Source organism: Nelumbo lutea, chromosome 1 (genome assembly GCF_056320005.1).
Source record: "Nelumbo lutea isolate HS-2025 chromosome 1, American lotus-T2T, whole genome shotgun sequence".
NCBI classification, from domain to species: domain Eukaryota; kingdom Viridiplantae; phylum Streptophyta; class Magnoliopsida; order Proteales; family Nelumbonaceae; genus Nelumbo; species Nelumbo lutea.
In genome coordinates, this window is record NC_142684.1 from 124,890,636 (window position 1) to 125,013,336 (window position 122,701).

Consider the following 122,701-nt stretch of genomic DNA (forward strand, 5'->3'; position numbering starts at 1 on the left):
AACGACGACCAAAGTAATGCAAAGTAGCTTTTATTGACCAAATTTATATAAGGATGCCCATGTTTTTAGTAAAAATTGTCTAAAATGTCAAGGTATCGGGAATATGTCCCGTAGAGGCATTATGCCACTTAACCCTATTCTAGCTATAGAAACCTTTGATGTTTGGGGTATTGATTTCATGGGACCATTCCCGCCATCATTTGGTTACAAATACATTTTGGTGACCATTGATTATGTATCAAAATGGATTGAAGCGGTGGCAACTTGAACCAATGATCACAAAGTCATCACGAAATTTGTTCAAAAGAATATTTTCTCTAGGTTTGGGTGTCCGCGAGCAATCATTAGTGATGGGGATCGCACTTTACTAATGCACAATTCCGTGCTTTGCTCCGCAAATACGGAATCACCCATAAGATAGCAACCCCCTACCATTCCCAAATAAATGATCAAGTGGAAGTGTCCAATAGGGAAATTAAAAGTATTCTGCAAAAGTCCATTAGGCCCGATTGAAAAGATTGGTCTGATAGACTAGACGATGCACTTTAGGCTTATCGGACTGCCTACAAAAATCCCATTGGAATGTCTCCTTATAGTCTGGTTTTTGGTAAAGCATGTTACATTCTTGTCGAATTAGAACATCGGGCTTATTGGGCCATCAGAAAGTTCAATCTAGATTTAGGCCAAGCTAGATCCTACTGAGCCCTGCAATTAAGTGAACTAGAGGAAATGTGCAATGAGGCCTACGAAAGATCGTGCATTTATAAAGCCAAAACAAAAGCCTTCCATGATAAAAATATTTCAAGAAAAACTTTTGAACCGAATCAAAAGGTCTGGCTTTTTAATTCTAGGCTTTGTTTGTTCCCTGGCAAATTAAAGTCTAGGTGGGACGGGTTGTTTATTGTGAAAAAAAAGTGTTTTCTTGTGGTGTAGTTAAAATTATTGATCCAAAGAAAGGAAGTACATTCAAAGTTGATGGTCAAAGACTTAAACCATATGTGGAAGGAGTCTCTGAGTGGAAAGATTGAGAAGATAAGCTTAAGTGATCTAGAGATAATGGCGTCTGGTTGAAGACATTAAACTTAGCGCTGGTTGAGAGGCAATCCAACGTAGTTTTCAGTTGTTTTTATTTTTAGGACTAGAGTTTTTGTTTCTTTTCTTGATTTGAGACCAATTAGCAGACCTTGAACCCCTTGGAAAAACCCTCTTGATTGTTCCCTTTGACCCAAGTCCCTTTGCAACATTCTAGTTATGCCATTAGGGACAATGGCACTTAAGTTGGGGGGTGAGGAAAGAGAGAAAATTTGAAAATAATAATAATAATAATAATAATAATAATAATAATAATAATAATAATAAGAGCTAAGCCTTTCGAAATGCAAAACTAAAAATTTTATAGAGAATTTTTTAAGTTTTTCCATTAAAATAAATTACCAAACAAAAAAAGTTAAGGAAACTAATAAAAGAATATTGAATTTTGTAGAAATTTGTAGCAAGTGATAAGAGTCAAATTTTGTTAGGAGGGGTTCGTACACCATTCACACCAAATGGTGTAATGTAGCAATAAAAATAATTGTGCGTCTCAAAGTTCAAGGGTAGAAATCCATTGTCAGAAATGATAAGAAGAATACCTGTTTGATTTTGAAATCTATCTCAAATTTTCTTGACAAACTGCAAATGGAAGAGTATATAAGATTTTTAAGCTAAGTTTCTGTAATATTCAAAGCAAGACAGTTTTACCCCTTAAGCCTAATATTGATCTATGGAAAGTTTGAGAATTTTGGAATCAACATACTTAGCTAATTTTGTTAGGGATGACTTTGCAATGGGAATGATCTCTTTACTTGGTGTAATTTTAAGGCTACATTGCTAAGGGACTAGCAATGATTAAGTTGGGGGTGCGATAACTCTGTATTTTGATGCCTTAAGGGCATTATTTTAGGGGTATTTTAGGCCTTAGAATAATCAAAATGTGTCATTTTCCTAGTTAAATTTAACATTGTGACCTCTGAGGATCCCTATGCAAATCATTGAGAAAATTGGGGAAGTTTCAAGGTTAAAATGCATCTTTTTGGGAAGCTGGTATGAATTCCATCTGAGAGAGGGGGTCTTTCTGTGAAAAACTGAGCATAGGAGGACACCTCCTATTTGCGAAACCTAAATAGACACCCCTTATATTGTATTAGCATACTCCCCTTTCTTTATCAAACCCTAGGGCGCCTCCCCACTCATTCTTTTTACCTCTAACAAACCCTAGCCACCTTAGGATATCAAATCTCCACTCCCCATTCTCTCATAACCTCTAATCTCAACCATCCAAGCCTTAGTAGCCCCTCATACCTTTAGATCTCTCCCTATACAACATCTTAGCCATACACCTAACTCCTTAAACCTTAACCAATCACCTTAGGGCGTCACATCACACCAACCAATCACATATCTCCATTCTAGGCGCCCAAATCTCAACCATACATAGGATCACCTTAGAACAGTCCTAACCCTCAATTCTCAACCCTAGGGTGCCCATATCTCTGCAAAAGCCCAGCTGTCGCCACTCTCTTTCTCTCTAACCCCAATTTTGTCCACCATTCTCTATAAAAAGGACCCCAAGGGCCCTCGAGAAGGGGTTGGTCAATTCACCTAGTTCACAAGGCTATGGTTTCTTGAGGAGTTTAAGGGTTGTAGAAGGGAAGAATGCCCAAATCTTGTCAGGAGGGGTTCATACAAGCAATTCAGCCAATCTGTAACTACCGCCACTAGATTTGATCAACCATTCTTTTCATTTTCTTTATTTTCTTTTATGTTATTTTTATTTCAGCAATATTTTAGATTCAATTTCTGTTCGTTTGTGTGTTTTGCAGATTTGAATTCGTCTGGTTCAATGCTAAGGTGTCTTGAGGGGTTCGAGGGATGAACAGAGGGAGAAAGCTTGCATTTCATCTTCCCGGATAGCTACTACCACTAGATCCGAGTTTTGGATCACTTTTATTTGTTTCTTTTATTGATTTCAGCGTTCCTTAATTTCTGAACATTAATTATTGTCTTGTCTAATTCCGAACATTTAATTTCAGCATTAATAAATTTTATCTCTTATTTGTCTAGAACAAAAAATAATAATTTTCATTCTTACTCCCCTGTGGGTTTGACCCGATCCTCACCATGTACTATGTTGTTTAAGGTTACGTGAGGATTAGAAAAATTTACAAATTATTAATCTGGTTTTTCGTAGTGGTTAATGACACACTTCTAGACACCCACCCCCCCCCAAAGAAGGCCTTATTAGCTTATCCCAAGTGCATCAAAGAAAATGAACTAGCTTAGCTAAATCTTTAGCTCAGCCCTCCCAAAACTGATGCTAAAACAAATAGGAATCAAACTAGAAAAATTAAACAAAAAGTGTTTTTAAATTTAAAACAATTATTGGTTTGCCCATATGACTCCATATTTTATTAGATTAGTTAAAAAAAGTGATGTAGTATTGTGGTCCCAATACAAAATGATCTTTTTATCGTAAATTGAGAAAATGCTACACAAGATGGGGATGGGGGCCAAAAATTGCAAAAAACAAAGGATAAATTTCTTAAACTACCCCTAAGGTTTAGGAAATTGACTAATTATACCCCTACTATTTCAATACTATCTTAAAGTACCCCTACTGTTTATGACAATTGGCTAAATCTTCCTTACCGTTAGTGGCCGTTAACAAAATGGTTAACAAGACTATTTTGCCCATCACTCTTCTTTAAATTTTCAAATGAAAATTTTTTCTCATAGAGGTTTATCTTCCTTACCATCGGTGTCTTAAAGTACTCCTCTAATTCTTCTTCATCTTCCTTAGTCCATCTTTGCCACCCAGGTCCAGAAATTGGATTCCTTGATCTGAGTGCCTCATTTGGTTCTGCTATTGGCAGTCACCGAAAACAACATAAGGATGAAGACAAACCTTTAATGGTGATCTTTAATTCATGGATTCTTGGTGTGTTCGGAAGCATGTCGTTAGCTACTTCGGATCACCAGTTTTAATATTTATAAATTTCTTCGATTCTCAAACAACTATATACGTAGTTAATGGGTGAGAACAGGTCGTATCCATAGGGAAACAAGGGAAAAATTAATATACACTAAAATATGGACAAGAGAACACAAGAGGGAAATGCAAAAATATAAAAATTAATTAAATTAAACTGAGAAAAATATAGAATGCGAACAGTACTGAAAGTTAAAAGTGCAGAAACATAAATAAATAAAGGAAATGAAATAAAAATCTGTAATCTAATCAGAGGTACCAGTCTCCAGATATTTCCTTTGAAAGAACAAAAATTAAAATTAAAATAAAGTAAAAGTGGTTGGGATTCGATTCCAGAGGTGGCAATGGTGGTGTTGGCGAACTACAAGTAGAAACCCCTCATCTTGCCTGGGCGTCCTCCTCTTCCTCTACCCTTGAACTTCTCAAGATCAGCTTTCCGTCTTACCTAGGGGCAGAATACTATCATTTCTCAAGAGTCATTGGGTCCTTTTTATAGAGAATAGTGGATACAACTGAGATTAGAGAGAAAGAGGGGCTGACAGTTGGGTTTTAGCAAAGATATGGGCGCCCTAGGGTTTTTAATGGAGGGTTAGGATGGTTCTAAGGTGATCCTAAGGATGAGAAGAAAAGGAGAAGGCACCCAATATTATGTAAGGTTGAGATTTAATGGCTAAAGGCTGAATGGTGAAGATTAGAAGGAATGGAAGGCGAGGATTTAGTAGTTAGGATCGGCTAGGGTTTGTTAAGAGTGAAAAGAATGGGTTAAAAGGCACCCTAGGGTTTTCTAAGGCATGAGGAGCATGCTAATAAAGTAGAAGGGGCGCCAAATTGGGTTTAGCAGATAGGACCTCCTACTTTTAGTTTTTCACAAAAACACCCCCTCTCTCAGTTAGACTTCACATGAACTTCCCAAAATCTGCATTTTAGCCATAAAAACTTCCCAGTTTTTCCCAGAATTTGCACAGACGTCCTCAGATGCCACAACATTGCATTTTTTGAAAAAAGGGCACATCTTGACTATTCTAAGGCTGAAAATACCCTTGAATTGATGCCCTTAAGGCATCAAATTGTAAAGTTATCAATTCTACAATCAAAGGAGTCATTAATGGAATCTAACATGTTTCTTCCTATTCTAAAAACCCGACGATCATGCTAACAACCTCATCAACTTTGGTGTCTTCTAGCGATGATTCCACGAAGAAGATGAGTAGAGCTCTATTAGAGACTAATCTCTGGGAGCTTACTAGGTTGTCTTTGATTTTAGTGGGAATCAAATGGTGGAAAGGGGTGTTGTTGTTGTTGGTCAGCTATTGGACGGAGATAAGACTCGCGAGAGTCCCAGAACTTTATGTTACAGAAGAGTCCCGGATCTGTATGTTACCTGTATAGTTAGGAAGTTTTTTTGTATTGTTTTTCTTTTTGGATTAGGAATTTGTTTTTAGAAAGTTTTGGGGAGCAAGGAACACCATCGCTTGTATATAAATATCATAAGGTATCAATGGGAAAGACACAACTTTGGCTTTCGAAATTTGCCATGGTATCAAAGCCAGGTTGGGAGAAATTTCAAGAGAAACAAACCATATGCTCTAAGGAGATTCTATATCTTTCAGAGGCGAAACAAACTCTGGCGCCAATTTGGGTTTAATCGGAGGAGGACACCCGGTGGGAGAAGTTGCAGGATAAATGAACCCAAGATCGTCGGGAGAGCTTATTCCTGTAGGGAAACTGATAGCAAGAATCCCGTCCAATCCATGCACAACAATATTAGGCCTGAGATAAATGTTCGGAGACGAGATCCGAACTCCATCAATAGTAACATCAGAGGAAAAAATTCGCTGCCGTGTTACACGACTGTTGGCAATGGAAAGAATGTAGTCAGGGAGAAGCATTTCAAGAGAAACACCAATAGACAAATTGCAAAGATCAAAGATTGTCATACGATAGGGAGCTATATGGTATTGAAGTGTCTGGACGTAATTGATGGCCTTTGATGACAAATCGAGCGAAAAGAGACGTTTTTCGGTGGGGGTGAAGAGGGTGATGGAGTCGCCTGTGAGGAGCTAGTACCTCCCAGTCTAACAGATTTGATGCGCATAAATAGCACCAGCACCAGCACCTTTATTCACAGCGGGTATTGATGATCAGTCAGCCTGGCAACCAACAACGATTGGAACAGTGAGAGCTCGAATAAGTTTGTTGGACCCTCTGGCGGATGTGACCGAGGTACGGCAAAGGCTCATATTGCTCAGTCATCAGCAGGCATGAGGTGGCTGCTAATGCAGTTGTGACTGATGAAGACATGACCAGACTGAACGGGCTTAATGACAAGTAATGGCAGACTCTTGTAAGCATGCTTAATGCTTACAAAACCAGGACTAATGAAAAACTCTCTGCTAAGAATTACTCCACTGAATGGATTGTTGACTCTGGGGAATCACATCACATGACAAGGAATTTAAATGTGCTCGCTGACACCTATGATGTTGCACCTTGTCTTGTTAGCTTACCCAATAGTGCGCAAACTGAGGCCATGAAAGAAGGCACTGTTGAAATTGGAAATAATTTTAAATTGCTGCACGTATTATATGTCCCAAAGCTCAATTCTAATTTATTGTCAATAGGTCGGTTATTTCGTGACACAGATTGTATTGTGACGTTTACTAATAAGTTGTGTGTGATACAGGACCGCATCTCGAGGACTTTGATCGGTGCGGGTGAACAGTTTGATGGGGTCTATGTCTTCAAGGGTGTGGCACCAGTTCGTGCTTACAAGACAGATGGAATTGGATCATGCGATCTGTGGCATCAGAGATTTGGACACCCTTCTTATCAAACAGTTAGTTTGCTTCTTAATATCAGTAAGAATAAGAACAAAACCTGTGATATTTGTTTGAAGGCAAAGCAAACTAGAGATGTTTTTATTCAAAGCGGCAATAAAGCGACCGATTGTTTTGCATTGATTCATCGTGACTTATGGGGTGCTTATAGAGTATCTGCATCTTGTGGTGCTGTATATTTTTTGACAATTGTTGATGATTATTCTCGAGATGTTTGGATTTATTTGCTGACTGAAAAAAGTGAAGTTGGTCGAACACTCAAAAATTTATGTGCAATGATTGAACGACAACTTAATAAGAATGTTATGGTAGTGAGAAGTGATAATGGAAAAATCCTTGAAATCATATTTTGACGAACAAGGGATTTTATTTCAGACTTCCTGTGTTGGAACACCACAACAAAATGGTCATGTGGAGAGAAAACATCGTCATATCTTGAATGTGGCCAGAGCACTCAGGTTTTAAGCACATCTTCTGATCAATTTCTGGGGTGAGTTTGTTTTGACTGCAAGGTACTTGATTAATCGGACACCTTCGACCCTTCTTGGTGGTAAAACACCTTACGAAATGCTGTTTGGACAAAGTCCTTCTTATAAACATCTTAGAGTTTTTGGTTGCTTATGTTTTTCGCATACTCAGGACCGTGGAAAATTTGCCGCTAGGAGTAGGAAATGCGTCTTTGTTGGGTATTCTTTTGGGAAAAAGGGATGGAAATTATAAGATCGAGTCTGGTGATACTTCGTCTCATGAGATGTGGTGTTTAGTGAGTCCGAGTTTCCCTTTGCCACTTCGGAACATCAACCATCAATAACCAGTCCTCCCATAGCCAAAAAAAATGTTGGGTTCCCTTAGGCCACTCCTCCTGACATGGTATCTAAGTCACTTCATATATACAAGTCAGGGGGAGTGACACGATCAATGAAGAAGGACATCAAAACACGGATAATGATGAGGAGGCAAGTCCTCTTGATGAGACGAGCCACACAGATTGCAGAAATAATGAAACTCCAGTTGCTCCTTAGACCACCATGGAGTTATTAGGTCATGAACATCGAGAAAAGTGGCCCCCCAGCTAATTACAGGACTTTGTCACACACTCTGCTCGTCGTTTAGACCCCTCCGCTATTTCTCCCGCATCATCTCAGTCCTCAGGTACTCCTTATCCCATAACTCATTATGTGACGTATGATAATTTTTTTGTGAAACATAGACATTTCTTGGCAGCTATTACTACAGGCCGAGAACCTACTTGTTTCTCAGAGGCAATGACTGATGCTTAGTGGCACGAGACTATGCGCCAAGAGATACAGGCTTTGGAAGACAATGGGACATAGACCTTGGAAGACCTCCCACCTAGAAAAAAGGCAATCAGGTGTAAATGGGTCTACAAAATCAAGTACAACTCTGATGGATTCATTGAAAGATTTAAAGCATGGTTGGTAGTCCTGGGCAACACTCAAGTTGAAGGTCTTGATTACAACGAGACATTTGCCCCAATGGCTAAAATGGTCACAATTTGAACCTTCTTAGTAGTTGTTGCGGCCCAACATTGGGAATTGCATCAGATGGATGTCCACAATGCTTTTCTGCACAGTGATATCCATGAGGAAGTGTATATGAAACCTCCTCTAGGTTTTTCGGCCTCTGGGACTAAAAAGGTATGCAAACTCCAGAAATCTTTGTATGGTCTATGGAAAGCCCCCCGAAACTGGTTCTCTAAGTTAGGTGCTGCCTTGAAAACTTTTGGGTTTGAATAGTCATATTCCGATTATTCCTTATTTACATATCGCAAGAATGAGCTTGTCTTGCACATCCTAGTTTATGTTGATGACTTAATCGTTGGTGGGAATAACCCAGAGTTCATACACACATTTAAACAGTATATGAACCGGTGCTTTCACATGAAGGACTTGGGTGTTCTTAAATATTTTTTGGGCATCGAAGTGACTTGCAGATCATCGGGGATATTTCTTTGCCAAAGAAAATGTGCACTTGATATTATTATAGAAACTGGCTTATTGGGGTCCAAACCTTCTCCCTTTCCTATTACTCAAAATCATAAACTTGCCCTTGCTGACGAAGCACTCCTGGATGACCTTGAATGATATCGACATCTTGTGGGCTGGTTGATTTATTTAACCATTACACAACCGGAGCTCAGTTATTGCATCCATGTCCTAGCTCAATTTATGCAGTGTCCTCGTGTTGATCATTGGAATGTGGCATTACTTGTGGTTCGTTATTTGAAAGGATGTCCTGGTCAATGAATATTTTTGCACTCTAATAGTGATCTGCAATTGTATGTCTATTGTGATTCCGACTGAGCGAGTTGTCCTCTAACTCGTCGCTCTCTTACTGGGTACTTTGTCATGTTAGGACATTCCTCCATCTCCTGGAAGACTAAGAAACAACATATTGTCTCCCGTTCCTTTACTGAGGTTGAATACCGGTCAATGGCTACTACCAGTTGTGAGTTGAAGTGGCTAAAAGGTCTGCTATCATCTTTGGGTATATCTCATCCCCAGCCTATATGCTTGTTTTGTTACAATCAAGCTGCTCTACACATTGCTGCGAACCCTGCTTTCCATGAGTGAACCAAACATATTGAAGTTGATTGTCATTTCATTCGCAACGAGCTCTAAGCCGACATTATTGCACCTGCCTATGTACATACTGATGAACAACTTGCCAACATTTTCATCAAGGCTCTCGGACAAAAATAGTTTGATTCTTTCCTTCCCAAGTTGGGCATTCGCAATCATCATGCACCATCTTGAGGGGGAGTATTGGACGGAGATAAGACTCACGAGTGTCCCAGATCTATATGTTACAGGAGAGTCTCGGATCTATATGTTACCTATATAGTTAGGAAATTTTTTTGTTTTGTTTTTTTTTATTAGGAATTTGTTTTTAGAAAGTTTTGGGGAACTCCATCATTTGTATATAAATATCATAAGGTATCAATGAGAAAGATACACCTTTGGCTTCTGAAATTTGTCATCAGCCCTACCTAATCTAAAAGGAAAATCAAAGCCATCCAAATTCATATGGTAGGGTTGGATGACACATCGAGATCGAGTCATCATTGCGTGTTAACACCTTTCTGATGGGAACCTTCACTTTTTGATTTCCCAGTAATCTCCATGAGTAATTAATGAATGGAAACATCTCCCGATCTCCTCCAGTTGCTCTTGACAAAATTTGATCACATGTTAGCGCTCGTACCTAGCTTGGTAGTTTATTGACAAACCATATCACTTGCTTGGATGGGCTCAATGTTCTCCTTGATTGGCAATGGAATACAAGGTCCAAGAAGAACTTCCTTTGCAATGTTGGTGGAAATTTTGCCTTCCGAGGTCGATGAGATACGGTCTTTGGACGAAGGGCTTCTGTTGTAGGTTACTAGCAAGGACCAAAAGCTTCTAGAGGGCTTGGCAAAGGACATAAAGCTAACATTGTGGTGGAAAAAATGGCAATGGAAGCTACAAGAGGGTGCAGGAGGTGGTGGCAAGTGCAAAGGGATATTTTCTCGGGGAGAAATAGCGGGTATGGGTTGCAGTGGTGGGTGGTGGAGTAGAGGAGGGTAGACCAAGGAAGAAGAAGAAGGAGAAGAAGAGAAAGAAGAAGGGGAAGGATAGAGAGAGGGAAGAGCGACCTGATGGAGGAAAAACTGATGTTATTGTGAGTTGTAGTGGCAGGTGGTGTAGAGGAGGGCAGATCAAGGAAAAAGGAGAAGAAGAGAAAGAAGAAGGGGAAGAATAGGGAGAGATAGAGAGAGAGCAATTCAGTGAGGGGAGATTACAATGGCAGTGAAGAAATTCCGGTAGGGCTTGCTTGACGGAAGACCTTGCTCCAGCATGTGGTTCAATTGAGTCGATCTGTTTGTCTTGCTGCAACAATGGTTCAATTGACTTAGTCTCAATCTGTTTGTTTGAAGAAAGCAACATCCACTGGGAAATGATGAATAAATCGAGAGAGACTGATCTTTAAAGGGGGAAACAATGTGCAAACACACTAGAGCAGCAACGAATCTCCCTTGTTCTCTTTTTCCTATGTGTTTTAGTTGGACCAAGTGACGGATCTCCCCTGTCTAGGTTAAAGGAGAGAAAGAGGGAAAAAGGAGCTAGAGAGAGAAAGAGGGGAGGTCGATGGGTAAAAGAGAGAGAAAGAGGGGGAGGGGAGGTGGAAGGTAAAATGAAAGAGGGGAGAGGAGGTGGAGGGTAAAATTGGGTTTTTTAAAAAATTATGTCATGTGCCTATAAGTTTTGACGGAATATTAACAAAATCTAATGGTAAGGGTAAGTTAGTCAATTTTCACAAACAGTAGGGATAGTGTTAGTAAATTTTCAAATAGTAAGGATATACTTAGTCAATTAACTAAACCATAAGGGTATTTTAAGAAATTTACAAATACAAGCAAGAGACTAGGTAAACCAAGAGACATTGACCCCTGAGCAGCTACGTGCAACGTTTTAAGACTTGGGTTGAGCATAAAACCGGAATGCTTTGTTAGACAGTCTTGTATGCCCTTAGCTTCAATCGGATTTGATGTACTTTTGTTATTTAGTGAAAATAAATTAAAGTGCATGTTTGATTCATATTGTTTGGTATAATTCTGTGTAAGACCCTAAAACTTGACACTTATAGAAACTTGTGTTAGTTTTAAATGTTCACAGCCATTGGATAAGTCTGGGGAGATTTATCCAGCCAAGGCTGATACTGATGTGCCACCAAGTGTTGGGATAACTTGTTTTGGCCATCAGGGTAAGACCCAAGGCACATGCAGTATGGGATTGCTTGAACCCTTGAACCGGACCAGATTTCTAGTAATGCCCTAGACATTGGAGACAAATGGGCAAAACTGAAAAGTTACACCTGACCCCTAGACTCGATTATGACACATCACTAGGTGTCGGATCGGGCTGTCTTTGATGTGTCAATCAGTGAGATCCTTAGTGGGGGTCAAAACCTGGACATGTTGGGGCAGTCTGAGAATTCATTTGAATGAGTGGTCATACTGACAGGATCAGCCCCTTTGTTGGACAATGATAATGATCGGGAATGCACTCTCTCTGATGGAAACCAAACTGCCGACAGTTGATTTCAATCGTTGAAATTTTGTTTTGCAAAAATAAGAATATATATATATATATATATATGTACGGTTTCAAAAGATCTGCAAAAGGTTTTAATTCCTGGGATCCATGTGAGTAGAGAGTGCGGCACTGTTCCTTGCAGCCGAGAGAGAGGTATTCTCTTGTCGGGCAGTGCTTGATCATTAAGGACTGAGAGGTTAAGTGTAAGACCATTTAGGATAATACCTTATGGGCTAATCTTGCACCTGCCCACAGTCCCTGGGTTTTTATAAGATGGTTTGGCCCAGGGACCACTTAATGTAAGTGTTGGGCCCATAGGGTCCATGTGATGGGCTCAAGGGGGTCACTGAGTCTTTTAGTGAATTCGGCTGGGCCTTGTAATAAAAGCTAGGCCAAACTCATGTGCCTGGTGTGTAGATCAATGCTTGGGTCCCACGCCATACAAAGAAGCCCAACTGGGCAGCAGATTGGAAACTAGTTAAACACTGAACACTTAATGGACCAAAAGCTCGTTTCGAACTGGGCTGATATGATCACCAGTTCATGGGGCGAATATGAGATTAGTGTTAGTAAAAGGATTGTGCATTTAACCTTATCCACTCTAAGAGACCAAATTCAAATTAGATTTGAATCTGGTAACCTCCTGATAAGATCAGGAGTTAACTAACTTAATCTGCAGATAGAATTAAGATTAACCTCTATCCAAATACTGATTTGGATTGGGATAACTCCCAAAATATTGGGAGGTTTCTTAATCAAGAAGAAAGAGGAGAAAAACCCTAGCAGAAATATCAGATTTCGAACTAAGGGGTTTGAGCAAGCAAGAAACACATCCTGCAATCTGAGATCAGATCTCTCACAGACTCCAGAGAGAAGAGACAGTTTTACCCTCTTCGTCCCTGAACTTCTCCTCCTCCAGCCGCCGCCACTCCCTGTTGGAAGATTGGATCTTTGCAGCAACAGGAAGTCAAGAAATCAGTTCTTGACAATAGTCTTGCAAGAAAGACAAGGATTCGGTATTCAAGGTTTCCAGAGGGTTCTTGTGAAAAATCCAGTGTGTAGGACGCACCCTGCTAGTTGCGTTCCATCCACAACTGTGTCATCTTCAGCAGGAGCGGATCTTTGTTACTTCTTTGAGCGTAAACACCAACTTTGGGAGATATTATTTCTCCGAATCAGATATAATCCTTCCCGTTTCCTTTTGGTTCAGATCTGATTTGTTTATGGTTCAAGTAGGATCCTTGAATAATGTATTCTAAATTTAGGGAATATGATTTCCAGTTGGAAGAATGTAAGAAACTTTTTTGAAATTCGCCCCCCATTCCACACCTTTCTTGACGTCCATTAGATGAATCCTATCATTCTTTCATGCTTCTCCAGCCATTGGTCAAATAAATTAATCGCGATTCACATATTTAATATATTTGTAGCATGTCTTATGCATGACAAGATGCTAATTTGTTGTTTTTAGCCTCAATTCTCAAGGTATATATAGGAGCTACTGATAGGTTAATAACTTCACTTCTAACCCTATCATTTCTAATATTTTTTCCATTCATCCCTCTTAAGGTATGCCTTTTTTGCTACACTCATTTTGTGGACGTGTTTTTTTTGACTGTCCAATACTCTACCCCATACAACATTGTTAGACTTAGATTTTTTTTTATAGAATTTTCCTTTTAATCTACGTGGTATTCACCTATCACATAAAACTATAGCACCCCTCCATTTTTCCCATCCTATACTAATTCTATAGATAACATCCTCCTTGATCTCTCCCATTGTTATGAAACCAAGGTACCTTAAAAGGTCACATTGAGTTATCCCTAAGTCTTTAATTCTTTGTTTTTTTTTGGAAGGCCTAGATAAGTGTACCCTGAAATTGCACTCCTGTTATTATTTACCTTGATTATTATAGTCTATTCATCATTTTAAAACCTCTTGTTTCTAAAGTATTCGTCCCATGATGTTTGTTGTTCATCCAAGCAAACAAGCAAATTCATATACACACAATACATATAAGGGCCATTGCTTGGTATAATGGTAAGATCTCAGGCAAACAAATGTGCAAAGGCGAGTTTGAGTCTAAGAGCGGTCATTTACCAGACCAACGAATTGACCACCCTAGATGACAATAAGAAAAGGCACGTGATGAGATATCATTAATTTTTATTCAGCATCATAGGCACCAAAATGAGTCTTGACCCTTGAGGTAAGATAATAGAACATACAAGACATATATACACATACAAAAAATACACATAGATATCAGTTCTTATTGAAACGAAGAACATTTGGGATAATCAGGAAGAATAAAAGTATAACCAGCATAAAAGCCTCCAATCTTCAAAGCAAGCTCCTCAGTCAGGAGAACCCAGGAGAAGTCTCCTAGCGTTGTTGAGAGGAAGCAGTATTAGACTATCTGTTATTGTTTGTTATTCTCCTGAAAATTTCACAGTAATCCATACAACAGAAAATGTTATTTAGATGAGTTGAATCTTTTAAAATTATCAAACAAATATCCAAGAGAAATATGTAGATCAAAAAGCTAAAATTCTTTTTTCTGTTCAACTTTACAGCACAAAGTCATAGCAAGTCATAAAACGTACAAAACCATATAAAATGGAGCAGACAATTGATAAAAGCACTTTTGAAATGTTAAATAAAAAATAAATAGACTTTTAATCAATATTCCTCCACTAAAATAGTGCAAAATGGCTAAATAAATAGAACCATTTAAATCAAAATGTTTACAGCTATACTCCTAACTAGTATATAGTCTACATTTAAATCAGCAAATTGATTGTTTGAGCTATATAGAAACTTCATTTCCTTGTTCTCAACTTGAAGTCTGAAAACATTAAAACATAAAACTCACTCTACAATCAGATTTCAAAAGATACTTTTGTGAAATTCAACTGAAAAGCCCTGAACTTGGAAAGCTTAGAAGCCAGTAATTATGACTGTTTACATAGACAAAACACTATTTCATCTATATGTCTGAGTACATTGCATCCTTTTGCTACCCTTAAAACCATGTTTTAAGGGAGCATGTGCAAGTTTTGCCAAAAATATATATGCCTGATACCACTGAAGATGTTATATGCTGGTCTTAATGGGTGTTGCATGTCTGGTGAGTAACCCAAACCAAAGCATGAGAAAATGTTGAGGTAAAAAAATCAGAAAGTTTTATGTATTTCCTTCACCAAATTCAAGATTGGAAAGCCTAACGAAAATTCTCAGTAGTGTTTACCTAAACAAACAAAACATAAAAAGTATAAACCAGTAGCTAACATTTTTTTTTGGTTTAGTAACAGTAAACTAACAAATGTAAAATGCATCTAAACGACATAAAATACATGCATAATCAAGTTCATTCCACTATTTAGAAATTAGTTTTTCAGCATCTTCTAGCTTTTCATAGAAAATAAAACCTATGTAATCAAGTTCGTTCCACTATTTAGAAACTTGACTTTTCATGAATATCATCGTTGATGGATTGTTTATCTTGATATTTTTATCAGTATTATTTATCTTATATTTTCTTGGCAGAGATTCAACTGACCAAACACAAGATGCAGCACAGTTGCTTGAAAAGCACCAGAGAAAAGGCGGAGCATATCATGTCTTGTAATAAAAACATGTAGTCTTTCTTCAGCTACCATTAGAATATTGCCAAGTTAATATACAACAGAAAGAACCTTTCATTTTCAGCATCAACTCGGTAATCACCATTTCTATGCCAAATTAACTCAAACTTTTAGTAAATGATAGAAATCTCTGGTGTCTGGACAATATTTCAAAATTCTGCGTATGTTCCTTTATGGACATTCTAGAATAGCCTACTAGACAAGACAAAATACAGTTGTCTTATATAAGAAGATGAACTATGCCCTGTCTATTTTTAACTGACCATGACTGAATAGAAAACCATACCGAGTGTCTCAAAGAGGGAATGCCAAGAAGTTAAAGCAACTGGGACAAAGCCAGAGACCTCTTAGAGAATCAAAGTTCTGAAGATATATCTATATCTGAAAGAGAAAGCTATCCAACCTGATGATGATGACAAGTGATAGCTGACGCTCATATGTTCAGTCATCTGATGAGATTAGATTGGGTTGTTATTCTGATGATAGCATGATAACATTATGTTAGAAGAGGGAGTAGGATTGAATAATTTGAGACCAATATTCTCCAAATATCAGAATAACATAATAAATATGGACGCTTGATCAGGGCAAAAAAATAAAAAATAAATCTCACATCCTGCTTCCAGAAAACAAGTGAATCCACATGGGAAACACTGAGGTCCTGAAGCAGCAGTCAGCAACATGTTTATCATATCATATGCTCGGTCACAATTAATTTAAGATGTCATATATTAAAAATTTCTACAAAATAAAACAAAGGGATGAACAAAATCACTCACCTAATGTGCTGGATGCACAATGTCTAGTTGAGAGTCAGTAAAGGACCTTATTTTGTGAAAACCTCATTACACACGGTAACACAAGTAGAAGGTTCTCATGCGGAGTTTCTAATTTTGAAATTAAGGCTGAGTTCGGAAAGAGTACAAATGAAAATATGTACATGCAAATACATACAAAATATGCAAAATATAAGGTTTTGCATTCTACATATTTTCATTTGTACTCCTTCCAAACTGAGCCTAAGTTCAACAGAATGTCAACCATATTAACCGAGTCCTACTGAATACTGATCATATCTAAGGAATACTTAAGCTGTGAGAAATGATAACCTACCTTTAACAATTTTTTTTAAAGGTAAATGAGAAACTGAATGTAATGTCTACTCTTTATACAACGAGAGGTAGTGGAGTACAACAAGACAATAAGGCAACCCGGAGGATAATGAAGCCCCTGCCCCTGGACCAAGACTACAAAGAGGTCCTCCAAGATCATTCATGAAAATGGTAAAGCTTAATCAACCACGTATTCTTAGCTTCATGATCTAATGATAATCACATCATCAACTTCCATGGATTATCATTAGGGTTTCACAGAGGTGCAACTCAAAAACAGAAACCAGATCGATGGGCAGTCAAGTGCATGAGGCTCCCACCAACGTGGGATCTGGGCAATTATTAAAATATTAGACAGATGTAATAAGCACAGGGGAAATTAATGGCCGCAGGGTTCTATATTGGATGATTATTCTTCACATGATTATGTTACAACCTTAATATATCTGCCCTCACTTTTGTATTAAGGATAGAATTGTAGAAGATGATTGCCATTTGTATCTGCATTTGACACAGGTGTATAATAATGAGCTAACCTTTTCAGATCTCAAAACATATTTATTGTGGTTCAAAGATGTGAAGGAAATGTCTGCTGGTTTCTATCCTTTTATCTTTTAAATTTATCCTATTAGCAATAAGAAGAAGAGATATGCATCTTAATTAAACTAAATCAATATTCAAGAGAAAGAAGCAAAGATAAGTCAATATGCAGGGAAACTGAACAGAAAGTACCAAGTACATGCATTTATGTTGGTTTTGTTTTGCTTCAAATTATTAGGGAAAAGTCGTATAAGTAGAAAAGTAAACCTGTGAGCAAGGAATTTAATAGATGACCAATATAATTACAAATATAATAGCAAAAATAATTTTAGATTCAAGTACAAATGGGTCTTCCGCCTTAAACAACAAATTCTCAGATTTTCACACAAGATACCCATTCCAGAATGCCCCCTTTCCCAGATGGAACATAAAACAGATCTTTACACAAAGAATGGCCATATTTCTCTGAAAGAGCCCCAATCTTTCAGCTTGTCTTATTCCCACAAAATCATGGAATAAGAAATATTGCAACTACAACAGAAGTTACTGAAGACCTGTACCCTCTTTCTTGCATTGCCAAGTGAAATGATATCACTTTACGCCCCAAAAAAAACGTCTTACAGAAGGAAGGTAACAATAACACAAAATGAATTGACAAACATACCCTGTCCACAAAGTTTCTGTCTGCAGTCTCATCCCCTTCTTTGCTACAAGACTGGGGTTCCTCTGGTTTCCTGCAAGAGAAAATGAAGAAATAACAACGAGGATATACAAGAGTAATTTCTATATCAGTGTTTGGCCACTGTAAATTCATCAAGTTGCTTGAGAATTAAAATTTTACAAACTCCCTTTCACCTTCAGAACCCAATTTAAGTGGAAATGCTCCCACACCAGGAGTTCCCCCTTCCAGGTATTCTCAAAGCATGAGCTGCCATGTTCTCCCAGGAAGAAATAACTCAAAAAAGGGCATTATATATAAGAAGCAAAACACTTACTCCAGGACTTTCTCCCTTCCACCCAGGAACTGTATCTGAAAGAAGAGTGATATACTGGTCCATTGCCTCCTCTGGACTCATGTTCCCCAGCTGTTGCCAAGCATTCCTTGCACAACGCAACCAGTTCCCTCCATCACTCATATATAGGAGCTTTCAACCCTGTTATTATAGCTAGCGATCAAACTACACCTTGAGTTTTGATTGAAGGTTGTTCCTCGGGTGTTCAATGCATTGCCATTCTATTGAGTTTTACAGCCCTCACAGAAAGCATACTTGATGACAAAATTCTATCCCCAAATACAACCATTACTGGCTAAGTTGAGGACCATGACTCCCCCCCCCCCCCTACAAAGTCTCTCTGGGTTTTGGATGGCCAAATCAATTAAACTAGGCATTGCCATTGACCGGAGATTGGTGAACGGAAAGAATATGAGCACAGTAATTGACATATCACTGAAAAATCTTCTTATCCCAAATTCCCAATTTCACGTAAAAGATGCATAATGAACTAATTGAAGGAAGAAGGGACGAAAATGTTCGAATTTGGAAATGTCGTGAAGGATATTTACTTTTCTGATTTACATTGAAGATCAAGATTTCCTCTCATGCCCATTCTCTGGTTTACTTTTATTGATTCCCTCGACGACTGCTTCCTGCCTTATTTGTTCACTGTCTTTCTTTTTTACTTTGTTTTTCTTCAAAAAGTCTACGAGAAGGCTCTAGTGGATTGAAGCTTCAGGGTAAATTACAAGTACTTCTCCATATGAGATAGGGCATCTACATCTTTAGGTTTTGGTTGGCATTGTACCAAATAACTATGATTTTTTTAGCCATTTCAGTTCAGGACATGATTTTTTTAAACCAATTCAACAGCAGAGTAATAATTTAATTGCCCCTAAAAACTTAAAGGGGTTCAAGTTCCTTTCAATTGCATCAAATCTTTTAAGGGGTTTAGTTAATTTAACAAGTGTATATAGATCAACGTAATAAGTATTCAAAACAGAAAGAAAAATGCAGAGGAGACGTTCAGTACCACTTTGCGCGGGCAGAGACCTTTAGTGCCATGGGCTGCGGCTCATGGCAAGGCCCTTCGGTAGCAACCTTGTGAAGCCCATACAACAGCATCTGCACATCACTATCAACGTTCGACAAGCGATCATTGTTACACGGAGAGCCAACAAATGCCGCTGCGGCACTAAAAAGCTTTTCCACCTCTGTTCTTTCGATCCCTTCCCAATCATCTTCATCACTAAACAAAACCTCCTTGTTATCATTTTGCCTACTTCTCTCTGCTACTTCAGCAGCATTTTCCTGATATGATTCATGCCCAGAAAGCCCAAGCTGTTGGTCCTTGAAAAGAATGTCGTCGTCCTTCGCCAATTCTATGTTATTTTTATGATCCTCTAACTTCCCATGGCTTTCTTCAACCAAGTTGGCTTCCAACTGGTCATCCTCAGTTGGAGCCATTTCCTCCTTAAGTTGTCCCGAATAAAAAGCATGGTTTGTCATCTCCTCCTTATCAGACCTTTCCTCGATAAGCTTGTCTTGTGGTAATCCGCGGACTTCAACTTCTTGTTTTAAAGTTTCCTCCTCTACTCTAAGATGATTATCTTCATAAACCTCAACCACCCTGGAACTTCCCATCTCGAATTCTTTGCTTCCATGCTCCATTTCCATCTTTTCCCGGACCAATTCTCTTTCATGTTGAAAAATCTTTACAGTTTCTCCAATAAATTCAACTTTATCTTCGGTTTGCAACCCCGGATTGTTCAGTCGTCCTTCAAAAGTTCGCTCCTCCGTAACTACGCCACCATCAAACTCCTTCCCTAGTCTTAAGACAGACTCACTCTCGTCGGCATCCCCAGCCGAAGCCATTGAAACGAGCTTAGCTAAGAGAAAGGCGAAGATAAGCGAAAGAAAACCGGTTAGGAAGAGTTCCTGAAGAAACTCCATGATTCCTGCACCTCTCGTCTTCCTTTCCGAATTTAGTATTTCTGTATTAGGAATAGAAGGAGAGAATGGAAAAGCAAGTGTTTGTGACGATGAGGACGATGAATTGTGATGATGTGAGAGGGAGAGAAAGAGAGAGGATTCCGAAGAGCAGAGCAAAGCATATTCCAACTTTGCATCTCTTCTTTTCTTTGTGCTTGTACTGATGTGGGCGCGGATCGGCCCCACCACGTTGCTGGCAACGTTGGTAGAGCAGGTATTCGAAACTCGAATGGAATGGACTCCTCCAAAACTCCAAGGCGAACTACGCGACAGTTGAGTTTACACTTTACACGGGTTACCTAATTCGTTACAGTTACGCTACCTCCTTTTGGGCAGGGATTACCGACTCACATTTGCTACAACACTGTCGTAGCGCTGCGCTGAAACAATAAAATCAAAACCTTTGATTTATTGATGTGACCCCACTTAGGTTAAATGAACTGAAATCTTAATATTATTCTCATCAAAAAAAATCTTGATGGGCCACAGATAGAAATCAAAGGCCTTCATTTTGTGTTGTAACCCTGCGCTAAAACTGTCATAGCAAAATTGAACTCAAATAAAACATTTTAGAACACGATTTTGGCCTGGTCTTTAAGTCTTAAGTCTTAATCTCTACCCGTGTTTATACATTTATAATACAATTTTGTCTCTTGCGAGGCAAAAGAATGCTATGCAAATGAATTGTTTCAATTTCTTATGTCACTTGTCAATTGTCATCGATGCAAATGCACAAAATAATGATGTACTAGCGTTATTTTGTCGCGGATACGTAAGAGGAGTTCGGATTTCCTACCTACAAGTCACACCCAGCTCACAGCATTAGCAGCAGGCGGCGTGTATGGGGACAAACAATCACCCCATGAATGAAAACATACAAACAAACAGGGGAAATGACTCCAGGTGGGTGTGACTGTGTGAGGGCCATCCTAATATCCTATGAGCAAATCCGGACTCAATAATGGATGGGTTGCGAAGAACTTTGGACGTGTTAGCACAGAGAGTCGCCTTAAGAGCGGCAGTCTCGACTTCGGACCCGATATCAATCGTTCAGCAGTCAAAGGTTCGAATGCGTTTAAGATTGATAGGATTTCTCAGTAATGGGCAGGGACCACGTGTACTTACACCATTCCGATTTTCTTTTTTTGGGTAAATTACACGGACCTCTTTGTATTAAATGACGGAAGGCACTAAATTATCAAAATATTTTACTAAACTTTCTCTATTTTCTTCTGTCAACCATTCTCTTAAAACTTACCGGATCCAAAAATATCTTTAATCGTCGCGAAAAGGAAAAAGGTCGAACTTTGTTTGATGAGAAATGTCCGGCAATGTGAAATCTGACTTTCTCACTGTGATCATCCCCCTAGAAAGAAAAAACCGCTGGCAAGCAAAAAATAGCTCGTGTATTGAGTATGTTGAGAGGAGTGTTGCTTCATTCATTTGTACTTTCAAGCGACTGTTTCTTTTTTCATCTTCCTTTTCTATCGAACTCGTAATTATGCATTACGTGGCAAGGCAACAGCTTGGTGCAACAATACGTCCAAGGCACGAGTACCATAGGGAGGAACCAGTAGTCCGAATTCCCTACTAGGAGCCCGAACTCCCTACAAGGAGCTCGGATTCTTCCTTAGGCCCCGAGCCAAACACAAAGGGCAGTAACCCGAATTGGCCTATCCTGTGGCAGTTCGGGACATACCTCTCCGAATTGGCCTTCCCCATGGCAGTTCGGGACACAGCTCCGAGCTCAAGACTTCACCTCGCTCACCACTCCAGCACTTCGCCTCTAGGACGCCAAACTGAACAACCGTACCATGCCTAACACCAAGGAAGTTCGTATCTAGGGGCAGTGCACCTGATTGACTTAGGATCTGACGCTTGACAGCCGCACTTCAAACGACCACCTGCCACCGCCATCTCCAATTACAGAGACGGCTCCGACAAAGAGTAGTGGCGGTTGTCCCAGTAGAAGGGATGACACCCGAACTGGTAGAAGCACAGAAGTAATCATACCCGACCTAACAAAAACCTCGGAGTGAGTGCACGAAGTGGTTATAAAAGGCCCCCTACCCCCAACAACAAGGTATGTGAACTTTGCGCCATCCGGTTTTATCTTACCTTTGAGAGAATACTAACTTGAGCTTCGGTGCAATCTCACCGGGTTCTCCCCGGAGTTCCCTCATCTTCTCTGTTTCAGGCTCCCCGTTGCTCCAATTAGAGGTAAGGTCGTTGACAGCTAGGACTGGCCGGATTGCGCACCATCAATTGGCGCCGTCTGTGGGAATGCTTCTAAAAGCCCCCCTCTAAAACTCTCATGGCCTCCTCTTCTTCCAAAAAACTCTAACACCCATGGCTTCTTCCAGCAATGCCGGACGTGACATAGAAACGAACACCACTAGGGAACAACTTCAAGTTCCCGTGGTGTGCATCGGACAGTTCACCATCCCCCTTCCAGTGGATGGGATCCCCAGCTTGAATGCGCCACAAGCAGTGGCGCCCCTGAACCTTCCTACCTTGAACGTCCCTCTTCCACTCCCTATCGAAGCAACCCTTGCTGAACCAACTGTTGTCCCACTAGCGACCCGCCAGAACCAACTGGATGACCTAATGCAATGCATGCGAGCAATGCAAGCCCAAATGCAACAATTCCAGCAGCATCAACTCCAACAGCACCAGGTACTACACCACCTCTCTCAACACCATTATCAGTAGCAGTTCCCTCAGCTACCCCTGAACCAGCCACTGCTTCCACCTCGGCACCCTGTTCCGAAGCCGGTTAAGGCCTCCCCTCAGGGTGGACAACCTCACCAAGGAGAAGCCTCCCAACTCTAGAACCCCCTAATAGCCAGGCCTCATCCCCAGGTCGAAAGGAAAGAAAAATTACCCCCGCCTCACAGCTCGCAGGTGGGCCGGGAACCTCACCCACAAAGTCAGCACCTCGGTGCTCCAAGCCTGAGTTCCTGCTCACGGAGAACCGGTTCAGCACCCTAGCAGCAGACCAACATTCCGGGCCCATCGAGCTCGGCAACACAGAGGCCAGTAGCGCCAGTACCAGGCTCGCTCAACAACGGAGGCACTGACAAAGTCACTGAACTGCCACCCGTGTCTTGCCCGACCTCAGAGGTAAGGAAGAGACAAGCTCAGACGAGGTAAAAGCTGCCCCAATTCTCTTAGTTCCTTCCCCACTCGCATCAGAACTCCTGAAAATCCCCATGTCCAGAGACTTCAAGCTCCCACCTTTGGACAAGTATGATGGGTCCTTTGACCCCAACGACCACGCCGATGCTTTCCAGTCCCAAATGCACCTCGCTAGGGCCAGTGAGTCATGCATGTGCGTGGCCTTCACCACCACCTTCAGGGGGGTGGCCCGCACCTGGTATCGGAACCTAGCCCCCGAGTCAATAAGAAGTTGGACCCAGTTCGTGCAGGTCTTCACCGCACACTTCGTTACCAGCAAGCGGTGCCCCAAAACCGAGGAAAGCATCTTCAGGGTAGTCCAGTGGGAAGGAAAATCCATCCGGGGCTACATCAAGCGGTTCAATGAAGCATTCTTGCAGATACCGCGATTAGACCCCACAGTACAGCTCGCAGCGGCCAAGATAGGGGTAACGCACAAGGAGTTCAAATGGCACATGGTGGCCAGCCAACTCACGATCGTGGCCGATTTCCTCAAGCTTGCGGACAAGTTCATGAGAACAGAGGAAGAAATCAACCAAAGAACCGAAGGCGGGGTCGAGAAAAGAAAAAGAGAAGGTGAGCCCTCTAACTCAGGCGACAGAAGAAACCAGGCCCGAGAGGCGAAGCCAAGCCAGCCATCCCGAGCCCCCTTAGCAGTTCAAACGGATTACACGCCGTTAAACACAAGGCGGACTGAGATCTTGATGATGATCAAGGATGCCCCATACGTAAAGTGGCCACCTCGCCTAAAGAGTAATCCAAACGAGAGAAATAAAAATCTATACTATAGTTTTCATAGAGATCATGGTCATAGTACCAAACAGTGCAATAATCTCCGGGACGAGATAGATAGACTTATCTGTCGCGGATACCTGAGAAATTTTGTACAACATAATGATAATAATAATAATAAGGTAGGTCGGCAAGGGGAGCACGGAAAGGATGCCCCCAAATCCAGCAGCAGATCGGCCGAAGCTTTGTAGCGACAACCTCCAGAAGAGAGGCCAATTCGGGGAACCATCCATGTGATAGTGGGAGGTTCAGTGATAGTAGGGTGCACTTCGGCAGCAACATGGACATCAGTTCGTGAGGCAGCCCGAGAAGAATAGAACCCTCCAAAGAGGCCGAAGACAGAAGAACCGATCTTTTTCATGGAAGACGACGCGCGAGGTGTCCACTACCCCCACGATGACGCGCTCATCATAAAACTAAGGATCAACGACTTCAAAGTCCGGCGCGTACTTGTGGACTCAGGTAGTTCGGCGGACATCCTCTTCAAGTCGGCATTTGACTAGCTATAGTTGCAGAGAAGCGAGCTGAAGCCCCAAATACTCCTCTGGTGGGCTTCAGCGGAGAGGAAATCAGGCACCTTGGGAAGATAACAGTACCTATGGAAGTCGGCACATGACCTTGCGTGGTCAGACTCAACCACGATTTCCTAGTGGTCACAACCCCCTCCCCATACAATGCCATAATAGGGTGGCCAATTACGCATATTCTGCGGGCAGTGGTCTCCACCGACTATCTGGTAATGAAGTTCCCCACAAACTTCGGTGTGGGGGTAGCGCAGGGCAACCAGCTTGAGTCCCGCAAGTGTTATGTTGCCGCCCTAAAGGGAAAAACCAAGGCAGCTGACGACCTTGAACTGGAGCGGCCTACGGAGCAGGGCAAGGAACGAGCTTCGCCCACAGAGGAAACGGTCGCGATCCTGACCTCGGCTATAGATCCGACTCGAATGCTACAGATCGGTGCTTTCGTCAAAGAGCCTCTACTAACCGAACAGTTAGACCCATTAGACAGAAGAAACATAACTTAGCCCCGGAGCGCTGGAGGGCGGTCGACGAGGAGGTCGAAAAGCTCCTCACAACGGACTTCATAAGGGAAGTTCATTACTCGAACTGGGTAGCCAACCCAATACTGGTGAAAAAGGCAAACAACAAGTGGCGCATGTGCGTCGACTACATCGACCTATACCAAGCTTGCCCAAAAGACTGCTTCCCCCTCCTCATAATTGACCGCCTAGAGGGCGCGACCTCGGGACATGAGTTGCTAAGCTTCTTGGATAACTACTCAGGCTACAACCAAATCAGGATGAACCAGTTCGATGAGGAAAAAACCAGCTTCATAACCGAGTTCGGCCTGTACCAAGGTCATGCCCTTCGGACTGAAGAATGTTGGGGCGACCTTCCAAAGACTTGTAAATAAAATGTTTTGGCCCTTAATTGGCACGAAAATAGAATGTTATGTAGATGACATGGTCATCAAGACGCAGTTCTCATAGGAATTAATACAAGACTTAGATTCTGTCTTCCAAATTCTGCGTCAATTTAGCATGAAACTGAACCTCAACAAATGTGTCTTCGGTGTCACCTCGGGTAAGTTCCTAGGATACATTGTCAACCGGCGCAGTATTGAGGCCAACCCGGACAAGATAAAGGCCATCCTAGATATGAGATCACCCCGAAAGGTAAAAGAGGTTCAAAGGCTAAACGGCCGCATAGCCGTTCTGAGCCGCTTCATGTCCAAATCGGTAGACCGCTATTGGCCTTTCTTTAAGGCAATCAAAGGCAAAGGGTTCAAATGGACCCGAGTCTGCCAGCTCGCATTCGATGAGGTAAAGAACTACCTCACCACTATGCCAACCTTAGCCAGGCCCGAGGAGGGCGAGGTCTTAGAACTGTACCTCTCGGCGAGCGATGAGGTGGTCAGTTATAAAAGAAGTGGATCGGGTCCAGCGGCCCGTCTATTATGTTAGTAAAATTCTACAGGGAACGGAGACGAGATACCCGCAAATAGAAAAACTAGCATACGCACTGGTAATTGCAGCTCGGAAACTCCGCCCATACTTCCAGGCTCACACCGTCATCGTCTTGACTAACAAACCTCTGAGACAAGTCTTACTCAAGCCTGAGGTTTTCGGTCGGCTGACGAAGTGGGCCATCGAGCTCAGTGAGTACGACCTCCAGTACAAGCCACGAACTGCCATTAAGGCTCAAGCCTTAACAGATTTTATTGCCAAGTGCACATTCAGCCCCGAAGCCCCTGGGCCGGTTGAGCCCGAGATCTCCAATTTGGGTGAACCCGGAGCTCCTAAGCCAATAGAGTCTGAACCCCGTGAAGTAGTAGCCAATGTGGCATCTCTCTTGGTTAGGCCAAGCGCGAACTGGGATGAGGAGCCCTGGATCCTTCATGTAGATGGCTCCTCGAACCAGCAGGGCAACGGGCTGGAATAGTCCTATGTGGCCCAGGTGGCACGAAATTGGAATATGCACTACACTTTGAGTTCGCAGCATCCAACAACGAGGTAGAGTATGAGGCACTGATAGCCGGGTTGAACCTAGCGCAAAAGGTAAGGGCAAAGCACATCGTTATCTGCAGTGATTCCCAGCTCGTGGTCAACTAGGTTATGGGCAAATACGAAGCACGCGAGCTCTCTATGATCGCATACTTGGCAAAAGTAAAGAAGGCTCTGATCAACTTCCAGTCACACTTCATCAAGCAAATCCTGAGGTCAGAGAACACTGAGGCCGATGCCCTGTCCCGGTTAGCTAGCATGAGTCACAACACCATGAGAACCATATACATAGAGGACTTACCTCAGCCTAGCATTCTCGATGGGGTAGAGGAGGTCGCTCCTATCCTTGAAGCAAAGCCGAGCTGGATCGACCCACTCGCGAGCTTCTTGCTAGATGGAACCCTCCTTGCGGACTGCAATGCAGCCAAGAGGGTGCAATGCCAGGCAGCCAAATACGTCATAATAGATTAACGGTTGTACTGACGATCCTACACGCTTCCCTACCTGTGTTGCTTGTGACCCGCCGAAGCTGAGCTCGTACTCCGCGACACTCATGAAGGACTGTGTGACGAACACCTGGGGGGCAGAGCCCTCACCCAAAAGGCACTTCCACAAAGATACTACTGGCCAACGATGAAGACAGAAATTGTCGAGCTCGTAAGAAAATGCGACAAGTGTTAGAAGCACGTCATTATCCACCATCAGCCTACTTCTAACCTCAAATACCTCACCAGCCCATGGCCCTTTGCGCAATGGGGCATCGACCTCCTAAGGCCATTCCCACCAGCAACAGGTTGGAGAAAGTTCCTAGTGGTGGTAGTAGATTACTTCTCAAAATGGATAGAAGTTGAACCTCTAACAACAGTTATACCCCGAAACATACAGAACTTCTTTTGGAAGAGCATAGTATGTCGCTTCGGGCTACCTCGGGTACTGATCTCCGACAACGGCAAACAGTTCAAGGATATCAAGTTTCAAGAATGGTGCCAAAATATGGGAATTCATCAGAACTTCACATCGGTCGCACACCCGCAGGCAAACGGTCAGACTGAAGTAATGAACAGAGCCATCCTCCGTGGACTGAAAGCACGACTAGACCGAGCTAAAGGGTTGTAGGCGGACAAGCAACCAAGTGTTCTATGGGCTCACCGAACTACAGAAAAAACCGCCATGGGAGAGACCCCCTTTAACCTCACCTACGGGACCAAAGCGGTAATCCCGGTGGAAATTGAAATACCTACACTACGACTAGAAGCATATGACAATCAGACAAACGGAGATGAGTTATGCACTACCCTCGACCTACTGGATGAGGTAAGGGACCTCGCGCACATTCGGACAATGGCCTACCAGCAAAAAGTAGCTCAGTACTACAATGCCAGAGTAAAGAAGCGGAGCTTCCACGTCGGCGACCTAGTTCTTCGTAAGATCATGGTGCCCGATCCTGGCGTGGGAAAACTTGGACCAAATTGGGAAGGGCCCTACAGAGTAAAAAGAGTGCTCGGGGGGGCATACGAGCTCGAAACCTTAGAGGGCAAACAAGTACCCTGAGCGTGGAACATCGTTAACTTAAGGCGATACTACCTATAGACCACCAAGCGAAGTAAACAAAATCGCTACCAGAGCCCAAGGACTTGCATATCGAGCTAACGAAGGCTCAAGCGAAGTAGGCAAGCAAAGAAATGTGTCAGCCAAAGGCTCAGGCGAAGCGGAAACAATGAACTAATAAAGACATCGACATCTCAGAGAGTATTAAACACCAATCGGGCGAATGGTCAGTTCGACAAATATGGTTAGTTCGGGAGAAAGAACAACCAACACTTAACCAAAAGAAAAGTCATTCCATTACGAAATAAGGGAGTGTACATTTCGAAAAAAAATTGCATTTCATAGGCCCGAAGCTACTTCTTCATTATCAGAAGGCACTTCAACGATACTCGAAGGTCCTGCCTCGCCCTCGAAATTTGGCTCACAATCAGCAGCATTGGTCATCTCCTGAGTTATGCACGAAGTGGATATGGCACTGATATCGAGCTTGGGGTACGTATTCCGGATCATCCACCACTCAGTTTAAAACCCCTTCTGTATGAGTCCACCACCAGGTCATCAAAGCGCGGCGAGGCGATGTACTCATCAACGGCCTTCTTCTTGGCATCAAGGAAAACCGTATGAGCTATCCAAACTAGACATCAAGGAGAAAAGGTGGATTCCAGGAAAGTACTCACCCGAAAAGAGGTTTGAACAGACTTCGAAAACTGAACAAGCAAAAAATCTTGAAGGCGAACTAAAAGCTTGGACGCGAACTGAAACTTGGACGCGAGCTCAAGAAGCAAAACGCAGAAGTGACAAAGCGACTGGGGTCCCCCACTATTTATACCCACAGTAACCGAGAACCAACAGTGCAGATCAGAGCCAATCCAATGGCCCGCATTCGCGCTGCTGCACGTCCCCTAAGGCCGAGATGTGATTGGTGCACGTCTTTCTGAAACTGACAAAACGTTGGCGCACGTCTTTTTGAAATTGACAGAGTGCCAGCGCATGTCTCCTCGCCTTTCAAACGGCAGTGGCGCATTTTTTCAAATTCAAAAAGACCCGTTGTCACGTCTCCCAGTGGCACACTTTTTTGAAATTTGAAATAAGTGCGCGCTGCCACGTTTGTCAACATTTGTAAGTAGGTAGGCGCATCTCCCACCTTTTGGGCACTCGAGAAACCCAAAGAACATTGACAACGCACCTCGCGCTATCAAAATTTGAAGTACGGGACAAATCCACCTGCCACCTCGCGAACTCCCCGCGCTAGGGCAAGACCCTTAACACGAAGAGTGGGGGGCAATTGATGAAGGAATATTTGGCCCGACCTCGTAATTACGCAACACATGGCAAGGCAACAGCTCGATGCAACAGTACACCCAAGGCATGAGCACCATAGGGAGGAACCAACGGTCCGAACTCCCTACTAGCAGTCCGAACTCCCTAATAGGAGCCTGAACTCCCTACAAGGAGCCCAAACTCTCCCTTAGGCCCCAAGCCAAACACAAAGGGCAGTAACCCGAATTGGCCTGCCCTATGGCAGTTCGGGACACACCTCTCCAAATTGGCCTACCCCATGGTAGTTCGGGACACACTTCCGTGCTCAAGACTTCACCTCGCTCACCACTCTAGCACTTCGCCTCCAGGATGCCAAACTAAACAACCGTACCATGCCTGACACCAAGGAAGTTCATATCCAGAGGCAGCGCACCTGACTAACTTGGGATCTAATGCTTGACAGCCGCACTTCAAATGACCACCTGCCACCGCCACCTGCCACCGCCATCTCTAGTTACAGAGACGACTCCGACAAGGTGTAGTGGTGGTTGTCCCAGTAGAAGGGATGACACCCGAACTGGCAGAAGCATGGAGCGTGGGGGAAGAGATGAGTACCAAGTCAGGGCTGGGCCTTTAAGGGTGGCCATGAGAGCTTTGCACATCAAGCCCTCGGATGAACTATGTAGCATCATCTAGGCCTTGAGTGCTTCAATGTGGTCGTCGAGATCGGTACTTGCCAAACTGCGGTGCCCGCCATCCTACAAGGGGATTCTATCCACAATCTCTTGGATGAAGGGTGGCTTCTTGATGGGATAGCCAGTTGGTTGCACGGGCTGATCTACGGGTGGTGTCGTGCTCCTCTGGGCCTGGCTGCACTCCAACTCGGTCAAGCATTGTTGGAGCTCTCAGATCTCTGCGTCCCTGTCATCTGGAACTGTGGTGTGCGTGGATCTTTTTTTCTTGGGCCGCATTGGGTGGTCTTTAACTGAACTGAACTCAACGATAGAGACCACTTGGGGCGGAATCCATTTGCCGAGCCTTTCCTTGAATGGGATCCGAGTAGTTTGGTGAGTCTTACTATGGTTGTCGGGTTCACAAGAGAGGGCGCAAGAGATGGACCTTCTTGCTGTGTCTTTCTTTTCTTGGTCAGATTGCGCTCCCTTCTTGTTTGACCGGTGCATTTTGGGTTCCTCGGGGCGATGATCGACCTTTGTACATGTCAGGGTAACAGGGGGGTGGTCTGAGTGGGTGGTGCCACAGACCCCAACGACTACATCATCACCAAGATTTGGTCGACCTTCTCTTGCATTGCTTGGAATTGGACAGGATTGACAGTGGCTAGTTGTGGCTGCTGGGTTTCCTAGCACGAGGGGTTACGATGATGGAATTCTTGAGATGGGGATCGGGCTGTTGAATGCTCAAAGTGGTTTCTTGGCATCTTGATCGCTTCTTGACTGCGCGGTGAGAGAGATTTAGGAAAGGCTTTTTGTGCAATTCCCACAAACGGTACCAATATGATGCTGCTCAATCCTAGGTAGTGCAAGAACCGGTGCCACAGTCAGATAATCCTTGCCAACTAGGCAGAGCCAAGGTGGAAGGACGAAACTGCGCAATGAGATCTGCGAACAAGAAACTGTCAAAGGCCCGAGGAGTTATCCCCGGGTAGGTACTCCAATGCTCAAGTCAATAGAAGACAGTAGGTGGTCGGGCCAAGTAGTTGGAGAACAGTGCTGGTCTGAGCAAAGTAGCAATATGAGAATTAGAAGTTGGATCCCTTACCTTGAGTGGGAGGTTCCTTTTTATAGCCGAGAATCCGCGTCCTGATCAGATTAGGCTTCCGGGGTTGTCAGGATGAGGCTAACCACCAAGGTCATTGGGATAAGACCTAATCCCCAACAGAGTTGTACTCTCTTGTCTTAGCCATGCCTATCTACATGATGTGGAGTCGTCGTGGCTGGAGAGGCAGAGTGGGGCTGCGAAGGTGACACGATGCTGACATGGCCGAGGAGAGAGGTAGGCTATGGGTATGATGTGGTGTCAACGTGGCCAAGAAGATAGGGCGGTCACATAGGCTCCACGTGGCATCCGAACAGTTACGTTTCACCCCAAAATTGTTTTTTGGCCAAGAACCACTGATTTGGTCAACAAACCACTGACCTGGGGATCGAGTTGCCGAACCATTAACCTGGACAACGGTTTTTCGCTATTTTTTAATTTTTTCATAACAAGTTGTTTATTCAGTCCAAACAGTTGGACCTTCAACCCAAGAACTAGACCCAAAATGGTTTTTTGTCCGATCTATTTCTAAAAACCTTGAAATTTTGTTGGCAGGAGAAATGCTATACATAGCCACGTCATGTTCGAACTCTATTTTATGGATATGTTTAATATTATTATAATGGGGGCTATAAAGGTGCAAACCGGATGGACGATCTATAGTCATCACCGGCATGGCACAATCTTGTATACATCAAAATTTATATGGAATAAAATTTTACTTTTTTATTTATTATTTATCTTGTTAAATTATTTAAAAATTTTTCAATTTTCTTAGAATATCGTCTAGACATGCATTTCACTGGGCTTGGGCCTTAGGACATACTGAGCTTTTCTCTTGGGGAATTCACCAACTAGCATGACCCACTACAGTACAAGCTAATGTTTTAAAAATGACCTAGAAGCTGAACCGTTTTTACCTCCAGGTCACAAGTCATCGGCTCAACTGGCTAGGTCGAAAAGTTCAGATTGTTATGTAAGGGTATCTTGCTGACCTACAAATCTTGACACGTGGCTTTGGCTAGACGCACCCTGACCATCCATCACCAACCACTACCAACAGCTGCCACGTACTCCCAACTACTCTTAGGCAACTCCGACTATAAAAAAGGGCTCTCACAATAAGGTAAACACACACTGGAACTCAAGCTCTAAGTATCCTCTCTTTCTTGGTATGACCCCTCAGAGCCCTTACTAACTTGAATGTCAAAGCTTTCACCACTAGTATAAGTCCCGGGGCCTCTAACATCTTCTTTCTCTTAGCAGGTTGGACTTGCTGGCCTTGAATGCTAGAAATTACTTTGTTGCCCTTGGTTCCATATTTGGCAGCAACAATTGGTGTCGTCTATGCGGACGTTTTCAAAACTCTACCTTAAGAAAAAACAAACCTAATTTAATCAATTAGTGTCCCTAAAATGGTTGACAAGCAAGACCTCATCCTTGGCGTCCGAAACTTAGTCACAATTGCCCAGTTCGAGCTAGTCTTGAACAGGCTGGACAACCTGGCCCAGTGGTTGGACAACATAGGGCATTCTGTAGGAAGCCACCCATAGGGTGGCTGCCCGCCTGCCCCATCAGAAGCCATGGACAACACAATGGGTGATCCGCCCATACCTCGCTAAGCTAGTGCTTTGGTGGTCTAGAGAAACCTGATCCCTCAGAGTTAGATAGTAGTAACTGATGGGTTAGTAAACCCTATTCCAAAACCCCTCGGCTCCCCAAATGAGGGGCCGACCTCGTGGGGTCCCACGTCGAGCACAAGAACCTCGACTGTCATTACTATTGCATGGCGACCAGTTGGGACGACAACGAGCGCTCAAGCCACTACAGTCCCCCTCCAAGGGAGAGAGGCCGACACCACACCTCTCCCCCACTAGTTTCTAACCTTCACAACCTCCTCAATGATCATCGTGCATGCAAGACTTAAGATGTGCTGGCATCCGAGCACTCCAAGAATGGGGCCAACCCATGTCCCGTGAGAGAGAACCAGGACCAACTTGAAGCGACAATGCCATATGTCGACCAACGCCTCGGAGATATTCAAGCTCAGATTGGCACCCTTCAAGATCAGCTTCGGTAAGTAAAGGAGGGCCGAGGTGACGCATCCACCAGTTGCCTGGCCACATCCAACTGAATGGAGAAATTCGTAGATACCATCCTCTTCAAACCCCTCTTGCCAAATTTCAAGGCCCCGATGTTGGAGACCTACGATGAAAGTACAAACCCTGAGGACCACTTGGAAAGCTTTCGGACCCTCATGCTCCTATACAGATACTCTAACACCCTCACGTGCTGGGCCTTCCAAGACACATTCAAGGGAGCAACGTATCGATGGTTCACCACACTGTATCCACACTCCATCGTCTCTTGGGAACAGTCCATGGACCTCTTCTTAGGTCACTTTATGAGTAGGCAATGATGTTAAAAGACCGTCATCTCCCTGATGTTTATCAAGTAGAAGCTTAGGGAGAGCCTTTGGGCATATATGAATAGGTTCAACCAGGAAGAACTCGAGGTCAAGGAACTCGACCCCTTGGTCTACATACACACGAATATTAGTGGTCTCTGGCTTGGACTCCTCAGCTGGTCCATTTCCAAGACTCCTTCCAAGACTAAAGTTGAATTCTTGAAGAAGGTTTAGAAGTACATCACCGTCGAGGAGGCCGAAGCCAACAAACACCTCCAAGAACCGGAAGTCGATGCCAACCGAGGGTCTAGTGACAAGAAGAGGAAGGACAAGGATGGCCGCAATGGTGGTTGCACCAACAAAGGAGGAGAGAAGAAGCCACCGACCCCTTCCTTTAATAAGTACGCACTGCTAAACTCCTCCTGAACACACATATTGATGCAAGTAGGGAAGGTGGAATTCATGATGTGGCCAGCTAAGTTGAAGAGGAAACTGAGAAGGGGAACCCCAAGAAGTACTACAAGTACCACCATGGCACCGGCCATGACACCGAAAACTACTACGAGCTCAAGAACGAGATCGAGTCCCTCATCTACCATGGACACTTAAAGGATTTTGTCAAAGGTGATGCCCCAGCGTCATCCTCACAACAGCCTCAAGCCAAGCCCCATAATCATTGCCCCCTGGTTGGAGTCATTGAAATCATAGCTAGAGGCTCAACCTCGGGGGGAGCATTTGCCTTATCTTAGAAAGCATATGTCTGGCAATACAACATCTAGAGCCAAAGACCAAAGATGTCAAGGTTGGAAGACTTCATTTCCTTCTCAAATGACAACCTACATGGGGTATCTATGCCCCACGACAACGCGTTGGTGGTGTCAATGACCATCGCCAACTACACATTGAAAATGATCCTCATAGACAATGGCTCTTCAACTAACATCCTATTCTATGAGACGTTTAAGAAGATGCAGTTGACGCTGGACCGATTGTAGCCCATTGACATGCCACTAGTTGGCTTCTTTGGGGCAGTTGTCAGACCCGAAGGAAAAATAACCCTATCGGTCACCATAGGGACTAAACCTCGGCACGTCATTCGGATGACTAAGTTCTTGGGCGTAAAGATAGACTCACCTTACAATGCTATCATAGGGAGGCCGACCCTTCATGCACTCAAAGTGGCCGTCTTGTCTTACCACATTGCCATGAAATTCCCCACAGAGCATGTCGTAGGGGAGGTTAGAGAAAACCGACAAGTTGCCAAACAATGCTACGATGTGGTGCTAAAAGGCAAGAACAAGGAAGCCCTACCACTGGAGGGGCTTGACCTTAGAGATGAACCATGAGGTCGAGGCCATTCAGCCGAGGACCTCATCGACAAGGCCGAGCCCAAGAAAATGGTACGAGTTGGGTTTCGCCTCTCTCAAGACACATTTTCTGAACTTCTAAGCTTCCTCAAAGCCAATACTGATGTGTTTGCTTAGTCTACCATTGATATGTCAGGAATTGATCCCTTGATTATTACTCACAGGCTAAGCATGGACCCAAGTTGTAGGTCAATTCATCAAAAGAAGAGGAACTTTGCATTATAGCACTAGAAAGTCATCGGAGAGGAGGTGGTCAAGCTGATTGGCGCTAGGTTCATACGAGAGGTATATTACCCTAAATGGCTATCTAATGTGGTAATGGTTAAGTAAGCTAATAGAAAATGGCACATCTGCATTGACTTCACAAATTTCAACAAGGCATGGCCCAAAGACAACTTTCCTTTGCTGATGATTGATCACCTCGTCGATGCCACCACAAGGTACAAGTTATTAAGCTTCATGGATGCTTTCTCTGGTTACAACCAGATAAAGATGCATCCAACCGACGAGGAAAAGACCTCGTTCATCATCAAGCATGACACCTATTGCTATAAGGTGATGCCTTTTAGACTGAAGAATGTTAGAGCCACTTACTAAAGGCTGGTGAAAAAGATCTTCAAAGAGCAGATGGGGAGAAACATCAAAGCCTATGTCAACGACATGGTTGTGAAGAGTCTTAGGGCTAGCCAATACACCTTGGACCTCGGCGAGACATTCGAGTTACTAAGAAAACACAACATGAAGCTGAACCCCACCAAATGCGCCTTTGGAGTTACCTCGAGAAAATTCTTGGGTTTTGTTGTCACCCAATGAGGCATAGAGGCCAACCCCGAGAAGATACAAGCCATACCACTAACCAGTGCATACTCTTCTTCCGAACCATCAAGAAGTTGAAGGATTTTCAATAGACAAAAGATTGCCAAAATGCCTTCGAGGAATTAAAGTTCTACTTTTCATCACCACCATTGATTTGAGGCCCCTTCCAGGAGAAACTTTGTTCTTGTACCTCTCGGCAAGGGATGAGGCAGTCAGCTCGGTGTTAGTTTAGGAAGACAAAGGAGTTCAGAGGTCAGCATATTACGTCAGCAAGGTGCTCCACGAGGCTGAGACTAGATATCCAGAAGTAGAGAAAGCAACATTTGTGCTAGTGAACTTGGCTAGGAAGCTGAAGCCTTACTTTCAAGCCCACAACATCTCGGTGTTAACCAACTAGTCCCTCAAGTCGGTGCTCTCGAAGCCGAAGACCTCGGGTCGACTAACCAAATAGGCTATCAAGTTGTTGGAATTCAAGTTACATTATCAATTGAGACCTGCAATAAAGGCGCAAGCATTGACAAACTTCTTGGTTGAATGCACCTTGGCTATTTAATGTATCCCCTAGGCATATGAAAGGATCATTGAATGAAATATCACCTTCACTATTTTCGGTAACCCCTTTTGGCTACCTCTCCCTTTGTGAGCGGTGCATTTAGCACTATAGCTCGAGGAAACCCCAAACTCTCGACCTGACAATGGGAAGAGATCTACACCATTCTCTTTCTATATATCCACAAAATTGAATACCCATTTAGTAAAACTTTGCTAAAAATAGAACGAAGAAGCAACAGTAGTAGAAACAATTAACTATATATCTATTAAGATAAAGATTCAAGAAAGGGTTGAGTAATTACATGTTGAGAGATTAATCGATCAATTTTCAATTGCTGCTGTTGGATTTGCAGCGGCATGTCTTCACCAAGATAGGACAAAGGAATGGTGCGAACATCTTTCTGAGACTTGGGCACGACAATGAATGAGTTGGTGGTGGAATCCCTCGAATGCTTTCCTGAGACAGGGAGGTTATAGGTAAGACAGCTATTGGCTTCATGGTCATCGTCACTAGAACCGAATTAGAGATAACAGAATTGTAGAAGGGGAGGAGCGTGTCAGCGGTGGTTCCTAATAATGGGATGCTATAGCCCATGCCCATCTAGTTATTGTAGATATTCCATTGTTCCAATGGCATTCATGATTTCTTTGAAAATTCAATTCTGAATTAGAAGAAACACATACAAAGATGAAGAGCCCAACAAGACCCAGATTGCGAAAACACAGTAAGCTGGGAGAGATTCATGATTCAAAATCAATACCTATTTCCAATCACTTGAGAGGGAAAGAGGTTAAAATGACGAGCCTCAACAACCATGAAACTAGGCTTTTCCTTGTTTCTCTATCTTTGTTCACAAGCACAACCAATACATGATTGTGCTTGTGAAGGGGCAATGGGTTCCAATCGAATCTCATCTCCTTCAACATTTGTTTTGAAAAAATAGAAGAAAAAATTGAAACAACATTAAATGAGATGTGAGACCCAAAAGCTTTGCCAAACGTGAGCACACACCTAGAGAGAGAGAGAGAGTTAAAAAAATAAAACAACCAACTAGTCTATTTTCTCATCCATGGTTGCGGAAAAGGATTTGATTTTAGAGGGAAAAATTAAAAGGGATGGAAATTTTGAAAGTTGGTTTTGATACTTTCCTTTTAAGAGATTTGAATGGATAGTTGATAAAGAAAATTAGATACCCAAAGGGCATTTCTATTTTTTCTCATGCCACTTAATGGTTGGTACCAAAGCCAAACAATTTGGTTTCACTATTAGAGCTTCTTTCTTAAACATGTTCATGACTTCCAAGCTATTGAGAATTGCCATTGCTTCAACTTGGATGGGAGAAGAAATTGAGGATTTTCCAAAAGCATACACTACAACACTTCCTGAAGAATTTCTTAACATAGCTCCAAAATCTGAGCCGATACATTAAGCTTTAAATGGCCTGGGTCTAGGGCTTTCCAAAAAACTGTAGACATTTGCCTAGGACTTCGATGCTGAAGAGAAGAACTTCCCAATAACCTTTAGGTATTGAATTAACGCATTTTGAATTTTGGAGACCAAAACCCAAAGTACAACTGCTAATATGTAATTTTCTCTTAAAAAATCTTTTAAATTTAACGGAAATAAAGATAACGTAAAGATATTTATCGTAGATAAAAATTCAAGGGGTGTTTATCGAAAATGAAGATACGGGCGAGGTCTTTATCACAAATAAAGATGCAATGGTGTATTTGTTCAGTTGTCACTGACCCCATATTACGGTGGGGTTTGTAATTAACCTAAAAAATAGCCAAGCCGAAGCTCATTCAATGAAGAGGGTCCACCTTCCACCGGTCCACTCCCCACGCTCCCGCTATAAACCATAGACCGGTGCTTGCCTTTGCATTCCCAGATTCCCAGATTCTCTTGCCCTCCTCGTGTGGTTTTAGATTGTTTCTTTCGTCTCTTTCTTTCTCTTATTCGTTCCACTGTTTATTCCCCAACTCTTTCATACCCCTGTAACTCTCTGTTTCGAAGTGTTTTTTTATTTTTTTTCGAAAATAAGCTTCTATGGGGGGAGGCAACGGCCAGAAGTCCAGGATGGCCCGAGAGAAGCACTCGGAGAAAATGAAGGCCCCTAAAGGTATCTTTCTCTGGCCTTTTTTCCCCTTTATTTATGGAGGGGTTCTCTTTATGTTTGCAACAATTTCTTTTATTCCTCTTAGATCTTTGATACTTCCGTTGATTTTTTCTTTTATCCTTTTGCTTTCTCTTTAATCTGTTCGAACTATGCAGGAAGCCAGCTAGAGTCCAACAAAAAAGCGATGACGATCCAGGTAACCTTTCTCTCTTCCTTCAATTTGTTGATGAGTTTTCATCTCTGTTTTGTAATGGTGTCCTTTATTTAGGGTTTTTAGTTACGATGTCGATTGGTATTATTTCTTTTGTCTCAAGGTTCTTTATTTTCTATAATTCGTATTTGGTAGTATTTTTGTTATAGTTTATTTGTGGGGTGTTTAGAAGCGACATGGAATAAAATCACGTAGTTTTTCTAATGTAACCGAATTATTCTATGGATGTTAATGAATTATAAATTAAGTTATATTACTAATCAAACCAGAAAAAAAAAATCAGTTTTTGGTGGCTTTGGCAATGCCATACGCTAGTTATTTGTCTTTAATCATCACTTTCTCACTTGAACTACAAATAAGAAACTCAACTGAACTTAGCCTTAATCTCCTCCCTCCATTTTTTGTCTCAGATTCTGTGATAAATATATAGCTGAATTCTGGGATCAAATGCTTTTTTGTCCTGTTCACTTTAAACTATTACACCTCTAGATGCAAAATTTAGGATTTCAAACAAAAAATTGGTGTAAAGTTATCTTGCTATTTAAACTTTTGCTCTCAAATTCTTTGTTAAGAAAAGGAATACACATTTGATTTTCTTTGGAGGAATTCCGTAAATTAGTTCTACAAGTTATCATTTGAAATTACCACTGAAAAAACCACTAGGCATTTGAAATATCCTTGAGAAGGTGAGAAATGGCAGCAAAAAAAAAAAAAAAACAGAAGCCCAGGAAAAAATGAAGGTGCCAGCTAGCTTAGTTGGTAAAATGTAAGGGATTCAAATTCAAAATCTGGACCTCAGATCAAATCTCTTAGTGCTAATTCCTAAATACTAACAACCGATCACTGACTCATTGTCCATCCCAAAAGGAATAGGAGCCTGATATTCGGTGCAAATTCCTAGTGATGCTGAGTCTTAACTGTGGTAAGTGAGTTTTTGCATTTCTTGTAATTGAATTGTCCCATCATTTTGCTGCTATTGTTACATTGGCCAAATAGTTGCAGTAGCTTTAACTTTTGATGATGTTTCTATTAGATAAGTGAAACTCTCTTCTTATCCTCTATCACTTCTGTTAATGAGTTAATCTGTTCTGCCTGGTTACTTTTTTCTCATTAGATTTTTTTACTTTAAGGCTCAGTTTGGAAAGAGTGCAAATACAAATATGTACAGTACAAATACGTAGAAAATAATACAAAATACAAGGTTTTGCACTCTACATATTTGTATTTGTACTCCTTCCAAACCGAGCCTAAATAATAACTTTTTGAACACTTCCATTTGATGCAGTTATGATGATAGGCTTAGGCAAGAATTCCAAATATTTACAAGGAAACTTTGTTCCTTTTTTCTTTTACTTCTTTCTCCTTTGTGGCATTCCTTTTTAGTTATTATTGTATTTCAAGAGTCACTAATTCTTTTACTCATTTTCTCTTTCATTATATTGTTTATTATGCCTTTACATATTAAGGCTCCGTTTGGTAAGAGTACAAATACAAATATGTACAGTGCCAAACCTTATATTTTGTATTCCTAAACCTTGTATTTGCATTTTACATATTTGTATTTGTACTCTTCCCAAACTGAGCCTAAAGAATAAACACTCCAATAATGCAAAGGAAAAAAGAGAAGAAAGAAATAAAAAAGAAGATTTTTGTTGAAAAGGGCACTTGCACAAATAAAAGTCATTTGCGCAAGAGCTCTTTACCATCAATCAGGGGTGGGGGTGGGGGTGGGGGGGGTCATCCATAAGGAAACAATACTGTATAATGACTGCATTGGCTTTAAACAATATAAGGTGTCCATGATTAAATCTAGAGCATTTAATTACTTTTAAATCTAGTAATACTCAGATATCCATGATGTATTGTCAGTGAAGACCACCTAACAATGTCTCCCAAATTCACACAGATCGGATTGTTGAGAGCTCACTTGCTTGCTTAAGTGCTCTTAGCAAGATTGCTTAAAAGGACAATAAAAGGAGGAAACGTAAATGGGTTGATATGTAAGATTAACTTGAATTGAAGCTCTTAAGGATTTTAGTAGTTGGGTCTCATGTTTTGCATTATGTACAGATGTAGCTCTAAACTTATCAAAGTTTGCACAATGAAGTTTACTTTTACTATCAACTAGAAAATACAATTGCCCTATGAGGAAGATGTATTGGTTATCTAGATCCTTTTTCCTTATTCTCAACCTGCTCCCTTTCATAACAAATATATTTATCCCTTTTAGTGACTGTTACCTACTTAATTTTGTAAATGTAGTATCTGAGTCTCATCATCATCTAAGTCTTGTCCCAACTATGTGGGGTCATCTATATGAATCTTGTTTCGCCATTACATTCCGTTTAGTGCCATATGCATTATTAAATTATGAGTGCTCAATAGTTTCTTACTTCTTCAACCCATTCCCTTTTTGGTCTGCCCCTAGCCCTTCTAGCCCCTTCAGCTTGCAACAGGTTGCTTCTTATTATGGGTGCTGTTGATGTTCTTTTTACATCACCAAACCACCTTAGTTTACTTTCTCTAATTTACCACCTATTGGAGGTACTCCTAGGTTTCTTCGTATGACTTCATTTCTGACCCTATCCTCTTTAGTTTTTCCACTCATCCATCATCTTATGCATTTCTGCCACTCTCAGCATGAGCATTTTTCAGAATAACTGGTCTCCTTTTTGTACACTGAGTATTTTATTGTTGTAAGCTTAACACTTAGTAACCAAAATCATTCTAGTTATTTGGGGTATCTCCATGGATTAGACTTTCCCCTCTTGAGTATATGGTTGAAGCCAAGTTTGGGAGTGTTTATTTGAAAAATAAGAGAATAAGCAGTTATGAGCATTTGGTGAAAATGCACTTATTTTAAATGGAGGTAGTATAGGTATTTTTAAAATGATGTGGCTGGCCAAGATAGGCTAGAAAGGCAATAAGCACTTAAAAATAAACCCAAAATTTGGGCTTCTCAAATAAGTGTTTATTCTTATTTCAGGCATATTTCCAAAATGCAAATAAGTGCTTAGGTGTGGTCCCGGTCCAAAATAAGTGTTTATTTGAGTAAGCACTTATTTTTAAGCACTCCCAAACTTAGCCTTAGAGAGGGAAATATAATAAAAGAGGGGGAACAAGTTCCACACCCACTTTGGTTATGCAGGGTTAGTGCTGTACCTTGGCAAAGACTCTGGATTAACGTGTTCATGGGTTTTGAGACATGTGACGTGTCTTTTGGGTACTATTGGAATATTGGGTTTAAATCACCTGTTCATGTGTCTTCATAAATATGCTTGCATCTGTATGCATGAACAAGCTTGATCTCTGGCAAAGTTCACAGGTTTCCAGATAACTTTATGCAGTGTCAAAAAGGGCTTATTACATGTTTATTTTCTTGAGGCAGGTGGGTGTTAAGTTAATTTCTTAAGGGTTAGTTTCTCCTTAATGACATGACTGAATGCATAAAAGTGGAACCTGGTATACTGTGATGGATTTGCCAACTGTATATATCTTTGATCTTGTGTATAGCTCCTCCTAACCTTTTTCTAGCTTCATGCATATATAGGAGGGTTCTACAGATGTTTTGACTAAATTAGTTTCTAAAATTTCCTTACAAGAAATACAGATTATCTATAATTCTCATTTCATATGTCGCCATCTTTCTGTATGTATGAGCTGGTATCTAGGACCACGATGACCCCGGTCATTCACCATGTGATCCAGATTTTGAGAGGGGAATGTAGAGAAAATCTGGATCATGTGGTGGTGAACTGAGATAACATGGTTTCCAGAACTGGTTTACCATAATTCTTTAAATTATTTGAAACAACTTGTGTAGCAATTGTATCTGCTAAAGAACTTCACTGAATTTGTTAGTTGTATTTTCTTGGTAACAAAGCTTTTATTTTGCAATTAATGCTTCACTTTTCTTTCTTATACTTTTATATAAAGTAATAAATTTTGTTGGTACCTATAAAAAAAATTATGCATCACTCTCTTATACTTTGAGGCACAATTCAACGTGCATTTGAGTTGAGAGCCCTTTTCTGGCTTCATCTGTACTAAAAATGTAAGAATCAAAAGGGTATGCAAGTCAAAACTTTTCATATGCATATATTCTTCAGCAATGAGTGGTTTACCACTTTCTTTCCTGATTATTGTTCTCTTCTATTTTAAATATCAAAGCATAATACGAGGAAAGATCAGTGATGAAGCTGGTTTCCCTTTGCTATTTCCACCTTTCATGTTTTATGGCTGCTGATGCTGTTATTTTCACTTTATTTGTGTGTTGTTTGTACCATTCTAGCATGTTCATGTAGTTTCAGTTCAACATATTTGATTGATAGGTTCATTGTACACAATCATCTCTTTGTTGTTATTTCTTAATGGTACTTGATGGATGGTGAATGCAGTGCAAGGTATGCATGCAAACTTTCATCTGCACCACGTCAGAGGTCAAGTGCAGGGAACATGCAGAGGCGAAACATCCTAAGTCTGATATTTATACGTGTTTTCCCCATCTCAAGAAATGAAAATAGTTTGTAAGAACTGGAAAGAACTTATAGAAATGGCTGGAAAAACCTCGTTAAATTGTCTGATTTGAAGTTTTAATCAGATTCCCAAGGGATCCATCTAGATTAGCAAGTTACTCACTTGAGACTTTGTGGAATGGGACTATACACGTAAATGATCTCCTATCCTTATATCCTTATAATTCCCCTTTTATGACTCTAATTTTAATTGTTATATGATACCCTGTGAAGTGACCTTATCTAGAAATGTGATTAGATGTTGCTCTCTTTAATCTGATTGTCTGATATCTGATATTCTTATTTTTTGAGGAAGCCCGTAGGCAGATTCATTCAACAAATTACAATGGATGGAAGTAAAAAATCATAACACAAGAAACCAGGTCTGAGTTCTAGTGATAGTTAACGCAAGTTTTGCTAGCAGGGAAGGCAATCAATTAGGTCTGATATTCCAGTTTGTGATGGAAATTGTATTTGCCAGCTGATCATGGGAATATGCAGCATGCGTTAAACTTATTTATTTGGCTTGGGCTTTATATTAGTTATTTTTACTGCTTTTGCCTTTTGTAAGATTAGATTTGAGTTCTTTCATCAGCGAGCTTTGACAGTGGCACTTAATCTGAGACCTTGAACAATGTCTTGTTGACCAGGCTGGACATGAAACAATTAGTTGTGGCACATGATCTGGGTTGTTTTCTGTAATGGGTTTGGGTTGGAGTCCAGTTTGGCTGTTAGGGTTCAAAACTGTACCTACCCACAGAATGCTGCTCAACTCTACCGACAGGATACTTCTGGCGCACATTGGGAACATCTTTGGTACTCGTGTTTTGTAATTCATGTTTAGTGTCTTGTGGGTAGTGTGGGTAGGAAACCTTAAAGTTGCCATGGTTGGTCGTGGACTCGTGGTTGCTCATCTTAGATGGTGGGGTCAGGATTCAGGACTAGGGAAAAATGGTAAAATGGTACCTGTAAGCTGTAATGTTGGGTTATTATGGGTAATGGAGAGGTTGTTGGGGCCACCATCCATTAGAAAGGAATGCTTATAAGTACGGGAGATATTCCCAGAGACGGGCCTCATGTACATCCACCGTGCACTGGGAATAATAATTAATAAGTGCGGAAAATGTTCCCAATGCATAGGAGGATATGCGTGTGAGGCGCCTGTGAGGTGTTAGGTGTGAGTAGCAGATCCGGTCTTATATTCTCAATGCATGGTAGGATGTACGTGTGAGGTGTCATATGTGAGGAGCAGATCTGGAGTCCAGATTTGTTCTTCACCGCCTGGTGCCTCGCAATGTCTTCACAAAATCCAAGGATGCCATGCGTCCCAAGAAATCATGTGAATTAGCATACACGAGTGGGGAGCTTAACAACTGTTAGTCTCAATTTTGTTAGTTGCTTCCCACCATCTCATCAATGTTTAAAGTATCAGAAACGGTATGTGCATCGGAAAGGCAAATTTAAGAAACATATCGGGATATGCCTTGGATACACATAGATATGGACGAAAAAGTAAGATACGCATGAAAATGTTATAAATACTTCAATAAATCATAAATAAACATCAATACCATTAATTATAAGACATAAATGGGTTATTTATGCATAAAAATAACATTTTTTAGTGGTTTTTATGAAAAAAACACATTATAATCAATATATGAGAACAAAACATACTATCTAATAAAGTACTTAATTCGGTTTCAATATTTTAAGTTCCAATTTCAAATTTTTAATCTATTATAATTTACAAATTGAACATGTGAATCCTAATATGATGAAGTTAGAAGTTAGAACATACCTTGATCACTTTCATTATATTCATGCCTTCGTTAAATTGGTGAATGGTAACATGGTGATGAATTTATTCTCAACCTAAATAAAATATTATTAAAATTAGATAATAAATAAACAAAAATTGTAAAAAATTATAAAATTATCATGAACATGGTGATGAATTTATTCTCAACCTAAATAAAATATTATTAAAATTAGATAATAAATAAACAAAAATTGTAAAAAATTATAAAATTATCATGACTTGGTAATTTATTATCGTATCTAGAATCAGAAGTGACGATCATTAGTACCATAAGGAGTTACGTGCAGGTTGAAAGTTACTTATATCAATGTTAAACTAATCTCTGATGTAATAACAATATTCATTCCAAATCATCCTGGTGGAATAAGAATTCACATATGCTTGTCAAGATATTCATATTGCTCACAAATGCATTGGTGATAATGAGTTTGAGATTGATAATTTGATCAATAATCATGTGAATCACATTGTTGTGTACTCTGTGTGCTATATAAAGACGAATCATCAATTTGCTTATCATCATATTCTCCACCAAAAAGCCACGAGCTCATAGCAGATAAACTAGATTTAGGAACATATTGAGAAGTAGTCATGTGGCCTATACAATATCCATAATCTAGAGATGATCTCAAATTCATGCTACCCATGCCTTGAATCATTTCATTCCTAGGGTTACCATACGCTTGACTCCACTCATTTTGTCTTTCATGATCATAATTGCCCATTAACTGTGAATCCCTACGCCTATGACAGTTTTGTTCTTCACTAAAAGGTATTAAGTCATATATTGGTGGAATATATTTAAGATATTCACCACTTTGATCACATTGATGTTGACCACCTCTAGAATAAGCACATTGATTGTTTCCAATGTTACCATCTCCATTATCAGTACCATCATCATCACCACCACCATCACCACCATCATCATCATCATCTAACACCCTTGATGTATCTTCTTTCTCTGCCAACCATGACAATACTAGATCATCTTCATCATATATGTCATCAAGGTTAATTGGGTCAAAATAACCTTCAGCATGCATCATATCTCTAGTAAGATGTCTAACCCTTAGTCTTATATTGTAATGCACATATACCAACTTTTCAAGAGTCTCATAAGATAGACGGTTCCTCTGTTTTGTATGGATGAGGCCAAAGGTACTCCAATTGTGTTCATAGCCACTAGATGAAACAATTACATGTATTACAATCTTTCGAAGATGTGGGGCATCTTGACCATACATCAACCACCATTCAGCTAAAAAATATAAAATAAAAATATTTTAGTATCATATATCATTAAAATAAAAAAATTACTTAATAAAATATTAATAATTCTAAAATATATTAGAAATTTAAAACTTCATCATACCTAGGTCAATTTTATCTCTTGCTCTCTGTGTCAAACTATCTCCAAATCCTCCCAGTGTCTCACGGAATAATTTGACTTTATTGTTATTTGAAATAACAAGTATTAATATTATATGGTCTAATCATCATCAAAATATATTATATAATTTATAAATTTATAAAAACTAATGAACAATAAATAAACAAATAATAACTAATAATTATATAAAAAACTATAGTTACCTCTTGCATTGCAATGGCAGCATTATCTTCATCAGCCTCCAACTTTGCAATCACATTTTTCAAAGAACTTAACAAATTTTCATCAACAATGAGATCCATAGAATATTGAAATGCTAGATTCAAATAATATGCTGAAATTAAAAAATATAATAATGCTAATAATTATTTTAAATATTCAGTCAACATAAATGACTGAATGTAAATAATATAAATTTAAAAAAGTACATGCTTTGTGAATATGATGGATGAGTTGTGAATTTCATCTCTTCTCTATGATGTTTATGATCTTTTTATGGGAACTTGGGCCAACTTCTTTGATTGTTAAAATAGTTCTTCACATTGCTTCATATATAATTTTCATTGTTGCCCAATTTTCACCATCAACTATGTGAAGCACTTTAACGATAAGCTCAATCATATTATAATATAGAAAAGTCATTTTTCAAAAATTGTGATTACTGATTATTTTCTCAACTTTTTGCCCAATTGATGTTTTACTTTGTTGCAACGATCTCCAATCATCTGAATCAATCACAACTCCCAATGTTGTTTTTTGAGAAATAAGGCTTTGCAGTGCACAATTAATGAGTGGCAAATATGGTAGGCCCTAGACGTATTAGTTCTCTGCCTTTTGTAAATTTTCTCATCAAGTTAAGAACTATGGCATGATTATAGATGAAAGTTATGATTTTTCGCCCTTTTGCAATAAGACTAGACACCTTAGATAATTTTGAGATTATCTTCTAACATCAAGTCAATACAATGGGCTACACATAGTATCAAATATACGTGTTTTTTATTTCTTTATAACATTTTTCCAGCTACTTTGTAAGCACTTCCATTGTCAGTTATAATTTGGACAACATTTCATGACCAATTTCGTCAATCATTGAATTCATCAGTTTATACAAATATTGTGCATTATGACACTCACTTGATGCATCAATAGATTTGTGAAATATTGTTTGTCCATTGCAATATATCATAAAATTTATGATGGACAAGTTGGTTGGCCCTATCCAACCATCACACGTGATGGTAAGCCCATAAATGCCAGTCTTCTGATAGAATGCCTTGAAATGGTCTCGTAACTCAACAACTTCTTCATCTAAAAGCTTTCCCATCACCTCATAAGTTGTAGGCCCCTACAAATATTTTCTTGCATTTGTTATTTCATCTGTCATAACTTGGTAATATGGGGAGATTGTTACATTTGCAGGAATGTGATTGTATAACAAAAACTTTGCAATTGATTTTTTCATATTATGCCCAAAGCTTTTCTCGTAACACTCCTTAAGTTTTTTCTGTGTAGTATCATTGTCTCTGTATAAATATCTATCAATCTCTTCAATATTAGGAGTGTCCCTACTTGATGAAAATTTTTTAAAAGGATTTAGCTTTGAAAATGCTTTTTTCATACTCAATGTACGAAATAATTTACTTTTACTCATTGATAAGGATGCTTGTGATGAGCCACCACCCCCCTGATACTCTAAATCTATAAATACAAACCTACTACCCTGAAATCGTTGTACTTGCTCCTCTTCCCACTGTCCAGCTCGTGATACATGTATTCCAATGTTATATGTTCTTTGCTCTGCATCATCATCATCATCATCTATGTTAAAATATTGATGTCTTAATTCTCTGTCTTCCTCCTCTCCTTCATCATCATCTCTAGGCTCCAATGTTCTTCTAATCATTCTTTTTATCATTTTCTTATTACTTTCTCAACATTTATTGTCCTTTGAGATGTTTCTACATCGCCTTAAAAATTTCTTGTAGGAATTTATGGTAACTAACAACATTAGGATATCCTCTTGCTAAGTGATGTTTCAAACATGTAACACACCACCTTTTATAACTTGCCCACAAAAGTTGCTTTTTGTATGGAATCGATTCCCATTAACCCTAGTGTTATATTCCCAATCAATATCTTCTTCTTCCTTCTTTTTGGGTGCCATGCCAAAGGATTAAAATGTCAAATTCTAAATCCCAACTTCCAAGTATCAGTGTCACAGTCTCATAGATTCACAGTGTTACACTATCATAATGCATATGCACAAAAATTAATTAGAATTTAGAAACAACAATTAATCATAAATCTAAGTATCTAATAAGTAATTAAATAAATTATATAATTTAAAAATAACGATCATTAATTACCAAATAACCAATTATCCATCATATATATGTATTTAATCACAAATATCCACCATGAATCACATAAAAATTCAATTACTATATAAATTATCCTGTTTTAAGTATTAATGTATTAGTAAACAAATGTTATCTAATCTAATTAAACAATTAACAATTATTGAATCAGATAATTATGTAAAATTTGTAATTATTCAATAAAACACTTTTCTATATCTTATTATCTTTTAAATAATTATTTATTTTTATTTAAATAACTATTTTGCATGTTTTATTCTAATTTCCAAAAATTAAACAAATATTTTTTTTCTAAATGGCTTCATGGACATCTATTATTTTTATTCTAACATTAATAATTATTTTGCATTTTCATTCAAAAAACTAAATAATTAATTATTATTTTTTTCAAATAATTACATTGCATTTTAATTCTAAAAATTAAATTAAAATATGAAAAATTGTATATGTAAAAGAAAAATTGAATGGATTTATGCACATAATACATCAAATAATTATTTTGCATGTTTCATTATAAAAACTAAATAATTATTTATTTTATTCAAATAATTATTTTGCACATTTTATTCTAAAAATTAAATTAAATATATATTATATAACAGAAAAATTGAATGGATTTATGGACATAATCACGATAGGTCAATATTATGGAATTATATATCATGTTAGATCAATCTTAGATCTACAACATACTCAAGTCTCAACATATAGGGTTAGATACTTAGATCACATAAAATTGAAGAAATATATATATATATATATATATATATATATATATATATATATATATATTATTCCAAAAATTGGAATAAAATTTAAAAAAAATCAATTATTTAGAAAAAATTCAATTTATCTATGGACATGGTAGATCATCCATTGATCTACAACATAGTCAATTTCTAGAGGTAGATCACAAGAAAAACTAAAATTTTTATTTTTTTTTCAGATTTTTCACTATTCTGGAATTTCTTCAAATATTGACAAAGATCTACATATAGCATCAAAATACATGGGATTTTTTGTACAAAAATAGTATATGAACACAAATAAAAATATTTTCTAGCATCCCAGTAAAAAAAAAAACACAAAAAGATTGGCTGAAACAACAAAAAAAATAAGAAAGCATACCTATTTTCGTTGTTTTTTTTAACAACCTTGAAAAAGTTGTTGGATCAGGCAAACTTGTAGGTTTTTTGGCGAATTTTCAGTAGATCTGAGTCTCTAGTAATGGAATGAATGTTTTTGGAGAGTTTGGGGAAGAAGGAGTGCTTCTGAAGTGGGTTTCAAAGTCCTCTTTCGAAAGGGTTTTTATTCGCATTTCATCTACAGTAAATTATTTCTAATTTTTTGTTCTTTCCCGCTAAGCCCCTACTAAACCCTAGCGCCCTCCACCAGTCGTAGTTCTTTCTTCGGCAGATAGCGATTTCACGGTGACCATATGAAGTCTCCCTGTGATCATTGACAAAATGAGATTGACAATTCTTCTTATTTCTCTTTTCCTGCCTAAACTCTCATCCCTGTTCCTTTTCACGAAGAACTCAAACTAATTACAATCTGCTAGCACCGTGACTTCTATCAGTTCAGTTGCATTTGGATGGTAATCTTTTTGTATGAATAAATTAAGAACTAGTGGGATATAGAAAATTAACAACTAGTTATTCAGCAAAAAGAAGGGAAAAACTAGACAACAAATTCTAAAGTTGTTGGTCTCTGTATAAAAATAAAGAGAAGTTGTTGGTCTTAATGAACAAACTTTCTAGAAATAGAAAACATTGTTCACTAAAACCGGTCTTTGTATGCTCCAGTTCGAACCAAAAAACACCATATTCAATCGAACCGGTTTGGAAGAAAAAAAAGAAAAATAAAAAAACCCCAACATGAGATTTTTCAACAAAGATTTACCTATGTTTGAATCGCCAGAATCGAGTTGCCTTGTCTATTCTCATGGATGAGATTATCCCCACTAGAGAGATGAAAAGGTTTGGATCCTAGCTAGAAGAGAAAAGAGGGTTTGGGTCCTTCGTGAAGAGAAAAGAAAGAGGGATGAGAGTTTGGACATGAAAAGAGAAAGCAACAAAATTGTTAGAATCTCGTATTGTTGGTGATCGTAGGGAGCCTTCATATTGTTGCCAGCTACTAGGGAAAACACTACAACCGGTGGAGGGCACTTGGGATTCATATTTTTATTGCCAGAGAGAAAACATGAGAGGTAGTGGGAAATACTTGGGCTGGGGGTGAGGGCGTGGGCTAATGGAATGGAGACTAATGGTTGTTAGACTCCCCACTCGTGTATACTAATTCACATGATTTTGGGATGTGTGGCGTCCTCACATTTTGTTAGAACTTTGTGAGGCGCCAGGTAGTGAGGAGCAAATTCGGACTCGTACGTAAATGTGTAGTTGATGGCTTTGACTGAGATCAACTTCTATCAGGGCAAATGTGTGCCCACACCGTTCTAACAACTTTTTGCAACCTTGCATTGGGAATATCTCCCCATGAAATAAAGCACACAAGCACGGAGATATTCTCAATGCAAGGCAATAAAAGCTGCTCGAATGGACTTTGCCCTGACTGAAGCAGAACTCGCTTGGCTTGCCATTCGAGACTGGATTTCCTTATGCATGTTTGTGTATTGGAAATAGGAATCAAATTTTCTAATTTGGGTATTTAGATGTATATTTGTTAATGATAAAGAGGATATGGCATTAAATAGAAGGGAATGGGAAGCATGTACCGATCTTGTATAATTTGGGATTAGGCTTGGGTGATGATGATGATAATGATTTGTTAATGATAAATCGTGCAAGAAATTAACCTGCCTGGACTTTTGGTGATCATATCTAGACTTTTAGGCAGTGTTCATCACCGTGTTCATCTCATGGTCCCGTCCACAGGATGAACACCTGTTCTACTAGCTGTGAACGGGACCAGTCCACGCTATATCATGGATTGGTCCTGTCCACACCCCAATTTCTCATCCACATCAAAATCTCGTGGTTAGGGCCCATCCACACTTGATTTTTGATCCCTTGCTTCACACTTTCCCTAAAAGGCTGAAACCCTATTGTTTGTTTCACATTTTTATATTTTTTCAATAGAATATTAATTATTTTACTTTATTTTTTATTTTTTTAATTTTATTTTTTATCAATAAAATAATATCTTATATACTTAAAATATTTTTTTTTAATTTTAATTATCTTACTATTGTTTTTATAAAAATTAATATTTATTAGTTAATATTAATTCTTTATGCATTTTTAATATATTTATCATAATAAAATGCAAAAATTAGATATTTATGATTAACCGAGTAGATCAAGGTTTTTGAACTGCTGTTGACCCGGATGGTCGGACTGTTCGATTTAGGAACCACCTAGGCAAGTGGTTCTATTTTACCCCAAACCCGATTTTTGGCCAAAAATCATTGAAAAAGTCAACAACCCGTTGACCCGAGCGGTTGAACCACCGACCTGTCGACCCATTCAGTGGTTTTTTACCGTTTTTATTTTTATTTTATTTTTATTTTTTTAATTTGTTTGTCAAAATGGGTCGCCTGTTCGAACCGGATGGTCGGATTGTCGACTCAGAAACCAATGGCCATAACGATTTCGTTTCTGGGTCATTTTTTAAGATGGTGTAGATCATTCATAAATGTATATGAGATATATGGAATCAAAAAATGTGGTGTGGACTGGTCCACATCACGCCTACAGAACGCCACTGTGGGTGTGGACTAGTATAGTCCACACAGTTTGTCCACAACTCAAAACGGTTGTGGACTGTGGTGTGGTGTGGATTAGTTACTGCCAGAGGGTGTGGTATGAATTAGTCCATAGTTCAGAAAAGGGTGTGATGTGGACCAATCCACACCCACCAATTTCTTATCCATACTACTAAATACCCCCTTAGTTAGAAAACCCGTCTAATAACTAATTAATGGATAAGTGGAAAATTATTATTGTACCAATCGTACATTGTCTACTCATATTACACGTTTATCTTAACATGTCTACTCATATTACACGTTTATCTTAACATGCACAGAATATGAAAATACTACTACTAGTATTAGATGATAATTTAAACGCCACCGATCTGTGGTTAACCTCAATTACTAAAATGTTAGGTCTTAATCATCAAATGGGTAGCATTAATTAACCTTTAGATAGACAACTCAAATCGATATTTATGTTTTGGCATATAAATGGGCAACCGGATCTGTGCTACCATTTTTGTTTTCTTTGATGGATATGTGCTACAAGGTTGGTAATGTATGACTTTAAATAATCTGATCAACAAATAAATAAAAGAAATTAAATAATGCCAAATACATTATACATGTTGCAGTTGTTTTATTTATCCAAAAAAAATGTTGCGGTATTTCATCTTTCATGAAAAACCAAATCATTTATTAAAAAGAGGAAAGAGGAGAGGTGAGCCACAGAGCTCATGCACTCCTATTCCTTTAATTTAATTTGTCACATATATGGTTATTTATTTTTAATTGAATTGTAAAGAATGTAAGAACCTATAGTAAAAACCCTCTTTTAAGTATTAATTTTTTCTAATAAAATCATTCTTAACCCCCTCCTTTCAATGCTTAATGTTTGTAACATCTCTCCTTTCCCACTAAATCCCTAATTTCTTCTTAAGTTTTGATCCTTTAAAGATATAAATTAGATGGGTTTGAATCAAATTTAGAATCAACCCAACTTTAAATATAAAATCTAGCCTGAACCTAAACTGATTAAAATCCAAATTTATCAACCCAAACCTAACCAAGATTTTATTCAAATCCATGCGTTTCATGGATTTAGTTGCTAGTTTCGTATACCCCACAAAAAATTAGATGAGATGAGATGATGCCAAATGGGTACATGTGTAATGAGGTTGAGGTTTAGGTGTTTTGGAATTGAAGCAATGTGATATGATTGTACTCCATTAGCTCATGTCATTAACCAATGTATATATGGTCCATGTTTTCTCTGAAGGTGTGACCTTTTTGAGGGTAGACGAGATATATACCTAACCATTTTGGCATCTCCTTTTGCTTTGCACAAAATAATTGCTCTAAAACTGGAGTCAATCTTCTCATGCAATGTTCCAAGTGTATGCATCCACTTCCAAATTCCAAATATTCATTTTACAAGGGCAAGTAACTAAACAATTCCATGAAGAGTGAGATTAACATTCTTTGTCATGAAGAGTAGGGTTAGTGGATCAGTTCAAGCAAAGCAGCAAATATACCAACACCATACGAATTTCGGTCCCCCCACGGCACGGCATTACAGAATTCAGAGTTTCAGATGCGTGGTGTATTGCATTATTGTATTGTATAACAGACAAATTTTCTTCTGCATAAGTAACATATAAAACAAAACAAATTCAGATTGGACTTGTCCCAAACCGTACGATTCTTTTTTAGTCAACCACTTAACCCAGAAGCAGGCAGCACGGCACAGCAGCCTCCGGCTCCGGTGCGGCAACAAAACAAAGGGATAAATAGACTGCACTCCACCTCATAATTCTGAATTGAATGCAGACCTTAAAAAAAAAAGACTTTCTTCCCCGTGTCTTTTCCTTCTTTTTTTTTCTATTTTTTCAATCATACTTGACATTCGTATTCCTTCATAGCAGCGGCACCTGGACCTGGTTTCACATTTCATTTCCTCTTCCTCCCCTTTATTCTTCTTCCCATGGCTCCAACCTACCTTCTCTCCTTTCTTGCCTTTCTCCTCACAGTCTCTCCAACCATCTCAACAAATTCTGAAGGTAATCCACTAATCCCTCACTTGCTGGTTTCTTGTCCCCCCTCCCCCTTTCTCTTAGGGTTTTGAGATTGATTCTGTTTAATTTCTCCACTCTTTGTTAATTGTTGTTGGTCATTCTGCTTGGTTAAACCTAAAAAAAAAATCAGGAAATGCTCTCCATACCTTAAGAACCAGGCTGTTGGATCCTACAAATGTTCTGCAGAGCTGGGACCCAACATTGGTCAATCCATGCACCTGGTTTCATGTCACCTGTGACTCTAACAACCATGTCATCAGACTGTAAGTTTTCTTTTAATCTTCTTTTAACCCCCCTCTTCTCTCACAGTTCTTTGACGGGTTCTCTTATTTCTTTTTCTTGTTACATGTAGGGATCTGGGTAATTCTAATATTTCTGGCACTTTGGGGCCGGAGCTTGGCGATCTCAAACATCTCCAGTACTTGTAATCCCACTCCCACTTTAGTTCTGCAGTTGCTCTAATTTGTTTGTTTTTTGTTCTTTAAGATTTTAAACTAATCGAGAGTAGACTTTCATATCGGTTGCAGGGAGCTTTATAAGAATAACATCCAAGGGGAAATTCCTGAGGAGTTGGGTAAATTGAAGAATCTTGTTAGCATGGATTTGTATGGCAATAAATTCAAAGGAGAGATCCCAAAGTCCTTTGCCAAGTTGAAGTCACTTAAGTTTCTGTAAGTTTGGTTGATTTCTTTTAGCTGGACTAGTCTTCTCTACCGATGAATTGCTTGAACTTTGCGTTATGGAAGTTTTATCTTTCTTCCTGTTGGAATTGGTCTTAACAGACGTCTCAACAACAACAAGCTGACAGGATCCATTCCAAGAGAGCTAACTACCCTTTCAAATCTCAAAGTCTTGTATGTATAAAAGAAGGAAACCGTGTTTTTGCCTCCTTTTTTCATTTCCTGCAAGAACTTATTTGCTTGCATTGCAGTGATGTTTCAAACAACGATCTCTGCGGAACAATTCCAATTGATGGACCGTTTAGCAGCTTCCCCATCCAAAGGTATTATTGTGTCCATTCCTTCTGGTTTTTTCTTGGGTATATTTTCTGGTATCTTGTAGAAACCTTTCATGGTTCAGAAAATATACTTTTTCTGATGAACATTCTCGGCACCTCATGTAGTCAATAACCAGTAAGAGGAAAACAGTTGCTTGATTCTAAAAAATAAAATAAAACTAAATAAAAGTTGGTAACTTTGTTATCATTGAGATTGAAACTCAGAGAAACTGTGAGTATCTCACCCAAATCAGTATAGTGTAAAGGTTTTTTGTTGCATGTGTAATTCCTATCCATAAAAATGAGTCACTTAGCATGGTTCCAGCTAATACAATGTCCATACTCAATCAATGGACTTAACTGGTTCAAACATTATACAAATTAGAAGATTGAAAATTATTGACATGATCAGGCCACAAATATATGATCTTTCACAACATTACTACCGTTATTTTCATCCAACCATTAGATATCAGTACACGCTTTGGTCCTTGCATAAGGAAGTCATTTTTTTTTATGGGTAACATAGGATATCATTTTGACTCATCATAAATATCTCCATATACTTGGGATGGACCTTTAAATTGCATTCTGTGACAAAACTACACTAGGTCTAGCTTGCTGATGCTCTCTACTAAATCTTATGAAATATGGACAACTGTCATATTATACCAATAGATTTCTAAACGATAACTACTTGGTTAGCAATCCAACGTGACAGACATTTGCTGCAGTTGCCAATATATATACATGCCATCCATCAGATGAACCACCATATGCATAGATTTCACAGTACTGTAATTGAATTTGCACATACTTGACTAAACTTTTTAACAAGAATTTCTAACTTGTGAATTCTGTTAACAATGGAACTCTATATTATACCAATAGATTTCTAAACGATAACTACTTGGTTAGCAATCCAACGTGACAGACATTTGCTGCAGTTGCCAATATATATACATGCCATCCATCAGATGAACCACCATATGCATAGATTTCACAGTACTGTAATTGAATTTGCACATACTTGACTAAACTTTTTAACAAGAATTTCTAACTTGTGAATTCTGTTAACAATGGAACTCTATGTATAATTTTGTGCATGTATCTCTTTATTCATGCATAGGAAAGCCCAATGTGTACATAATTATCTATGTAAATGCAAGCATCTATACCCATTGCATATAGAAATTTCCAACTTGGAGCATAGTTCTTTATTTTTAGATTTTCCCTTCTTCATGCAATATCATGTGGGAAGATCTCATAGTAGGATCCATGAAAGCTGCTATTTCAAAGAAGTGGTAAACCCTTCTTTACTTTTATTTTTCTTTTTTATTCCCTTTATCCCTTGTACTTCCAACATGCATTGCACATAAAGTTCGAACCAGTTAATATCGAGGCAGAATTAGGATCATGTCAGGGAAGACAGCTTAGACAAAAAGAGGAAAAACTGATTACATTGTTTTCCATATCCAATAGTACACTTTGTTTCTTCGTCTGATCAATGTACACAAAGATTCACTTCAATCTTGTTCCGTCTTGTAGTTCAAAATCTTCTTCTTCTTCTTTGAAACCTGAGTTATCTTACTTTCCTATTTTTTTCCTCAGTTTTGAGAACAATAACAGACTCAACGGACCAAAGCTGCAAGGACTGGCATCTTATGATTTTGGATGCTAAAAATACAAGTAAGCGCAAGATGCTTCTCTCCTGTCTGCATTATAGGGTATCATGCTAAAGGTTACAAAATAGAAACACAGACTTAATGCCTTGTTACTTCATATCTGAAACAACGTCTATATTTTAGATGGGATAACCCAAACAAACAAATAAGATGTGCTGGACATCAAAACCTCTCTAGGTGTCATCTGGAGTAACAGTGGGTTACGTAATTATCAAATTCAAGGTTTCTGTCCGGGAAAAATTAAGTTCTTTTTCTTTGGAAGGTTGTCCTTCTCCTAACTAGTGGATGTCGCAGTTTTATAATATTACATGGTTATTCATTTCAATATTTCAGGAACATGTAGTTTTACATCACATGCAAAAGATAAGGAGAGACCATTTGAAACTTGTACCGAATTGGATGCTATCATGGTATTGAGGAGCTGACTGATCTAACTGCACTGGTTTTCAATTACAAATAATGGTTCTATGCTTCTATTATTAATTAAAGCTAGGGCTTCTGTTAAGATCGTCGTCCATCATGGAGTGTACTCCCCAGAACAGTATTTTATTATTTATAATGGCAAACGTACATCATGGAGGCCAAAGACAATTCTACCAGGTAGGGCATGAAATGGAACGGCCGAGTGGATTGATCTGAAAATTCGATAACGAACTATAATGTTTTTGGCAAATCTAGACCCTCACAAAGATCCATATTCTAAAATAAATCTGGCTAGAACCTAAAATCAAGAATCCAATCACAACTCTGGCCCAACTACGGACCTAGATACATTCATTTATCTGGGATTTAACCCAAATACATTATGAATCTAATATATCTAATATTGGACCTGTCCGGAACCCGGACCAATGTGGCTCCAATCACCCGAGCCCAATCTGGTCGAGATGGATCATGGATGCTAGGGGCGAGTATTCGGTTTATTCAGTAAAAACCGAACCACTGAACCAAAATTGGATTACAAGAAAACTGAAATAATCAAAACCAGAATTTTCAGTTTGGTATTTGGTTGAAATTGAATTTCATTAGTATATATGAAATATTGTATATTATAAAATATATAATATTATATATTACATATTATATAATGAAGTTTGGTTAATTTGGTTAACCGAAATTTTCAATTCTGTTTTTCAGTTTTAACCAAGGTTTAAAGTATCAACACATCAGCCCGTATTAGCCGATACGTATCGTTCCGGGACCCCTCCGATACACCCCTATAGTGGGTGTATTAGGGGTCTGACCGATTCAGGGTGTGGAGACCTAACCCCCCCCCCCAACCTGTTTTGAAAAAAATAAATAAAACATAAAAAAAGGGTATCAATTTGCCTGATATGTCCAGGCGTATTGATATTTTGAACTTTGGTTTTAACTGAATAATGTTCAGGTGTCCGACGAATCGGATTGAATTTGGATTGAGTTTTTAAATCATCTTATTGGATTGCATCCGAAATGTCACCAATAATAAATTAAATAAGGACAATTCTTAATTAGTTATACATACGGTTGTCATATTGACCAATAAGGAACAGTCGTCTTTATTGACATCAAATTAGGGTCAAGGTTTTTAAAACTGGACTGGACAGGGAACCATTCTGGGTTCAGTTCCTAGGTTGAATGGTCTGATCGTCCAGTCCAAACGAATGGCCCACTTTGACAAAAAATAAAAAACAAAAAAAAACATCAAAAAACATTGTCCGAGTTGATAGTTTGACCACTCAAGTCAGTGATTCATTGACCAAATCAATGGTTGTTGGCCAAAAGACAGTTTTGAGGTGAAACAGAATTGGTCAGGTGACCAGTTCTCAATTTTTCTGGTCCAACTATTCAGTCCAGTCCGGTTTTGAAAACACTGATTAAGGTTGCCAATGGACTGGTTTTGGGTTGGATCCGTCTAAATCAATTTGGATTAATTAGATGGGCCAATAATACATTGAATTGGACCAGTCCAGACTTAATGGTCCTGGATTGGATTAAACCTGGCCCATTCATTCTGGATTTATATTGTATTGGGTTGGATTGAACCAATATCCACTCCATTGATAGAAGATAAAAATACTGGACCAGGTTTGGGTTGTCACCAATCTAAATGAAAACCAATTCCAACATATTGGAAAAATGGTCCAAAGTATTCACCGGATTAGATTGGGCCAAATCCATCTGTAATGCATTCATGTTGGACCAGATCAAGTTGGATCAAATCCGGTCCAATTGACACCCTTACTTGCTACTTCAAATTCTAAATCATTACCACCAATGTACAAAATATGAGCATCTCCTTTCATATCAAATGGCTTGGATTTGGATAACTATCAAGTCCCAATTACCAACGGTCACAACAGCCTTTGCAGCTGTGTATTGGGAACATTCCCCTTGTCCTCCATGGCATGATGTTCGGTCTCACATTTTAGATAAGTATGAACACTGAAAAGATGGACATATTTTGAAATGTTGGAGAAACTCTTACAAACCCCACAAATGTATTGACAATACTGATCTAAAGCTGAAATAACTAAACATATAAGATACTTCAATAGTTTACATGAAGTGATTCATTATAATCAATAATAACACAAATCTAGAAAATGTACAATAATTTCATGGGGAAAATACAAAAATCTCGCCTGAAGTTTCTAACAATCATAAAAACTTCCTTATACTTTCATTTTAACAAATACCTCCCCTGAACTTTTGAGAAATTTGACAAAAACCTCTCCTGTCACCTCCCAGACAGAAAATGGTAGACTGACGCACCAGTTTTTTCAAATTCTCATTCTATCCTTTTACAAATTATTTTACACAATTACTAAAATAAACCTATTTTAATTTGACAAAAAACTCCTTTAACGGTCATCTTTTAATGTTTTTGTTGAGTTAAAACAGGATTATTTCAATAATTTTGTATGTAAAATAATTTATAAAAGGGTAGAATGGGTATTTGAAAAAAACTGGTGCATCAGTCTAACGTTTTCCATCTGAGAAGGTAACGGAAGGGAGGTTTTTGTCGAGTTTCTCAAAAGTTCAGGGGAGGTACTTGTTAAAATGAAGCTATAGGGAAAGTTTTTATGAATGCCAAACTTGAGGGGAGGTTTTTGTATTTTACCCTAATTTTATTAATACATCAAGCAATATTTGAGCTTCTAATCTACTAAAAGTTCATTTCAAGTTGTTAGATAAATGAATTTGATAGATCCATCTGGCCATCTTTTGGTTCTTCATGAAAAAATTGGCACTAGACAAATTGACATCAAATGGGATGGACCAAGTGGGCATGGGTACTATTAGAGCTGAAAGAAAGCATTTGATATAGATTATAAATCATGAACAGTACCTTTGGTTCTATCTTCCCCATGCTAAATTTAAAGTCATCTCCGTATGAGTTTTTTATTAGATTTTGATAACAGCCCGTAAGTATTTTAATTGATGGAGAAAATAATGGCGTGATTGTTTCAGGCCTCAAGCATCTCGAAGATATATGAGAGCCTTAGAATGCATAATTTATAGTTATAGAACTACAGGAGTTGATTCCCATGGTTTCTCCTTTTCATAGGAGATGCAGATATCCAAAGCCACAATTATATTAGTAATTTAGTATTAATGATAGATTGTAATTAACTGTTAAAAACTTTGTAAAAATACAACATATAGCCTCTCAAACAGCCCGAATACCATGCAGATATACAACATAAAATTTGTGTAACTACTAGTATCATTAACCTTGTATGTCAAATACAACTGCTTAAAACTGGAACACAGCAACTACTAGTATGAAACATGTAAGGAGGCAGCTCATAAATGATGGCACCTACCCTACATTTATGCTGAATGAAATCCTCAAGATGCAGTGTTTACTGAGTTCTCATCCTGCTATTCTCTGCAGCTCTCACTTGCAAGAAATAAGGATGGGCCTGGAGTAGAACAAAAGAATATCATATTGGAGTAGTGTACTGAACATACTAGATTTTTATACCAATTTTAGAAATAAAATAAATAATTTGTTATTTGTTTAGGAACTAACGCATAGTAGCATATAAATGAATGCAACACAAAGTTCCTGAGAGCTTTATGTGAAAAAAAGGACATTTTCCATCACATTATGGATTATTTGGTGCTAATAGTACAGACGCATATTTTACAGAACAAGTAGGTAGAACTTAACGTAAGATATACTACAGAAGAAAGGTAAATACATGACACAATATGATATAATAGGTATTTTCTTGTAGAACTAAAAAAGGGGGCAAAGGAGTCTGGATCTGCTACACTTGTTTGCACTGAACTTGCCATACACTTGCATTCAATCTGTGACAGGTGTCCCATTACACATGTGAATATACTGGTTCATACAAGCCCACACATGTAATAGGATACCTGCCACAGACTGAATGCAAGTGCAGTAGACCCAGACTTTCAAGGGAAAAAGGAAAGAGCGAAAAGATAAAGGACTAGTCAAGCACCTAGCCAAATAAATACATTGAATTCAAACAAGGGAAAAAAGAGAAAAATGTAAAAAAGGAAAAAATAAAAACAAAAATGAATTAGGTTGCAGAAGAGATGCCCTATGCAGAAAATAAAAAGCAGGTATTAAAGATTACTGAAGACATTGTCGAAACTGAAACAAGGCTGATGGAGCAAAATAGTTATAACTAGAATATCTAAACTTACCATTGCTTCTCTTGCAGTAAGCCTGTCCTGGTGATCATAGCGGAGTAGTTTATCCAGAAAATCAATGGCCTACATGTCAAGAATGAAAAATAAAATCAAGAGAGTAAATAAGAGAGAGAGAACTGAAACATAATGGATCAAGAAAAAAGTAAATCATCTAATTGGTTTTCAAGAAACTTAATATGACCTCGGGAGAAACTAGATGTTGATTATCTGCATTAATAAATTTGGACCAAGGCTTCCTGCTATGCCTGCAAAAATAGTTAACCAAATCATACCGATGAATGACATGGATAGGCATGCCAATATTTAATTATTTTTTGGTAGACATGTCAATGTTTTATTGAACCATAGGTCTTATTGAACAGGATTTCTGTTACAGACAAAAATCATAGTTCATGTAGGACATACCTCCCAACAAGGGCGTCAAGTTGGGGATCAAGCTCCAGATGATATTTGTTCAAATATGCATTTAATTCGTCCGTCCCCAGAACCTGGCAAAAGTTATACCTAAAATCAGACTACGATTTATTTGAACATAACAATTGTCAAGATCGATATTGCTGGTCCATGCAACACAGGGAATGCACAAAGTTCAAGCAACAATTGAAAGGTAAACCATTATCTATTGGTAGTCTTTGGTCTCATTAGAGGCATCTTATTTTTATAGTACAATAATTATTCTTGCACTTTTATTAGTTGTTGTTTTGGGCCTTGAGAAGTACATTGGTTTGCAGAAGAAAATAAGTACAAAAATCGAGTACCAGAAAACAGGTTTTCCTTAAGCTATTACAATGGACTATCATCAGATAAATCAAACAGTTATATTTATTTATGAACTTTAAATTAGTTGTCAGGCTTTATTTGCTTAGTAAAATACAAGCTATGCAGTCATGAGGAATTCAGATTTTAATTAATTCAAGGAGCTGCAAACATGCATTTTCTTAGTAATAGCACATTACTACTAGTCTACTACTACATGCTAGCCATTACCAACATGCCATTTTTTTTATCATTAACAGAAGCAAAATTTATTACTTAAAGAAACCAACATGCCAAAAATTGATCAAGCAAACCATTTTAGGACCTAACAGGAGACTAGACAAGCTTCTCTTTACAGAGGATCTGAGAGTATATATTCTATATTAGATACATCTCTTGTTGGTCTGAAGAGCCATTTGTTGCAGCAAAACATGGATTCAAGTCTAAAGGCAGCCACTTTGTGCCAAAAGAAAAAAACAAAAAACAAAACAGAGAGAGAGAGAGAGAGGTTAGATCCATATCCATTGGGTAATGGCCCTTTTCTCTTGGTTGGATATGCCAGTCTTCCTTGTTCCATGTATACCACTCAAATATTAAACTTTGGTGATGTTTATTTTTTAAAGTTATGCCTTGCTCTTGCATGCCACCAACTAAGCAATGTCTCTCAAACCAAATGGTCCTAGACCATTTGGACTTCATAAGGTACCATTTTTTTATCAGTAAAAGAGATTTCATTAATAAATTCAGAAAAATTACAGAAATGAGTAGCCTCGGCTACCCCACTAGAATTTAGACTTTGCCAACTATCGACTTTTAATTATCCAGCCTTACAACTGAGCCCAGAAACAATGTTCCCTGTAAACCCCCTGTTTTGCTAGAATCCACTGTATTAACAGCTGCATGTCCTTGGAAAAGCATTTAAACTTCTTAATTTCATTTCTATAGAGCCAGGGAGTCTTTTCATTTTGCTTTAACCAACTTATGACCACTTTGGAATCGCCTTCCACAACCATCTTTCTCACTCCCAACTCCGTAGCCTTTTGTATCCCCAAAACCACTGCCTTTAGTTCAGCTGTAGTGGAGTCTCCCCTTCCAACAGGGCCTGAGAACAATCCCACCACAGTCCCTTTGTCATTTCTTATCACCCCTCCAATTCCAGACATTCCTGGGTTGCCAAAAGCCCAAAACTACTTCCATCAAAGTTTAATTTGAGGAAGCCAGTCAGGGGGATCCCATTCTCTTAAGACCTTTTTAGTTGATGAAGAGGAAGCTACTGTCCTCCAATTTCTGAAGATATCATCCACAGTAAAACCTGAGAACAATCCCACAGATTTTACCCGCAAAATCACCTTTATCATGATCCCTTCTATCACTTCCTTGCATTTTTTCTTTTCTTCAAAAATTCTCAGATTTCTCTCGTCCCATATCACCCAAAGAACAGCTGCCCGAGTGCATTTCCATAGCATTCTACCTCTTCTTTTTGGCCATCTGAAAGTGGAGTCAAATAGCCTTTCCAAACTCATCGGGGTATCCTACCTGCATCCAAAGAGAGAGAAAAACCAGTCCCAAATACAGCTAGCAACAGGACAGGAGACAAAAATATGAAAAGCAGTTTGGCCACTTGACTCACACAAACAACACCAGTTTGGCCTCTGCCTCTGCATCAGATAATAGGTGTTAATTGCACCATGGTAGACCTCCCAACAAAAAACACTCACTTTCGGGGGAATAGCGCAGTACCAAACTTCTTGGACTGGAAACAGTACCCCAGTTTGAGCAAAAGTGGACAAGGTTTTAAAGAAGCACAACTGAAGGCTCCAGAGGGGTGAGGGGTCCAAAGCCTAGTATCTTGTTTGGAGGAATCAAGAAACACTCCATCTAGCAGCTGAAGGAGAGAGGACACCAAGCCCATCTAAGAATCCCTCACATTTCTACGAAGCCCCAGATTCCAAGCAAAATTGGATTGGGAGGAAGAGGGGATTAAGAAATCAGCAACAGGTTTTGTTCTTAAGAGAGGAAAGGGCATAAATTGAGGGAAACAGTGTCTTCAAAGGAGAGTTACCCACCCACACATCTTCCCAAAAATTAATTTTGTTACCTGAATTGAGATCAAACCTGGCATGACTGAGCAACAGTGGAAGGAGTTTGTGAATCGCTTTCCATAGTGATGCGCTAGAAGCCTTACAAGATACTCCAGCATCCCAACCATTCTCTGAGAGCCCGTATATGCTAGCCACAATTTTGTGCCACAACCTATCCGTCTCACAAGGGAATCTCCATAACCATTTTCCTAGGAAAGCCTTAATCCTTTCCTTCAATCTCCCTAATCCCAAGCCTCCAAACTCCTTCCTTCTATTCACTAGTTCCCATTTTACTAAATGATCTTTCTTCTTATCACCCGGTTCCCACAAGAAATCCCTCATTATACTCTCCAATTTCTTTCCAATAGTTTGAGGCATGCAATACACCGAAAGGTAATACACTGGAAGATTTGCTAAAGGTATATTTAATGAGAGTAATCCTACCCCCCAAAGAAATGTAGTTCCTCTTCCACACCGCCAACTTCCTTTCAAACCTTTCCATTACCGGATTCCAAAATTCTAGATTTCTAGGATTTTCCCCAAGGGGAAGACCTAGATACCTCAGCAGCCAACCACTCCGTAAGCAGCCTAGCTCCCCAACCCACAAGTTATTCTCCTCTTGAGATAAGTTTATCCCCGCCTCCACACTTTTATTGAGGTTCACCTTTAGATTTGTCATTTTTTCAATAGATTCACCAGCATCTTTAGGTTTCCTGCATCTAACTCACCTCCACTCCCACAAAAGATAATAATGTCATCCACAAATTGTAGGTGAGTTACAACCACTCTCTCCCGTGCTATTCTCCACCCCTTTAAAATACCCCTCTTATCCACCCTCAAAATCAGTCTACCAAGCACCTCTGCTAGAATTGTTAAAAGGAAGGAAGAAAGTGTATCCCCTTGTCTCACTCCTCTTTGGGCCCCAAAGAAATCCTTGACTATACCATTGCAGTGCAGAATCAAAAAGGAAGGGACAGAGTCCATAAACAGAGGTTGAACGAGTGGTAATAGCTTATGTACAAGATCTCCATCAACCTAACTAATAAGAAAATGATATCATGCTTAAGACTTGTGAAAATGCATTGAATGAGGGAGGTGGAGGTAAACTGCCAGACTATAATGTTTTGAATAAAGAAACAAGTTCCGTGGAAATTTACAACTTCGGTAAAGTTTGCACAAAACCTAGGTGCTAGTTCAAATGGGTGCCTAGAAGTGCAAATTATGTGGCTGGCATTGACAGGTGCTGTAAGGAATGGAACTGGGTACACACTGGGACTGGGCATCAATTTTTTTTTTTTTTTTGGAAAAGGTAATGTGATTTTACTCAACTCAAAAAAAACATACAAGCTGGGTTCAGACCCAGAAGGGCAGCCTGAAAACCATAGCAGTTACACTCTCCACCAGGAATTAGAGCAAGGGAAAGAAGACAGATTCAGACTTTTGAATTCCTCAGATACAGATACCCAAGAAATCAGCTTGCCCACAGCTCTCTGAATGATATATCTTTTATATGTTGGCATTGTATATACTTGGGCCAATTGCCTTATTTATGGAGAATTTAGGAGTTTTTAGTTAATGAAATTAATCTGTTACTTTTTTTTTTTATCAATAGCCACAGAATTCATTAATATTCGAAAAAGTTACAAGGAAGAGGAGCTAAAAATTCTTAACTCCCCGGAACAGAAATACATCTGATTTAAACACTCAGAACCTTACAATTGAGCTCAAAACCCAGAATTTCTAAAAACTCCTTGCCTAGCCAATCTATCAGCAAAGGAATTAGCATTTCTTTTAATCCAAGTACATAGGACTTCCATATCCTTAATCAGCCACTTGAATTTTCTTTTCTCATTGCTGTAGCTCTAGCTCCACATCTTGGAAGTGTCTTCTTTCAACCAATCCACAACAACCACAGAATCTCCTTCTATAATCAGTTTCTTAACTTTAATTTCTTTGGCCCTTTGCACCCCTTCCAACACTGCTAACACCTCAGCCCTCAAGGAGTCTCCCACTCCAATTGGACTAGAGAACAAAGCTATTACATTACCTCTCTCATCTCTTAGGACCCCCCCAATACCCAAATGCCCTGGATTCCCCATGCTACTGCCATCAAATTTTAGTTTGATAAAACCAGGAGGTGGAGGGTTCCACGTGAGATTCAAAGCCTTCTTCCTCGAAACTGAGCTAGCAACTTCTTTCCACTTTCTTAGCAAATCGTTTGTTGAAAAATCTGTAAACTCCTTCATTGTCTTCAGCCAGTGCATTACTCTTATATGAATCAACTCTACGATATTTTCCTAGCCTCTCTCCTTTTCTGAGAAGATCCTTGCATTTCTTTCCTCCCATAATGTCCAACAAACAGCAGCTCTCACACATCTCCACATAATTCTTAATCTTTTTGCATACTAGTTGGAGATGTCCACCTACACCCAAATAAAGAAGCAAACCAATCCCAAATATTTTTTGCCAAAACACAAGATATTAGTAAGTGGTACCCAGACTCACCAGCAGTTTTGCATAAAACACACCAATGTGGAGATAAACAGCTATTGGGTCTTTTTCTTTGAAGTAGGTGACCTGTGTTGATTCTTTCAAAGAAAACTTCCCAACAAAAGCTCCCAACCCTCGGAGGTATAGGCTTACACCACACTTCCTTGACAGGGAATGACAGTCCAATAGGAATTTCTAGTTGTATCAGGGCTTTAAAGAAGGATGCACAAGTAAAGGATCCAGAGGGAGACAAAGACCAAATCCTACTATCTATCTTTGTGGGTTCCAAGAAAATCCCATCAAGAATGGACAAAAGAGTTGAAACATTATCCAGTTCTGTGTACCTGAGTGCACTTCCCAAACCCAAGTTCCAAGCAAACCCGGAATTTGAGTTTGAGGAAACGAAGAAATTGGTAATTGGTTCATTTTGGATTGCAAATAAAGCCGGAAATTGGTCTTTCAAAGGGATCACCCTAACCCAAACATGTTCCTAGAACTTTATGAAATTAATCTGTTACTTATCAAAAAAAATAGAAAGAAAATGATATTATGCTAACTATTAGAAGTACAAGAAGTAAATATTAACTTTCTACTTTTACCAGTGGACACCCTAGGATTCGAAATATTTCCACTCAAATCATTAATGAAATATACTTTTTTTTTATCAGTGACAAACTGGCAATGCTAAGTGATGTGTATTATACAAGGCAAAATATGGTTCTGGAAACACATTTTGTTAGCTAGATAGTTGCAAAACAAGCGATATGTAAAACTAAACCTCCTTTAACAATGAGATTACCTTGGCAATTTTGACCAACTGATCATGGTTGTCATGACCATAAAAGAATGGCTCCTTGCGAAATATCTACAAACAGTAAATCCAACATGAGAAATGTCATCATGTAATGGGCAGGAGGAAACATAAATAACATTCATGCGAATTCTTGCTTCAACCAGACTGAACATCATTTTCCAGCAACAGAGACTCACCATTCCTGCAAACATGCAGCCAAGACTCCACATATCCAAAGAATAATCATAGTCTTGAAGATCAACAAGAAGTTCAGGCCCCTTGAAGTACCTGAGCAAAAGGATGCAAATGTTAGTTTCCTACAGATTTTTTTAAGATAAATAATATATATATATATATATATAGTAATGAAAAAGGAAAGAGAGGATAGAAGTGGGTGATAAGAAATCACCCAGCAAAACAAACCCGCCCAAAAACAAAAACAAAAAAATCCTAAGACAGAAAATCAGCTCTACGAAGTCCAGTACACCCTGAGAAATCCAAACCCAGATACAACTGCAAAAACCCCAAACAAATATCACGCAAACCCCTCCAGGCTCCCACCAACTACTATAATAGATAAGCGGGAAACTGCAGATCCATCACCCTTCCAACCCCTGCCGAAAAACACAGAAGAAAACACCTCGATCCCCACCAGCCATTTCCGATGAAAAACGCAACTCAAGCTTTATCCATTTCTGTGTATCCATTGTCTGAAATGTAGCTCTCACTTCTCATCTGAGAAACCTTCTTTGTCTTCTTCCCCTTCTTTAGTCCCGTCCCAAATACTCCCAACTTTAACCTGGCAAAAGCTTTTGAGGCTTGCATCATTTGATTAGTTTTGTCTTTTAAATCTTCTTACTGCGTTAGGAATTTTCTCCATCTTCGTGTAAGCCTCCCTTCTTTCATTGATTCTTTCTAATTCAAATATTGCATTCTTTTCGAAAAATTGAGTTGCATTCAAACCTTCTCTCCTAACCTTCCCCTCCCCAACGTTCTGTCAACCTTCACAATCCCCTTATCCTTCTCTTTCGACTGAACTTTATACTCATCTTCCACCTCCCTAAAAGCTTCCTTTGCAAAACCCTTCCCTCCCAAGAAGAATAAGCCCAATATTTTACTAGTCTTCACCTCTTTGTTCAGCACCACTTCCATATCCGCAACTCTCTCAACTTGTGAGTCTCATCTATGATTACTTCCTCCTCTGTAGCCGATGTTTCTCCACCCTCATCACCTAATTCCCCACCATCTTGCAACGGTTTAGTTCTGTATTTTTGTTTCCTTTTGTAGACTCTTGAACATGACTTCCCTTCCTTTTCCTCCTCAACCTTCTTCTCTACTGTTTCACTAAAAACCTTGAGACCCACAACTTCCAATTCGATCCCTGTTTAGAATTCTTCCCTCTCTCCCCCTTTTCCGTGACTCTTCTCCCCCAACCTGTTCTCCTTTCCAATCACTTCTTTTTCAATTTCCGACATTTCCATCATTTTAGTATCAGCTTCTCCAACATTGTCATCAACTTCTGTAGACTCTTTTTCCGACTGAAGGCATTCCACAGTCTTGGATTCCAATCTCCCCACTCCAACATCCCCCTCAGAAACTTCCCCAATTTCTGGTTCAATCTCCCCTAAATAAGGCATAGATCGTATAGGTAATGAGTTGGAGCAGGGGTTGAAGCACGCATTACGATGGGGATCCTCAGTCTCATTTTTCATTTCTAAGAGAAGACTCGCTGTGATTATCCAGTGAGTTGCTAAAAGTCTTCAGAATCCCACCTGGTTTGGAGCACTAACCCCTAATACCCGACCTGCTAACTTTTCCTGAGCCATCTAGCCTAATCAGGTCACACAAAGTGTCTGAACTTAAAGGATTCATGCCCTTTCGTTTCTCAACTTTCCTCTTTCCAAAATCATTTGTTATTTTTGTCTTTCTCGAGGACTGAGATTTATTCCTCTTTTCCTCCGCCAATACTTCTTCCACACCTAGCACTTCTACCACCAGATGCTCTTCCAAACTTTGGCTGCCATGTGGCCTCCCCCTGCCTTGTCAGCTTCATCTTCAACCTCTCGACCATCCCCCCACTTCGTGTTCCGACACTATCCAAGCCTTCGACCAAACTCCATTCAAAAAGACATCAATGGATCGAGGCACCTCTTCCGGATTCACTCCAGAAACTTCCACCACTGCTGAGCTAAAGATTTGAAGTATTGCAGGATATGAAGATCCCTCCTATCATCGTCACAACCTTCTCCAGCGCTGACTCATTCCAGAGATTCAAAGGATCCAAACAATCTGATCAATGGGCATTTGCCCCAGAACTATGAAGTTTCAAGCAGTATTCACTAGATTCTCGAAATCCGTAGTGGGGGACAGTAGTAGGGTAAGATTTTGGGAAGATAAATGGTGTGAAATGTAAAGTAGTGTTATTTATGCCTTAGGCTGTATAAACTAAGTCCAAGGAACATTTCAGTAAGTCAATGTTTTGAAAAGAGATGAGTCAGATTATACGATGACCAATTTTCAGACACTCAGTTTTGGATAGAGAACTAGAAGAGTGTGCTGCCTTGTTTGCTAAATTGCATAAAGTACGACACCAGCAAGGCAGCAAACCTGATAATGAGATGATGGAAAGAATGCAGAGACAGGAAATTTATAGTCTAGCCTTTTCTAATACATTAAAAAGCAGGTAGAAGTTGGTAATATTAACGGCATTTGGGGAAACCCAATTCCTCCAAAGACTGAAGCATTTGCATAGTTACTTTTAATGGACAGTGTTCTGACTTTGGATCAAATGAAAGTTAGATGCATCCAGCTTCCAAGCATTTGCTTAATGTGCAAAGATCATGAAAAAGATACATCTCACCTATTTATTCATTGTGGCACTATGGAATCACTAAATCAGAACCAGCTCAAATACAGGAGATATTCACCAGATGACTTATAGATTTTTTTAGAATTTAGAAAGTAGTCAAAAAGCTAAAATATCTTTAAGTATCACCTCTTTTGCTGTTTGCTGGGGTATCCAGAGAGAAAGGAACAGGCATATCTTTGAAGGAAAGGTTCAAGACAAAAGTAAACCAGTTGCTAATATCTGGGCACTATCACATTCTGAATTTAAAACGATTTTGGGGATAATTTGTAGGAGAATTAAATTTGGTTCTTTTTTGGGAAGACACTTGGGTGGGAAATCAACCTCTAAAAGACCTATTTCCTTCTCTGTATGCCCTTTCCCTTTATAAAAAGGAGGTTATCTCTGTCCTTCTTCCTCCTCCAGTTTTACCTTTATCCTTGAACTGGGACTTTGGTTTTCGTAGGGGCTTAAGGGAGGAGGAGCTTGCTTGTGTTACTCAACTTCTATCCATTCTAGAGAGTGTTTGTTTGGATCCCTCCTCTCCTGATAAAAGGGTATGGACTCCTATTCCAAAAGGTTCTTTCACTTGTGCATCATTCTTCAAATCCCTTTGTTTGAGCACCTCTTTTGAGCCTTTCCCAGTGAAAGAAGATTGAACAAAGCTTGTGCCACCCAAAATTGTTGTTTTCTGCTGGGAAGTGCACCTTGGTAAGATCAACACTTTGGAGAACTTACAAAAGAAAAAGCCTTTTATTTGTTTGTCCCCAAACTGGTGTGTACTATGCGATTCTCATAGTGAGGACTATTACCACTTACTGGTTTCTTGTTCCTTTGCTGCAGCTCTTTGGGAATGGATGTTTGTTTTGTTTGGATGTAGGTGGAACCACCCAGCAGAGGTAAAATCATTATTTGCACCAACTACCTTTGTTTGCCTAACAAAAAGATGAAGGAGTATGTGGAGATGTTTCAGAGCAGCCACCTTATGGACAATCTAGGAAGAAAGAAATGCTAGAATTTTCCAAGATAAAGAGAGGTCCTTTACAGAAGTGAAGGAATGTATCTTAACCAGGACTATCCATTGGTTGAAATCCTTGGCTTCTTTCAGCTCTTTTTCATTTGATGACATCTAGAGAAATTGGACCACAGTTGCACACACTTCGGTTAGGAAAACCAGAGCCACTATAGTTTGGGTAACTCCCCTAGAAGGTTTTTTTAAACTGAATTTTGACGGAAGCAGCTAGGGTAACCCAGGACCGTCTGGCATTGGAGGAGTATTGAGGAATGAAAATGGCAACACCATATCCTTATTCTTAGGCCCGATAGGGATAGGGTGTTAGGTTGAGGGGTTTTATGTATTGATGGTTCGGCTGATAAGTGTTCTTATTAGTCTATATTTGTGTTTAAGTTGTTATGTATTGGGCTTGTGTTAATGGGCCTAAGTTTATTTATTGTTTTAAGTAGTTTGGGTGTCCCATCACTAATCAGGGGCATTCCAAACATTTCCTGTAACATTGTACTATAATCTAATATAAATAATAGTACTGTCGACTTGGTTATTCAGTTCGACATTCTCAGCACCTCTTGGTCTCCTTCTCTCTTCTACTACTTCGACTGCAACATTTCAGCTTTCATGGTATCAGAGCATTGAGCACTTTCCTGGTTGCAGCCGACGCCATCTCTTCTCTCTTGCTGTCTTTCTTTCTTTGTTTTATCTTGGTTGCTGCGGTGAAACCCTAGGGTTGCAAGAGAACACTACAAGGTTTGAACCTAGGGTTTCCCTTGGTTGTAGGGCGCAAGGGAAGAAGACCCAGAAGTTGATGTCCTACTAGATTGTTTCTAGTAATTAGTAGCTATTCGGCTGCTAAGAGAGGTCTGTATAGGACAGACCTAGTTTGAGGACTGATTTCTGCAGTCCTAGTATTGGCCGTAGGGGGAGGAACACTCTCTACAATTGCAGTAATCGAAGCCCAAGAGAAGTCTGCATAGTGCAGTGGTGTGAGCTCTCAGTTTCAGGTCGGTTTCTAGCTCACAGTACACTCAATTTGCTGCTGTTACTGAACTACTTCAGAGCTGTGTCAATTGCAGTAATCGAAGCCCAAGAGAAGTCTGCATAGTGCAGTGGTGTGAGCTCTCAGTTTCAGGTCGGTTTCTAGCTCACAGTACACTCAATTTGCTGCTGTTACTGAACTACTTCAGAGCTGTGTCAGTCTCGGCAAGTTTGAAACAATGTTGTGGGCTATCAGAACTTTCTTCAATATTGCAACTAGTCTCTTTTCAGCACTGTTATCACTTCGGCTAGTCTCAACAGTGTTGTCTTCACAGTGTCTGCAGCCAAGATGTCTTCGGTATCAGGAGAGGTCTCTTCTAGAGATAACAGACCTGGTGGGAGGTCTTCAAACCTGGAAAACCCGAATCTGCACAGCTTGCAGATTACAAGTGTGCTACTGGATGAATACAACTTCAGGGAGTGGTCAGTTTCTGCAATGCTTTTTATTACTTCCCGTGATCTCACAGGCTACTTAGATGGGAACAAGAAGGAACCTGGCAGTACGGAGTATGCAGTGTGGCTCAAGGAGAATGCCACAGTTATGTCCTGGTTGCTTGCCTCTATGACTCCATGAGTTGCCAAGACTGTTCAACACTTTCTCACAGCAACCAATATTTGGGAAAAAGTGTCTAAAACCTATGGACAGAGGAAAGATAATGCTAGAATCTACAGATTGAATCAAGGCATTGCTGCCTTAAGGCAAGGGGATATGACAGTTGCAACATACTTTGCAACTCTGGAAGGACTTTGGGAAGAACTTGACCATCACTTGATTTTGGACTGGGAAAATGCCAGGGACAAGGAGAGACACGATAAGCAAGTTGAAGAGAGCAGAGCCTTTAAGTTCTTGGCTGGCCTGGACCCAGTGTATGAGGGCATAAGGTCACAAATTCTAGGAAAAGATGAACTGCCCGAGTTACACCATGTTTATTATCTGGTAAGGAATGAAGAAGTGAGGAGAAAGGAGATGCAAGTTGACTCTTAGATTCAACCGGCTGAACAACTTGGAGACCATTCAGCCCTGATTTCTACTAAGGGAAATAGGCATCCAGAAAAGAAGCATCTTAAGTGCACTCATTGTGGGGGTAAGAGACATGTGAGAGAAAAGCGTTGGGTCCTGTATCCACACCTGAAGCCAGCTGCATTGAGAAAGGACAAGAAGCAACAGAAGGGTCATGCGGCAAGTGGGAACCTTGTCACTAGTAACAATGGTGACAACTCAGAGTATACCAACAGTGACTTCTTCTCCCATGGGGCAGGTTGTTGATTCCTCTGGAGTCGGTGCCTTGGGCTTTACTGCTAGTGAGGTAGAGGTCCTTAGTCGGGCTTAAGGACTAATAATTCTTTTGCTTCCTCCTCTCTTGCCAGATCAGGTATAGTCTCTGCCTTTAGTGCAACTAGTTCTATTGACTCTACTTCTTGGGTTATTGATTCCGGTGCAACTGACCACATGACACATATGTCCTCCTTATTCTCTTCATATCAATTGTTGTCTGGCCAGGATAAGATGAGAGTTGCTAACAGGTCTTTCTCCACCATCTCTAAAAAAGGGGTGGTTGACCTAAGCAAGGACCTCTCTCTTAAATCAGTCCTACATGTTCCCAGTCTCACCTCAAATCTTTTGTCTGTTTCAAAACTTACCAAAAATTGTAGTATAACCTTTTTTCCTACTCATTGCAACTTTCAGGACAGATTGATGAGGAGAACGATTGGGAGCGGTCATGAGTATGGAGGCCTCTACTATTTTGATGCAGACATTTGTTCAACCTTACAAGCATTTGTTGCTAGTAGTCTGGAGAGTGTGGAGTCAATAGCTAGGTTACATCTGTGGCATGCTAAGCTAGGTCATTTACCTTTTTCTTCATTAGAAATGTTGTTTCCCGAATTGTTTAAGGGCATTTCAAGTCAAAGTTTAGTCTGTGAAGTATGTCAAATGTCAAAACAATGTAGAACTATTTATCCAATTTCCAGTAATGAAATTCAAGCTCCTTTTGATTTGGTTCATTCTAATATTTGGGGCCCTTCACCTATTGTTTCTATTGATGGCTTTCGTTACTTTATCAGTTTTATTGACCACTTCTCTCGATTCACATGGATCTACCTGTTAAAAGGACAAGATGAAGTACGACGGATAACTATGGCATTTTGCAAAATGATTGAAACACAATTTGATAAGAAGATTAAACAATTCCGATCAGATAATGCTGCTGAATATTTTGAAAATCCTTGAACTTATTCATGGAAGATGCTGGCATGTTACATCAATCATCTTGCTCTTATACCCCTTAGTAGAATGGGGTTGTTGAGCACAAGAATAGACATCTATTGGAGACAACTCGAGCCTTACTATTCCAGCACAAGGTTCCCAAGCAATACTGGTCTCAAGTTGTACCTACTGCATAATATCTGATAAATCGGATGCCATCTAAGGTGTTGGGTATGAAAACCCCTTTCTCTGCTCTGTGTCCTATTCTTCCAGACTTTCCTCTTCCTCCATGGGTCTTTGGCTGTATATGTTTCATACATGTGAAGGATCCAAAGAAGACCAAGTTGGATCATAGGGCTACGAAAGGAATATTTTTGGGATATTCTCCTACACAAAAGGGTTACAAGTGTTATGATCCTGTCTCCAAGAGAAAGTATGTCACCAGATATGTGGTCTTTTTTGAGTCTCAACCCTATTTTCAGTCTTCTCAGAATCCTCTTCAGGGGGAGACTAGTGAGATGGAAGAGGATTCTCATTCTCCCTCTTTTTTTGTTCCCCTATCTGCCTCGGGCCTTCCATCCTCTTCTTCTACTCCTAGTTGTGGTATCCCGAGTCAACCTAGTGAGGCTCCCACTGTGCCGGTTACCTCTCCTGATACTGCAGATGTCCCTAGAGGCTCCAGTAGACAACAGAAAGAGATACGAATCACCTACAACAGAAGGAAAAAGGGCCCTCAAACTCATGACAGCAACCAGTTGGACTCGGATCAATGTCTCTGCAATCCAAGGTAATTCCAACACTCATACTTCTGATTTGGATCTTCCTATTACTCTCCGTAAGCCTATCCGTTCTTGTACCACTCTGCATCCCATTGCTGATTTTGTTTTTTACTCACATTTATCTCCAGCCTATCACTCCTTTGTGTCTGCTCTTTCCTCTGTTCATGTTCCTTCTAAGTACTCAGAGGCCATGTCTGATCCAAGGTGAAAAGAAGCTATGAATGAAGAAATGAAAGCAAGAACTTGGGAATTAGTGGATCTGCTAGAGGGGAAGAGCATTGTTGGGTGCAAGTGGGTGTTTACTATAAAGCATAGGGAGGATGGATCGATTGAAAGGTACAAGGCCAGGCTTGTGGCAAAGGGGTTTACTCAGAAAGAAGGGATTGACTACAAAGAAACCTTTGCCCCGGTAGCAAAGCTCAACACAATTCAGGTTCTATTGTTATTAGCAGCAAATTTTTCATGGGAACTTCATCAGCTGGATGTGAAGAATGCCTTCCTAAATGGTGACCTTCATGAAGAAGTATTTATGGAACCTCCACCAGGCTATGACTTTGATAGAAAGGTGTGTAAACTGAGAAAAGCATTATATGGTTTAAAGCAATCTCCTCGTGCATGGTTTGAGAGGCTTTGTGGGGCCATGAAGAAAGTTGGATACACTCAAAGTGATGCAGACCATACCTCATTCATAAGGAGACAGGATAGCAAACTTACAGCACTCATTGTTTATGTGGATGATATGGTGATTACTGGGAATGACTTAGAAGAGATCAAAAGACTGAAGGAGTTTTTAGCCTTTGAATTTGAGATCAAAGACTTGAGCCATTTGAGATATTTTCTCGGGATTGAAGTTGCTAGGTCAAGAGAGGGGATCTACATATGTCAGCGGAAGTATGTTCTTAACCTCCTAGAGGAGACAAGCATGATAAGGTGTAGACCAGTAGATACTCCAATAGAACAGAATCATGGCCTACAGGAATCAGTAGGGGAGGACTACTGTGATAGAGAGAGATACTAAAAATTGGTAAGGAAGCTGATATATTTATCTCTCACTCGACCAGATATTGCTTATGCGATGCATGTTGTCAGTCAATTCATGCACTCTCCATAAATCCCTCATATGAAAGTAGTTGAAATGATTCTCAGGTACTTGAAGACTTGCCCAGGAAAGAGAATTCTATTCAAAAAAAAATAGTAAATTTGAAATTGAAGCTTATATTGATGCAGATTGGATCGGTTCTATTGGGTACAGAAAATCAACTTCAGGTTATTGTACATTTGTGGGAGGAAACCTGGTTACGTGGCATAGTAAGAAGCAGAATGTTGTTGCTAGATCAAGTGTGGAAGCTGAATATCGAGCTATGGCTCACAGTGTTGTTGAACTCCTATGGCTCAGGACTCTTCTAAATGAGCTTGGCATTAAAGCTGAGGGTCCTCTCAGACTCTATTGTGACAACAAGGCGGCCATCAACATTGCAAATAACCCTGTGCAACATGACAGGACAAAACATATTGAGATTGATCGACATTTTGTTAGAGAGAGAATAGTCTCGGGAGAACTCTACATTCCTTATACTCCATCTGAGATGCAAATTGCAGATGTACTGACTAAAGGGTTGGCTGCAGCAAAATTCATGGACCTTCATGGCAATCCATGCTTATCTTGAGGGGGAGTGTTAGGTTGAGGGGTTTTATGTATTGATGGTTCAGCTAATAAGTGTTCTTATTAGTCTGTATTTGTGTTTAAGTTGTTATGTACCGGGCCTGTGTTAATGGGCCCAAGTTTATTTGCTGTTTTAAGTAGTTTGGGTGTCCCATCACTAATCAAAGGCATTCCAGACATTTCCTGTAACATTGTACTATAATCTAATATAAATAATAGTACTGTCGACTGGGTTATTCAGTTCGACATTCTCAGCATCTCTTGGTCTCCTCTCTTCTACTACTTTGACTGCAACATTTCAGCTTTCATATTGGCTGCAGTAAAGGAAATTCAGATTGCTAATCAACTAGGAGTGGAGAACCTATTGATTGAAAGGGGATTCTAAGGTAATTGTGCGCTGGCTGTCAAATCCTGATTTGGTTGTTTGGAGTTATAGGGATCTCATCTAAAAAGTTAAATGTTTAACAAGGCACATAACATGTAGATATCAGTGGGTGGGTAGGGAGGCAAATGCTTTGGCTGATCATCTTGCTAAACAGGGGGCTACCAGGGACCATTTATTCTGGGCAGCACTGTATTCTTTTCTGATCTTTTGTAACAGTTAGGGGAGGCTGCATCTCGTGCCTCTCCAAGGGATTCTTGTAAAATATTATTCATATTGTTTAATGAAATCATTTTCAATTATAAAAAATAATAATTTGTAGGAGAATTTAGAATATTATGGCACTTTCTCTTTTTTTATGATGTTTCTTTTTTTTATCAATAGCTTGATGTATGGTTGTCCTGGTGAAAACTCCTCACCTTGATGAAATAGTTTTTTTCTAATTAATGAAGTTTCTCCTTACAATCAAGAGAAAATCCAGATCTAGGGTTTTCTGAGTCAGCTTGCCAACCTGAATCTTTTTTGGCCTGGAAGCGGGAAAAAAAAAACCTTCCATACATAAATCAAATACACAAATACCTGGAAGTTTTCAATGAATCCTTTCCCTTTTGACATCAGAATGGATTAATGACTAAAGGGTTAAACCTTTGCATGTGACAATGATATATAACAAAGAGATACATAACAACCGTATTAAGATGCAAAGGCAAACAATACCATCAGCTTCATACCTTGAGGCTACACGGACATTGTATTCCTTTCCTGGATGGTAGAACTCAGCAAGACCCCAATCTATCAGGCGAAGTTTCCGCAGCTCATGGTCTATCATAACATTGTGAGGCTTGACATCCCTATGCATAATTCCTTGAGAATGGCAATAATCTAATGCCTGCAATTAAAATTAAAATTAAAAAAAAAAAAAAAAGTTCAACTTGATAAACACAAACTATATCCATTAAACCTTTGACAAGGGCATGGTCATGAATTTAAGAACCTAAAATGAATCAACATAACCTAAGCTAGAAATGCAAAGCATAAGTGCTCCAATAGAGATGTACACATCCATCAAATCCAAAATGGAAATTAGCATATCAAGAATATATTTAAATTCCTAATGTCTTAGTATTATAGCTTCAATACAACTAAAAATAAAACAAGGAACAAAGAACATAAAAATCCAGGAATACCTTTAGAAACATAGGAAGATATTCTTCTTCTAGATGCAAAATGAAAGAACATCCAAGTTCATACAAATCCTCTAGTGTTACCTTGACATGCCACAGTAAATAGGAGGTTATTATACATACAGACATGCATATACATATACCTATGCCTCCTCTCAGCATTACATAAGCAGTAGCACAAGACTTTCTATACTTACATTAAGGTTCAAAGAATCAGAAACACAAAGGTGTATCAGTAAGGAAATTTTAAGAGACATGTTGGTGTACACTTTGGATATGCATGGATATGGACAAAAAATAAAGATACGCAAGGAAACTCAAATAAATTCTAAAAAAATATATTAATAACAACGAACATAAGTTTTATATGACTATAAATTATTATGTAAAACATACTTTAATGGTTTATATGAAGTGAGCTATCAGGGCATAATTAGTAACCATCAAAAAATGATGGAAAGACTAAAATGTATATGCATATACCTTAATTTTCAAAAAAAATGTGTTAATATTTATTAGTATATAAATTTTAATATAACTTCACCATTTATTGACAAACACCCACCAAGAAGAGGAAGTTTAATTAGGAACAAAAATGCATATGATTAGGATTTAGGACAAGAATTGGAGTATGGCACAAAGGTGGACTTATGGCCATTATAAAACAATGACCAAGGTTCAAACTTTCCTACCTCCTTGTGATTTTTATACCAAAAATTATAGGCCATAGTAATTGATGGTTATGAAAATTATTTTGAATTTAAATGTCGCCTTAAATATAGGAATTAATTAAATGTTAGACAAATTTGGCTTTGAAAAGTTGTCTTTAATATAGGAGTAATTAAGAGAGAGAAGAGTAATTACAAGGCTTGTTTAAGAATTAATGAGAAAGACTAGGACTTTAGGAATAAGATAAACTTAAATTTGAAAAGTTATCATAAATGTGAGAGTTATTAGAGAGAGAGAGGAAGTAATTATAGGAGTTTATTAATGAGAGCATAGAAGTAATATTAGAGAGAGGAAGTAATATTAAAAGCAGATTGTGGTGGCCAGTATCAACCAATATGGACCCAAAACAATCTGATATGAGGCTGATATGGCCTGATAAACTACGGAAATGCACAAAAAAGGTATGAAACATACTTTTTTGAATTGTTCCACGTATTGGAACTCAGACGAAACAATATGTATCAGCCACGGGCCTATATATTGTGAAATTTTGAACCTTGGCTTACACATGTAGATACTCAGATGTTAGAGTTGTGACTCTTCTTGTCAAGATCCATATCTAACATGCTTTTCTCATTCTTCTCCAAGTTACCCTTCAAATTACATTATGTATTAACAGGGACAGTGTCAGAGAGAATTTACACCAAAATTTTTAAGTACTCAATACCAAGTTACCAACAAGGAATGCATTTTAAAATGTCCAGGTAACATAACATCTAAGGGATTTTTGTGCCCTCCATGTACAGTCTACTCAACATAAAGGTAGTTTGTCCCTCCCATGTACAATATACTAATACAGCATGTGTGCTATGTACCACACCTCTCTGCACACTTTATACCTTGTAAAAGGACAGAACAAAGATACAAGCTCATAGGGCATAAAACAGTAAAAAAGCCTGACTAGCATGAGCACTAATACTGCCTTGGACACCGAGCAGAGTAGCCCCTAATAGCTGTTCTTTTTTTTTTTTTTTCAGGAACTGTAAAGGCTTCATTAAAATGTTAAGAAAATGGTGTATACAAAGTGATCTGCCTGAACACTCTAATTTGTCTAGTCCCATTAGTCAATCACCCATCTTTTTTTCATATAGATAGATCCCCTAAGGGACCAAACCCCATACTCCTACTGACTCCTTATTTTGCACTTTGCTAGCCAATAAGATTGTGACCTTGGGTCCACTTGTAAAGCTCCTCTGTCAATAGTCTTATCTCCCTCATGATGCTTATATAAACCTAAGATCCTGTATTGTTTTTCCTTAGGCACTCTACAACAGTTTTAGAATCACGTTCCACCTCCAGATTTTGATAACTGAGAGATTTAGCTAACTTGAGACCTTGCAACACAGTCACCAGTTTGGATCCTGCTGAGTCACCTTGCCCAATTGGCTCTGAGAACAATGCCATAATGTGTCCACCAACTTTTCTAAACATTCCTATATTGGGAGAGTCTCAAATTTCCAAAGCCACATCCATCAAAGTTCAGTTTAATGAACCCAACTTGCAGTGGAGATCAAGAGGCCCCTAATGAATGTTTTCGTAGCGAGGGAAGTTGAAGTTTCTTTAGTCATCAACTGAGGGGGCCATGTGCTATACTGCACGTGAAAGAGATGAGAAACATGGAACAAATTATACTGGGAGAGATTGTTTGTGATTGTTCCCACCAACCATTCTAGGTTTTTTGCAATTACATACCTGCCCTTGTCTTGATATTTTCAACTTTCTGAGAAAGGGTCATATATGGGTAAAAAGTGGCAAATGCATGTTGAGCTTCATCCAAGGAGTAGAAACTTCACCCTACTTAATATTATAGTATAGATGCATGTGTATCTATGCAATATAAAAGTACAGATGCATATATTTTTGTTATCTGCTATTTAATGAGAATCTGCCAAACAGACATCTACCCTCAAACAACTCTACATCCTAAAAACTACTGGCCTACCTTCTTGAATTAAGCTCCAAGCTATATAGCTAAACTTTGCTCATGGTAGCAATGGTTATAATAATGGTGGGCAAATATCAAAGACTGGATTCTACATTTTTAGATCACATGAATATTAATGATCATAAAAATAAAAAATAATAATAAATACCAATCATCGCATTATGATTGTTTTGGGTACCAGTAACAGTAATCCAGTTAGGTGTAAGGCCAAAAACTATAATTAGCTAAATAGCTAATGCAGAATAGAAGACTACTAATTGCATGTACCTATTGCTCTTACAGAGTCCTATTCAGATAATAATTTTGCTCTCAGGAAGAGTTCACAACAAGATTTCTCTTTTCTTACAGTTTAAAGAAGAAACGTAAATTTAATCCAGCATAAACAATAACCACAGATTCACATGCACCATGCATTTGGAACTTCCGAATTTGGGCCAAACAAAACCTTAAAAGTCCTGCAGACTTCACTCATGCTGGAAATCACAAATATTTTTACCAGTATCAGGAAGCCATGAATATTCCAGCAGAGAAATAACAAGACAAAGTCAGATCTGCCTTTTCAAAAAAGAAGCCTCATAAGGGGGGGAGGAATTAATATGATATGATTGATTGATAATAAATTGGACAAGAAAGAAACCTTAAGGAGTTCGTATATATAGTAGCGAATGTCATAATCTGTCAGCGTGGGGTACAAAATTTTAAAATCCGTACTGTTCACATATTCAAATATCAAGCTAGGAGTCTTTGAGTGTTGATCTCTGACAACATCAAGCAACTTCACAATGTTTGTGCCACCACAGAGATTCTGAAGTATTTTTATCTCCCTCTTTATCTGCACACAAGGACCAATATAAATAATGTCATTGTGTTGTATTATTGAGGTAAATTGATCAAAAGATTTACATTAGAAGATATAAAGCAATGCTCATAAAGCAAGATGGTTACTTCATAGAAATTTATTACATAAGGCAAGAATGTCATGTAAAAAGGAAATTCCCAAAAGAAATTCACACAAAATATCAAAAAGATTAACAAGCCAAATATTGTGTACATGCTCATAAAGTACAATGACCCAGGGTGCTCTCTTCTGAAGAAAAGGGAACTAAGAAGCTGTCATTGAACCATTGTAGTTTTGGGGTCTTGAATGTTGTTCTCATTTCTGTTCTATTAAAAAAAACATTTTTATACCAAATTAAAATTAGAACATTGCCTTTTTGGTTTTCTTTTCCATTCTTTTTTTTTTTTTTTGTGGAGGGGGGGGACAAGTTGTCATTAAAAAATGAAGTTTTTTACATATTAAAATGTTGATCCACAACGTTATTTGGTGCATAGCATGTCAAACAGCATTTTACAAAATAATATAGACTTTTGACATGGTAAAATCTAGCCACCAACATTTTCTGACTTCCTTATTACCAATGATCTGTGGGCATGGATGTGAGTACTGTATTTTGACATAGAGATGGAACATAGCACATGGAAAGCCCCCAATTTAAATAAACATGGAAAAACGCATTTATGCATAAATATACACATAAAATAAGTACTTATGCTTATGTGCCCATGCACTTTGTGCTTTACCAATTCTAATGAAAGAATAAATGTAACGAGTTGCAATACAAACTTTGTATGACAAACCTTTGTTTGCATTTCATAAGTATAAGTAGAAACATCCACCTTAGTGAATCTCCCAATTTACTTCTTTTCAGTATTTAGGATGCCGCAAAGGGAGGTAATGAAAGTAGAGAAATTGATGAGGGACTTTTTGTGAGAGCCTGGAGAGGGAAGGAATGATCATTTGGTAAGATGGGAATTAATATGCAAGAAAAGGGAGTAAGGGGGTCTAGGATTGGGTAACCTAGGGAAGAAAAATTTAGCCCTTTCAGGTAAGTGGCTTTGGAGATGGCCTTTGGAGGAGGAAAGACTTTGGCACAAAGTTGTAGAGAGTATTCATGGAGCAGAAGGCAATGGTTGAGATGCTGGCATTTCTCGGAGGGCCACGTTGAACTCCCCTTGGAAGGCAATCTATGGTGTTCTTCCACAATTCTTAAATTTAATCAGGTATGGTGTATGTACTGGGGATAGGGTTCTTTTCTGGGAGGACTTACGGATTGGAAATTTAACCCTCAAGGATCTTTTTCCGCCTTTGTATTCCCTCTCTCGCTTTAAAAGTGAACCTGTTCAATGATTTGCTCATTTTCCTCATCTTCTAGTTTCAGTTGGAATTTGGGTTTCAGGAGAGATTTAAGAGATTCTGAGCTTGACCAGACAACACAGTTACTTTGCTTGCTTGGTTCTTGGACCCTTCTAAACCGGATGCTCATATTTGGTCCCCTAACCCTTCAGGCACTTTCTCTTGCGCCTCCTTTTTCTCTTCCTTTTGCTCTGTCCCTAGCTCTCAGCCTTTCCTGTAAAGAGGTCTAGTCTAAACCTGCTCCCCCTAAAGTGGGAGGCCTCTCTTGAAAAACTACACACTTTGGACAACCTACAAAGACCTTGTCTAAGTATTTCCCCCAACTGGTGTGTCCTCTGCAAAGCAAGTGGAGAAAGGTGTTACCATTTACTAATATCTTGTCACTTTGTTGTAGGTCTCTGGGAAAAGCTTCTTAATCTCTTTGGATGCAGGTGGACAATGCCAACGCAGGTTAGCAATCTATTTGAGCCTACAACCTTCAGGAGGCCTAAGAAAATAGGTAAAGTCTTGTGGAGGTGTGCTAGGGCTGCACTGGTTTGGACTGTTTGGGAAGAAAGAAATGCCAGGATCTTTGATGAGAAGGAGAGGAACGAGATCATTATATGGGATTGCTTAATTAATAGAGCCATTAATTGGGTAAAGACCCTGGAACTATTTTCTTCATTCTCCTTTGGAGATTTATGGAGAAATTGGGAAGCGGTTGCCAAAAGCTCTAGTACAAGACTTAAACCATTAGCAGAATGGAAACCTCCTCAAGAGGGTATCATTAAGCTCAACTTTGATGGCAGCAGTTTAGGCAATCCAGGTCCTTCGGGTGTCGGGGGAGTGTTTAAAAATACTGAGGGACTAATCATTGCTTTATACTCTGGCCCTATATGAGTAGGAAACTCAGTCAATGCAGAAATTCAAGCAGCGCTACAAGGAGTTTAATTTTGCCAAGGAACTGGACTGTGAACAGTTGTTAATTGAAGGTGATTCCAAGTTGGTGATCCAGTGGTTAAAAGAACCAGAAACAGCAGCCTGGTCCTATAAAGGAGCTTTACGAAGATTCAAATGGCTAACTACAAACATGTCAGTCCAATTCCAATGGGAAAGAAGATCAGCAAATGGGTTAGCAGATTCATTAGTTAAACAAGGGGTGCATAGGAATCAGATGTTTTGGGCTAAACTGTAATATTTGCTTTAATCTTAGGCTGCATCTTGTGCTTCATCTTGGGAATATTCTCTCGTATCTTTTATGCTTTTAATCTATTAATAAATTCACTCATTATTCATCAAAAAAAAAATCCGGATGTGCCCAACTATGTTCATCACATCTTGGCATGAGTGTCAAGTTGTCGAGTATTCAACATGCCAGAAACATACAAGGAGGTATCCTAAATAATAATAGCTTTTTATATAACATATAGGCATTTCATGTTGGGCATCATGGAGATCTGGTTACCAGATTAGAGAAGTGTGATTTTTGTATCCAGAATGAACACACTATTCCATTGGTTTCCTGGTTTGGCAAACTCTTAAGCTGATCGTCTCCAGAGAGAATGTCATGAGAAGTGATCTATTTTGAGGTATAGTGTTACCAAGTGGATGACATTTTTAGCATATTTTATACAGGGTACTCAAATAAGATCAATGTCAGGTGTAGATTCTTTTTATTACAAGTGTTGGGACTTGCATCTTTTTGTTACCTACAATGCAATTTTTCTAATCAAGACATTGCCTACAAATTTTTTTTTTTTGATGAATCATTGCCTACAAAGAATTGGAGACACATGATTCTTCATTTCTTGATAGGTAGAGTTCAGATTTCAAACTTAGTGCAGAGGTTTGGGCATCACAAACAAGCAGGTAAATACACAAGAGCTGGAGAGAGAGAGAGAGAGAGAAAGAGTATGATGGTATGCAGAAACATAAAATAGCCATAATCACAGTTAACTGCTTAATATTACAGTGGTAGTGAATGTAATTGTAAATCCAAGTAAACTGCCCAATGAGTGGATTCCCACTTGGATCGACTCTTACATCTTAGGTGAAAAACAGGTTGATATAATGATTTTAACCATCTACTATATGCTCTTTATAGACTACAGACTGTTCATCACTGCCCATCCAAGAAATATAGGGTTAAGAGCCATTTATATGGTAACAACTCAGGCTGACAAGCATGAGAAAGTAGGTTTGAGTCTGAGAGTGGCCACCATGTGCAAGAAAATGCCAAAGGTTAGGTCTGTATCCAATTGAAATCCGCCCCTCCTGAGACCTCAGATGGCCAGGACCAAAATTGGGTTATGGCCCCTTATACAATAAATATAAGGTTAATTCCAATTGGTCGTGTAGTGGTCATGCAAGTCTCATGGTCCTCAATAGGGCCAAAATTGTGCACTTTGAGTTTGCAAATTTTTCCTATCATACATGTTCACCATGACTTTTTCTTTCACATGATGGTAAGTGTTGAGATTTTAGTAGCTTTTGTTTTATTTTTAAATTAGTGTTATTGGGCCCAAGGCCCAACAGTTCTATGTTTGCTTTTTTATGTTATTAACAGCAGCCACCCTATTAAGGGCGCATTAGACATTACACTTCCTTTTATTTAATGAGTATATAAGCTATTGAGTGGGGTGGCTAAATGGGATGATTGGCTTCTCCCATCTCTTCTTCTCATTCTTCTCTCCTCTTCTGTCCAAGAAACCTTTTTCTTTCTTCCTTTTTTTCTGTTATAAACCAGATTGCTTACAAGGGAAAAAAGATGAAGCAGGAAAGAAGGGACAAGGGGCACAAACAAGGAATTTTCCCAAACAACTAACAAACTCAAAGCCATAGTATAAACAGAAATCCAACCCCCCCCCCTCAGGTCAGTACTAATCCCTCAAAATTGAACAATGAGAGGCACAAAACAAGTGTAATAGTAAGAGCAAAGCTTTTTCAATAAATATAAAAGATGTTATTAGGAAAGAGAGCAGAAAAGACCAACTATGTCAAGGAGGGAAAAAGTCCACATTTGCAACCCCCTCTCCACCCCCCCACCCCACCCAAAAAAAAAGTTGCAAAATTTAAAAGAATTCCATATGAATATAATTCACATTATACAAGCATATTCCAAGATCTAGGTTAGAGGTGTAAACGATATTCGAAAATCCGAGTTTGAATTCGAGATTCAACGTAATTGAATCGAATCAGGACTATTCGAATATCATTGACGATCAAATTCAAATAAAATATTTTTATCGATTAATTAATCGAATCGAATTCAAAAAGGAGTCGATTTGATTCAACAATATATATACGTATATAAATTATATATATACAATCGATATTAGCGATGCAATTATATTCACATTAAATAAATATATTAAATTATTAATATATTATTTTGTTGGAGTACAACGAATGATGACTTTTAAAAATTCTCTTTGTAATATTATTTTAATAATAAGAATTAAATGAAGAAAGAGAGGCTATGGTGATTTTTGGAACAAACAAAGTAATATTTTTTATTTTTTATCAAAAGGCCCATATCTCATTAATTATTTTGTACTTCCTTTCATTTCAATCACTTTTAATTTACTATTCATCTTTCTTCTTCCTCAGTTCTTCCTCTGCAACATTTCTTCTTCACAGCTTCTCTTGTTTTGGTCCATTGCAACTTGTAAGTTTTAATCTTAACCTCCGTTTCTACACTCCTTTTTTTAGTTTTTACATACAATTGCTTTTTATTCTTTATTTCTTAGTTGTTTTCTCTTTCTTCCTCTCTCCCTATCTCTTGTTTTCTTTCCCTGTTGATGTTACATAGCGCATGAACATGGTGGACAATCTCTCCATTGCAGACCACACTAATGGCATCGCTTATTGCAGTGACATCAAATAGATGGCTATGGTTCAAAAAAAAATTTTAATTTGTTTTTTCATTATTTTTGGAAAGTTAGATCGACGGGGAATAAAAAAACCTTCAAACCAAGTTTCTTCTTCCTCCCCTGGTGAAGAGATTGGCATTAAAAATGTATTTTGAATTTGAATCGAATTCGAATATTTGATTTTTTAGACAAATTCGAATTCAGTGTATTGCTTTAAGAAACCGCCAGAAATTGAACCGAATTCGAATATTCATCTATTTAATCGGTTTCAAATTCAAACCAAGCCTGATTTGATTCGAATTTGCTCCATTTACACCCCTAATCTAGGTCTAGGAACTTGAAGCTGAACTACAAACAAAGGAGTTGACATGATTCATCAAAAAGGTGGAGTGATAACAAGAGGCATAAAAATCAGTAACATTGTTGGAATACCATCTCATTTTTTTTCCTTTCCCCTGCATATGGGGTTCTACTTTGAAATGTTCTCCCATACTAAATTGGAATTCATCAAGCAAACTGCATGACAAAGCTATGTCTTATAGAAGACACGTTATGGGAGAAGTGAGATACTTGGCTAGGGAGTTGAGGACCACTTTCAACTGAATTAAGAGATCGGCCAATGGTTTGGGGTGATGCTTTGGCCAGGCCAGGGGTTAATATAAACCAGTTTATTGCAGGAAACTACCAGCAGGGAAGGAGATGGTGGAAAGGTTCATGCAGGTAGATAGATGGAATAGAACACTGAAAGTCAAAGCCAAGGAATTCCTGTTTGAAGAGATGAGAATCAGAAGGCTGTTTAGTCTGAAGATTAGAGAGGCTAAGAAGGCCATGGTGCTGATGGAAGAACTGGGAGCAATTGAATGGCTCAGGGATTTTGTACTTGAGGCAAGCAACCTATCTGGAAAGAGCTAGATACAGAAAAAGGAAAAAGGCATGTGATAGAATGCAAGCAGAATACCAAAGGATCATTCATTGCCTTATATGAATTCTTTGGTCAAGGAAAGAAGCAGTTGGTGTGTTTACCGCAAGGAAGGAAGAGTCACGGGTGGAAGGAAGTAGCCAGTTTGCTTGGTGAGTTCTTGCTCCTGTTACTTGAGGCAAGCAACCTATCTGGAAAGAGCTCGATACAGAAAAAGGAAAAAGGTATGTGATAAAATGCAAGCAGAATACCAATACCAAAGGATCATTCATTGCCTTGTATGAATTCTTTGGTCAAGGGAAGAAGCAGTTGGTGTGCTTCCCGAAAGGAAGGAAGAGTCACGGGTGGAAGGAAGTAGCCAGTTTGCTTGGTGTGTTCTTGCTCCTGTTAAAAGCAGAACAAGTAGAGCCTTCGACAGATTTGAAGGTAAATGAGAATACTGTCAACAGGATGAGACTCTCTGAGAGAAACTGCAACATGATGGAGACCTCGGAGAAGGAATTTACAGTCCTGGGGAAGACAGATGGGACAAATAAAATGATAACTCATATTGGAATGGAGAGCTGGGGAAAGACGTTTGTGGTTGAAGCTTCAGAGCCTTCATCTAACTGGAGGAAAATTGCAGAAATAATATTGCGGAGGCTGGAATTGAAGGATCCTATTATCATTATCCCCTTTCAAAAGTGTAAAGCCTCATTGGAGATGAATGTAGCTGAAGGTCTAGTTAGAACCTTGAACATTCAGTTGAATGGAGTAGCAGTTACTGTTTTGAAATGGTGTCCTTTATCCAACACAAAATCCTTTGGAGTTGAGGATGACATAATCGTTAGAGTGCTGGGATTGTCATTCCATTTGTGGAAGGAAGAGATATATAAGGTGTTAGCTTCTTTATGTGAGGCTCGTCTAGATGGTTTCTTTGATCATAACCTCCACTCGGTCACCCTGAAGTTGAGTGGAGTGAAACCTGAAGACATTCCAAGAAGAGTTCAGGTAGTAGTAGAAGGCTACACATACCCTGTATGGTTAGCGATCTCCCCTGAAGCACAACTGTGGAAAGAGGGTATAAGGGAGGAAGACGAAGAGGAGGAGGTGGCAGCTTTACGTGGGGTGCAGGATAAGAAGCTTAGCACAAATTTAGCTAAACAAAATTTGAAAAATCAGAAAGGAAATGAGGAAGGTGGTTGTTCAAGACTTCAAGTAGGCTGGGAACAGAGGAAGGAAGGATAAGTAGCAGATCTTTTATTCAGGCTTTGACAGATGGGCTTGATGGTAGTACTGCAAGTAAGGTCTTTCATGTAATGGAAAGGTGAACAAAGTGGGAAACAGACAGGAGTTGGACTGGTCTAGGAAATCAATCCAAGAAACCTCAGTTCAGAACCCCAGACGTGCTCCCTCTAGTATTCACGTGGCAAATAAGGCACATTGGAGAAACACATGCCTCTTTAAAGAGGCATGTGACAAGGCAAGTTGGGGAGTTGATGGACAATAACAATGGTCCATCATCTTCCCCATCGAGTAAAGGTCGACCGACACCCCTCTCTTGCAACCAGGCGGCGTCTTCGACTTGGGTATGGGTTACCAGAAAAGAAAAAACGGCTTGTTCTCCAGAGAGGCACAATCCGAAGTTTAAGAAGCAGCTCTCCAAGCTCCAGGTGCCGGTGGTAGCGGATTTGGCAGATTCTAGTGAAGATGAAAGTGAAGCAGAATTGTTTGAGTCCTCAAATATTGGTAGCATTGAGGAAAACGGAATGTTATCTCTGATAGAGGAGGAGAGTTTCCATACAGAGCTTCTGTTTATTGAAGAAAATATACCAGAGAAGGAAGGCCAGGTCGATGATGTACAAAATTTGGAACTTGCTGCAATTAAGAGTAGTGATCAGTGATTTAAAAGGCGCGCCTAGGCGCACAGGCGAGGCGCATTTTGGGGTATGCGCCTCGCCCAGGTCCTAGGCGCACCTCTTTCAAAGGCGTGTGCCTGATGCGCCTTGCACCTCAGCCCAGGCGTGCGCTTTTTTAAAATTTTGCGCTTCTTGCTTTTTTTTTTAGTTTAACGATTGGCAGAGCGGAGAGAACCCCCTATTTGCTTATGTTGTTCATTCATTCACTGCAAATAAAATATCTTCTTAAAAGGCAATGAAAGTTGTAAACTCATTATTTTTTATGTGAGAAATAAGAATTTCAGGCCCTAACATAGACTTGTTCGGGCTTGCCTCGAGGGGCGTGCTACAAAGGCGATTCATAAAATCAAGAATGCAATATGTTTTACATCACATTAACTACTTGAAGCAATGCATTTAAGGAAAAAAAGAGATTGTGGATTTTACATGATTGAAAACGTTCTATATGTTTGCTTTTATTTTTAAATTTTCATTTGAATACACTTTACATGTTATGTTTATGTATTTTAATTTTAGATAATAGGTTTTTTAAATCATTTATTTTAAAATTTAAGTTTATATTTTTATTAACATTATGTTTAATATTTTTTAAATTTTTTGCTTTTTTTATTTTTTGGAATTTTCTGACTTTTTTTAATTTTTAGCTTTTTTTTGTAATTTTGCGCCTTTCTTAAAAAGGCGCATGCCTCGCCTTGCGCCTTGTGCCTGAGGCACAAATTGGCCCTTGCGCTTTTTTTGCGCCTTGCACTTTTAAAACACTGGTAGTGATACATTGCAGACATTGGCAGCTTCAGCTGAGACTGACAAGTTTGCCTCTCTCAACAAGGAAGACTCTAAGTCAGACTCACAAACTGGAGTCATGTAGGTTGATGTCAACTCCATGTTCTGGACAAAATTTGAATGCATTGAGTAGGAGAGAACAGGGAGAAGGACCTTCCACTATCAGTTGTTTTTCGGCCCTCAACTCTACTGTTCAACCGCTCTGCTTTAAGGAAAGGGCCCCCAAGTCGATACCTGATGGAACTCCTTTTCTAGTTTCAGTGAATCCTTGCGGTCTCCCAACTCCAGGTATCCTTGTCAATTCGTTTTTCGGTACTGATTGTGTCCCTGTGCTTGTTACAGATACTTATGCTACTATAACTGTTTCCCAACCAGTTGGAAAAGATGGATGTGGAGATATCAAGGAGGGATTAGAGGTAGACAGGGAGTCTAGAAGGACTTCTTTAGATGAAGATGAGGCTGATAAGATTTGGAGTCTGATTTGGAATGAGTTGGAGGGGCTTAAAAGAAAGGAGATGGAACAAGAAAGCAGGGACAACTTGATGTTGCCAGAAAGGAAAGGAGAAAACTCAGGGACTAAAGGTGGTGGCGTTCTGGAGGATGGGCAGAACCAGGAAAGAGAAGAAGCAAATAAGGTGTAGGTTTATAATAGGAAGAGTGAAGAAAAAAAGAAAAGAAGGAAAAAGAGATCAGATGTTGAGGGTGATTTAGAATTCAGTGGTAGGGGTGATAGACGGAGAAACCCAAATTAGGGGAAAGCAGACTTAAAAGGGTTTTAGTGAAGCTGGTGTTATGAAGATAGTCAGTTGGAATGTAAGACGTTTGGGGAGTGCGAGGAAAAGGCAAGCAATAAAAGATTTGCTGAGAAGAGAAAATCTAGACATTGTAATGCTACAAGAAAAAAAAAATCTCAGAAATGGAAGGGCATTTGATCCACAGTGTTTGGGGTTCAAGAAGTCTTAGATGGTCTTATAGTCCTTGTGGGGCTTCAGGCAGAATTTTGACAATTTGGAAAGACAACGTGGTGGAGTCAATGGAGGAGTTAACTGGAAGGTTATCAGTTTCTGTGAAATTCCAGAACTTAGGGGATGGATTTATTTGGGATCTCACCAATGTCTATGGTCCCAATAGATATCGGGAGAGGAATGAGATGTGGGAGGACCTATTTGCCATCAGGGGCCTTTGGGAGGGGCCGTGGTGTGTGGCCAGGGATTTCAATATGATTAGGTTCTCCAATGAAACAAACAACCCTAACCAACAGGTGACCACTAATATGAGAAGGTTTAATGATTTTACAGAGGGATGTAAACTGAAGGAACTTACTTTGTTGCATGCCCGTTTTACTCGGTCCAACTTTTCGTGAAATCCCCAATTGCTCAGAATTGGACAGATTTCTCTTCAATGAAGCCATGGAATCACATGAAGAAAACCTGGTGTCTAAAGCCTTACCTAGAGTCACATCTGACTACTGTCCTATTAAGTTAGGTCAAGAAACCTCAAAGAGGCCCCACCCCTCAAATTTGAAAACATGTGGCTTACACAACCAGATTTTGTGCAGAAAGTGGAGGGCTGGTGGAAGGAGGAATTAGGGGGGGTATATTGGAAAGGTGTGAAATTTCATAAGAAATTAAAGAGGTTGAGAAAGAAAATCAAGGAATGGAACAGGGATCACTTTGATAGAGGAGTTAGATGAGAAGGAAGCCCAAGGGACCCTGGTAGGAGAGGAAAGAGAACTGAGGTGTAGGATCAAGAAAGAGTTGGAAGAAGTCTTCTTAAGGGAAGAGATCAGTTGGAGACAAAAATCAAGATGCAAGTGGTTAAAAGAAGGTGATGGTAACATTAAATTTTTCCATACTTTGGCAAATGGGAGGAGGAGGAAAATTTTGTGGCCAAATTGGAGACAAAAGGGCAAGAGATAACAAACCAAGATGAAATTGCCAAGATTTTTGTGGACCACTTCAAATCAATTTATGGGAGACCCTTGGAAGACTTTGAATGGCCCCAAGTCGAGACTGAAGTAGCACACTGGCTGGAAAGAGACTTTGAAGAAGAGGAAATAAGGATGTCAGTGTTCTCAATGAGCAGATCGAAAGCCTTGGGGCCAGATGGCTTTACTATGGCTTTCTACCAAGACTGTTGGGACATTGTAAAAGTTGATCTTTATGAAGTCTTCTTTGAATTTGCAGAGAGGTGTTTTGTGACTCAAAGGATGAATGCAACCTTTCTTGCCCTTATTCCAAAGAAGACTGATGCTAGCCATCCAAAGGAGTTTAGATCCATCAGCTTAGTAACAAGCATCTACAAGATCTTAGCTAAGGTTCTTTTGAGATTAAAAGCAGCTCTTCTAGCCATACTTAGTCAAAATCAGAGGGCATTCGCCCAAGGGAGACAAATAACTGATCAGATTCCTATTGCGAATGAATGTGTGGAAGATATGAAGAGATCGTGGAAAAAAGGTTTTGTGTGCAAATTGGATTTGGAGAAAGCCTATGATTTGGTAGACTGGACAGTCCTTGTTGGGATAATGAAAAATTATGGGTTTGGGGATAGATGGTGTAAGTGGATTTTTGGTTGTATTAATTCATGTCACTATTCTATCCTAATCAATGGGCTGTCGGAGATTTCTTTCCAACTTGTCAGGGTTAAAAGGATGGTGATCCTCTTTCACCTTTTCTTTTCACCTTAGTAGCTGATGTGTTTAGTAGAATGATCTCAAATGGGGAGAATGAAATGAAAGGGTGGAAGGTCGGAAGGAATATGGTTTCAGTAACACATTTGCAATTTGCAGATGATATCATAATCATCTGTGAAGGGGAAAGGCAAGGTGTAGTAAGGAACATAAAGGAGGTGGTGAGTAAGTTTGGGCTTGTTTCTAACCTAAAATTCAACCTTGAGAAAAGTTGTGTAGTGAGGATCAACTTGGAGGAAGGGGAACTAAACTCTGTTGCAAACACCTTAGAGTGCTCCATAGCTAGTTGGACCTTGACCCACCTTGGCCTTTCTTTAGGAGCAAATCCTAAAGAAAAGTAGATTTTGGAATCCAGCTATCGAAAGGTGTGCAAAGAAGCTGGCTACCTGGAAGAGAAATTATGTATCATTGGACAAAAGAATTACTCTGATCAAATTCACTCTTGCCAACAACCAACCTACTTTTTTTTTTGTCAGTTTTTAGGATTCCCCAAAAGGAGGTGAAAATTTTGAAAAAACCATGAGAGATTTCCTTTGAGAGTCAAGTGATGGAAAGAAAGATCATTTGGTTAAATGGGAAGTTGTGTGTAGAAGCAATTCAAGAGGGTGGGTTGGGTATTTGAAATATAGATAAAAGGAATTCGGCTTTGTTAGAGAAATGGATATGGAGGTGGCCGAGGAAAGGGATAGGTTGTGGCATGAAGTCATTGCTAGCATACATGGGAGGTTAGGAAACAGTTGGGATGCAGGAGTATCTAACAAGGCTACACTGACCTCTCCGTGGAAATCCATCCACCGCACTTTACCTCTTTTACTTCTATCAGGCATGATGTTTGCTCTGGGATCTCTGTTAAATTTTGGGAGGATACATGAATCAGCTCTTGCCCGTTGAAAGATCTTTTTCCTGCTTTATATTCGGTTTCCTTGTATAAAAATGAGATTGTGTCAAATTTTATTGTTCCTCCAGTACTCCTTGTGGGCCTCAATTGGGATTTTGGTTTCCGTAGAGGTCTAAGAGATAGTGAAATCTCAGCTTGCTCAAATCTGTTACAAATCCTTCAAAATGTTATTTTGGACCCTGATAAGCCTGATAAATGTATTTGGGCTCCCCACCCTAAGGGTCCATTCTCCTATGCATCTTTTTTGTTCAAGACTCTTTGCATTCCATCAAGTCATCCTTCTTTTCCCTTTAAAGAGTTCTGGTGTAGACACATTCCACCCAAAGTAAGAGCTTTGTGTTGGGAAGTAGTGCACAGGAAGATTAACACATTGGATACATTACAAAAGAGAGTGCCTAATTCTTGTCTCTCTCCTAACTAGTGTATCTTATGTAAATCCAATACTGAGAGTTGCTATCTCATACTGATCTCTTGTCCCTTTGTTGCAGAGATTTGGCTTTTGTTTTTTTCTTTGTTTGGGTGTAGGTGGACCTCACCATCAGAGGTCAACATGCTTTTCGATCCTTCCATGTTTACTCTGCCAAAAAAAGGGGAAGGACAATGTGGAGATGTGTTAGAGCAGCCTTGGTGTGGACTATTTGGGGAGAGAGGAATGCTAAAATATTTTTAGAAAAAGAGAGGAGTAAAGAAGTTGTTAGGGATTGTGTAATGGTAAGGGTGATCCATTGGATAAAGACTCTAGAATTGTTCTCCCAATTGTCCTTTGATGATGTCTGGAGGAGCTGGGAAGCAATTGACAAAAGTTCATTTAGAAAGGAAAGTGTGGAGATGCATTGGATACCTCCAACTGAGGGTTTTGTGAAACTGAACTTTGACAGGAGCAGTCAAGGTAATCCAGGCCCATCAGGTATTGGAGGGGTTTTAAGAGATTCAGAAGGTCAAACTGTAGCTCTATTCTCAGGCCCTGTGGGTTTGGGTGACTCTCTCAAAGCAGAGTTGCTTGCAGCAGTACAAGGAGTGCAGATTGCAAATGAGCTACAGATAGCAAATGTGGTAATAGAAGGGGATTCAGAAGTGGTGGTGGGGTGGCTAAACGACCCAGACTCTATAATCTGGTGCTACAGGAATGAAATGAAGAAGTTTAAGTGGCTCACTAGAAACATGAATCTCAGGATACAATGGGTCAGGAGATCAGCAAATGGGATGGCGGATGCATTGGCTAAGCAAGGGGTGAATAAGGATAATTTGTTTTGGGCTCAGTTGTAATTCTTCCTTGCTTTTTATAGAGAGGTAGCACCTTGTGCCTCTCTAAGGGATGCTTGTAAAGTCTTACCTTAAAGTTTAATAAAAAATTCTGTTTATTCATCAAAAAAAAAAAAACACAAACCAGTTCTATTGGGGTTTGTCTTACAAGAAATCTGAGCATAATACATAAGCAAAAGAGTTAGAAAACAGTGGGTTAGGTAGAAGGAAGTAGCCTATACTTTAAAGGGGTGATTGGCACAATTTTAATTGCATCACATTCTTTATCTCATACATCAATTCTGATTAGTTGATAAAAAAAAAATGTTTTATAAATTATGCAGCTAACATAAACTGCACAGCATACACATCGAGAGAGAGAGAGAGAGAGAATGCATAGAATACAATATTATTTTGTAAGATTATATAGAAGCCACTGAAGAAATAGCCATAGTTAGGATCTTAAAATCAAAGAAACATATCAAGATTATAAAAAGCAACCTCCATTTGAAGCACAACAAAGTTCCTCAAATGGGCAGGTAGAAAGGAACACAGTGTGTAAAAACGACCTTCTTTTTCTTGACAGGTTTAAGGATCTTGATGACACAGCGTTCATTGCTAGTGGTGTTTATTCCTTCAAAAACTTCACTGTATTTACCCCTTCCAACTTTCCGAACAACCTCATAGTCATCCTGATCACTGAGCAGAAAATCAAAATTCAGTTAGTAGTATGTAGAACTAACACCAATAACTTAGTTTTCTTTTAATCTCCAAAACAAGGACAGCAATTTTTTTCACTAAAGTAAAGACATTTGTCCATCCACAACCTACCACAAGAGGTAATCTTCATAAGAAAATCATTGCATTACTTACTAAAGTAACTTGTGCAGGATGAGCAATTCTTTCTTATCCATTCAAGAAATCATTAATAGTTTCTGTGAATCATAGACATGTTCACTTTCATTTAGGTTATGTTTAAGGAAAATTGGAATTGACAAGTAATTGTAATTGTCAATTTTGTAGATCTGCAGGCTCGTTGGTTTGGTCCATTCCAACAGCAGAGAAGAATGTCATCCACTGTTACTGATCAAAAAATAAGAAATCTTCCCATAGGTTTTTTTAAATTCCAGCGGAACTGAAGAACAGAATTCAAATACAAAACCAATCATTCAGTTGAAACACAGCCTTATTACCTTTTCAGCAGTACCTTCAGTCTACAGTTTTGGTTAGATTCATGCTTAGTGGTAAACGCACTCAAGGTTTACCACAGCTGGAGGCATGATATGCACCATACCTCTTCATCAGGTCAAACAAGGTTTTTTAGATCCATTATGCTTCTTCATTTATTTTATGAGGATCATTGTGCTTCCTTCAGATTTTCAGAACCAATTGCATGAACTAAACAGTAGTTGGACAACAAGGATCAAACAATTCTACTAATTCCTGTCTCGACAACAATCTAAGATAGTAAATCTAATAGGAGTGATGCTCATAAATATTCATCATTATTTTGATTGGCAAACTACTTGCTAAACTAAAGTATCAGATAACTCTTTTCTAATTTTTCCTCTACCCAATGTCATCATTAATGATGAAAAAGACCAATACTGAACCTATAATCTTTCTAGGTAAAAGAGATGCAAATTAGAATCTTCTCGGTGGTCAGTTTTTAAGGATTGAACTCATTGAACTATTGACCATTTTGAATGAGTTGTAGGAGAAACCATGTCATTCTTGGTAAGATGGCACTAGCAGGACCCAAAAGGGGTTAAACTCTTCCACCCCGACTAAACTCTCAACCGTAACCGAGTTAAGTTAAATTCAACTGTTCTAAGCCGGTAGAAGCATATATGGTTAACCACAACGTGACGTAGAATTGTGATTTTCTTTCTTATCAAGTTAACTGGAGAATAGAGGTAGTCAGAAAGAGATTCTATGTGGTTAAACCAAGTTTTATGTAATAAGGATTCCAAGTACTGAAGATTGAAGCCAAACCACCAAGTTCTATTGGTAGCTAATGTAGCTTATGGGAAACCGCTGTCCTCAGTGGCGATAATACTCCAAATATTAAGATAAAAGTTCTGCTAAGTTCCCCGTTCAGTAAAACAAACCACGTTTATTAAGTAGTAAAATTTATAGTAGACAGGACGAAAACCCAAGAGATTGGGGAAAAAAAGAACACTGTAGCTAACTTCAATAGCATGAGTTTAGAAGACCACCCAGCGCTCACCCATTTGCGAGAGCCCAGAGCATCTCTTCGCAAACAGAATTTACAAGAATCTATACAACAAATTTAACAATAAGGGTTGCAATTCCAGGGAAAAAGCATCTGATCGATTAAGTTTTTTCTCATTCCTGTTGGTTAATACTTCCTCTCTGGGACGAAAAGAAAAGGGAAACCAACTTATAAAGAAGTGCAAGCACCTACCCTTGATTTTTATATGAAATGGAAAGAAAATATAAAATAAAGTAGGAATGAAAAAGCTTGCACGGAAAGCGCATCAACCAGACAATAAAACCGAAACAGGGAGAGATATTAGGGCCTTTACCCCCACTGGACGGTCAGAGACTCGTAATCCCAATACTCTTTGGGGCGGAGAACATTGATATCTACATAGACTCGAGCCTTGGACATGGTGAAGGAGGTTCAACGGCCGACCTCAACGACGTCGATTTTCTAGTAGGTGCTGATATTCGCTGTAATTGTAGTAACAAATTCGATATCGGGGCGAACCAGACGAGGTGAAGGAGGAGAAGAGGCGCAAGTTAGAAAGCTGCGGTAGCGGCGCGTAGAACGCCACCAGCGTGCCCGCTGGCTAGAGCCGGAACGCAGGATTATAAGCATCTTGCGTTCATGTATTAGTATTGAATTATCAATTCACCATCCCCGCCGTCCCGTCCCTTGCACCATTTTTACATTTTACTACCAAACAAAAGAAGCTGCTTCGGCTTGTTCCCCCGCGAAATCTCAATCGAATTTAACACAAGGCTGTGGAAACGATGCAAATGGAGTCTAAATCTCGGTGCAGGGTAAATTCATTGCACGATGATGATAATGATAATAGGGATTGAACCATTCAAAATAGAGTATAATTAGGATATTAATTCATTTTATTTTTGCATTTTAGCCATTTCTATCTTTACTAATAATAATTTTTATTTTTCAAACATATTTTTATTTAATATAAAGAATATATAATATTAATGTATGTTTAAATTTTCTATAAAATTATATATTTTTATTTTTTATTATTTAATTTATGAGATAATAAAAATTATTTATTTAACAAGAGAAAATGCAATTCCAATATATTGTTTGAATATTGGTTTTTAATATTGTGGTCAAATCACTTATATTTATATATATATATCATTTATATATAATATATGTTATTTATTATTTATTTATAAATATGTTATTTGTATTGCATTTTTGTAAACTTCTTTCATGATGAAAATAGTTGAAAAAACACTTATATTTTTTTGTTTTTCTTTACTTCAACTATTCTATTTTCTTTTCCTTTAAATAATTTATTATTTTTTAAAATTAAATCAGGTCGTATCAGATTTGAATATCCAACACATTGATCGAATTCAGATTTGAATCAATATTTATGAGATCCGATCAGATCTTCAAATTGAATCAAATTTAAAAATACCCTTATTCAAATATGATCCGATCTATTTGCATCCCTATCAAACCATTCGCCTACAATAACCTAGCTAATTAAACCATTAAACCATTTAACATGGTTAGTGGGGTCATGTGTTAGACATTAATTCTCTTTATTTTTTATCATAATTTTTATCCCATTTCTATCATTAATGAAAATTGTTCAGGGATTGAAGCAAGAGATTACGGAGCTTAAGGCAGGGTGGGAGAGGTTGAGGCAAGAGGTTGCCGAGGAAGCAGTTGACCGGTACAAAGCATCGGAGGAGATGAAGTTGCACATGGATGAGTACGACGAGACTTCCTTCGTGACTGGATTCAACGTCTTCCGACGAAGGATCCTTCACCACCATCCAGAGCTGGTCGAGGAGTCGCAAGGCTGGGGTGCTTTCAATCTAGATACTCCACAAGGTTCCGCTGAAGGAGCCGATGAAGAGGCTGAGGTCGAAGCTGTTGATGGGGCTACTGATTCTATTGTCATGGATTGAGCGACTTTTTCTTCTCTTTTTTTTTTTTGGCTAGCTCAGTATGCTGAGCCTTAAACGATGTAACGGACCATCTTAAGTTGAATATCAATTGTTTGTGTTGACTACATATATGCATCCTACTATTATTGTTATTCTTGCTTGTGCATTTTTCTTCCAACCGAAGCATGGCCGGCTAGGCTATTGCTCGTGCCGAATTGGGCTATGCCTTAGTGTTTTGCTACTTGTATGATTGCCTTCCATTGACCGAGGCATGGCTGGCCGAGAGCGGTTCAAGCAGGGATGTGCCTTGAGCGTCCTCTTCATAATGCATATTTCTTTTGTTGGTCGGGGCATGGTCGGTCAGGCCATGCCTCGGTTCCCCCAGTCTTCCGCTAACCGAGGTGTGGTTGTTCGAGATCTTTCAGTTCCCGAGCTCTCAGCCATGAGATGCTCAGTTTCTGGTCTCGGAAGCCTTTGGGGCCCTTCTCAGGCTAGTCACCAGTTGTGCGGAGTTCCACAACCGCCCTCAAGCCTTGGTAGGCAGGGGCAACCTTTCTCCATGTTTAGGCTCAGTCGTGGTCAGCTGAGTCGTGTAGCTTAGTCGACGATGCGCTACCGATCAGGGCGTTATAGGCTTGGTCATTCTAGGGTCGACAGAGTTGACTTGGTCGATGACTTGGCATGTGCATGTGTGGTGTGTGCGGTAGGCGTGTGTATGCCTACAGGTTGGAGCTATAGCTTGAGAAAAGATATTTTTATTGCTTGCAAATGTATTGGTAATACATCCTGAGATTTTTTGAGTCTATAAGTGCTTGGCCCGAGGACCCTAGTGACTCTAAATGGCCCTTCCTAGTTCAGTCCAAGCTTGCCTTCTCCTGGTGCGAGGACAATGACTCTGCGTAGGACAAAGTTGTCTGTCTTGAATTCGCATCTTCTGACCTTGGAATCATAGTGCTTTGCCATCTTCTGTTGTTGTGCGACCATCTTTACATGTGCTCAGTCCCGAGCTTCCTCTACTAGGTCCAACTCTGTGCGTAGATCTTCGTCATTCTGCCCCTCGTTGAATAGTTCGGTCCGAAGGGTTGGGGAACCTATCTCCATGGGGATCATGGCCTCGGCCCCGTAGGTCAAGCTAAAAGGGGTCTCTCTGGTGGCAATCCGCGGGGTCGTCCTATAGGCCCATAGAATGATCGGCAGCTCCTCAACCCACCTTCCCTTGGCTTGATCTAGGCGTGTTCAGGCCATGTAGTAGGGTGCAGTTGGTTACTTCGGTCTATCGTTGCTCTGGGGTCAGTGCACTGCGGTAGTCAGGTGATTGATCCTCAGGTCGTCACAAAGGGCGTTTAACTTCTTGTCGGTGAATTTTGTTATGTTCTGTTCTTTGTGATGAGCATGCACGAGATACCAAAGCGGCAGACAATTCCCTTCCAGAGGAAATTTCAAGCATTATGGGCGGTGATGCATGCCAGAGCTTTGGCTTCCACCCACTTCATTAAGTAGTCTACTACTACAAGAAGGAACTTCTTCTGTGCACCGTGGTGGGGAAGGGGCCGAGGATGTCCATTCCCCCTTGGGCGAACGGCCATGGGCTAGTGATCAGCTTCAGAGGGGCAGTTATCGCACTTCTCCATTGGAGTGATGCTGGCAACTATCGCACTTCTGCATTGTCAGCCAGAAGTAGCCCTACCGGAGTGCCTTATGGGCCAATGTGCGCGTGTTGGGGTGATCTCCGCAAATGCCTTCATGTATCTCCCTAAGGACGTAGTCTGCTTCGACTGGGGGGAGGCACTTCAGGTATGGAAGAGTGTGGGAACGACGATAGAGTTGACCCTATATTAGGCAATATCGGTCCTCTGTGTTGGAGCTTCTTCGCTTCTACTCGATCTTCTGGGAGAGTGGCCTCTCGAAGATACTCAATTATGGGGTCCATTTAAGATTGGCCATGTTGCACTAGGAGGACGAGGAGGGTTGTTGGTGCGATGCTCGGCTGGGCCAGTGTATCTAGCCGAACAGTTGAATCAAGGTTGGTTTGCAGCGAGCTAGCCACTTTAGAAAGGGCATAGGCTCAGGCATTCTTGGCTCGAGGGATCTACTGAATATTGAAGTTTTCGAGTTGTTGAATGTGCTCCTGCACCTTTTCTAGGTAGCTTGCCATTGAGGGGGTCCGAGCCTTGAACTGGTCATAGATTTGGTTGACCACAAGCTACGAGTCACTGAAGGTCTCGATTCTTCGGGCCCTAAGGTCCAAGGCAAGGCGGAGCCCATCAATCAAAGCCTCATACTCGGCCTCGTTGTTGGATGCCTTGAACTCGAACCTGAGGGCGTGTCCCAACACTACATCATCTAGTCCGAGGAGGATGAGGTTGGTGCCACTACCCTGCTGGTTTGACGAGCCATCTACATGGAGAGTCAATAATGGGGGCAGTGGGGCCAGTTCCTTGGTGGTAAATGTACATTCTGCGATGAAATCTACCAATGATTGGGCTTTGATCGTCGATCGGAGTGTATACTCGATGTCGAATTTGCTTAGCTCCACATTCCACTTGACTAGGTGGCTGGATACTTCCAACCTTTGTAGTATCTACTTAAGGGGTTGGTTGGTAAGTACTCGGGTTTTCTGGTGGTTGTGACGAAGGCCAAGGCTAACTTTTTTAGGTTGGCGTACCGAGTCTCTACGATGTTGAGGAATTTGCTGGTGTAGTAGATCGACCACTATACCCGATCTTCTTCTTTAATCAGTACTGAGCTGACGACCTCATCTCCAACCGAGAGGTAGAGAAATAGCTTGTCCCTTGGGTTCGGCTTAGTTAGGAGGGGCGGGGAGATCAGGTATTGCTTCAGCTCCTGGAAAAGACTGCTTACATTCTTTTGTCCAATGGAAATCCTTTGGCTGTTTGAGGGCTTTGAAGAAAGGGAGGCACCAATCCGTGGACTTGGACATAAATCTGCCAAGGGCGGCTATTCTCCTAGTGAGTCGCTGCACCTCTTTATGGGTTCGGGGGGATCGCATGTCAAGGATGACCTTTATCTTCTCTAAATTTGCCTTGATTCCTCTCTGTGTTACCATGAACCCCAGGAACTTACCGAAGCCGACCCCAAAAGCGCACTTGGTCGGGTTTAACTTCATCTTGTATATTCTGAGTGTGTCAAATACTTTGCGAAGGTCGGCCAAGTGGTGTTCAGCCTTTTTTCTCTTCACGAGCATATCGTCAACATATGCCTCTACATTCCAGCCAAGCCACTCTTTGAATACCTCATTCACCAGCCGCTGATAAGTGGCACCAGCATTTTTTAGGCCGAAGGACATTACCTTGTAGCAGTATAGACCACAATCAGTGATGAAAGTCATTCGCTTATGGTCGTCTGGGTGCATCCGAATTTGGTTGTATCCTAAGAAGGCATCTCTGAAGCTCAACAACTCATGTCCCGTTGTTGCATCGACGAGTTGGTCGATCCTTGGCAAGGGGAAGCTGTCTTTGGGACAGGCCTTATTCAAGTCGGTGAAGTTGATGCAGATTCTCCACTTTCCATTGGCCTTTTTCACCATTACTACATTGGCCAGCCAATCGGGGTACTTAACTTCCTGAATGAAGCTGGCGTCGAGCAGTTTCTGTACTTCATCAGCGATCACTTGCCACCGCTCTGTGGCAAAGTTCCTCTTCTTCTACTTCACAGGTCGGTAACGGAAGTCGACGTTCAGCCGATGTGTGACAACTTTGGGTTCGATCCCGGGCATGTCTGCTGCCGACCAAGCGAAAACGTTTGCATTTTTCCTCAATAGTTGCACAAGTTTTTCTCGGAGGTGGTTGTCTAGTAGGGAGCCAACTTGGACTGTCTTTTTGGGATCTTCTTCGAAGAGTGGGATCTAGATGAGGTCTTCCATAGGCTGGCCGCACTGTGCCTTCACCTCGTCAATAGGTAATAGGCCTCCACCATCAGCGTCTTGGCGGTTGGACGTGGTCCTCGGTAGGAGAGCTGATAATAGTGTCGCGTTGTTCTCTAGTCTTCGTGTGCCACTCCTATGCCATATTTGGTTGGAAATTTTGTGGCGAGGTGGTATGTTGAGACTATGGCCAGCAAGGCGTTGAGGGTCGGCCTACCGAGGATCACGTTGCAGGAGGAGGGGCAATGCATCACAATGAAGTCTACCATGGCCGTCGTAGTGACATCGCCATCTCCGATCAAGAGGAGGGAGTTATTCTCCCAGTGGGCTAGAGGGACTCTCCAAAAAATCCTATCAAGGGAGTGTTGGCTGGTGTTAGCCACTCTCTGTCGATGCTGATCTTTTCGAATACATCTTCGAACAATACATCGACAAACCTTCCTGTGTCGACTACGATCTGCTGCAACTCGAAGTTGGCCACTTCGGCCATGACGACCAAGGCGTCGTCGTGCGGTGTCTGGACCCCTCAGAGGTTATTGTCAATGAAGGTGATAGATGTGTTGTGCCTCTTCCCGTGACCTCGGTCGTTGATCTCGCACAATCGAGCATATCTTTTTCGACCCAAGCTACTTTCCCCTTCGGCAGCGGCTCCTCCTGATATGATGTGGATGACACCTGTTGGGGGCCTTGGGGCGACGGTTGTCAAGCTTCATCCGCTCTTCGTTCCTCTTGGGTTGGCTTATCACTTCTAGCTCGGGCATGGCTCAGATCTGAGCTACATATGCCATTCCCGCAGAATATCAAATGAGGTGTCCGCTGCTCGAGAAGATGGCCATTGATGCTCAGCCCGGTGAGCTATGCGTTTATGAACCCAACTTGGAGGCAGAGCTGAGGTTCCCATTGAGTGAGGGGTTCGTCGAGGTGTAGGGTGTTGCCAGTGTAGCTAATGTCAAACTCCTTTAGGTTCTTGCTTCGCCTTATGTCCTTCTGTGCTGTTCGCGATATCGAACTAACCCTGGGGATGGTTAGCTTTATGCTCCAGCTAAAACACCACCAGTAGGGGTACTATTACTTCTCTAATAGGCAGAATATCCAATCGTTGGTTGGGTCCTCTTCTTCTATGAAGCACTGGAAGGAGTCATTCTCTTTGTGCACATTCCCGGGGGTCTCCCTTTTCCTGCCAAGCTGTGGGAGCCGAGGACGACTGTATCGTAGCCTCAATGGTCGGTGCTCACTTGGGAGGAGAGGTCGGCCCTGAGCATGATCCACGAAATTATGTTATCGCATACACATGCTCGGAGATGCATATGCTCGCCGGGCTAATGGAGAGGGTGGCCGGTCTGTTACTTTTATTATTTGTTCGCCAAGTTATCATTCCCTTGCTCACTTTCTACTTATCTTGGGTATCCTATGTTGCAGGTATAAGTATGGCCAGCGAGGAAGAGATTGTTCGTCGGATGAAGGCACTTCGACAGAGGCAGGGGCGAGCTGGTACACAACTGGAGGCTCGTCCCAAGAAAGAAGAGCGGCATGATCATGGATAGGGCGACTCATCGACAAAGGAGAGTTCGGTAGTGGGAGACCGAGGAGGACGATGTTGTCATGATTGACCTTAAAGGGGTTCGTCGTCCTATAGGTGCATCGGGAACTAAAGCGGGCAACAGCTCAGGTTTGCACCTGCTGTGGTGGTCGGTTCGCGCTGATGATAACTTGGAGACGCTTGGGGTTCCCAAGCAGTTGCTGTGGGGGATCATGACTATATCGATAGCTTAGGAGTTAGTCGGGGTTAACAGCGGAGCCTTAGAGTGTGCTCTTCTCCGGTCAGCTACCCAAGTGAGTTCCTTTCTTACCCTTTGAGTTTTTGCCTCCCTTCTTTTTTGTACACTAATCATCTTTTTCTTGCAGAACGCTTGTGCGGCAGTCACATTGGTTGATCGTCTTTGTGACCTTCGAATCGTACGAGCGGGAACACTCAGAATATCTGCATTAAAAGGCTCAACTGGTTGCGCTCCAGGCTATCGGGGAGAGGTTGGTCGTGCGAGAGGTGGCCAAGATGAAGACGCAACTGGCTGAGCTGGCCCTGCGAGACACGTGGCCACCTAGTTATTGCCTTGCCACATCAGCATAGCTTGGCCATGTTGGCCTAGCTCAACCGAGCTACGCTACCACGGTGGCCCCCATCTTATCCTCTCAACCACATTAACTACACGCCATATGGATGAGCACAACTATAGATAAGGGGGAATAAGGAAGATGACTCCACTAGGGAATGAGACTCTATCCTAAATACCTCGGTGGCTAACCTCATCTCGACAACCCCGAAAGCCCAATCTGACCAGGACATGGATCTTCAGCTATAGAAAGGTACTCCATGCTCAAGGTAAGGGATCCCAACTTCTGAGACCAACACTGCTATTTAGCTCGGACCAACGTCTTTATAGCTCGACCCGACCACCTACCACATCCCACTAACTTGAGCATCGAAGTGCTTACCCAGGGATAACTCCTCGGGCCTCTGACTTCTGTTCCCTTGATCACAGGTCTTGAAGCGCGGCTTCGTCCTTGTAGCTCGGTCCTGCCTTGTCAGCAAGGACTATCTGGTTGCTCTCTTCAGTTCGTGCAGCACCTCGAATTGAGCAACATAAAAAATAATTCTCATTAATCACACTTTTTTATATGACGAATATATAATAATATTATAAAATGTACCCAAAATTATCTACAAATTTCTACATTTTTTAGAATTTTATGTATTTTATTATTTAATAATAAAATCATGTGTTGATCCATTTGACATGGATAGTTAAGCAACTAACCCACCACTTGGATGGAAAAACTATTTTTTCTTTTTCGGTTGATTTTAATTCATGTATTACATTTTCACATCAATAAAATTAATTTTTATTTTTGCACGTGGCAATACCAAATGATGATGATGACGATGATGATAATAATCAATAACCAAAGGACCTTACTAGTTGAACCATTAACCTATTTAATCAGGAAAATGGACTATGATCAAGACATAAATTCATTTTTTTCTTTGTATTTTAGCCATTTCTATTTTTACTAACAATAATTCTCATTTTTTCAAACATATTTTTGTTTAATATGAAGAATATATAATATTAATGTATGTTCATTTTTTATAAAATTTATAAAAAAATCTATATTTTTATTTTTTTATTATTTATGAGACAATAAAAATTACTTATTTACCAAGAGGAAATGCAATTCCAATATATTGTTTGAACATTGGTTTTTAATATTGTGGTCAAATCAATTATATATATATATATATATATATATATATATATATATATATATTATTTATATATAATGTATATGTTATTTATTATTTATTTATAAATATGTTATTTATTATATATATTGCATTTTTATAAACTTTTAATATGATGGACATAGTTGAAAAAAATACTTATATTTTTTGTTTTTTATTTCAACTATTTATTTTTTTATTTTAATAATTTTTTGCTTTTTTTTTTAATTTAAATCGGATCGTATCAGATTCAAATATATGACATCTTGATCGGATTCGGATTTGAATCAATATTTATGAGATCCAGTCGAATATTTGGATCAGATCATATTTGAATTATGGTATATTCAAATCTGATCTGATCTGTTTGCATCCCTACCAAAGCACTTGCATACGATGTCCTAACTAATTAAATTATTGAACCATTTGACATGGTTAGTTGGGTCGTGAGTTAGATATTAATGTTTTTTATTTTTTATCTTAATTTTTATCCAATTTCTATCATTAATGAAAATAATTCTCATTAATCACACTTTTTATATGATGAATATATAATATTATAAAATGTATCAAAAATTATCGATAAATTTCTACATTTTCTAGGATTTTATATATTTTATTATTTAATAATAACATCCATTTGACATTGATAGTTTAACCACTAACCCATCACTTGGATGGAGAAACCATTTTGCATTTTCGGTTGATTTTAAGTCATGTATTCCATTTTCATCATTGATAAAAGTAATTTTTATTTTCACATTTATTTTTGTTTAATATGGTAAATATATAACAATAGAATTGTATCAAAATGATTTATACAAAGCTTATATTTTTCTTTGAATTTATGTTTGTATGTATGTATGTATGTATGTATGCAATATTCATTACTTAGTTATGACATCATAGATTGACCCATTTGACTCAGAATGTTAGATCATTAACCTACCTACCATCTAGATATGGAAATGATTTCATTTTCAATTGGTTTTAAATTTTGTATTTCATTTATATCATTGATAAAATAATTATTATTTACTTATTTTTGTTTATATTATTAGTATATAATATTATAGATGTGTCCAAAATTGTTTTATATTTTTTGTATTGTTCTATTTAAAAAATATATATATTTTTAATTATACATCATGGGTTAACCTATTTTACCTAAAAGGTTGAACCACTAACCCACCCCCTAAATAGGGAGATAATTTAATTTCCCATCGGTTTTAAGTTGTATATTTGATATCCATCATTAATAAAATTATGTTTATTTTATCATAGTTATTTTTTAATATGAAAAATATATAATAATAGAATTGTGTCCAATTTTTTTTGAAAATTTATTTTTTATTTCTAAAATTGTATTATTTATTTATAACATCATGAAATTGTCCATTTGACCCAAATGGTTAAATTACTTACCCATGACCTATATGGAAAATATGATTTTCATTTCTAGGTTTATTTTAAAAAATAAAATTTCATTCTATTAATAATTATTGTGTATAGATTTATTAGTGGAATTTAATGATGGTAAACAAAAGTATTTTTTTATTTTTAAATTTGTGTTATTTATTTATGACATCATGAAATTATCCATTTGACCCAAATGGTTGAACTACTTAACCACCACCTATATGAAAAATATGATTTCATTTCAATGTTTATTTTAAAATTATAAAATTTCATTCTATTAATAATTATTGTGTATGGATTTAATAGTGAAATTTAATCATGATAAACAAAAGTATAAATGTTGGACTAAATGAGAGAGAATGTGAGTTATTTAATGACTTAAAATGTGAAACTTAATGAGAGGTAATTGAATGTACTTAATGGTATTCTTTTATTTACAATTTCTATCATTTCAATGGAGATCAACTAAATTCAAGACGAGGGGTATTTCAGTAAAGAAAAATTCCAGAATCCAATACCTTCTCATTCACACTTTTATAAGTAGTATAGATAGATGCATTGACAAATGACAAACCAATGAATATTTAAATTGACAAATAAGATTAAAGTACATTAATAAAAAAGAAGTAAATTTGCATTCAAATGGGCTTTAATAAAAGAAAAGCATATGCTTTACTAGAATTCATGTTTGCATCCATTACAACTAAAAGTTTGTTTGGTAAGAAGGTAAATTTGTTAGTGCAAAACTAACCTAATTTTGCAATTTATATGAACCATTTACTTAATATATTTGCTTTCACGCTTATTTGCATCATTTCCAAATGCAACCTAAGCTGTTAAGTGACTGATAGCAAATAAAAATGGGAAGGAAAATTAAAGATAACCACACTGTATTTAGGACTGGTAACACTTAGCCCCTCAAACTTTGTTATGTGATAAAAGGAATTCCAATTCTGGTATTTTCACTTTGTCCCTGACTAGAGTTGACTTGATGGGCTATAAGTAAAATTAATAAATTGTTCATTCAGCATACAAATATTAATATTGAGGGAGAATTCCAATTGAGTATGGTAGTGTCAAGTTAGTAATGGAACTTTTAAAGTTCAAACGTGTCACTATAGCACCCAAATTTTCAAAAAAAAAAAAAAAAAATAGTTAGTCCTACCATTAACAGTCAGCTATCTTATCAAGTGATGACATGTGCAACTTAAATTTTTTCAAAATGTAAAAAGTACCCTTCAAAACAAAATATTTTCGGACTGAACCATAACAATATTGTTCATTGTCTTATCCGTTTCAGGCAGCAATAGGAGACTACTACGAAGAAGAAGAAGTAAAAAAAGGGTACTTTGAATCGAAGAGGGTCCTTGTACAAGGCATTCAATGGGTTAACTCTTCATTACAAATCCGACGTTTCCGGTGACGAGGATGACCAAGTGACACTGGTGAATGCAATGCATGAGGAGGGGTCAGATTAGCGCTACAAAACCTTATTCTCATGGTGGAGAATCCAACAGGGTGATTAAGTTTTATGAACAAATGGATACTTCGGTTGCCCTTCGGATCATGGTGGAGGATCTATGTCCAGGTCTTTCCTTCGATGATGAATCTGTTGATTTGATATTGAACTAGGATACGTCTTTGACGGAGTGCCCGGCCGAAGGAAGTAGAGAATACAAAGACAGTAGGAGATTAGGGAATGCAGGACTCTACGAACAATGCTTCAAAGAAGTATTGCAGAAATGAAGTCCTTTACATAAGAAATATCAACCAATTGATTTAACATTAGATAATATTTTGTTGAGAGAGAATCTCTCCAAATCCCATCATTTCCCTAAATCATCTCCATTATCTAATTAAATTTGAATTTAAAATTCAAATTCAATTACACTCCTACAAACATGGAGTGATTGTGGGATGTATACAATTCATTCCCAACGAGCTCATGTTGGGAACTCTCTAGAGTTTTGACCATCCCAAGTTGTGGCCATTATGACGGGCCACAAATCGGGTCATGACCCAACCGGGTCATTCTTACAATCTCCCACTTGGCCCGAATAGTGGATATGGAGGGAAATATAAGCTTTATCAAAGTTGCAGACTTGGATTACATTTATGTCACTTAGGTAATTGTTAAATATGACATAGATCATGGCGGTCCCCTAACATGTAAGGTTTCCTTCCATGCATCATGATGTCATACATCACAACCCTTAGTGTTTATGTTGTGTCTTCTCTAGTACATCTGTCCAAATAGAATGTGCACAAATCGATAGATTCAGGACAAAGATAGTGGAGCAAATTCAACTGATCATAGACATGTGTCATTGTACCATATTACATAAAAATTGAACTGACCAAACCCATGGCTTTAACATAGTTCACAAATACATTAGGGGACAACCCTTTAGTCATGGGGTCAACAATCATCCTGTCAGTTCCAATGTGTTCAATAGTAATCTTCTTCTCCTTAATTTTGTTCCTCACAATCAAGTAGTTCAAATCGATGTACTTGCTTTGGTTGCTACTTTTATTATTCTTTGAGAAGAACACAACTGCAACACTGTCACAAAATAACCGTATTGGTCTACCAACATTGTTGAGCACCAAAGCTCTGAGACAGATGATAAAGTTCTTCAACCACATTGCATGGGCTGTGGCATCGTGACATCCTATAAATTTTGCTTCCATGATGGGGGATGCTTTCAACTTTTGCTTTGAACTTTTCCAAGAAACAACTCCCCCGCCAACATAAATACATATCATGATGTTGACTTTTTGGGGTTGGGGCACCCAGCATAATCAGAATCAGTATACCCCAACAACTCCAAATTGTCCCCTTTTCTATATGTGAGAACAAATTCCTTTGTTCCCTACAAATATCTGAACAGCTTCTTAGCAGCCTTCCAGTGTTTCCTCCCTAGGTTACTTTGAAACCTTCCTAGTACTCCCATTGCAAATGCAATGTCCGGTCTTGTACAGACCTGCACATACATCAGACTTCCTACAGCTGATGCATAGGGAACTCTGTTCATGTCCTCCCTTTCACATTCTGTATGAGGATTGTTCTTACTGTTAAGCTTATCCCCTTTATTAATTTGTATTGTACTTGGCGCCATGCCAAACCTTTCCAAGATCCTCTAAATATATGCCCTTTGGGATAACCCAACACCTTACGGGCTCTATCCCGTTGGATCTCAATTCCTAGGACATATGATGCTTCTCCCATGTTCATGTCGAATTTCTGCATAAGAAATTCCTTGGTTTGATGTAGTAAGCCCATGTCTCTGTTGGCAATTAGAATATCGTCGACGTATAAAGTTAGCAAAACGAAACTGCTCCCATTAACCTTGAGGTATATACATTGATCCACAACATTTTCTTTATAACCAAAAGAGGTAATCACATTGTGAAACTTGAAATACCACTAGCGGGATGCCTGTTTCAATCCATATATGGACTTGTTTAATCTACAAACCAAGTGTTCTCTGCCCTCTGCGGCAAATCCTTTTGATTGTGCTATGTAGATTTCCTTCTCAAGTTCCCCATTCAGGAATGCAGTCTTAACATCCATTTGGTGTAGCTCCATACCATAATGAGCTACGAGTGCCATCATGATCCTAAATGAATCTTTCTTGGAAATAGGCGAGAAAGTTTCATTATAATCTACTCCCTTTTGAGTATTGTACCCTTTGGCCACCAATCTGGCCTTGTACCTCTCAACTTCACTAGTAGGTGTTCTCTTTGTTTTAAATATCCATTTGCATAGAACAATCTTGGCACCAATTGGTTGTGGAACAAGATTCCAAACGCCATTGGTGACCATAGAGTCTCACTCTTCATGGCATCCAACTAGAAGGTGGAGCTAGGACTATCCAAGGCACCTCTAAATGTAAGTGGATCTTCTAACAAACCCACATCAAAGTCTGTTTCCTAAAGGTAGACATAGTCTGAGGATGTGGTGCTTCATCTAATCCTATTGGATCTTCTTGGTACAAATGGGGCTTCCTGCACTTCGTCCTGACTTTCAACTTCAAGTTGTGCAGGAATAGTGCTAGGCAGTTCAACCACAACAGGTTGTTCTATTGCAGGTTGTTGTTCTTCTTGTACCATAGTAGAATGCCTAACACTTGGATTGGCTTCTTGGAACTCAAGATTTCTTGAAGTCCCGGTCCCTCTTACCAACTTGTCCTCTAGGAACTTTGCATTTCTTGCCTCTACAATTCTTGGGCATTTATTTGGACAATAGAACCTATATCCCTTTGATCTTTCAATATACCCTCGCTTCTGCATTGCAACCCCATACGTGTACATGATTCAAACTAGGTTTTTTTCCTACCCATAACTCATAAGGAGTTTTAGAAACTGCCTTGGTAGGCACCCTATTCAAAATGTACACGGCGGTTTTTAGGGCTTCACCTCATAGATTTGTAGATAAGATGGAATTGCTCATCATACTCCTCACCATGTTCATTGGATCTGAAAACTCGAGTCCTGGTCATATTGTTAAATGTCCTTCAAGTGGTATCAGAGCAGATTCTATCAGACCATGGCTCATTTTTGGTCTCTTACCATTGGTGTTTAACCTAGTCGTCATGACTGCATTAGAATTCATTCACATCACTACTGTTATGATTGTTTATGTTGTTGTTTTTCCTTGTAGCAGTTAATTTTTTTTATCCTCTTCTAGACCCTATGTTAATGGGTTTTGGTAACACTGAGATCATGTTCATGGCTTGACCTTTCTTTATATAATGATCATTTCCCTGTATTTGTTCTTTGGTGATGTATTTTTTTTTAATGCCATGGTTTTGAGACATTATTGATGTAACAAGCCATGAATAAAGACCATTTAAATCCACCATTAACATAGTTAAATTTCATATTGAGTTCATCTATGTCTATTATGTGTTACTATTGTGATTGTGAGTTGTTTGCATAAGTCTTAGACATTTTTTTACCTAAGACGTCATAGTGCTTTTCCCATGACGATTTCAGCACCAAAACGGTTAAGCTAATAGCCCACGAGGTCTGACAGTGATTGGCTGAATCTGTAGCACAACTTTTTGTACTTGTGGGATGTCCAATAAAGGCCACGGTGTGGTCTGATTAGACTAACCAGACCTGTTACTCATTGTTTTAACAGGTTCTGGTTTGTGTATTCAAGCACTAAATTCTATTATGGACTCCTATATAAACGTCTTACCATTGGTTGAGAGGCAACCATTACAAGATTTTCTGGTTGAGAGGCACCAGAAAATCATTGTAATTGTTACTTTTAGGTGTTGAAACCAATATTGGGAGAAAGTATATAAGTTTTACACGTGATTTAGAGGGCAGCCATGATGAGACTTTTGGACTGTTTTCGTGGTGACTATTAATGGATCTTGTTGCTTTTGGGCCCATTGAAATTGCTTTCTTGACCAACACGTGCGAATGTAGCCAATCCAATTAATTGTTTATTGCTACTTGTTATTCCTTTTTCTTTTTGGGCCCATTGAACATGTTGGTCTTGACACGTCAGAACCCTAGTGGGCCTTGATTAAGATTGGGTCTTTACCACTACGGTTATAACATGAACCGGTTTTATGCCAAATTTGATCAAACCGATTCATGGTTTAAACCACTAGTGGGATTGGTTCAGCTATGAATCGTACTAGCCATTCAAGGGCATATCTGACCCTATTAAAATGTGACTAGAGCCCAATTGTAATCAGCCCACTAAAGGACATGGCACACAAATTATTCTTGGCCTAGGCGTAGCCAAAGCAACCTAGGTGACTCTGTTTCTTTTTTTACTAACAAGTGTGACAATTAGAGGTGTTTAGTGTGGGCCCAAAGGCAAACAAACTTTGTCTAATTGTGGAATGCTTTATTACTTCCTAGCATGTTGCATAGAAGTGAGTAATTCTGAATGCCCAAAGGTATGGGGTTATTCATCTCTATGCAACCATGTATCTTCTTCGCAATTGGTTGAATGCCTAAAGGTAAAACCGAATTGTGTTTTGATTGGTGACATGCGTATCTTGATTATGCTTTTTACGTTACAGCTCCTATCGATATGCTTGATTTGAACTATTCCCCTTCTAGAGGGAGACAATTTCCCAGGCGAGCCACTTGATAAATTGGGAAAAGTCCAATCATATCTGGAAGATGATCATGAAAGCCCGTATCAGTAGAATTATAAGAGGTGCAATTCCAGAAAAGGAATCAGTTTTTGAATACCTTGCGGCCATAGAGGAACAGTTCGTGGCACCCGAGAAAATATTGTCACAAATTCTTCTGAATAAGTTAGTGAACATGAGATTCAATCAGTTCAAATCAATCAGGGAATACATCCTTCAAATGAAGGACGCGAGCGACAAATTAAACAACCTAAGAGTAACAGTCACAGACTCTTTCCTTATCATTTTTATCATGAACTCACTGCCAATAGAGTATGGACTATTCAAAGTGTCCTACAACAGTTTTAATCAACTCCTCACAATGTGTGTACAGGAAGAGGAGAGGTTGAAACAAGAAGATGGGAAACTATCAATCTTGTAGTAAAAGGTGATAAGAAAAGAAAGGGTCCAACAAAGAGCAATGGCCAAAAATTGGCTAAGGGCAAGGGAAAAACTGAGCCCACTTGTTTCTTTTGTAAGAAGAATGGCCATTTTAAGAGTGACTGTACTCGCTTCAAAGGGTGGTTAGAAAAGAAGAAAGCTCAAAATGGGAAAGATGAAGCAAGTACAAATTTTTCCCTTGTGTGTGAATCTAACTTTGTTAAAACTCCTTTTAATTCTTGGTGGATTGACTCGGGTGCTTCAACCCATATTGTGAACACCTTCCAGGGCCTTTAAAAGGCAAGGAAACTTAGTTCGGTGGAGCAGTTTATCTTCCTTGGATACGGGAATAAAATGGTTGTTCAGGCCATAGGAGACTTAGAGTTATCTCCTTCTACTAGTTGTGTTTTACTTTTAAATAACGTTGTGTGTGTTCCTAGTTTTTCCAAGAATTTAATTTATATTTCCAAACTTGCACTTAGTGGTTTCAAACTGGTTTTTAGTAGTTTTAAACTTGAAATTTATAAATCAAATAAATTTGTTGGTTTTGGTAGCTTACAAGATAATTTGTATAGACTAGACTACTCCTCAAACACAGGAAACTAGTTTCCTATATAGCGAGTGTCAAGAGAAGTCCCACTAAAGAGAATTCGTTGTTTTTATGGCATAGGAGATTGGGTCATATTTTAATTGACCGCCTCAAAAGGTTAATAAATGATGAAATTTTACAACCCATGAAACTTGAGGACTTCCCCACTTGTATAGATTGAATTAAGGGAAAGCAAAATAACAAGAAGGGAAAAGGTGCCACCAAGAGCAACACAAAACTAGAGTTAATTCACACAGATATATATGGACCACTACCTACCCCTTGTATGAGTGGTCAAAGGTATTTTATAACCTTTACAGATGACCATTCAAGATATATGTACATATATCTACTTCATGAAAAACCTGAAGCCTTACAGGCATTTAAGGTTTTTAAGAATGAAGTGGAAAAGCAGACCGAAAATCAAATTAAAGTTGTACGGTCTGATAGAGGGGGTGAGTACTATGGAAGGTATATAGAGTTGGGTCAAAATTCTGGACCCTTTGCTTTGTTCTTAAGAGAACAAGGTATTGTCTCTCAATACACCATGCCCAGTTCTCCATATCAAAATGGAGTTGCAGAAAGGAGAAACTAAACCCTTATGAACATAATGGAAAGCCAAGAGAAAAATGAGGAAACTTAGTGCTGGCACATTGGTCTTGCAAGAATAACTCCAATAGTTCCAGACAACCATTGCTTAAGGTTGTGATTACAAAAGGATTGCACAGTCTTCATCAAAACAAGGGGAACCTCAACAATTTACACTGGTTTTATCATCCACTAAGAGACCAAACTCATGATCATGGCTTCTGGTTATATATATATATATATATATATAATTATTGTTTCGGAAAAACAGAAAATAATTTGCCTTTTAATATGGTTCTCGCATGAACCATGCTTGATTGCTCCTGTATTGTTCATTGGATTTGAAAACTCGGGTCCTGGTCATATTGTTAAATGGCCTTGAAGGGAAACTTCACCCATTCATAGTCTACCCAAAAGCTAGCTTTGCTACAGGAATCAACGGAAGATGTTGGACTAGTTTGGTGATGGAGGATTACTTGGTTCAGTTGCAGCAGAGAGTGAGAGAGGGGAAAAGAATGGAGAAAGATAGATGGACTACAACAAGAAAGAAGGAAAGAAATAGAAAAGACAAAGAAATGAAGCAATTGCTGGACTGATATGGCAAAAGAATTTGCTTGTTGCGGAGAAGATGGAATTTCGAAGCAAGAGAGGTAAATAGAAGGCAAAAGGGGGGAGAAGAAAGAGAAGATGAAGAGAGAGGGCTAGAGGAGGGATGGTGAGAGAGAGAAAAAAAAGGTTAAGTACTCTACAACCCAATGCAGAATTCTGAATGGCAGCCCCCCCCCCCCCCCTATAAACCGCATCATGCTCATGAATTTGGCATCAATTCCATGGAAAACTGGTATTTCAAAAAAATAAATACATTACATCCAGCCATTTCCATAAAAAAAACAATGAAAGGGAGGTAACTGCACATTTTCTTGAAACTACAGGGGAGGTATTTATTATAATCAAAATACATGGGAGGTTTTTATTATTATCACAAAATCTAGGGGGGCTCTTGTATTTTACCCTTAAATAAATTAAGCCTATGCAAATTAAGCAATTGAATAAGTAAATTAAATTAATTAAAGAAACTAAGTTAATTAAGTAAATTAGATAAGCAAAGCTAATCGATCTAAATAAGTAAATTAAACCAATTAATCAAGGTTAAAAAATGATAAAAAAATGGCACCACTTTGGCCACCGATTTTTTGGTCAACGATTCAATCATCCCATCCAAATGGGTAAATCCATGATGTTTTGAAAAATTAAAATAATTAAAAAGCCACAAAAATCATTCATACAGAGTTTAATGGTTTGACTCTTCGGCTCAACGATTTATGGACCAAGTCAACGTTTTATTTAGAAAATTTCAAACCAAATATAAAATGGAGTCAAATAGTTGACCTACTCTTGGATCAAATTCGATTGCCTGGGTCAACAATGATTCTAAAACCATGTAATTAATTGAATTAATTAATTGATAAATAAAATTAAGTAAATTAAACTAAGTAAATATAATAATTAAATCAAATAAATTGCACTAATTAAGACAATTAAGTAAATTAAGCCAAGTAAATAAAGTAATTAAATAACCAAACCTAACTAAGGTAAATAAGTAAATTAAGCTACTATTAATTAAGTAAACGAAGTAATTAAAGAAATTAAGTAAAGTAATATAATTAAGCAAATTGTGTTACTAAGTTAATTAAATAAATTAAGTGACTGTTAGTTTATTATTTGCTAAGCTAATTAAGTTAGTATTTAAGTAATAATTAATTCTTAATTATTGTTAATTATTCACTATTAAATTAATTACTGTTAATTTAGTGATTCTAATTTGATAAAATCCTTGAAGTAATTTACTTCAAAGTTAATAAAATTTATATTTTAACATCTAAAGCGGCACTTTCAAACTTTAGAGTCTAAAGTGGCATTTTCAAAGTAGAGTAATGCTATGCAAGCATTTTGCTATTATTTTATTTATTGTAGCCTTAAATTGGCCTTTCTATCGTGTTTTTTTTTTTCATGGCAAGTCTTTCCATTGTAGTTTAAGAGAGGAAAAATGACCCTTTTTAATTCTTTAAACTCAGTTTGTAAGGAGTGTAAATACAAATATATACAGTACAAATACATAAAAAATAATATAAAATATATAGTTTTACACTCTATTTATACTCCTTCCAAACTGAGCCTTAGGGTTAAAGTCATTTTCAGCAATGTTCAAGGATGAGAGACAAAAATCCCTTCTAATAACGTATTCTTAATTAATGTTTAGTTTGGAAAGAAAACAGTATGTTGCAAATACAGGTTTAGAATTACAAAACTTGAGGCTTTGCAAAGTATGGGCTTAGTGAACAAAATACATGCATGTATGTGCTCCTCGATTTTGGCAACTCCCGTATGCACAACAAACCCTAATAAGATTGATTATTCACTAGTAATACTTCCTAAACATTAATACTCAAATGAAATAGGTCAGTTAAGGAAGATATCTAAAAAACTAAAGGAAAATATATCCCCATATTTAAATGAATTTCCTCGCCATTGACAAATATGATTACACTAAAAAATGTTCAACAGTACTGGTTCACGCCAGGTTCCCTGCCACAGCATGGAGTCACAAATTAATATCGCTATGTTTGCATATAAATATACAAAGATGTTTGTTTCCTAAAATCTATGTAGCAACCTAATTGTCTCAAATTAATGTCATCAGATGCATGCTTTATTTTTGTTTTGATGGGTTGTTAAAGTGGGTTCAGTGAGTTCTGTAAATAGAATCACCCCAAAAACAAGATGATACGCCCAAGGTTTTTAAAGCAGAACTGGACAGGGAACCGTTATGAGTACCAGTTTTTGGGTCGAACAGTTTGACTGTCTGATTTGAATGGATAGCTTATTTTGATAAAAAATGCAAAAATATAAAAATTCATTTTTGGGCTGGAGATTTAATGGTTCAACCATCTGAATCAGTGATTCATTGGATAAATCAACAGTTTTTTACCAAAAAGCAATTTTAGGGTGAAACAAAATCAATTTCCAGTTTTTTTTTTTCTGACTGTCCGGTCCGGTCTAGTTTTGAAGACCTGAATACGCCTATAATTAACTGCTTTCTAATTGTCTTGAAATCACACCATCCTTCCCATTTTCTAAAAGCTCGTTTTTCACATGTTGGTAATAGGACATTGTTTTCTTTCAAATGTAGAACATAATAACTCAACTATGACCATTTTGTTATATGTCATTTCATCTTTTGGAGAATGAGAGAGAGAACAGGATCCCGCCAAAAAGATTTGACCATTCAATCTCTTCATATATTGAGTGTGTTTACCGTATTAGCACCCTTCCAACAAAATTAAATTTCACTATTTTAGAAATGCTATATAAATATTTAGGTCGTGTTTGGCACCGCCATTTCTAGGTGACACATTTGAATTTATCAATACAGTTTGTGAAAAATTATCTTGTCACATCATATAGGATAATCACTTTCACTAAAAAAATACATGCATGGGATTGATTGTGGAAACATCAAATTTAACATCTGATAAAGAAGCAACAATGGTATCAAATATTGTATTGATCAACTCAGTTGCCAAGTCTAACTCTAGTGCCGCAAGAGCAACATTGTGTTTTTTACTTTACTAGTACTTAATCACATGTGTTGCACGTGAGAATTTTTTTTTCATATTAATTACTTAAAATTTTAAATATATCATAGTTAAGATAGAAATTGAAAATTAGCAAAAGTAACAATATGATTAAAAATAAATTTAAATATTTATTATTCAATTATGACATCATGGATTTAATTTCTTTGAAAAAGCTAGACCACTAACCTACCATCTCGATAAGAAAATAGCTTTACTTTTGGATTAGCTTTAAATTAAGAAAATTTATAGTCAGAGCTGACTCTACATTTAAAATTAAGGTACAAGTCGGTCTCTAAACCAACAAAATTCTAACAACTAACTCTACATTTCAAATTATAAAAACCATCGCCACGTCATCGGAGGCTTATGTGGTTGTTGCCGACATGGGACTCTTAATTAGACCTATTCATGGGTCAGGTAGCCCAATGGACCAGCCTGGCCCGACCCAATCTAAGTCGGGCTTGGACAAGATTTCAGGTCCACATGCTCAGGCTCAGGCCTAAAATATTGGGCCTGACTTTTTTTTGGGCCAGGCTCAGGCTTTCTCAAAAAAGCCCAGCTTAAGCCCAAGCCTGACTTGATAATGTATTATATAATAAAATTATATTTTATATAATAAAAAACATATATAACACTTTTTTTTTTATTTTTCTTCTCTTTTTTCAAGTAATAATGAGATATTTACACCAACTAGAGAACGATAGAGATTGAGGAAAAAGGAGATATTGACCGAGAGGGAGAGTGAGGGAGAAGAATGAGAAAAAAAATAAAAAATAATGAGAAGAATGAGAAAAATTGAAGGAGAACAATAGAGAGAGAGAGAGATAGAGAGAGAGAGAGAGAGAGAGAGAGAGAGAGAGAGAAAGGTTTTTGATTTGGCTATAGACTGAAGCTAAGAGAGTGGGAAAGATAGAGGGAGCAGGAAATCGAAAGATGACTGTGAGAGTGAGAGAGAAGGGAGGGAGATCGAGAGACAGAGGGAGTGGGAGAGAAACTGAAAACCTATTTTCGGTATAGGTTTTTTGCTGTGTCCAACATGGACTAAGAGTCTCATGTTGGTAACAACCACATAAGCTTCCAATGACATGGCAAGGGTTTTTATAATTTGAAATGTAGAGTTGGTTGTCAAAGTTTTGTTGGTTTCTAGACTAACCTACATCCTAATTTTCAATGTATAACCGATTTTAACTATAATTTTTCTTTTAAATTATATATTTCATTTACATTATATAAAATATTTGTTACTTATTGCACTTAATTTTTGTTTGTCTATGGTATCATTTGACTCAAACCACTAACCTACCATCTAAAAATAAAAATGGTTTGATTTCTAGGTTGACATTAAGTTTTGTATTACACTTCTATCATTGATAAAATTATTTCTTATGTATAAAACTTATTTTTGTTCAATATAATGAATGCACAATATTAGAGATGTACCCAATATTTTATTTTTTATAAATATATAACATTAGATATGTGTCCAAAATTTTCTCTATCTTTATTTTGTTTTATTTTATTTTTGTGATTCTTTGTATTTTTTATTATTAAAAATTTTATTATTTAACTATGGCATCATTTCACTGTAGGTATATTTTGAATTTGGCATTCCATTTTCATCATTAATAAAAATACTTCCTACATTTCATAGTGTTATATATATATATATATATATATATATATTTTTATATTTTTTTATTTGGGTTACATGTAGATGCTAAATTAAATAAACTATTTTTATTTCATTTCTTAGCGCAAAATGTGAAGATGAGCTAATGGTTGAAGGGTGCATTTAGCTCTAGGTAACCTAGATTTAAGTCTCACCACTAACAAAAGTTCATTTTTAATGAAGAGATTAATTAATCCACATGTTTAAGGAGGTTAATGGCTATTACAAAAGTGCATTTTTATTCAAGAGAATAATTAATGACACATGTTTAAGGAGGTTAAAGGCTATTAATGGTAGGGGTGTCCATGAAAAACCATAAAACTGAACCGAATCGAGAAAATAGAACCAGAAAATGTGCTTAAATGAACTGATTGTTTCAGTGTTTTTGAAAAAGCGAAGGACCGGTTTGATTTTTGGTTAACCTACAAAAAAACCGGTGGTTAACCGAACCGACCCGTATATATATTTATATGTATATTTTATATATAATTTAATATATGTCACATATTTTCTATATGAATATATACACATTATATTTATAATAATCT

General features: G+C 38.9%; 5 protein-coding genes across 9 annotated transcripts; 3 read left to right on the plus strand and 2 right to left on the minus strand.

Annotated features, from left to right (window-relative positions):
- Positions 1-14,109: 14,109 nt before the first annotated feature.
- On the minus strand, positions 14,110-20,518 carry LOC148877342 (acyl-CoA-binding domain-containing protein 3-like). 4 transcript variants are annotated; one of them, XR_016113032.1, is made up of 5 exons: positions 19,291-20,429; positions 18,258-18,363; positions 17,927-17,996; positions 16,014-16,086; positions 14,110-14,403 (listed from the first exon to the last, which is right to left on the minus strand). XR_016113032.1 is itself a non-coding variant. In XM_088985103.1 (4 exons), exons 1-3 carry the CDS (start codon positions 20,208-20,210, stop codon positions 17,970-17,972), a joined length of 1,053 nt encoding a protein of 350 aa, XP_088841229.1. In that variant the 5' UTR covers positions 20,211-20,432; the 3' UTR covers positions 14,110-14,403; positions 17,927-17,969. The 4 variants fall into 4 exon arrangements, 2 of the variants coding, with proteins under 2 accessions (XP_088841229.1, XP_088841240.1); XR_016113029.1 differs by lacking the exon at positions 18,258-18,363 and having other exon boundaries at positions 19,291-20,497; XM_088985103.1 differs by lacking the exon at positions 16,014-16,086 and having other exon boundaries at positions 19,291-20,432.
- Positions 20,519-38,331: 17,813 nt separating this feature from the next.
- Positions 38,332-43,567, plus strand: LOC148877343 (uncharacterized protein At2g23090-like). The gene is made up of 3 exons (XM_088985129.1): positions 38,332-38,570; positions 38,723-38,763; positions 43,176-43,567. Exons 1-3 carry the CDS (start codon positions 38,498-38,500, stop codon positions 43,293-43,295), a joined length of 234 nt encoding a protein of 77 aa, XP_088841255.1. The 5' UTR covers positions 38,332-38,497; the 3' UTR covers positions 43,296-43,567.
- A 10,375-nt stretch (positions 43,568-53,942) lies between these two features.
- LOC148877344 (leucine-rich repeat protein 2-like) lies at positions 53,943-57,946 on the plus strand. The gene is made up of 8 exons (XM_088985269.1): positions 53,943-54,663; positions 54,809-54,941; positions 55,031-55,102; positions 55,206-55,349; positions 55,461-55,532; positions 55,610-55,681; positions 57,287-57,364; positions 57,694-57,946. The coding sequence occupies exons 1-7, from the start codon at positions 54,588-54,590 to the stop codon at positions 57,354-57,356; spliced, it is 639 nt and encodes a 212-aa protein (XP_088841395.1). The 5' UTR covers positions 53,943-54,587; the 3' UTR covers positions 57,357-57,364; positions 57,694-57,946.
- Positions 57,947-60,920: 2,974 nt separating this feature from the next.
- LOC148877345 (casein kinase II subunit alpha-2) lies at positions 60,921-99,096 on the minus strand. 2 transcript variants are annotated; one of them, XM_088985283.1, is made up of 11 exons: positions 98,955-99,096; positions 96,975-97,104; positions 82,572-82,766; positions 79,264-79,344; positions 78,808-78,965; positions 68,349-68,439; positions 68,158-68,223; positions 62,437-62,519; positions 62,213-62,276; positions 62,026-62,094; positions 60,921-61,268 (listed from the first exon to the last, which is right to left on the minus strand). In XM_088985283.1, the coding sequence occupies exons 1-11, from the start codon at positions 99,038-99,040 to the stop codon at positions 61,209-61,211; spliced, it is 1,083 nt and encodes a 360-aa protein (XP_088841409.1). In that variant the 5' UTR covers positions 99,041-99,096; the 3' UTR covers positions 60,921-61,208. The 2 variants fall into 2 exon arrangements, with proteins under 2 accessions (XP_088841409.1, XP_088841417.1); XM_088985291.1 differs by lacking the exon at positions 79,264-79,344.
- Positions 99,097-99,299: 203 nt separating this feature from the next.
- Positions 99,300-100,625, plus strand: LOC148877346 (uncharacterized). Its single transcript, XM_088985303.1, has 2 exons — positions 99,300-99,435; positions 100,246-100,625. The coding sequence occupies exons 1-2, from the start codon at positions 99,406-99,408 to the stop codon at positions 100,561-100,563; spliced, it is 348 nt and encodes a 115-aa protein (XP_088841429.1). The 5' UTR covers positions 99,300-99,405; the 3' UTR covers positions 100,564-100,625.
- The last annotated feature ends 22,076 nt before the right edge of the window (positions 100,626-122,701 follow it).

Bases quoted from the DNA above. Each gene is read 5' to 3' on its own strand.
- LOC148877344 (XM_088985269.1), top strand. From the start codon at position 54,588: ATGGCTCCAACCTACCTTCTCTCCTTTCTTGCCTTTCTCCTCACAGTC. The intron at 54,664-54,808 runs GTAATCCACTAA...AAAAAAAATCAG, and splicing joins CATCTCAACAAATTCTGAAG to GAAATGCTCTCCATACCTTA. The intron at 55,350-55,460 runs GTAAGTTTGGTT...TGGTCTTAACAG, and splicing joins TTGAAGTCACTTAAGTTTCT to ACGTCTCAACAACAACAAGC.
- LOC148877343 (XM_088985129.1), top strand. From the start codon at position 38,498: ATGGGGGGAGGCAACGGCCAGAAGTCCAGGATGGCCCGAGAGAAGCAC. The intron at 38,571-38,722 runs GTATCTTTCTCT...CGAACTATGCAG, and splicing joins GAAAATGAAGGCCCCTAAAG to GAAGCCAGCTAGAGTCCAAC. The intron at 38,764-43,175 runs GTAACCTTTCTC...TGGTGAATGCAG, and splicing joins AAAAAGCGATGACGATCCAG to TGCAAGGTATGCATGCAAAC.
- LOC148877345 (XM_088985283.1), bottom strand. From the start codon at position 99,040: ATGTCCAAGGCTCGAGTCTATGTAGATATCAATGTTCTCCGCCCCAAA. The intron at 78,966-79,263 runs GTATTCCTGGAT...TTTTAATTGCAG, and splicing joins ATCTTCCTATGTTTCTAAAG to GCATTAGATTATTGCCATTC. The intron at 68,440-78,807 runs GTATGAAGCTGA...CCTTTTGCTCAG, and splicing joins AATGTCCGTGTAGCCTCAAG to GTACTTCAAGGGGCCTGAAC.
- LOC148877342 (XM_088985103.1), bottom strand. From the start codon at position 20,210: ATGGAGTTTCTTCAGGAACTCTTCCTAACCGGTTTTCTTTCGCTTATC. The intron at 18,364-19,290 runs GTACTGAACGTC...GCGTTGTGCAAG, and splicing joins GTCTCTGCCCGCGCAAAGTG to GAATGCTTGGCAACAGCTGG. The intron at 17,997-18,257 runs GTAAGTGTTTTG...TTTCTCTTGCAG, and splicing joins GGAAGGGAGAAAGTCCTGGA to GAAACCAGAGGAACCCCAGT.
- LOC148877346 (XM_088985303.1), top strand. From the start codon at position 99,406: ATGCAAATGGAGTCTAAATCTCGGTGCAGG. The intron at 99,436-100,245 runs GTAAATTCATTG...AAAATTGTTCAG, and splicing joins AGTCTAAATCTCGGTGCAGG to GGATTGAAGCAAGAGATTAC.